Source organism: Cheilinus undulatus, linkage group 19 (assembly GCF_018320785.1).
Source record: "Cheilinus undulatus linkage group 19, ASM1832078v1, whole genome shotgun sequence".
Lineage (NCBI taxonomy): Eukaryota > Metazoa > Chordata > Actinopteri > Labriformes > Labridae > Cheilinus > Cheilinus undulatus.
Window position 1 is genome coordinate 19,089,287 of NC_054883.1, and position 126,390 is coordinate 19,215,676.

Here is a 126,390-nt window from a genome sequence, read left to right on the forward strand (position 1 = left end):
CTAGGTCCAATGCCAGTGGTGTAAAACACACCAACACTGGACTGTGCAGCAGTGATACAGTGCTCTGTGAATTGATCAATCTTTTGTCTCTGTTCAGCAGTCATATGGGCAAGTCTAGGTTTTGGCGTATGCCAGGAGATGTTACCTGCCTGACTGCATTGTGCCAGCTGTGAAGTTTGTTAGAGGATGGATGATGGTGTAGGGCTGTTTGTCAGGGTTTGGTGCAGACCCCTTATCTCCAGTGAAGGCTAATCTTAAAGGGCACATATCATGCAAAAAACACCTTTTCAGGCTTTTCTAGCAAAAATATGTGCCCCCAAAATCAGACATATCACGGATGACTTTTTGTAGCAGCTAAACACAAGATAACAATGATGCAGGTAATAATATACCCCAGTGTATGTTGCAGTCTGTAATGAACAATATCTCCAGGATTGCTGATCACTCTGTTGTAAGATTTTTGCTTTATGTTTGGCTTCTTGCACAAGAATTCTTTCTTTTCACCATCTTCTTCCATCTCTCAGCCTCATTGTATCAAACACCAGTGTCTAAGGCTAACTGGCTTCGTTTGAGCTTAAAGATGATGCTTGAACCAGTGCTGTAAAGCCATATCCACTTCTCATGAGAAAACTGCAGCCTGCTGTTAAAGTTACATGTTCTCTAGTTGCCTGTATCCTTGTCACAGATTACTTTACTGTTAGATCGACTTTGAAACTGCTAATTTAAGGTGGAAAAGTTACAGATTATTGCTTAAATTGTGTGTAAAAGTCTCAAATTCCAAATGTTTAACTTAAAAAAATAACATATTACATTCTACATAAATTATGGTAAAAGTCTTGCATTAAAACACAACTTAATCCCACTATAAAATCACATCTTTCTCTATCTCTTTTCAGTTTGATATGATAAATATAGGGGTATTTTTGCTGGATAAATTCTCCAATATTTAAAAGGAATTTCAAAAACAAAGGAAAAGGTGTGATAATAAAAAACATGCACCTCAAGGCAGGATAAAACAAGAAAGCCTTTAAATCATCTGTTGAACTTTTAGATTTACATTTCAGGCTCTTCAGCTGGGTTCTACACTAAAACTGTGTGCAGAAGTCAGGATTACACTGCCCTCTACTGGACGAGAATTGATACTGCAGCATAGTGCTCATTTATGATGCATTTTTATATTGGCCATTTATATTGGGTATGCCTGTTCAAATGCTCATTATACAAATTTCTAATCAGCCAATCACATGAAAACAATCAATGCATTCAAGCATATAGATATAGTTTGTGTACTTCTTTTTCAAGTGGGCTGCAACAGCTTTTTTATTGGGTTGCAGATGAGTGCATGGCAAATTGTTTTTCAGTATCATTTAACAATAATGCAATTGTAGTATACGCATGTCTTCTTCATGTCCATCAACAATAAAATAATAACAACAAAAGAACTACATAAAAGAGGAAAAAATGTAGACACAAAGGTAGGGATGCAAAACAGCAATTTAGAAACGATGGGAGAGGGATAGCACACAAGACTGGAGAGGCCCAATGAATTATTACGTTCATGTTGTTTATTTTCTGTTTTGGGGTCCAGAGATGGCCTAAGTTAGAGATACACCATTGGACAAAAGCTTTTGGCTGCCTGACTATTGCACCACCAAGGACTGTATTAATATTGTATTCAAATACATGTACTCTAATATGGAGTAGTATGGAGTAGAGCTTTGGCAACTTTAATGCACCATCTACCTTAACAGTCGTTCACTCCACTCTGTGATTTTACGTGGTCATGGCTGAGTTGCTGTTGTTCCTAAATGCTTCCACTTTCTTATAATCATGTACAGTGTTCTGTGGAATATCCAGCAGTGATAAAATTTCACAAACCGTCTTATTGCAAAGGTGGCATCCATCACGGCACCATGCTTAAAGTCAGTGAGCTTTTCAGAGCAACCCATTTTGTATCACAAATGTTTGTAAATGGAGACTGCTTGGCTAGAGAGTTAATTTTATACACCTGTGGTAATGGGTCTGTGAAACACCTTAGAGCACTGGTTCTCAACTGGTCCAGCATCAGGACCCACCAGTCTATCTTATGACAAACCGCGACCCAAATATAAAAAAGGATTCATCAGCGCATGTTTAGTTTATTGAATATGTTTCTGTTCAACGCATGATTGGACCAAAATACAAGATATGAAAAAGGGACAAAACTCAAAAGTTTTATACCCTCTTTCCCCAGTATTATGTGAAACATTTTTGCCAATTTTCCAGAGATCTTGAGAAATTACTTTATTATCATGGGAAAAGTAGCTTTTTAATTGTAAGAAAAGAGAAATATTAGTTGAAACACTGATCACTCAAATTTCACAGTAAAACAGGGTAGAATAAAAAGGAACAAAGTATGCCCAATAAGGACTTTTGCCACAATTTTTTATACTGACACCTAGTCATGACCCACTGAAAACTGCTCCGTGACCCACTTTTGGGTCCCGACCCACCAGTTGAGAACCACTGCCTTAGAGCATTCCAGTTTGTATTCCAAATAATCTAAACTAAGAGAGAAATTATCATTTGATGAGGATTGCTAATGTTTAAAACTCGCAAAAATGAGAAAAAAGGATGTTCCTTTTACAGTTAGCGATTGGCAAATTTCATGTAAATTCGGCTTGCATTGCAGTGTATTTGTTGTTGATGCATGTAACCAAAACAAAAAACCTTCATTCATTCAAAATGATGTGCAACAGAAATGTTCTGATATTCAACTTTCATGGTTTATTCCTCTAATATTTCTTTATATCACAAAAAGTCTTCAAAATGCAGACTAGGATCTTTATATAAACTGTACACAAAGCAAGGCACTATACACTGGAGGATTTTTAAATCACAGACAGTTCATCATCACTATCTCTTTTATCAAGCATCTTTTCATCTGAAACATTAGAGACTCTACATTCACATGAAGCTGCATCATTTCATCTGTAAATGGCAAACGGTGAACTGTACAGCAAGAGTGAAGATTTGTGATATCCAGTTTTCATCCACATTCAACAAACACCTCATGGATTTACACTTTATTAATTCATTTTAGCACAGTGAATATTCAGGTAGCTTCTTCTTTTAATTCCTATATGGATTTGATATAAATATAAATAATCTTTTAATGCACAAGCATACTGAGGAGTGTTAAACAGGCTGATTGGCCCGCTCCCACTCTAACAGATGGCTGACGGTGTAATGGGACCGTCTGTCCTGCATATGGTACATATGTACAAACAAAGAAGAAGTATCACCACATTCATTCAGGGCTGAATCAGTCTACTTTGCCTCCCACTTATACAACGAACACACAAACACAAGAGCAGACAGGGAATCTGTTGCATTCAGTCGTCACCTCCTCCACTCTTCCTTCTCGTCTCCTTTTTTTTGTTTTTATCCCTCCTAGAAAAGGTTTGCTCAGGAGAGGCTGTCTCTGAGCCTGCGGACGTAAACTATAGAGGAGACAAAACAACCTCCTGGTGGCTTTTTTTACTGGTCTCTTCAGGTCTGATCCCCATTAAAAAAGTCCTTTAGCTTTCTTCAAGTTCACCTGCTTCCAGGCGGGCAGCCCTCCATACTCCTCTCTGCTCATCTCCAGGGCTTTCTGTGGGAGAGATCATCCGCTCAGTCAGGATCCAGCAGTCAAATCAAACTTCTCTATTCAGGTCAGGTATTCAACCAATCAGCTCTGGACTGTGCAACATAAGGAGTGAGTACACTGTCAGAAAAGTCATGCATCACTTCTGATGAGGTCAGACTACATGTTTCAAGCATGATTGTGGGTCTCAAACCAAAAGTAGAATGGTTTAAGGATTGGTCGGCTCTGAATATTTATATTTTTATCCTGTTTTGCCCTGCTGTCTATGATTTATTCCGTCACACTAGTGAAACTGACAAAAAAGAACACCAAGAGCATAAACAGAGGTATTTTGCCTACTGTAAAATAATGAAAAAGAATGCATAATAAGGTTTTCAAACACTTTGAGAAAAGTACAACTTTGAAATATTGAAAAGTTTGGCAACTCTGACACAGCAGGCTTATTTCTTCAACCTAGTGTGTAACTGCTGTTAGCATTAGCACCAAGCTAGTGCATCAATCAGCATTGGGACTGATTAACAAATACAGTACAGTACAACAATTTCAGTATGTTTTTTACAGTATTATTTCAGGGAGTTCTGTAGCGCCACCCCTCTTTCTTCATATGTCATCATGCTTAAGTGGTGACTGGTTGTTACCTCTTGTTACCTCTGTGCAGTCTGTCAAATCTGCCAAGTCATGGCCCAGATTAATGGCTCTACAACCACCTAATTTAAATCAAAAATATCGTGTGGTCTGATCGCATCATCAGAATCACAATACAGCTTTATTTCTTCACTTCACACCTCCAGTAACATCTAAAATGAGCTCAGGTCCATTGCTGAGTCCACAACAGTTTGCAGATTATGAGTGAACAACATGCCTAACGTTAGAAATTTCACCAGGAAACAGCAGATAGTGATGAGGCAGAGTTGGAGAGAAACACATTTGTGTTAAAATTAAGTTAGGATGCTGTGAAACAGGGGCACAACTCCATCCATGCTCAAGTTAGAGCACTCACCTTCTCATGAGCCCCTACACCCTGGATGAATGAAGAAGTTTGTTAATAAAGACAGGAAGATAAAAAGAATGTGGGCATGATGATAGACATTTTAGAAAGAAATACAAAGAGCAAAGATCATGAGGGAAATCTACAAAGATGACAGTACAGGAGGAATGATGGAAAAACACACCACGGTCAGGCTTAAGTGATGAATGCAGTCCATTATAGTTCATAACATTTATAAAAATGTCCTTAAAGCCCAAGAGTTAAGTTATATGGAGTCTAACTTTAGCTTATAGGAGAAGGCTTCCAGAAAAACCTTAGTTTTCATTATATTGTCTATGTATGGACTAGGGCTTGGTACATCCCACTGTGAGACAACTGCAGTCAGGGATGTGCGTTACAGATTAGAATGGGGAATTTGTGGACAAGAGTATCTAAACTTAAAACAAAAAGTAAGGAAATTTGTGTTTGGTACATTATTTCTTTGTTATAACAATGCTTCTTGGTAGTAAATCTTATACCGTTTGAAAGCCTGATTATTACCCTTTTAAATGATGCCACATTTGTGAGGATCATGCATTTGTGGGATGAGCAGCAGAGCTGAGTATGTGGGTTGCGCCCATGAAAAATATGCCCAATCTTCTCTGCCAGTGCCAAACAGCTGATTCTGCTATTAACCCTTGTTGGGTGTTTGGTGGATTGGATGATTGAAGTTTGAAGAAACAAGACATATCGACAATTTAATAATGTATTCATTTAACAAACAAGAGTCTCAGTAGCGTTTGGAAGAACCATACACAGCCACAACAGCCTGGCACTTCCTCCTCATGCTGGTCACCAGCCTGGTCACACACTGCTGTGGGATGGCATCCCATTCTTCAGTCAGCATTTGTCGCAAGTCAGCCAACGTGGTTGTGTTGGTCACTCTGGCATGAATAGCACACCCAAGCTGATCCCACAAGTGTTCAATGGGGTTAAGGTCAGGACTGCTGGCAGGCCATTCCATCCTCTCCACTCCCCAATTCTGGAGGTAGTCTCTGATAAACCCCGCTCTGTGGGGGCAAGTGTTGTCATCTTGGAGGATAGAGTTCTTGCTGACAGGGTGAGAAAATGGTATTATTGGGGTGTCGTCTTCTTGAGACGCCCACTTCATGGCCAGTCTCTGACATTCCCTGTTATATGGAACATGGCCTTCAGTTTGGAGATGGTACTAGGGTTCACTCCAAACAATGCGGCAACTTGGTTTTGCGAAACACCAGCTTGAAGTTGCCCAACCTACGGGCCTTATCCAGATCAGTCAAATGTGGCATGCTGATTCTTGAAGCAGACATCTACTGACCACTGCAGCAGGGCCCATGCTCACAGGTGCTGCCAATCAGGCACCTGATTAGCAGCACCTGGGGGTACCAGAAGCTCAAAACAAGAGTCAATAGCAACAGCAAAATAAGCTGTTCGGCACTGGCAGAGAAGATTGGGCACATTTTTCATGGGCGCAACCCACATACTCAGCTCTGCTGCTCATCCCACAAATGCATGATCCTTACAAATGTGGCATCATTTAAAAGGATAATAAACAGGCTTTCCAGCGGTATACGATTTATTACCAAGAAGCATTGTTACAACAAAGAAATAATGTACCAAACAAAATTTGCCTTACTTTTTGTTTTAAAGGGATACTTCAACATTTTGGCAAATTCGTCCATTGCCATAATCCCTGTAGTCTTAGTAATAGGTTTGTTACCTTTAGTTGTCGTGCAAGCTGTTTTTAGATCAGCCGCAGCTGAGTTCGGACCTGCTGTGCCAACTCAATGTAAGCAGACGGTATTCTGGCTTTCCCTTATCAAACTCATCAAATATACAATCTAACAACTCCAAAACGCTCTCGTGGACAAGTTGAGACCTGCACATTCACCACGCTATGAAATAATCATGGAACATTACGAGACGGAGATGTTTTAAAGCTACATGCAAAGCCGGAACTACACTCCAGGCATGGCTGCTGCACTGTGTCACTCTGCCCAGTGGTTTACTCAAGAAATAGTTCTGAGTATTTGCTTTACGCGTCGTAATGTTACACAATTATAGGTTATTATTTCATAGCGTGGTGAATGTGCAGGTCACAAGTTGTCCATGAGAGCGTTTTGGAGTTGTTGGATTGTATATTTGATGAATTTGATGAGGGAAAGCCGGAATACCATCTGCTTACATTGAGATGGCACAGCAGGTCCGAACAGCTTGCACCGACAACTTAAGGTAACGAACCTATTACTAAGACTGTAGGAATTATGGCAATGGACGAATTTGCCAAAATGTTGAAGTATCCCTTTAAGTTTATTTAGCACTGGTACCAGTTAATTGCATGTTCTTTTAGCAGTCCAGGCTGGGTCGCCACAGACATTGTGACATCAGGTTCAAAAGGCCAGCATTAGGAATGCACAGATACCAATAACAGTATTGGGTACTGGTACCATCAGGTTCTTTGCAGACGTTACGCAGGATCAAGTGATGAGTGCAAACAACATATACAAGTCAAATATAAGTACTCCTACTTGGTCTGGAAAAATGTGGTATCTGTACATGCCTAGGCAATATATCAGAGACTCTTTCAGGTGAAGGCTCTTACCTCAAAGTCATCATCAGTCAGGTAAACCTCCAGGCGGAGAGGGTCTACCCCTTCAGGCAGCGGCCGGGCCAGAAGGTCTGACAGTGGGTACGTGGTCTTGCACAGCCGGGCCAACACGTCCTCCACCAGGATGATCTGGTTACACACCTCTGCCTCCTGAAAACATGTAGATGCATGCATATATTTCAGCTCAAAAATTCACCATGGAGTTGGAAAGCAGAACACAAACCAGATTCCAAAACCACAGAGGGATTACACCTAGACTGCTCTGTTTTGTTTCCAGAAAATATCCCCCTTATTCTACACAATGAGTGCTTGTGTTTCAGTTCAGTAGGTTCATTAATGGCTGAGACACTCTGTCAGCAACACTGGTTCATATCAGATGATGTAGAAGGAAGAAATCAGATAACACAATTAGACGCACACACCCTCTCAGTGATCTCAGCAATGTCCTCTCTGTGCTCCCAGCTCGGAAACATGTTGGTGAAGGTGAGCGGCTCCAGACCAGCATGGATCAAATACGCTTTGGGAGGTTTCCTTTCATTCTTTTCTGTGAAAACAAAACAGAAACAATACAACTGGACACTAACAAATGTATTAAATATCATGTTTTCTAAGTACTGTTGAGTTCAAGCCAGTGATGGACTGACTATCTGGGACTTGGGCAAATGCCAGAGGGGCCACCAAGTTTGGACTGTTTGGGCCCATCTTTCCATAGATAAAAAAGGTAATCATGAAGAATAGACACACACACAAAAAAAAAACAAAAACAAAAAAAACAAAAAAAAAAAAACAAAAATGAATAGAAAAGTTGGTTATGAATTATAGAAGCAGTCCATTGCAAATGCCACGGCCTTTTCTTGATCCCAGACTGTCACTGGTTCCAGCAGTAATGTCTGTGTAATAACGAGAAGAATGGAGGGAAATACCTTTGCAGTACTGCAGCACAGTCTCCATGGCACACTTCCTGTCTGAGTCCCAGCGGATCCTGGCCGAGCCGGTGCTTTCACTGTCCTGAGGCCACCAGCCCTGCCACAGATACACCTCATGGTGGTTGTCCACCAGGAAAAGGGCTGAGATTTAGAAGAAGAAAACAACATCTTCAGATGTCCAGTAAGTCATGTTTGGGAGTTGGTTTTAGGTCCCACACATTACATAGAAACCACTTAGAGCACATACATTACATAGAAACCACTTAGAGCACATACATTACTTTGGTTTAATTTTAAAAGTTTTGTAACTAAAAAAAATCACTTTATTTTGTTACTTTTTCATAAAAGTGATCAATTATTAAAAAAATGGGCTATTTCCCTTTACCCTTACAGCTGTGTCAGTGCACACATACAGCAAGGTAATTCAACTAGCCAGATGGCAGAAAGGAGAGCATAACTTTGTAGAGCTATTCCTGCTCTGTGGAACAACATTATAGCAAACTGTAAGTTCTCTAGGTTGTATTGATTTCATTAAAACAGCTGTGTGTAATACTATTTACACCACATTCCAAATTATTATGCAGATTGGATTTTAGTGTCATAAACATTCAATTTTTTGTTCTCAGACACCTGTGATAATTAGTTTGCCAGGTGAGCCCATTTAAAGAAAAACTACTTAAGAAGGACGTTCCACATTATTAAGCAGGCCACAGGTTTCAAGCAATATGGGAAAGAAAAAGGATCTCTCTGCTGCCAAAAAGCATCAGATAGGGCAGTGCCTTAGACAAGGTATGGAAACATTAGATAGTTCACGAAAACTTAAGTGTGATTATTGTACTTTGAAGAAATTTGTGGCTGATTCAGAGCACAGACGGGTTTGTGCAGATAAAGATATAATGAAGAAGGTTTCCGTCAGACAAATTCATCAGATTAAGAAAGCAGCTGCTAAGATGCCATTACAAAGCAGCAAACAGGTATTTGAAGCTGCTGGTGCCTCTGGAGTCCCACGAACTTCAAGATGTAAGATCCTCCAGAGGCTTGCAGTTGGGCATAAACCTACTATTCAGCCTCCCCTAACCAATGCTCACAAGCAGGAACGGTTGCAGTGGGTCCAGAAATACATTAAGACTTATTTACAAACAGTCTTGTTTACTGATGAGTGCCGTGCAACCCTGGATGGTCCAGATGGAGGAGTAGTGGATGGTTGGTGAATGGCCACCATGTCCCAACAAGACTGCATCGTCAGCAAGGATGTGATGGAGTCATGTTTTGGGCCGGAATCATGGGGAGAGAGCTCGTAGCCCCCTTTACGGTCCCTGAAGGTGTGAAAATAACCTCTGCAAAGTGTATAGAGTTTCTGACTGACCACTTTCTTCCAAGAAGAACTGTGCCTTCCATAGCAAAATTATCTTCACGCATGACAATGCACCATCTCATGCTGCAAAGAATACCTCTGTGTCATTGACTGCTATGGGCATAAAAGGAGAGAAACTCATGGTGTGACCCTCAACCCTATTAAGAACCTTTGGCGCATCCTCAAGCAAAACATCTATGAGGGTGGGAGGCAATTCACATCAAAACAACAGCTCTGGGAGGCTATTCTGACATCTTGCAAAGAAATTCAAGCAGAAACTCTCCAAAAACTCACAAGTTCATTGGATGCAAGAATTGTGAAGGTGATATTAAAGAAGGGGTAACTTAAGATGTTTTTGATTAAAATATCTTTTGATTTTAGTAAATATGACCTCCTAATGCTGCAACTTCAACAAATGGCCATTTTCAGTTCTTAACAACCTATACGATTTTTTGAAACTCTGCTGTGAATCATAATTTGGAACAGTGCATTTCGACTTATTTTTTGTTTTTGGAAAAAAATCATTATCATTGGGAGGTTTGTTCAATAAAATCTGAATTATGCTCTAACCATTGATGATTTGAAAATATACTGACTGTAAATTGCATGGACTATTTAGGAAAATCAGAGAAAAATATCATTTGCATGATAAGTTGGAATGTGGAGTATGTTCTAAATCAGCTGGTGAATAAAAGTAAAAGCACATTCAAAGGCAGAGTGCTAAAAGAGCAACACAGCTGCACAGAGACTTGCTGCTTAACAAAATGGCAAGAGTCACATGAAAGGACAGTTTAACTTGTTGTTCCCCTTTATGAGACTCAAAAAATGCTAAAACCAGGGTTTCTCACCAGAGTTTCTCTGGTTTAAAAATGCTTTTAGACTCTGTGAACGATGAAGATTTGTACCTGGCTGTGAAGCCGCGTAGAGGTCCTCCTGTAGGAAAGGCATTGAGTTGACCCGTTTGGGTTCTCTGGCAGGAAACAGAAACTCTACAGCTGAAAACTCCCCAGAGCTGCTGCTCAGCTGGTACAGACGAGGTGTGAAGTTAAATCTTCCAGGGTCTGAGGATCCAAGGTCAAGCAACTAGTTAGTAACATCACCAGTCCTTTTTACATTTCAAGAACACCCATTTTAATGAGACTTTTTCATTATAAGGGCTCTCTTTTCCCCTGACCTTGCAGCATGCAGTCATACGCTTTCCTGTCTCTCCTCCCAAGGGGTTCCCAGAATCCTGGGGGCTCTGCTCCCTCATCAAATTCCCGAATTGTAACCCTGCTGCTGCTGTGGAGGCCAGCTTCAAGAGGACAACTACAGACAAATAAATCACTTTAGTTGATGGTTTGAGCTTCTTCATGCAGACATCAGTGTTAAAATCAGAGTGAAATTAACACTTCAAATAGTTAAAACATTTTTTAGATGAATTTGACAAAGCTTTCAGGAGCTGCTTTGCTCAAATGTCGAAAGAAATCATTAACACATTCCCTGTGCTACTCCACCACTGTTCTGCTTTGTTTCTTAAGAAAGGAAATAAATCTTCAACTCACTGCTCCTTGATTTTGTTAGCTGCCATGCGTGCCACTTCTTTTGTGTGCGCCTGAGATTTGCAGCCATGCCACAGGTAGATAAGAGCCTGGCTGACGCTCAGCAGCACCATGGAGACTCTGGAGCGCAGGCTACTGCAGTGACACGCTACCTCCAGCAGATGGCCCTCCACCTCTACCTCTCCACGCACGCAATACAGACGCCAGTCATCTGGAGGGAACAGACAAATATGTAAGGATGATGACTATCATCATCTGTGCATTAACTGGTATTAAATCGCATAATTGCATACTTTATTGTCCCTTTAAGCACACATTGCAAAAAACTGCTGCATCTCCCTGCAGCCACAGTGATGTAATATAAGTCTACCAGAAGTCTGCTCTTGTGTTTTGTGCTGATAGATCACCATTCTTTCAGTGGAGATTGTAGCTTACTTTGTGAGTTTTCCTCCTCCTCTTCTCTCTTCCCTGAGTGGACGATCATCCCTCCTTTGAAGCACTGCAGGAAACAAGGTGGCTCTTTACCCTGCTGCACCTGAACCTGGAGGAAATTTAAAGGAAGCAGAAGAGCTGAACATTAAACAATTATACTGTATGTGCTGTACAAAGAATGATGGTGGTGAAAACAGACTTGTTTTCACGCTGACACCCCTGTGCCTGTACCTGTGCTCCCCGCTCCTCGTCCAGCTCCACCGTCATCAGTGCTGACGTTCCTTTCTCGCTGACTGTGGAGTTACGGCCCTGCCAGAAGAAATAACAGCACTTCTCCTTCCCGGGCCCTGCTGTCTTCTGCTGGTCAGGGTTCTGTCTCCTTCCAACTGATGGCAAAGAAAAAGTTGTACTGAATTATTCAAAGTGTTATTGGTCTCAGATGGATGGTGATGGTGAGAGCCATTACCCATAAATGGAGAAAACTTGACCGTGGTGAACCTTTCCAGGAATGGCTGTCCTGCCAAAGTACCTCCAAGCGCATTGATGGGCAACACTGATGTAAATGGTGTGCCACGATCATCATACAAACCCCAATTCACAAAAGTTGTGGCATTATGTAAAATGTGAATCAATTCAGTGATTTGTAAACCATTTTCAACCTACTAAATACAGTACAAAGGCAAGATAACTAATGTTCAAACTGTTTTTTCTGGTAATATACACACATTCTGAATGTGTGTCTGTCTAATTTTGATGCCTGCAAGATTCTAAAAAAGTTTGGACAGGGACAAGGAGCCCCTAGGAATGTTGTAAAATGCTCAGAAAACACCTAGGATATTCCACAGATAAGTCAGTTCACTGATAGTAGATAGCAGTAACATGACTGGGAATAAAAGGAGCACTCCTGAAAGGCTCAAGTCATTCACAGTTAACTGTGTTGGCAAATAGTTCAACAGCTTGTGAACAACATTCCTCAACATGCAATGCAAGGGATTTAGAGATTTCCCCACCTGAAGTCTGTAATGTTATCAAAAGATTAAGGGAATGTGAAAAAATTCTCTGCACATGAGTGGTAAAGCTGAAAACCAACACTGAATGCAACTGACATTTGATTCCTTTAGGTGGCACTTCATGAAAAAACGGTTTTGCTCTGTGATGGATATTACAATGAGCGCTCAGGAACACTTCAGGAAACCATCGTCAGTTCACACAGTTAAACACTGCATCTAAAAATGTAAGTTTACACTCTACAATGCAAAGTGAAGACCATATATCAACAACATCCAGAAGTGCCACCAACTTCTCTGGGCCTGGGCTCATCTCAGATGGACTGACCTAAAGTGGAAAAGTGTGCTGTGGTCTGATGAGTCCACATTTCAAACTGTTTTTGAAAATAAAGGTTGCTGGGTCCTCTGGGCTACAGAGGAAAGGGACCATCTGGATCATTAACAACACAAAGTTCAAAAGTCAGCATCTGTGATGGTATGGGGGTGTTTTAGTGTCCATGGCATGAGTTGCACATTTGTGAAGACAGCATTAATACTGAGAGATACATACAGGTTTAGGGCAACATAGACTTCTATCTAGATGACGCCTTTTTCAGGGACATCCCTGCTTATTTCAGCAAGATAAAGCCAAGCCACATTCTGCAAGAATTACAACAGCATGGCTTCACAGTAAAAGAAGGTGGGGCCTACTGGACAACTGGCCTGCAAGCAGTCCTGTATATGGCACAATATGAAGTGTAAGATACAACAATAAAAACCAAGTTTTTTGTGGAGTGTTCATCAGGCTGACAAGTATTGGCAAATCACTAGATTTAAATTTTGCACAACATTCCAACTTTCTTTAGTTTATCATTTTTTAATTTTTTCAATTATTTGACCTGCCACTAGTATTTATGTTAATGTTGTTCATTAGTGATACACTGTAAGACAATTCTTACCTGCTGCGCTGACCATGTATTTCCACTTCATGACATATGTGTCCCCCTCATGAAACTGGCCGATGCTCTGGCGAGGCAGGCGGCTGTAGTCGAACTCAAGGATGTGCCACACCTCCACCCCCAGGGTGCTGATCTCGTAGTAGCGTCCATCCTCTGCCTCCACCAGGCCGTAGCCTCGCCCCACGTTAAACCCATCCAGCTTTGTGCAGATGGGCCCCTGATGGAGGGGCAGCATCAGGGAGGCGTCGAACGCATGTGGCTGATCAGAGGTGGACGGCTCCTGGGAACAGTTAGTATATGAGTGATGACAGAGTGACAGTCTGCATGTCATGAGGTACATGACAAACTTTTAGGTACCTTTTGATCATTGATATGGTCATTTGTGTTTCTGGTGGGACTGGGACTTTTCCTGGAGTCACTCCAGTCTAGGAACTTCTCTTTGAACAGGGTGGTCTCATTATGTTGAGTCAGTCTGCCGAACACTGCCCAGTCAGGCCGACCCTGACCTTTCCTACAGGAGAGAGGATAAGGAAGGTCAAAAACACAATAATAATGCTTCAGTCACTAAAATGTCCTTTGTTTTAATTGCTTTATTGAGGACCTCTTGGCAATCTATGTACTAGTAAATATTTAATTTGCTTTGGCTGGTGGAATCTGCTGAGCCACAGCAATGTCCCAATGTCCTGCACTGAACTTTAGAATGGAAAGAATACAAAGTACAAATACACACCTATTAAATGAACACAACATAAATTTAAACATCTGTGTTCTTATTCATACTTGGGTATCAGAGGGTTGCACTCTCCTGGGTCAAGCGGGTTGATGTCACAGTTTGTGTAGTCGAAGGTGCCGTTCCACAGGTGCTTGGCCAGCTGGAAGGCCACCTTCCTCTGAGCTAGCGTCACTTCTTTTCCATGCCAGATGTACATCTCACTGCCAAAGTCGAACACCAAAACCTGCACAGAAGCACAGACAGGGGTGTTTTTGTGAGCCAGTAGTACAGCAGGCTGTGCTAACTCACTCTTTATATAGTTAGTTTTTATCCATATAGGTACAGTACGACGCAAATAAACCATTGCCACACTCTGCAACATCTATAGTCTGAGCTCATCTGCAATTCCAGTCTCCTGCTGGCCCTTTAAAACACTTAAACTCAGCGATACAAGCATGAAGCAAAAAACAAGGACACCAAACAAGTTCCACAATAAAAGGACAGAAACACTAAATAACACACACTAGCACAAAGTAAAAAGGAAGGGCAAGCTCTTCCATGAAACACTGATCCCTCTTTGTTAAAGTTTCCGCTAGGTGGCACCAAAGGAAAGCCAAACATACTTTTAAAAATTCTAAACAAGTTTAAACTCATCATGCTGTCTGACCTCTTTAGGGTTAAGCAGAGAGCAGCGGGGCATCTTTGCCCAGAAATCATCATCAGGGACTAGTTTGTCATCCATCAGGCGGTAAATACAGTTCGTCTCCACAATCGCTCCCTCATACAGCTCGTCTTCATCAGGCGTTCCAGCAGCTACAAGAATACAGACGAGTGTGTAAGCTTTAATTACAGCTTAAAAGACTTGTTCCTGGAAGTTAAGCCAATGACAGGTACCAATACTTACACTGAATGCTCGATTGGCCTCCCAGAATCTTCCAGAAATCCTTGGCAGCTTGGCTTTGTGTGTTGGCGGCCTCCTCGATCACATGGATGTAGTTGGCACGGCAGCCCAAATCTCTCTTACTCTGGATGAAATTTGCTAACTCTGCAGCCTGGAAAAAGAAGAGCAAAATGCTAGGGAATTTTCTGACAAGTCTATAAAATCAATCCAAAAAACAGAGGTTTCCTGGGAATTTCAGTACTTTGCTGGTATAGTTAACAGTGTTCACACAAAATGGGCCAAAGAAGTCTACACATCCCTGTTAAAATGCCACATTTTTGTGGTGTAAATAAACCTGGTCAAAATATGAGGCATGGCTATTAAAAAACAAGACTGCAATGCGATTTCATTGAACATAACATTTTTTAATGTCTTTCTCCTTTAGGATACTCCCCTTCTGCAGAAACACACTGCTGCATTCAGGTCTTCACTAATCAAAGCAGTGCAGTAGGTCTCTTCTGTCTCAGAACTTCTGTGGTTCTTAACTTCTGACAGACTCAAAACCTTTGAGCACAAATTTGATCTTAGGAAAAAGTCACACTGTGCTAAATCAGCTGAATAGGGAGGGTGATCAAACATTATGTTTGTTTTTGGGTCTGAAACCGTTTTACTGGGAGTGCAGTGTGAGCCGGAGTGTTGCCTTGATGAAACCATTTTTCTACAATTCAGTCAGAGACACTCTCATTATACATGCAACCATTTTATTGCAAAATGGATAAACAGTTTAACTTGGTGGAGAAGGCTCTGCTCAAAAGACACTCCCTTGGTTAGCCAAACAATACTTGGACTTTCCAGGGAGCGCATAGCTAGAAACCCCCAAAACAACAGTGCCCCACACCAGCTGGGCAAAACTTCCCATGCTAAGAATCAGTCAGATGTCTATATACATGTGGCACAGCAGATGCTGATTACCTCAAAATACTTTGATGCAGTATGCATCCTAGTCAGCATTCACAGTTATGCAAAAAGTTTTGCTGCAGACCCTCAAAACATGTCTATGATGCAGCGTGCATCTTAAGAAGGCCATTTTAGCTTTAAATATGAAACTTTTAATGTTGTTTAGCAGCATGGTGCAACAGCATAACTTCAAGCAAGGATTAGGGAGCAGAACGTCATGTTTAAATACACCGCTATTGAAAGAAAGAGCTGTGATTGGCTATGGGAGCTGGGAGGAGATCACGGGGATCAGCTGGCTGCTCCATTTCTAGTCTCTTTCTTCTGACTTTGTCCTCGCAGTTTTTCTTGAACCTGCCTGTAATAGTGCTGATTCACCGTCGACCCGACTGGAACCCACTCCTCTAAAATGATACCCTTGATGTCAAAGAAAACAAACAACATGGACTTGTATTTTGACTTGCTTTGTTGTGTTTTCTTCATCAATGCAATCAGTGTCGAGGGGCAGTACTTTCGGGCGCAGCAGAGTCGTGACGTAAGCAAGCAGCAACAAGAGGCCGGTGCAATTATGGCAGAAGACATTAGCAAGGATGCTGCTAAAGCATCAGTTTTATCAGAACTTGACAATGTTTCTTTGTTAAAAGAAGAACAGAGAACAGAATTGAGTTGTTTTCTTTTCAAAAACAACAAAAGTCGTGTACTGACATGTCTACAGTTGCCTTGGTTTGCATTATGCTGTTCCTTATGGAGTTTACTCCTCAGGGGTGCAGCTCGGTAGTGGCTACGTCATGTGTTTTGTTGCTCTGATTGGCCCATAAAGATGTGACAGACAGAATGTTCATCCAACTGGCTCTGCCCTTTCCCAAACACTGTCTATGGGAGGTTTCCCAGATGGATGTGTGAAACAAATCCATCTAGCGTGTCAGGTTAGTTTTCCAGTGCATTGACTGCCATTTTGTCCCAGGATCGTATTGGAAGAGCCATGTTTAATCACTCCTTCTAAAAAATGTGGATTTCCTTCAATTTATTCCAAAATGTCTCCTAAAATGCAAAAAAATAATCTGCTTATTTTTATGAACTCGACAAACACCCATAAATAATGTGGGGAAGGGATCAGAATGAGGTCAGCGCTGTGTCAAGCTACTTTAAGGTCATTAGACCAATCTGGGCTTTGAACAATAGCTTTGTTTTGTTTGTGTTTCCTGCGACAACCCTCCGACACATACACAGGCCTGTCCTTTCAAACATGCACACTTCTTCCTGTTATGTGTCAACCTTTGCTTCCTCTCAGGCTCTGTTTACATCCTGAATATGAAGAGTGACCCACATTAGAGGACTCTGAATACTCCACTGGTTTGATGCTGCCTCAAATCAAGTCTACCTGTTTTGATTTTTTGTTTTTATTTCTCACAGTCCAGACCTTGTTCTTCTCAATGACATTGGCGAACTCTCCAGTCCAGACAAAGCAGTGGTGTGGCGTGATGAGTAGGAAACAATCTCCGCTGTTTAATGAGGATGCTCTGGGCTCCACTAGTCTGGTCTGGACATGCCGTCGGCCTGGCATTAAAAAAACACAAAGACAAACAGAAGGCATATCAGTGGTAGCTCTGATTATCACTGTCAGCATGCCTGGGTTATCATCCTGTGGGTGTTGTAGAAACAATGTGCCAGCCGTGACCTCTTGACATGTACATGTCTGTACGTACGCCCGCCTTGTCAAGCTCATCCCTTCATATTTTAAACCTCCTGGTTGTTACATGGCCAGAATAGATTACAGCCTACATTAAATCATAAAAGTGTCAAATTACATAGTATCTTCTAGTGGTCTGAGCAGAAGTTCCTCTAAACCTCCGTGCTGACAAAGCAGGGACAAAGCGGTACCCCTGGTGCTGTGGATTTTCTCTGGATTATGCTGCATGTGGTTTCTAAGGAGAGGATCAGCTCAGGATAGGGTGTAGTGACCAAGGGAGAATGATTTAGGGCCACAGCTGTCACCCACAGACGTGCGGAGGAGGTGCAAAGACACCAAAATAGACTTGTCCCCTATTTTAGATATCCTCTGAAAGGGACACCCTTTAAGCAGCATCCTCTGAGGCTTTGTGTTTGGAACAGCAGCTACTGGATTTATTTTTCCATCCTCATAAACAACTGAATGTAACTGCTGGCAGAAACTCTGTTGGCTCTGTATTCCTAATGCTTTTGTCTCTGCAAATCCGAAAAGTCAGTTCACGAAGTGTTGGAAATGCAGACAGATGTTTTTTTGTATTCCTTTTTGCCTCGTTGACTTTTTTTAGGCAGTATCCTGAGGCCTGCCAGCAACTCCAACTGTACAAGATATAGCAGTATTTTCAAAAGAGTACCCCACGTAGCTGCTCACTTCTCGAATTATTCTTGAAGGTTTTATGAGCAAGCTTCAGAAAAAGGTAGATACTTGAGACCGTACTGCTTTGATGCTGTCTGACCAGGCAAAGAAAGAAAACACAAAGATAAAAAGAAACACCTACAACACTTGCAGCAAGTTGAATTCTGAGTAACCTTTATTGAAAACAGTGGATTGCCCCCTCTGGATAGGTAGTGAGTCTCTGCCTCAGGTGAAGGCGTTAAAGTACCTCAGGGTCTTGATTATGAGTGAAGATAAAAGGGAGTGGGAGAGGCGGATTGGTTCAGCATCAGCAGTACTGCAGACAACCCATGTTAAAAATCCGTGTTTTGCACTAGAAATAAACTGTTTCAAAAAAACAAATGTGTCTCATTAGCTGATGTCTTCATGTGCTCTCACTGTATATGGGGTGAATTTTTTTGTACCACAATCGTTTTGATTATATGTAGGAAAAACCTCACTGTGCACTGATTGGCCTGTCTCATTTGATTGACAGGGAGAAGTTACCTATCTGTCAACCAGAATGCTAGCTAGCTAGCTAGCTGACAGGAAGTCGAGATCAGTGGGCGGGCTCTTGTCTGCCGTTAGGTTGATCAAAAGTTCAGTTGAGACAGCGAATTCAATATGGAGGCCGCCACGGATTGGCATCAAAAGCAGTTTGAGTCCACCTATTGTAAGCAGACGGCTGCGGTCACACAAGCTTTGTCCAATTCTTTCTACAGTCTATGGTCATGACCTACTGAAAACTGCTCCGCGACCCACTTTTGGGTCCTCCTGACCCACCAGTTGAGAACCACTGGTCTAAACTATGTAAGGTCTGGCACGTTGTGGATTGGAGCTTTTCAGGATGGATTTGCCTGATGACGGACATGGAGTCTGGCCAAACCATCGCCTTCGCAAGGTTAAAATTGAGTAGCTGATGAAATGGCTATTATCCTTGAGTTAAGAATCAGTATTGAATAAATACTCAATGTTAAATCATAAGCATAACTACAGAATGTGACAGGAAGCCTGGGATTTTGTCTTTTTGATAAATAAACTAAAACACACCTTGACTATCAGGTAATGACCTTGTTTTTCCCCAAAAAAACATATTTGGATTCCATAACTAGTTTGCACCAGACTGAAATGAACTGAAAAAAATCGTATCATTCAGTATGTTAATGAATCGTCAGTGAATCAATTCTTAGCCTGTCAATAGAGACTTGAATTGAATGGTCTTGAGAAGGAGAGATTCGCACTCCTAGTATCAGACTTTCATAATGTGGTTTTTTGGTTTTTATTATGATTATTATCCATTCATAGTCATAGTCAAACATTTTTGTAAAAATACAGGTTTTATCTATTTTGCCTTTTAATCCATAGATTTTCATCTGGCAGTTTAAAGTTGAGTCAGCTTATATTGACTGAGATGAAGCTCTAAAAGGCAGACAGTTTTCTTCTAAGCAGGCCCTTTTACTAGCTATTCATTGCACATTTTCTTAGTTCTGTACTTTACACTTAATTTTCCAACCTCCAATCACTGTGCAGTATATCGAAAGCACGTTGACAAAAATAACAAAACAACCTGTTGTGAGAGAGCAGGTGTCCCATCCAAGCAGCCTGTTAACTCTTCCTACCTTTGACCTGTAGCAGCATGAGTTTCTTGTAAGGCACGGCGCTGTTGTTCGACATCTGCTCCGAAATGTTGACGCTCCGCAGGTTGACGTTGCTGAAGTTCTCCTTGCTGGCCAGACCAGCTATAGCCACATCAGAGAGACCGGAGTTTTTACTCACTGCAGGGACAAAGATGGCGCAAGTCAGACATAACCATAACATCTGATCTGTACGTTTAGCCTTTATACACAGAGGGAACAACAGCTTTAGTGTTAATGACCTTACAAGCCTGACACTAAAGGTCTCTATACAGCTGCTGCAAAAATAGACGCCTCTAGAGGCGGTTTAATTGTTTGTTATGGTGGAGGAACATGACATTGACCTGTGCATTCTGTTACGTCACTGAGCTGTTAATGATGATGCTGTCCACTGATAGAAAACTGATTCTACTCCTAGTTGTAGGCTGGGGTAAGCTGACAGAAAGTTACTACACAGCTAAAGAGACAATATGAGAACAGTTTTCTATCACTGGTGCTTCTTTATTTTTAATGTTCCTGGCAAGAGGGAGCTTTTTGTACAGGTTTAGAAAAGCTCACACATTTTCAAAAACATATGGAGAATTTTCCATGTAACTGGCCGAATTAGACACTAACTAATGCAAAAAATACAAAGTTAACATTTAAAATGTACTGATTTCTTTCAAGATTACCTACTAAGTTGTATGCAGAATGATTTTTTGCACAATTATCCTCCTGAGACCTGAGCTTTTGTTTGGAAAACATTTTCAGTTCCTCCCACTTATTTGGGGCAGGTGGACTTGATAGGTTTAAAAGGAAGCCCTGTCTTAGATTCGGAAAACCAGAAATGAAATCTCCCGAGGATCCTGTTTCTGCATAAAATACAGCACTGGCCCAGTTTTTGAGCTTATGCTTTGGCCTTGAGTCAGCCAGTTGTTCAGTTATTAGGGGTCTTCAGTCAGTAAGAAATGGTGTCAGGCATTCAGAAAGGGTTGGTCATTTTTCTTGTTATTCTGACAGAGGACCACAAGGAATTTTTAAGGCCAAGAATAAACAAAATTTTTAAAAATGTTTAGAAGTTCTCTGGTGTTTTTTCTTGATTATTCCCTAAAATTTCAAAGAAGTTCCCCAAAATTTTGGTAAAAATTTTTAACATTTATTTTTTAAGTTTCCCATTAAAAATGTCCCAAAATTTCTTTAAATATTCCCCAAATGTTTCAGTAAAACTTTATCATAAAGCATAAATGGAAAATTCCATGATAATTCTTCAAAGTTTTCCAGCAAATTACCCAATATTTTAAGGCAAAATCCCCCTCAAATTTCTTATTGAATTACCCAAGATTTATAAATACACTGCCAAAAATGTTTGAAAATGAAGGAAAATATCCCCCATCATCTTAACAAATTTCCAATCATATTAAATACATATCCATGAAAACACCGCAAAAAAATCATACCAAGTTCCCCTCCTAAAAAAAAAACCTAAACATTTTCATTACTGACAAAAAATCAGGTTCTCAAAATTACACATACCTTTCCCAAATTTTCACGAAAAAGCCTGAAAATTTTAAAACAAAGTTTCCAGAACATCCTTCAAATTTCAAGCAAATCTCTCCAAAACTTCCAATTAAATTCTCCAAAATATAAAAATATATTTCCAAAGTGTCCATTAAAATACTTGAACATTTCTAAGCAAATCCCCCAAAACATCTAAATAAATTTCCTGAGATGTCCATGAATATTTCTCAAAATTTTATAGCAAATTTTCCCAACCTTATTAAACTTCATGCGAGACTACTAGCAGAAATTATTCCTATATTGTAGAAAAGCTAAAATGTATGCAGGTTTTGAGGAGGTTAAAGCTACTTTTGACTGAGTGTATTGTTCACTCACTCTTCTCTGCCTTCATCCTCTTGCTCTCCAGCAGTCCAACGTTGAGCCTCTGCTCTGTGTACTCGTGTCTGATGTCCTCTCTGGCAGCCAGTATCTTCAGAGGGTTCCTTGAAGACTGGACGTTACGCGACGGGCGCACAGCACGCTTGTGCTGAACCATCTCTGAGGTCAGCCTGAGGGGACGCCAGACGTGAAAATCATCAGAGAAAGTTTACAGTGGGGCAATGATGGTTTAGTCATGGTAGCATTAAAAGATGATCTCTAACAGCGAGAGCTTACTTTGGCACCTGGGAACCAAAGATGGCATCGAAGTCGTCATCTATCTCCACCTTGTTGGTGGCGACAGGGAGCTCCTCCACTTGACGGTAGAACTTAGAGAAGGTTTCATCTTCGAGGGTCATCACTTCCTTTACCTTCTTCTCCGTTACTGTGATGGTCGCTTCAGGCAGCCCAGAGCCTAAAAACACAAGAAGATGCTGCATAAGAATTAACTTTGCAATTAGTTTGTAATTAATTAACTAAAAACTGACCTACTATTCTACAGACCATAAACAATGGCTCCTGTAAATTTCTTTGCCTAAAGTTGTGACAAAAAATGTTTCTTGACTACCTATTTTGACAAAACTCACACAAAAAGTAAGTCTAATTTCTATTAAGGAGACTAAAACAAGACTAAAATGTTAGTGCTAAACTACTTGGCATGCAAAACCTTTCAGTTACATTTTGCCTTACATATTTGTAATTTTTGCACATTTTTACTTCTTTTGTAAATAGTTATCTTTTGCGTTAACCAAATCCGTCGGGTGTTGTCATTTCCCTTTTCCCCGTTGAGTCAGGTCATACAGTGGGATACATTTTTCAGTACAAATAATAAGCTGTACTGATTTAAGCTCTTATGATTTGAGTATTTGTCTGAAAAATGCAAATGAAGGGGCTTAAGGTGTAGCTTCTCTGTACCATGTATCCTGCTACATGTAGGCTCTATGAGGAAGAGTACTGAGCTTTCTTTGTGAGTGCTGCAAACATTAGATATACAGCTTGGGTAAACTATATTTACCATCAACATTGGTCCATGATGTGTGAAAAAATGCAGTTAGAAGTAGAAAAGCATGGACAATCTGTCTGGAAACGTGAATCCAAAGGATTCTCTCAACTCAAATAAATTAAAGTGAACTCCATGAAGAAAGCTGCATTCTAACGCTGAAATGTGGTCTCAGATAAACATCACAATGGTCTAAACTTTAATATTGTGTCTGCTATAACAGACTAAATGCTTTTAATCTGAGAACAACAATTCCTCCTGCTGTTTACCGTGTTAAAGACCTGATTCTGCACTCAGTGACTCCCAGACAACATGCCAGACACGACTGACCTTTACTGTTGAGCTTGCCAAGGAATGACTCCAGTTTATCCAGCTTCATGTCTGACTCCAGGTTCAGGTCTGGTATGGCCTTGATCTCTGCAATAGCATACAAACAAACACACCTGTTAGAGCCCATAAATTTACTCTGGGTTGAATTTTAGCACAAATCCCATCTCTGATGCAAGCAGGCAGTGTGACAGTCCTTCGAGTTCAACGATGAGTGAGCACGAACACTTTCATCAGTCACAGTTGAATTAATCTGAAAACTTTAATCAACATTTACACACATTTTAACCGTTAACGGCACCTAAATATGAATTCCTCACAATACAGACACATGCATTTAAAAATAAACAATATCCAATGGTTTATGTTCTATTAGGACTTAAGACCCAATAGAAGAGCCACAGCAACACTGGCTAACTAGTGCTCATGACATTTGTGGTTTTGATGGTGATGAACATTCAGCGCAACAACAAAAGAAAAAGAAAAAAGACCTGAAATTTCAGACAGCTCCTCCATGTCTTTTGAAAGAGAAGCAAAGAAAATAAATTACACACTCTTAAAAACAATTATCATATTATACTTGGTCATTTCATAGCAAAAGCTGTCTAAATAACAATAGAGCAGCAGCTGAGCTGTCTAGGACCTGTCAATTATATCAAACTATGCCATGTAAAAAACGTGACTGCATAAATATTCAACCCCTTCAAGTCAGTATTTAGTAGAGTCACTTTTGGCTGCAATCACAGCACTGAGTCTATGTGGATAGCTCTCAATCAGGCTTGAACATCTGGACACTGCAATTTTGCTCCATTCCTCTTTGCAAAACTGCTCAAGCTCTGTCAAGTTCCATTGGGCGAACAGCAGTTATCCAGTCCAAATTAGATTGAGGTCTGGGTTTTGACTCAGCCACTTCCTCAAACCATTTCATGATCGATAGATTTGCCAGAAAAATCTATGATTTTTTTCACATTTTCTGCTCGAATGACAGTGCTTATTTCCCTATCCGAAATGCCAACATATGCCCACACACCCACACACACACACAGTTTACCTTTTTAACCACCAGCTGCAGCTAGTAGGGGAATGGGGAGGGACGCAGAGGGCAGGATGTAGGAAGGAGGGGGAGCGGGGATATAACACAATAGGTTCAGCAGATGCATTCTCTGCAACTCTGCATAATTGGTTGAAACTGCTTCACCACACTGCTGCATCGTGCTGTCAGACATGAGTATGGCACGTGCACATTCTCCACAGAACTCACATGTCTGCAGCTTTTTGCGTAGTTTAGAGAGTCGAGTCGTACCAGTGTATTAAAAGGTCAAACTGCATACCTGCTACGCAAAATGCTTACAGGTTGGCAGGTCTGCTGATTTATAAAATCAATAAATGGGTAAAACATCCAAGGAGGTAAATACTTTTATAGACACTGTAAATTGGGCAGTAATGTGACATAACACACCATCAGAGGATACATTAGAGAAATTTAAGGCACAGAAAAAGAAGTGTGAGGGGTAGGACCAGAAAAATATGAGGATCAGACTGACCTTCCTGCGGTTTGGAGATGGCTGGGCTGCTGTTTTTAGGTTTGGATGATGTTGACTGAGACTGGAGGGCTGATGGGGAAGTTAACCCTGTTGTGCAAACAAAGACATCATCATCTCATGACCAAAAAGCATGCATCATTGACATCTGATATGCTTTATAAATTTGTAATAAATCTTATATTGTCATTTAAGAACATTTGGTTAAAGCTAGCATTTCTGATGCTAATCCTCCTGTGATGCTAGTCTCCATCAGGCAGAATCTTCCCTAAATGCCCTGACTCCTCCTAGACACATATAAAACCTTCCATCAGCCAACCCTGATGGCCAGGCCTGCAGCTAATGAGGAAAATATCCAACCATTAAATCCCTTTCTGCCTGAGCAGAGGCTCTGGCCTGGTATGTCTGTCTGATGAAGGAAAAAGGAGAATAATTTCCCTCTCTGTTAGAAAATTGGGCCTTTGGGATTTCAGGGCAGAGAGTTGAGACTGAAGTGTGGACTTCAGGCTTTGCAGAGTTGTAACTCAGAAGTCATGCAGAAATACACCAGAGAAGGAGGATTGTTGTAGATCATGCCTGCTTTCTCACCTTTCTTGACCATGCGTGCAGCCACTGTGAACTGAGTGGAGTCGTTGGCCGCCCCTTGGCCTTTTGTCTTCCAGGCCTCCTCCTGAGCGACGATCAGCTGTTTCCTCTCCTGAATGGACATGTGAGCCTCGATGCTCTGGCACTCCAGCTCAGATTCAGCTATCATCTACAGAGAGGGGGAAAGGGAGGAGAAGAGAGACCGTCAGTGATAATTTAAAATTCTGCTGGACTGAAATCAAAGAAACAATACACAACCATAATTCCAAAAAAAGTCCGGCCGCTGTGTAAATGTAAATAAAACGGAATCCGATGATGGGCAAATCTCATAAAACCCATATTTTATTCACAATAGAACATAAACAACACATCAGATGTTGAAACTGAGACATTTTACCATTTCATGAAAAAAACATTAGTTCATTTTGAATCTGATGGCAGCAACAATCTCAAAAAAGTAGGGATGGGGTAACCAAAGGCTGGAAAGTAAGTGGTACCAATAAAAACATCTGGAGGAGCATTTTGTTACTCATTAGGTTAATTATTGGGATGCACAGATACCGATACCAATCACCTATTGGTGCTGATACCAAGTCTACATACTCATACTCATAAAGCATGCAGAAACTGTACCCGGTATCGTTTTAAAGTGTAAGCCTCTCATTGTGCGAGTATGTAGTCCAAGTTGGTGCCATGTCTGCAGTTTGGTGATACTTTAACATAAATGAGGATGACAAAAGTAGAAAATTTAAACTATGCACTTCTAACAAACAACACACTCTCAAAATAATTTCAATGACAGTTACGGTATAATTAAGTACTCATATTCATACTTGGTATAGGTGAGTACCCAAATGTAAGCACTTGTACTTAGTTTGGAAAGATGTGGTATTGGTGCATCCCTAATTAATTGGCAACAGGTCAGTGACAGACTTGGTATAAAAGCGGCTTTTTAGGCCTTGTTTACATGATGACGTTTTGCATCGTTTTCTGTTTTCATCCACAATTAGTTCCATGTTTAGATGGCAATGATTTGAAAACAATCTCCATCTACACAAGACCGCAGGAAACACAAAAACGCTGTGGTAAAGTGATTTAAACAATGAAACTGTCTCTACATCAAGGACAGTACTGTACAGTTATGGTTTCTCATGTTTTTTTGATAACGTGTTACATTTTTATCATACACAAGTGCATGGGAGTAATTCATCACTAAATCCTCCAATCATCATCACCATCGTAGCGCAGCAGCAAAATTTCACGGCACATATAAAAACAAAAATGCTTTGCTAGGCCAGTCTTGTTATAACAAAGATATCCTTTAAAACCGTTTAATTTTCCACAGACACATTTTTCTCCTACAGACTTTAATTTCTCCAGGAGTTTCTCAGAAAGTGCAGCGCTTCCTGCTTAAGGCGCAGTAGGAAAAAGATATCCTTTACTATTCCCCTTTTCCAATTTTATCTGTTACATGGAAGCGGTTACAGCAATTTTTTTCAACCTTAACATGGAAGCTTCAAACTTCTATTAGCCGAGCATTGATGTGCAGCCGATGGAGGAGACAGAAGAGTCTACGGGTTTAAGTTTCTGCACTAAAACTTTAAGAAAAAATATAAAAGCCTAAATCATTTCCAAGAGGCAGATATATTTAAAAAAGGGGAAAAAGAAATTTGTATCTATGTTATAACACGACTGATTTTGCAAAGCATTTTTTTAGTTTACATGAGCCGTGAAATTGTTCTGCCGCGCTACGATGGTGATGACAGTGATTAACATGATGATTGATAAAAACGGCGCACGTAATCATTTCCAAAATGAATAGCACGACTAAATTTAAAGAAAATGGCATTGATAGCCCACCAAACGAGCATAATATTTCCCCTTTTCTAAATCCAGCTGACTGTGACAACCTGAATCAGAGGTAACTACCAGACAGCTAGGTTCAGAGTGCTGCGACACTCGCATTTGACAACTGGCTGCTGCTGTAGTGCACATGTGCATTTTCACAAAGTGTTGTTTTCCCTGTTTACATGGAGACGGCATTTTGAAAAAGAAGACCCAGCTAGGACCCTACATCAGACAAGAATGGGACAACATTCCTCTTCAAAACTCCAGCAACTTGTCCCCTCACTTCCCAGACTGTTGTTAAAAGAAGAAGGGATGCTACACAATAGTGAACATGGCCCTGTCCCTACTACTTTCATATGTGTTGCTGCCATGAAATTCAAAATGAGCAAATATTTTTAATGAAATGGTAAAATGTATCAGTTTCAACATCAATGTTGTTAACGTTCTTTTCATTAATTATGGGGTTCATAGTATTTAAAAAACAATGTATTTACATTTTTGAAAGATGCCCTAACTTTTTTGAAATTGGGGTTGTATTATAAAGTAATCAAAGTCATGCAGTACATCATCATATTGTGATATTCCAGAAAACACTTTAATCAAAACTGACTATTCCGTAGAGGGAGAAAATATATATTTCTAATAATAACCTTACAGTTAAATTGTGGGTTTACTGGATGGCACCACACAGGACAACAAAACAGACAACAAAAATAACAAAAAGGAAACAGAACTGTTGATATATTTAACATTAATGTTGTTTTTTTTAATATTGAGATCCCTCTAACTGCAGAAAAAAATCACACAAGACACAGTAGCCAAGCAAAAAGGGGTCCATTTATCTGGAATTCATTGAAAAAACCCTGTTCAGCAACGTCGGCAGAAAAATTGCAAATTTTTTCCTTTGTCTTGGTGAGCATTCATTTAAACATTTTTTAGTGCCACTCATGAAGTTAAAGATGAAAGATGTCTTTGTTTAGTGATACAGTAGCAGAAGCATTAACTGTTTTTCTAAGCTACTGCTGCCACTTATAGGGGAGGTGTTGGGGTTTTGCCAGAACACTGTTTACAGTTTTGACAGGGTCACCTTCCGTCTCCAGGGGTGTCTCTCATCCACCTGCGAGGGCCTGGGAGATCTGACGGCCTTTACATCCAGAGGGATGGGTGATGAGGAGGGTAAGAAAGGATGAGGATTAAGAGATAAGGTTGAAAAGGCAGAAAAATGATCAAGCTTTGCACAAGCATAAGAAGCTGCAGGGAGGATGCCATGCTGACTTCAGGCGACAAAACTCAGGATGGAGAGGGGTAAAATATGAGCAGGGTTGCAGAGCTCTACTGTTCATAATGTGCATTAACATAAACTGTTTTGGCAATAAAGCTGCAGCTACAGGGGCTGAATGACTTTGAGAAAAAGTGCAGCTTGGGGTAAAAGAGTTTTCAATGTGGAGAAATTCAGTGCAAAGTAGTTGGTAAGTCTTTGTACAGCTTATATATCAGATTTTTATTTTGTAGGTGTGTGGTTTAAATCAAATTAAGCTGCCTGTTAAGAAAGGTACTGTTATATGAACTCTACCAGTGTGAGGTGATGATGTAAGCAATGCGGCAAGAAATGCATGCAACATGACCTGATGCAGCTTCCTACCTGGATGGCTAACTCATCAGGGGACGGAGTAAGGAAAGGAGGCTCGGGAGAGAAAGTAGAGGCAAAGACTGGCTCCTACACAGGTACAGCCATTGAAAATTGCCGGAAATACACATGTACATAAAGACAAACACAGAGGACATTATTGAGTGTGCAGCAGTTGCAGGGTCCTGTTTGGATCACATAAGTATTCAGGTCCAAATGAGAAAAACACTAGTCTAAATTACTCCCCAAAAATGAACTGGATTAGATTTTAATGGGGCACTGCAAATGTTCCACACATGAAGATTAGATCAGTTTACCAGGAAAGGCAAAAACCGAGCAGCTTGAAAAGTGTCAGAGAATCCTGATGCCATGAGTACGATATTATGAGGTGTATCTATGCACTGGTTTGTTGCACACATTACTGACAGAAAGTGTGTGTACCACACAGGGGAGGGGCAGTAAGAAAAAAGAGTGCAACGTTCATCAAGCTTAACCCATGTCAGTGAGTAAGAGGCTTGCTATCTCAGCCTCAGCTTCTTCAGTTCTGAACTACTCCTTTGCATGTCCCTGAAGTTTACAGAAGAGTCCAGTGCATCCCACTTTCTTCTGTGCTGCAGACAAACCTGAGCAGGTTAAGTATGGAGATGGATCAAGCTGTACTGAACCAAGTGCATGCTATCATGACATCCAAATGATCCATACTTTTAGTTTCTCATATGTATGTCTTCCAAACATTGTTTTCCCGCCTGTTTTGTATTTATTTATAACAATAACTAAAATAAACAGCACTGTGCAGAACTTTTAGGCATATCTGGGTGAAAAATAGAGGCTGAAATAAGGCATAGATGTAGCAAGAAAGCCACCTGATTGATAAAATCCTGGTTGTGCTCTGGATGTCCTTGCATCTTACCAGGGCAAGAAATTATCTGCTGAAAAAATAACAATGTCCACACCTTTAGGGTTGGAGTAAGGGTTGGATGTGGTGAGAAAACATGGCCTAGGCCAGGGGTTTCCAAATGTTTCAGCCCAAGACCCCCAAAATAACAGTGCCACAGACTGGGTACCCTGTTCCTGTAGGTGGTTGAAGCATAGTTGAATACAGCCATGCACATTCAAGAACAGTTGTGTGCAGACTTACATTTTAAGGATTTTTTAAACATGAATTTGATTTTAATTTTTATTTTTTTTGAAGGACATCTTGCAACCCTCTCACAGTGTCTTACAACCCCTGGGGTGTCCCAACCCCCACTTTGGAAACAGTTGGCCTAGGGTACCACCCGGACAGGTAGTAGGGTTGCCATGGGTCGTGTGTCCCAAGGGCCTGAAAACCACCAGCGGTCTCCAGCACTGCCAGGGGAGAAACGACCCTGACAAAAAAGAAGCTGTCAAGCTTGACATTGGCTGCCAAGTGACACGTGTGGCCATGTTGACTCTATGATATAAATGCGAACAAAGATAAAGAGAAACAGTAAGTGAGAGAAGCTCAGTGTACCATGACCACCATCAGCCTAAGCCTATAGCAGTATAACTAACTAAGGGCTGGTCCAGGTCTGAGCCAGCCCTAACTATAAGCTTTTCAAAGAGGAAAGTTTTAAGCCTACTCTTAAAGATAGAGTGTCCGCCTCTCAGACCCTATCAAGCAGATAATTCCAAAGGAGAGGGGCCTGATAACTGAATGATCTACCTCCCATACTACTTTGAGAGACCGAGGGTACCACTAGCAAGTCCCATGTTGAATCCTTAACGTCCTACATGCCTAAAACTTATGCACATAACTATACCAGCAAAATGCCCATATTGGCCCAATGGTATAGGCTGCCCAGAAGTTACTTATAATGAAATATGAATAAATGCCTTTAATATTTGCCTCCAAAGTTATCTATCTGAGTTCTCTAATCAGGCATTAAGCAAAATTATATGTACTATTTCTGACATAAGAAGATCAAGTCTTTGTTTCTATATTCTGGGTTAGTTTTGACCGTTTCATGTGGGTGCACTTCTCTGTTTTCACTGCACCTGAAAAGAAACCAGGACTTTTCTGAGGTACACCATTCTCCATGTCACTGTACTCCATGGGACGTGATCTTACCATTCTCTTTAAGATTTTGGGGTAAAAATCTACAGTTTTCCAAATTAACATTCAGAAAGTCCTTGTTGATTAGAGACAGGTGAGGTTTAGCTAGAGACCCAACAACATCCACAGTGTGTGAAACTGTGACAAGCACAGCTGTGGGTGTGAAAGCCAACGAGCAGAGTTGGTGTGAATTAGAGAAGCAAACGCTATCAGCACAACACCGTCACCATGATGGGAGAGAGGCGCACATAGGTTACCACCACCAGATGTAGTTTTCACACTGGCCTTACCCACAACTGGTTGGACCCAGCAAACTCATCGATCATCATTGGATCTTCATCGTCCTGCAGACAGGAGCCGCAGGAGAGAAGGGTTTTCTTAAGGTTCTTTTGTCCCAAAAATAAACATTTCATGGCTAAATAACAGAAATGACCTCCTTGATGTCTATACCAATACTTTTTGGTACACCATTTGGACTTCTCCAGTTCTCTTGTCTTTAAGTCCTTTAAGTAGCTAAATTACTGCAGGTAAATAATGTAACAAAGGCGGTAGGATTGGTAATGGAACGAATCCAGTGATAAAATGCGTAAAAAGGTATGCAGACATGTCACCATCATGATGTCTCTTACTACAGTGGAGTGTTGTAAAGTAGCTGATGAGTGTTGACATTAGGCTACTGTGCACTAAAGCTGACACTTAGGGTGCACTCACACTAGGCCATCCATACCTCCCCTGTCTCCCCTCCGGCCCGCACTCACACTGCTCAACGCATCCAGGCCTGGGCACGGATACGTCACGCTCCGACGTCATCACACGAAGCATCCACCGCTGATTAATTTGTACATGGTTATGACTCAGTATGCATAAGTATTGTTTTTTAGGCTGTAAAATAGCAAAAGATTTATACATCTGATCTGACACCGGAGTTATTTGAGCTGACCTGGGATCAGTAGATACGCTAACTATACAGAGCCCTATAAGGAGAGAGGGAGAGAGAAAGCAGTTCATAGCGGAGAATTATCGCTCACATCATATAATCTGGAGCCTGATCAGAGTTCCAAGCACTTCTGCTGAATAAAACCCCAACTTTTTAACTCGTTTGAGCCCCTACAGTCATTCCTCTGCATGTCTGTACACTATCTGAAACCCCCTTTGCATTCCTTTATGCGTCATGAACTGTACTATTTCTGTGCATAATTCTGGATGCCTGCTGCATCAAACAAGCTCTCATGTCACAGGACAGCCTGTGTCCAGAGCGGGATTAAAATGTTAAGTTAAAAGTTTTTTTCCACCGTGACAAGAGCAATTTTAACCCTCTAATGAGAGATGGAGGTGAAAATACCTAAGGATTAATAAACGATGTTCCATTCAAACGTCAGCGATCAAGATCACAATTTCACTTCTTTATGACATGATATAGAATTACAGGTAAGTTAATTCAGTGGATGATAGTTTGGCATTATAATTTTATAATAAGAGAGGTTAAATCAGCTGTGAGATTAACCCCGGCACACACTTGTCCGCGTATTTGGCACTCTCCTTTACATACAGAGGATAAAAGGTATGCGTTATCCTGTGAGCTGCTGTTTGTGACTCAATCAAGGGAAGAAGCTTTATTTCTGAAACTAAAAAACCTCTCACAGTCCTTAATGCCTGACTTTGCCAGAAACCGGGTAGAAATGTGGACTGGACTGGGATCCTGCTGTCTCCAGCCTGCGGCTGTGTGTGCTCTCTGTGCTCTCAAGCGGCTTCCTCTTGTTATTACTTCATGCTACGTCACATTCCCGCGCTTGTGCTCCTTCATTTGCATCCGTCCTGTGCCTAGGCCCACCTCATCCTTCCGTGCCGGGGCTGCGAAGCGTGCCGCGCCGAAGCACGGAATGATTGCACTCACACTGGCCAAACGTACCAGACTTAAGGCTGAAACGGGCCCAGGCGGATGGCCTAGAGTGAGTGAGCCCTAAAACTCTAGGTGTGTTAGGGAGGAATAAAGGAAGAGACCGTAATATAATAGAATTCATCATCCTACTGAACACAAACGTCACTGACTGTCAAGTGAGCTGAGTTACCTCGAGGGTGCTCACAAAGAAACTCATGAAGAGAGGACTGAAAGAGGCATTTCTCTTAGAGCATACAAAACCTGTGATTTCCACATAAACCCCTTTTTGTTGTAATTTTCATTACAATTTCAAAATATTCTTGTCAGACTACAGAGAGGCATTCGCAAGTAATCTTTCATTTTCTACATCTCTTGGTTGAAAATTGCCTGTAAACGGGGTTTTAATTTTAAACAGTATTACTGCCATTTCCTAGCAATAGCAATAGCCCATTCAGAGCTTCTGTTATAAATGGACTCTGCTATGGAAATGCTTTGTTTGAAGCTTCATTAAATTATTTTCAGGCATCAAATACTGACAATTAAACTTTTTAAACTTTCCTTGTAAAAATGTGCACTTCACAGACTACTGGGGGCAATTTCTTGATGGTAGTATTTATTAAGCACAAACATCCATGTCCCTTTTGTTGCCCAGACTGGGGTGAGAGCAGACAGTAGCTGTGTTTCCATTACAGTTTTTTGCAAAATAAATGCGATATTTCTTAAATTTCAACTAAGTACAATTGCGCTTTGAATGTGTTTCCATTGAAGGGAGTTTTGAGCATGAGCCTCGCAATCCTCGTAAAATCTCATCTTACGAGACTCTGGACGCTCAAAATCTGCTGCATGTTGGTACGGTTATGATTACATCTACAATGGTTTCCTTGACAATTTTGAACAAAAGACGAAGGCAACAGATGATAGTTCAGAGGCAAAGTCGATATGTATGGCAAAAACCCTTTTAAGGATATAAGTATGACGTTAGGAAAAGTCTTGGTCTCCTCTTCTGTTCATATGAACTGCGCCGTGTTGTTGAACTGGTCATATGATACCGAACATTACGTCCTGTGACGTGTAAATGCAGAAAAAGTGTTTTCATTGAACTTTTGCGATTTATTTCTATATCAAAACATCTAAAAAACTTCCTCATGAGAGCGTAAAAACTTTTTAGTGATGTTTGAGCAGTTTTTCAAAATTCAGGTGTTTCCATTACCAGTTTTTTTATTGTGCATTTAAGATTTTGGGTAATGGAAACGCAGTGTGTGATGTCAGATTCAAAATGTCTATAGGGGTTTACCGCATTTCTTTTGCAGTTTGCAAACATATCAGACAGCATATCAACAGGCTTGTGCACATTATGCACACAGGTAAGGAGCCGTAAATAAGCCCACCGCAGCACCCTTTTGTCTCTCACACAAGTAAATACACACCTAAATACATCAATGAATAAATGCTTCAGTTGAAATGACTGACCACTGAAATATAATACAATGCATTCATGCCTGTCTCTTTTTTCAGCCATGTTTTGATCCATAAATTGTGCCAACTTTAATGTTCTTTCTTAAATAATTTGTTGAAAATTTTCAAAGATTTGGGAAGTGCTTGCTAATTCAAGAGATGGACTCTCAAGTGAATTGCTGAACTCCATGTAGGCTTCTTCCATTAAACACTGTTTTTTCAGCTGAGACAACAGAGTCTGCCTTTGTCTCAGAGTTTTATATCAGCTGAGATCTTAAGTGTTGCTCCTTTTGGATCTAAAACAGGAAATTGGCTGAATCTTGTCCACTGTCTCTGATGAATGGGAGGATGAAAACAAGATTAACAACATCAGCTGTTCTTCCCCATGACCCTGACTTGGCTGTCACTTGAACTTGATAGAAAAACAAAAAAACTTGTATTTCCTGATTTGATTAAAACGTCATGTAGGAAAAATTCAAACCTCACACCAGATCATCGACCACACCATCAGACCTGACCTCAGATGAACTGACTGTGGAGCTGAGCTGGACAAACTCTGATAAGCAGCTGGAAACAAAAACAGCCTCAGTGGTGTGGACAGTAGCTGTTGTGAATATTTCTAAACAGAGAGGTACCTATATCGTCCCACCCAAACCCACCCTGCAAAAATAAGCTGACACAGACACCCAGTCAACATACAGAGGATGAAATGAGGTTTATTTTTTTAGAGGACATGCAAACAGAGGCAAAGGTAAGCAGAAAAGGGAGAGGTTACATGAAACATGCAGCTCAGAGTGATGGTTAAAGCAAGACAAAAAATATCAGCTACTTTACAGAAGTAGAGATGGTCAGCCCAAGAACTTCATCCAACAGTTTTTTTAAAAGTTCAAAACATTTTTAATTTTTTCCTCAAAGAGGAAATGTTTTTCATCTTTGCAAATTTTCAATATGACCTCTACTCAAAACCAATTTATTATGTTAATTAAATTACGTTCCATTAACATCTGAAACTGCTTTTAGGGGGTATGGGTAAACTTAAGAATCATATTTTATTATTTTAGCACATCAAAAAGCTTTTGTTTTTGTGTGCTTAATCAATACGACAAAAAAAATGTCCGTGCCCATGTTCATTGTAAAAGTTATGTAAACTAAAAATCAAATCCTGGCCTAACAATGACTTGATTGTGACAACAAAAACCTTCAAATATCAGGTTAAAAACCATATTGGGGATGGGGTTTGCACTGAAATATGCACAGACAGCACCAGCTCCCCTGTTTGCTCTAAAGCACAGTTAGGGAAGCATCAATGTGTGTTGTGAATCAGGTGGGGTAATTGCGACTAGTTTGCACAAGAGGAAAGCTGTGCCATTCCTTTGAAAAATTAGTTCTTAAAAGCAGATAGTGAAAAAGTGAGGCTTTTATTTGGCCCAATGGATGGAAAACATGTTGCACTGCTGGATATTTATGATGCTAAAATGCTTCATATCCTGTTAGCAATATTCACAGAGAAAGTAAACGTCAAGGACTTTTAAAATGGTTGTGACATGGTCTCAGCTATAGACTGAGGCCCCTATACCACCTAAAGAAAACAGACCTTTAATCAGCAAAAAAATAATTTAAGTTAAAATAATCTTTTTTGACAAATTACATTAACTGAATGAGACACAAAGTGGCATATCTTTTCTAACTATTGGATCTGAGCTGTTTGCAAATCGGATAATGAGAAGTTGCTGTGGCAATTTAGAACTTAACTTTGACTGAATTCACATTTAAACGGTTGTTTTTGACTTGACGGGAATTCATTCTAATCTTTACGTGAAATTTACAATATATTTTTATGAGCACCCGTGACACAACAGAAGAAAGAAGTATGAAACTCAGTAAACAACTACACAGAACAGTCAGTATGTTTACAGGCAGCTGGGAAACGTTGAGTTATCGCACCAGTCCGACTAAAATTGGACTTTTAAAATGCATGTTAATCGTCAACCAGAAACACCAGTTTTAATGGAATATGTTTCACATCAGCAGTCCACAGTAGGGATGGGGATCATTAATTTTTATTGATATTGATGCCCTTATCAATACTCCTTATTGACCTTATTGTCCTTAACGACAATTTTCTATAATTTGGTGGAAAGAAAAAATGAGGACAATTATTTACACTCGAAGTGGTGTTAGCTTTACCTTGCACAAGAGATGGATATGCCTGTGTCCCTTCTCATCTTGCAAAGCTCCCGTCCGAACCGTTTGGGCCCGGTTAGAAAGTGACAGGCCAATCAGAGACGAGGGCAGTACTTTCAGGTGCGGCAGAGTCATGACGTAAGCAAGCAGCAACAAGAGGCTGGTGCAATTATACTTAATACTTAATTTTCCCATTTTTATGTGATATTTAAACATATCATAGAATAGAGAACAGAATAGAATAGAGAACAGAATAGAATAAAGTTGTCTAATTTACTGAGGTTACCTGAACGCATCATATTTTCCATCTTTCAGCTTGTTAAGTTCGCTAATTAATTTCAATGTTGCAGATTCCACCATGGATTTCTACACTGGATTAATCATTTTAAAAAACAGGACAAGCTACAAAGTTTTGGAGCACTTTTCAGCATTTATCTGAGCAACGGAAGAAGAAAACTGTCCTGAAGCACCTGAAGAGAGAGATATGATTGCATGTTACTCCCAGCACAGGCAGATATGAATGCATGCGACTCGCAGGCAGAGCTGTTCTTACTCCAGCCTTTCACTTCACAATTATGCACCACTTTATGATGATCTATCACATAAAATCCCAATAAAACATATTTACGCTTGTGGTTGTAAATGTAGAAAAGATCAATGGGTATGAATACTTTTGCAAGCCACTGTGGCTGAAAGAGGGCATACCGTCTTTGGCTGAAGTGAAGCTGGGCATATTTCCATCAATTAATAGCCCCCCAACACCGTGCTTGCACTGGGACAAGGATAGTTTAATGTCCTCACAGAGCTATAACTGCAGCTCGACTTAAGTGTGCATGTAAACATACTGACTGTTTTCCTGTTGTAATTACAACTCTTGATAAAGTCAAAGCACACAAACAAGCAGCAGCTGTTTACAAGACCCAGACAGAAAAAGAGATGAAAAGACAAAGACATGGACAAACCACAACCTCTCTGTTTAGAAATATTCTAATTTGTTACCAGACCTCTTTCTGCAGATTTCTACTCCAAAACTGATGTTTTAATTGGCTATTTTCCAGCTTTAATTCCATTATTTTAGAGTTACAACCCACTCAAAAACAGCACCCAAATAACGAGTTAAAACTGGAAATACTAGCATTCAAATCCCAACACTTGTTCAAATCAAGTTTCCAAACCTTAGATGTGTTTCCCTGCGACTGTATGACTTTCACAGTCAAGTTTCATGAGCGTAGCGGGCTAAAGTGACAGATGACAGCAGTTCTTGAAAGCAGAGACGAGAGATAAGAGGTAGAGACAGATGAACGCCTGTCTGAGGCTCGTCTGTTGCTGTGAGTGTTCAGGTCAGATGGTTACCTTCTTCTTGAGCTGCTCCGCCTCCAACAGCTGAGCCTGCTGGTCACCCAAGGCAACCTTCGCCACATCCTGTTTCTTATTGATCCTGTTCCTCCAGTCCTGCTCGCCGCTCTTCTTCAACAGGGCCACTCTGAGCAGGGTAGAGTTACATATAAGTTAGTTCAAATAGTTTAAGAAGAAACAATATAAAACCTTTACTATGTAGTAAGGATTCTGACAATCAAAGTGTGACACTTCTTTCACCCTGACACATTGAGGATGGATTTTAAGGTTCAGGATTTTAACTTTGTGTGATTAATTGTCAAATGCCTCTTATCATTTTTATGCTGATGACACCATTATTTATTGTTGGTCATGCACTGGCTGACTCTGATTTAAAAGGCTCTTCTTGGCTTAGTTCCATCTTATTTATGTACTCTTCTGCAAAGAACTAAAAGCTGCTACGCTTTGCGCTCTAGTGATACCATTCATCTGCTTGTTCCTTTTGTCAGGACTGAACAGAGGAAAAGAGCATTCAGATTTGCTGCCCCATCGGCATGGAGTACTCTCCAGTCCGACTTGAAAATGTCAGAACTTATTTCACTGGAAAACTTTATCTTAAAGTTTATCTTAATTGACAGACAATGCGAGACCTTGGAACAGTGCTTGTGTCTTTAAATTGCTACTGTGAGTCCTACTGCTGCACTTTAAAATGTGATCTACCTCTAATTCGTATTTATTGTTTGTTCTAACATATTGTTTATTATTTGTCTCATGAATATGTATAATTTATTATGACGTGTGCTGCTGACCTCTTGGCCAGGTCACCCTTGTAAAAGAGATTTCAATCTCAGTGGGTTTTATCTGGTTAAAGAAAGGTTAAATTAAAAAAAAACTTTAACTTTACAATAAGTAAAGAGAAACTGCACTTTGCTGTGTTTTTGCAGACTCGTCTTGCTTTCCCTGCCCCCCCTCCTCTGTCTTTACACTAACGTCAACAAAAAACAGACAGCTTGAAATAGAGACAATAAGCAGAGGTAGACAGTAAGCCAAGGTTTCAGCTACTATAAATTGCTCTCAGGTTTAATCAGGCTGTTGACAGCTTAGGAACAATTAGAAAAGAACTCAGAGAAGTGGGTCAGCACACTGTGTGATTAGAGTTGACAAACTTTCAAATACATGGACTTTAATATGGAGTTGACCCCCTTTTGCAGCTCTAACAGCCTCCACTCTTCTTGCACTCTTCTTTCCTCAAGATTCTTGAGTGTTTCTGTGGGAATTTGTGGCCATTCATTCTGTACAGCATTCATTAGCTTGACTCAGGCAATTCAAGTTCTTCCACAACAATCTCATAAAATCATGTCTTTATAGTCCTTGCTTTGAACATTGAGGAACAGTCATGATGGAATAGAAAAGGGCCTTCTCCAAACTGTTGCAACAAAGGTTGGAAGCATAGCATTGTCCAAAGTGTCCTGGTATGTTGATTCAGCATTAAGATTGTCCTTCACAGGAGAAAAGGGGCCCAGCCCAAACCCTGAAAACAGCCCCATATCATTATCCTCCTCCACCAAACTTCATAGTCGGCAAAGTGCAGTCAGACAGGTAACGTTCCCAAAGCGCGAGTCGTCACTCCACAGATTTCCACTGGTCTACAGTCCTTTGTCGGTGTATTTTACACCACTCCATCTGACGCTTGGCAGTGGACTTGATGTAGGACTTACATGCAGCTGCTTGGTCATGTAAACCCATTCATGAAGCTCTTAAAGCACAGTTTTTGTGCTTACATTACTGCCAGTGGAAGTTCAGAACTCTTCAGCTGTGGAATCAGCAGAGCGTTGGCTGCTTTTACACAACATGCACCTTGGCGATCACTGACCCTGCTCTGTGATTTCACATGGTCTTATGCTTCGTGGCTCAGTTGCTGCTGTTCCTAAATGCTTCCACTTTCTAATAATGCCACTTACAGTTGACTGTGGAATATCCGGCAGGGATGGACTGTCTTATTGCAAAGGTGGCATCCATCACAGTTCCACAGGAGTGCCCAAACACTGTCCATATAGCGTACAATCAAAGAGTCACAACTGACAAGAAGAAATTATCTTTTAAAGGCGGGATGTAGTGTTCGCAATGCTCTCTGCCAACACCACCCCTCTCTGCCCAAAGAGGGGACATCTTGTTCTGCCCCCGGGGGTTTCACACTGACACCAGTTAACAGGGTGACAGTGTCAGTGAGCTGTATCTTGTGTATCCTTTCACAATCAAAAATTGGGAAGTGACGGTTACTACAACATGAGATGCGTAATGGAAGCAGCATCCAGCCCCCTTTAACCCCAGTTAAACTGTCCATCTCTTATATCATCAATCAATTTAAACTGTCAGCGCTGCCTATTTGTTTCTCGGTCAATTGAGCTTTCTATGCCTGTAAATAAAACATGACGCAACAAGACACTTATGTAATCTTTTCAGTCATCTGGGAATACAGTGTTTAGCCTCAGTCAGAAGTCAAAGATCTATGCACATTTAAAGTTGATTTAGATGAATGACAAAATGATGGTTTGTGCAGAAACGCTGTAAATCAAACTTTTCAAGCTTCACAATCACACTGCATCAACAGATATGAAGAAATTCTGGCTTTCTAATTTTAAAAACTCCTAAAGTGTACAGGTGAAAAGTCTGAAAATCATCTTCCTTTGTCGATAGAGCTCTATTGTTAACAAACTAAAAATATCACATCAACCCAGCATTGCTGCAGCAGTGACTGAAAATAAAAAACCCTAATAACCCAGTTACCCGCTCTGTTCTGCTCCTGCTATCCACTTTCCTGTCCCCATACAACCCACATTCAAAGCACATCTTTGACTAAATCTGGCACTCCTCCAGTCGGTCTCTAAAAAAAATGAGAATATCTTTCACTAGAACTTTAAAAGCCCTTACAGAGTGAAACATATGTAGTCAAAGACTAAAACAATACCTTTAACCCTCTTTAGACATGAAAAGGAAGCTCGCCATGCTCACCTATCTCTGATGGACATGTGTTTGGCAGACATCATGTCGCTCAGCTCGTCCACGCCGGCTGCAAGTCCACTGATGTCTGCCTCAGGAGGCTGACACGCTGCTGCTCTGGATGTTACCACGCCAGACTCATGCAGCTCTGTGATCATGAGTAGAAAACAGTGAGTAAAATCAATAACTCAACCACAACTATACCCATATTCACATGGTTCCCATGGTGGATTTGATTTAAAAAGGCACAATAACCCTGCTTAAGAAGGGCTTATCTGAAGGAAAGGGCTGTGAAACAGGATTAACAATGCATTCTGTGAGCTGAGCCATTCATCAGACTTTCACATAGTCCCAGTTTGGATCCATCTTTTTATTTAAGGCATACAGGGTTTTAAATGGTGTGCCTTCCTGAAGAGACTTCCTGAATGCTTACCAGGAGGCTTCCATCGGCCGGTGAGAAGCAGCTGATCAAGTAATTAATGCTTTTCTGCAGATTAAATGTCTGCTTAGGCAATCTGTCTGGGATTCTTCATCCACAAAACATGAAATAAATCAGGGTGATTTCTATGTTCTCTAAAAGTTGCACTGATGTACTGATTGCACCCATGAGTGGGCGTGGCTTCAGCTCATTCAAGTGACACACCCACACCACCCAAGAGCAGATATTACTGCCTAATGTTCATGATTTTGAAGCATTATTTAGTAAACTGGCCTGTCTTACAACAGATCTAAAATACAGATTTTTTGGTATAACTTCACAGGGACTTTAAATATCCATTACTACAATGGTGTATGAGGGTCACTTCAGAAGAAAATAATAGAGGATCTGTAATTTTCCAGAAATAAAGTTGAAATACTCAAGTTTAAAAAGTCATTAATTTACAAGCAAGGACTAAAAATGTTTACTTTGAAAGTCGTAAATGTGCATGGGCCTAACTTAAAGTTTTTGAGATTATAAAGAGGAAAAGCCAAAATCCAAGCACTGGTTTCAGTATGGTTTCTTGTATATTTCTGACATCACACTGCTGTACATTTACAATCACAGAAGTTGAAATTTTTGAGTCCCTTATGTCAAAATGTATGGCTTTAAAAGTGAAATTTCCTGAAAATTTTCAACTTTTCAAACTCGGAGTGCGTTTTCTTGCAATTATACAACTTTATAATTTAAAAAAGTTTGATTTTCACCCAAAAATGTGTATTTTTCCTCAAAAATGAATGGATTCTCTTTGTTTTTAATCTGTAAGGTTATATGCTGATGTACATTAGGTTTCTTATCATAATTGTTAAAATATATATATACATCTTATTTTTAGCAGAATTCAGTCAGGCTTGAATGTTTCTTTTTATTAAAAGGGGCTCCCATTTTGCCAACCCACTCACGGACAGACATGAAGAACACAAGAATAAAATAAAAACAATCACAGCTCACTCTGCTGCTCTTACCTCCACTGTAGACTTTGTTCTTCTGGCTTTCTGTATAGTGTCCCTCTCTCTGATACGACTCCTGCCACTCGTGAAATATGCGGCCCTGTGAGCTCTGCCCGGATCTGTCACCACCGCCGCTGGTCAGCCTCTGCTCCTCTTCCCCTCTCTCCTCCTCTCTTCTCTCTCTTCCAGTCTGGGGCTGGGGCAGAGAGCCCTGCCTTACCGCCCTCTCAGGAGAAGGAAGCTTCCTCTTCCCTCCTCCCAGATTAGATCCTTCTTCACCCACAGAAAAGGCTCTAGACCTCTGCTGGTCTGCCAACTCCTGGGACCTGTGGCCTTCTGGGTGTCTAGGGGGCAGAGGCCTGTCCAAGGTGGGAGGCAGGGGTTCAACTCTGGGTGCTGCTCTGGTTATGTGGATGTCTCCTGCATGGTCAGTGGAGACGGTGCCTCCAGCTTTCAGAGCAGAGGTAGATGATGAGGTAGGGAGGTGTCCGTACCCAGAGGATGTACCATTTTGAAGCTGTGTAAGAGGGTGGACAAAAGACAGACAGGCAAAGAGAGAAGTGGGTCAGCTTGCTACAGAGGCTGAGGAAAAGGTCAGGCAAAGTGCTCACACAAACACAAACACAGAGAATCACGCTGACTAATCGCCGCCTGGCTGACTCACTGCACTTCCTGAGCATCAAAGGGCAGCCTATCTGTCCGGTCAACTGCAGCCTACTTCACAAAGCCATGCCAGCAGCCTCCCCCCTGCACACAATGCATCCAGCTGTAGCAAAAAGACACTTCATAAGTTTAAAGCCTTCAACCAAAAAATGTGCACTGACCTGACATTTTTGCTGAGCAAAGCAACAATACAAATCCATAGAAAACACCGAACTACTGATACAAGTCTTAATAAATTTTTTTTTTTTTTTTGCTTCAGTTCTCTAGTGGCTGCCCAAACAAGCTCAGAAAACTTGCTGCTCTCAGTTCGTGTGGTGGTGAATAAAAATCAAAGTGCCTTTGTTCTCCTCCTTCTGCAAGGCGTCTTCAAACCTCTCTGAAATAAATGACCGGCGGCATCATCCATCCACACATCACAGCACAGCCTTCTCTCTGACCAACAGGATGATCACAACTGAGTCAGATCTTACTCAGAAGCCGGGCCATGCACGATACATCCACGATGAAATCACACAACACAGATATGAGAAGCCAAACAGCTCATAATGTTTGCAGAAATGTGATCGGTCATTTCTGAGAAGAGTGCTCCAGCGATGTCAGACTTCACTATCTCAGGCAAACGCAGGGTGACTGTTTACGTGAAGCTTACTTGTAGGTGGTCTATGGGACTGTCACACAGCTCCTGTTCATCACTGAGGTCTATGTCTGAAGACTCCTGGAGCAGAAACACGCTATGATGCATGGCTTTAGCTTAAACTCTAAAACATTACATTGCTCTTTAGATACAACTATCTTCCTCACGTTGTTTTGATCCTGTTAAATCCAGAGCTGGACCAATATAAAACAGTAATTTGATAGCTCCTCTTGTCCTAATAATCCACAGAGGGTAATATATGTTTTACAGATAGTACAGCCATCTTTATTTAAGTAATTTCAAACATATTTCTGTAATAAAAGTCCTGACAAAGTTGTGGATTTCAGCAAGACTTTCCACATACATCCTGCCTCTGATATTTTTAGGAAAAGATATAGTATTTTATAAAGATGTTTTGCTTTTATCTAGAAACATCAAAAGCTTGGAAGTCTTTTGTTCTTTATGAGGCCAAGAAAGAAAGACTTCTTATAAACCAGTATTTTGTTGTCTTATAATCAGGCCTATTAACATGTTTCTCACAGGGTTTAAAATGTCTTTTATGCCCTGCTCTGCTGCTTGAATGACGCAGTCTTTTCAAATTATCACCCCACAGGTTTATTTACTAAAGTTCATCACTAGTTTCTTCAAATAGATGACAAGAACAAATCAGCACCTGCAAGACAGGGACAGCTCTGCATTTCTACCTGACACATCTCATAGCGAATTTAGGGGATATTATTACATTTATTCAAACAGAGCTTGTCAGCCAAAACAAAGTTTTTTACTAGCTGGCTGAGTAAACTTTGAGGTTTAAAGTCCATCACAGTTGACTCTCAGTGTCTCATCTTAAAGTCTTTTTATTGATCAGTCTTTTAACAAAGAACTTTGTCATCATGTTTCCTGTATTTCATTCCCATTGCTGTGCACTCCCCATTCACAATACTGACTTTTTAAACTTATGCCTTCTCCATCCTAGGAAAAACTACAACAGAGCTAGAGTCCACTTAAGTCCAGTATGCCCAGGTGTACGACCAGCTATTGCAGTTGTCCCAGGTATCAGCATTGGCGCAGCCTTTTACATTTGTGCATCTCTAAAATTTGATATTGTTGGCAGAAAATTTCATTTTTATAGAAAATTTTGCAGTGACAACTTAATAAATTTTATTCCTTGAGGGTGTTGGGTAAACAGAAGGGCTGGCAAATAATTCAGTTTGTAAATGCAATTTATCTCAGATTTTCCGCAGCTACTTACATTTAATATCCCTTTGTTTTTTTTTTTGGTCACATTTTGAAATTACACCATTTAACATTTTAAACTGGTTTTGTTTCATTTTGCATTTTTGTACTGTCTTAGTATAAGGGCTTTTATTTTGAAAGAAACCATAGAAAAGAAAAAATAAATATGTGAAACGTAAAAAGTTAATCAAAAATAATTGTTTTAAAAAAAGGCATTCAACAACCCAAACCATTACATTTTCATTTCAAAACTTTCCATGTTTAATTTTTTTCAACAGGTCAGTGTCATGGTTTGACACATAGCTATTTAAAAGTGTGATGTAATCAATAACATCAAGAAAACAGAAAACTGGAATAACCAAAGGTATCAAAGATACAAACAAAAGTCCAATCTCACTGTCTGTCAGTAAGAGGGATACATTTGTGGAATTCTTCTTCTGAAAATGTAAAAACATGCAGTACATTGGCAAGGCTCAAAAGACTGCCTAGGAATCAATTGGTTTTGAACACCACGGAAAATGTAAGTTAATATGAATATGTTATTATGCATTTATTGCCAATGAATGTTAATAAGAATGCATCAGCGTTGTTATTGCTATGTACTTATTTCTGTGATGGTTATGTTTTTGCAAGATAAGGGGGGTAGGTTTTTAAAAAGCTTCAGCTTCTGCCAACACCCTTTCAGTCATGAAAGGTAACAAAACAGCAGAGTGTAAAAAAGAGATGTGCAGTAGTTTAAGGCTTGTTTTAACATTTCCATATTATTTTTGTTTAAAAAAAGTTGTTGAATTGGCTAAAATATCTCCTCCCATGAGCAGAACTTACAAAAGACATTTCTGTCTGATGAAATAAGGTAACATGTTGAATGAGTTCAGTGTTTTCCCTAATTAAACAAAATGAGTAATACAAGGGCATGTTCTCATTAGAATAAAGGAATGGTGTTGGGATCATTTTTGTAACACAGACTCAAAATAACCAACTGGAAGAAGCTATATTTCATATTTAACAGACCACAATTCCCTCTCCTACCTGCTCCAGGTCTCCCAGTGTGATGGGCTGAGTCTGGTATCGAGCGTTGGCCCTGCGTTGTCGAGCGTCCCCTCTGGTGCGGGTGACCCTGGTGGGAGGCTGAGCCAGTCGGTTGAACAGCGCCATCTTCTCTGCCAGGCTGAGGGTGCAGAGGTCCGGCTCCTCCTGAGCCTGACTTTCACCCTGACTCTGACTCCTCTCCTGCTCTTTGCCCTCCACTGTTGATACTGGTTTAAAGACCTGGAGCTTGCTCTGACTCTGACCCTGGATTCCACTCTGGTCTTTGTCCTCCATCGTGGAAATGGGTTTGGGTACTTCCTGGGTATCCCGCACGTGCCAGGCCAGCTCCCGGGCCTGCTCTCGAGCAGAGGAGCTCTGTTGTGATGCCTGCAGGCTGTGGACAGGATGACACCAAAAACACAAAGAGGTAGGAGACTTCTGGTAAGCATGGGATGAGATCATGCAAACAGGCAAGTGGCATGCTAAATGACAGGCAGCTTTGTGGAGTTAAATGCATCCAAGACTTCTTTTATAAGGTTCAAATAGAGCGTTTTTATGTACAGAGTGAGTCATTCCCACCACAAACAGAACCACAGTATCATGACAGATACTTTCAGCCTTCTCAGTCTTTAAAGTTAACATATGCAGTTTTTAGCAATCACACACGAGGGCACCAAAACTCAGATAATATTCTGTATTAGGATTTTTCACCACTGGGGGGTTATTTATATCCTATAAGGTGAGAAAGCTGCTCTGAGTAGACACTATGCAGCAGTGAATGAGCAGCATTCAGTGAAGATGTTAGTCACACTATGAAGGTCGGCGTCAGCATTCTTGTCCGTGCCACTGTACCTGTATGGAGGGACAGTGCTGTAAACTAGGGTGGGGCTAGGGACGCGTGCTGCAGCGGTGTGAACAGACACCGTGTGTGGCACGTGAGCGGGGACGCTACAGTAGCAAAGGACGAGACAAAGTCACACAGACACAGACATGACAGAGAAAACAGATGATTTCTTGGAACTTTCAGGTTAAAAACAGCTACAGAGGAGGAATTTAAACACAGTGAGGTTAAAAATGTCAATAGACAGATGTCAGCAACTAAAGATCAAAATTTCATTTTTAAATTCACAGACAAAAATGAAATTTTGAATCAAACCCAGAGTAACTGTGATGGGTTAATTACTCTGTATCCACTGCATTCCTACTCTGCATGATTGTTTGAGGGTAATGTGGGAGCGACTTCCGGTGCTTTCAGTCAAATTGAGACTTCACATAGTACTGAGATGCTAATCCTGATTATAAGAGCAATTTAAAGATTAAAATATGTAAACATCCCCTTAAACAGGAGATTATTTTTCTTCGCCTTCATACTGGAGTGGCCAAATGAAGAAACTGCCTCCAATAAGGTACACAAGTAGATTTAGGAAACTTTATCAGCTTCATACCAGTATTTGCATAACAAGGATGATGGTGTTTTGTTTAAGGAGTTGAATTATATTACACGTCACATGTTTTGTTGGTCTGAAGATGTGACAGACAGAACGTTCATCCAATCACACTCCGAGTTTTTTTCAAAGCCTCTGCCCTTTCCCAAACGCTTAGTGCTGGAGGTTTTCCATGTGTGAAACACATCCATCTGGCGTGTCAGGTTATATTTTTAGACCATAATAAGTTAAAAGCCTATTTTACAAGTTCAGAGTGAATGCGCAGAACTTGAAGCATTAGTCAGTCAGTGGAGCGAGATTGGTTAGGTTCAGAGGTCCAGTCCATCCTGAATATTTGGTAACGTCCGGTCAGGGATTTACAGATTTAAGTGTTTATAACGCCTCTGTGCATGAGAGGACAAACAAACCTCATTATACAGAGCACAATGCTGAGTGGTATCCCCGGTAATGAATCTAAGAGCAGACTGTTAAATTGAGATAACTTTAGATTTCAGCGTGGAAGCAGCAACGTGCCTATAGACCAGATAAAGTAGAAATTTCAGGGACTGTTAGATCTGTTTACATAAAAGCTGTTGATGACGAATGATGATACATCAGGAACCGAAAGGTTTGTTCCATTTTAGCTGTAGTAATTCTGTGTCAAAGGCTAAGGGGGCACTTGAAACCTATGGGTAGGACTAACACTTAGAAATAGGGCTGAGTCTAAGGCTGGCCACTGACCAGATGATTTTCAAATCTTAAAAAACTTTAAAAACGTGTGGGACCACAGACATTAGACATTGGGACAGTTTCTATTGATTTTTTTAACGCTATAATCCTCTGAGCGCACGCATTTGGTGACTAGGTCAGTCTGTGAAACCACACGCCTGCTGTCAGTAGAGAAAAACTGCACAATCATCAAGACTTCTGAAATAAAACAAACATAGAGGCCAACTGAAATTCTCGACTGGTTGTTCTCGCATCTGTTATAGTTGTAGCAAAAATTTTAAAAAATGGTGAAATCCTGGCTGAGATTGAGGTATTGTGTTGGTAACTATTCAGTCTACTTGATCTCATTGGTTATGGATATTCTGAACAATGGATCTTCAGAAAGCGCAAAATGGGACTAAAGTTGGGTTTAAAATCTTGTAATGTGTGGCCAGCCTTAGCAATACTTTCTCTAAAGTGCAAAAATAAACCTGTAATAAACCTCAATAATTCAAACCATCCTTTTATGCTCAATTTAGAATAACAAGCTACTGACTGAGGGTAGAGCAAAGAGAAATGGCTGCCAGTATTTATCTCTTGATGCCAACCCAGGATTATCATTGTCTCTAAGCCAGTAATGATTCACATTATTATACAGTATATCTCAGTTAAAAACATTGTCTCTGAAGGAAACTCTTACGTGGCAGCAATGACGACCTCCTCAGTGGTGACTGGCTGAGTTCTGGACCGGTCTTGTGTCCGTCTTAGTCTCCTGTCCACAGCTGCATTCCTGGACCTGGGTTTAGGAGCTCCTCCATCTATGCTCTTCTCCAGTTCCTGGAAGGAAGCGTTGAGGACACACATGGAAAGCCATTTTAAATCAATGGAATATTTCAGCGATTTAACACTGGCAAAACCTTGGAGTTTACATCATACCGCTCAAGGATTCAGCATTAGAGTGATTGGAGACAGGTGATTGAGCACATTAAGATCATATCATAATCAAAGCTGTTTGGAAACTTGAGTCTCTGCTGGATTGAGCTTATAAGCAACCGAGACTGCAGGGCATGTTTGGGGTTGATTTAACAGATGTGGAAGTGTGATAAGGTCCAATAATGGCTTGTTCCAGTGGAAAGATTATGCTTGCCCAAATTCTGAATACTTCCAAGTTTTAATCTCCATACAGGAAGGTGAAAAAAAAATCAGAAATTTTCAGAGCTTGTATCCTTGGTTTTAAGGTCACATCACCGTGCTCAGTGTACTGGGATCTGGAAGGAAGAAGGAAAGCAGACAAACAGGGAGAAGTTAAAGCATACCCTGAAGAGAGAGCGCTTTGCTGCTACACTCATCTTGGCGCGTTCGTCGACCTTTTCTTCATCAGCTAAAGGTGAGAAAAGGAAAATAAATAGACAAGGATGAACACAGATTAGAGACTTTTGCTGGTTATAATAATCAGATGGTACAGTGGCTAAGACATACTCCTGATTTGTGGTCCCTGTCATGATGTTTATTTCTACTTTCCCACACATTAAGAAATCAGGCGGCAAATAAAAAACACAAAACCTGTGGCTGCTGTTACAGAGACTACACAGATTCAAACAGGTGTGAGAGGCTGGGTTGTATATACACAGACCTTCTGTGAGACATCTGACATGACATCACCAAACAACTATTCCCTTTGACTGACACCGCTGCGCTGAGCTCTGCTCACTCTTATGCTCCTCTGTGCAAAAAGTGTCCTGGCTGAGTGCATGCTTATAAGAAGCAGATGAAATTCTCTCAGTGGAGCTACACAATTCAATGCTACTGTGAATGCCAGTGAAATCTCTACCAACTTGACTTAAAATTCTCATGCTTGTGTATTGGCTCATGCAGGACATAGCAGTCATACATCCAGCCTTGATCAGCTGATTCCAATTACTGCCTCCCAGCTCCCACAGCCAATCACAGCTTTCTCTCAACACAGCAGTGTATGTGACTTACTTCTTACTAAATCCTGCTCGCATCAATGCTGATGCACCAGGCTCGGTCTGCTGACGAAGCTTAACCTCCTCCACACCAACCTCCTCCTTTATAGCATAAAGCTTGTTGCACCCTTACATTCAGATACAGGCTACTATGGATTCATTGCTTTGGAACTAACTGTACTGTATTCACTACGCATTGCCATAAATGTAGTTATCCATACGGGGGTTTCTAGCCATGCGCTCCCTGGAAAGTCAAAGCATGCTGCTTGACTGACCCAGGGAGCATCTTTTAAGCAGAGCCTTCTCTGCCAAGTAAAACTATATAATCCTTTTGTAATAAAATGGTTAATGTATGAAGAGAGTGTTCCTGCTGAAAACGATTTTGTGTCAGGTCATCAATCAAGTTGTGAATCATGCAATCGCGTTCTGTATTGGCAACGTATTTGGCATCCTGCAATAATATGCAGACTAGTGGAAAATTAAATAGAACAGGGCTCTTTCCACCGTGTAATCCTGCAGTATTGAATGACAGAGGATTAATATAAATGAGGGCTACTCAAATTATTTGTGCAATTTAGTCTAATTTGAGAACAGTTACTTAAACCAAGATTTTTTGTGGCCCCTGGTCAGATCTGCATATGTATTTGCAGATACTGTATGCTGTATCATCTTACAGCAGATATTAACTGCTCATTATTCAAGAAAGCAGGAAAAGTTGAAGCAATATTTGTAAGTTTGGTGATATATTAACTTATATAAGATTTAAAAACTACTACAGACTGCAAACAATGCATTGATAAAAAGGGAAGGGGTGAAGAAGAAAAAGCAACCCCAATTCCCAAAAGCTGGGGCACTGTGTAAAACGTAAATACAAACAGAATGCAATGATTTTCAAATTTCATAAACCCCATATTTTATTCACATAACATATCAGATGTTGAAACTGAGACATTTTACCATTTCATGAAAATATCAGCTCATTTTGAATTTGATGGCAGCAACACATCTCAAAAAAAGCAGGGACAGGGCAACAAAATGCCGGAAAGGTGCTAATGAAAAACAGCTGAAGGAGCATTTTGCAACTAATCTGGTTAACTGACAACACGCCAAGAACTTGAACAAGGAGATGTGTCAGAAAATGCCAGAATGTAAAATTGTAAAACTTTGAATGTCCCACTATCTACAGTATATCATCAAAAGATTCACAGAATCTGGAGAAATCTCTGAGCACAAGGGACAAGGCCAAAGGTCAATACTGGATGCTTGTGATCTTCAGGCCCTCAGGCGGCATTGCATTAAAAACAGACATGATTCTGTACTTGTAATCAATGCATGGGCTGAGGACACCACCAGAAATTACTGTCTGTCAACACAGTTGGCCATGAAATCCACAAATGCAAGAGGAAGAAGCCAAATGTGAACAGGCTCAGGAAATGCTGCTGTCTTTTCTGGGCCAAAGCTAAAATGGACTGGGGCAAAATAGAAAACTGTTCTTTGGTCACATGAATCAAAATGTGAAATTGTTTTTGGAAGCCTTTGATGCCGTGTACTTTGGACTTAAGAGGAGAGGAACCATCCAGCTTGTTATCAGAGCACAGATTTAAAAAACTTGTATCTCTGATGGTATGGGGTTGGATTAGTGCCTATGGCGTGGGCAGCTTACACATCTGGAAAGACACTATTGATGCTAAAAAGTATGAAGAGTTTTTAGAGCTACATACAGTGCTTAAATTTATTAGACCACCCTAACCCTAACCAAAGTAAGATTTATGCCACAGCTGCCCTAAATTAACAGCATTGGTTATTACTAAATTCATTCTTTATGTTTCCGCAATGGTTAATACACCAGTATGTAGAAGCTCTTTAACTCAAATGATATTTTTAATGCTAAAATATAATTATTATTGTTATAATAATTAAAATGAGCTAGTATTTTCCATGAAATGGTAAAATCTCAGTCTCAGTTTCAACATCTCTTTATTTTCTACTGTGAATGAAATATGGGTTTATTCGATTTGACAATTATGGCCTTCTGTTTAATCTAAATTTTACACAGTGTCCCAGCTTTTTTGGAATTGAGGCTGTAAAACAAACTTTCTAATAATTTTAAGGACTTTAATTGGTGAAATCTAAGTAGTTGTACTTGGTCTGTACAGAGTGATATCAGTGAAGCCCAACATTTAAGATACTTCAATGCTCATTTGTCAAAATAATACCATGCAACTAAATCATTTCTCAGTATAACTCATTAGCCACAAGCAAACTGTAACACCTTGAAGCTTTAAATATGCCCTAACACATTATGCAACTGAAAGTACCAGTGTAATGATCTCATTGGTCTAACACCTACTGACAAGGCATGCTGATAATTCCACTTAAGCTCACCATGCTTAATCAATTAGTACACCTACACTTGTGAACACAAGCTAAAGTAGTCCACCAACTTTTGCTTTACTTTGCATACATACAGTGTATGTGTTTGTAGAAGAATGCAGGACAGTAAACATGCAACAAATTTTATGTCTGTATTTTTATGAATAAATGTAATTTAACTTTCTAGTAAATAGTGAAACATATTCAAGTTTCAAATGGTGTTTTAAAAGTTTTAGATCCAAGTTTAACAAGTTAAAGAGAAAAAATGATGACTTACCTTCAGTGGAAACGATATCTGAACTCAGACAGGACCTTAAAAAGTGCACAGAGAAAAACGGCAGTCAGCAGAAGTCAGTGTTTTCCTTGTTATAATGCATCGCTCAGTGATACCAAAGGGTGGAGAGTGGCCCAGTACAGGTAAGAAGGAGAGAGCCAGTCACAGAGGAGGTGAGGAGCAGCAATGAGAAGCAATTATTACTGGTATGCAGGAAACGTGACGGCAAGTGTTAGGAGAGGAAATTAAAAAAAGGGAACACACTGTTGTAAGGAAGACTAAGCTGGAGAATTAGACTCATTACAGAAGTCCGTTCAGCTCCTTGGCTGCATGGATTGATTATCAACAAAGGCTGATTCATGGTATGGTCACATGTGATGACCACTGCCAAGGCCTAGTCAGCAGGACCTTTGGCCTGTAAGCTTCCTTCTCCTCTAATGTTGTTAAAAAGATGGACAGAATCGAGAATACTGGGCTGTGTTCATGCCTTTGAGCGTTTCTATGTACCTTAGTCATCTTAGGCATCTGCTAATCCATGATCCAGCTTATGCTATTAATCTGGTTATGGATTTACATACAACAGTTATTTATTGTTAGCAAACAGCCAGTCCTCACTTCCATCTTGTCAAATACGCCAGCTTGGTCAGTAGCCCAAGACTTTAAATAAGATGCTATATGCATCCAAACAGCATCAATATTGAATGATCTTGTTGCTTATTCTTTCTGAACACAAACGTCTGATTCTGATGTTTGTCAGCACCAAAACTGGGGCAAAACAAGTAGTGTTCTTTTCTTGAGACTAAGAAACTGGAAATGTCTAAAAATATCAGATCCTTTATGTGAAGCTTGCTTTGGACAGTCAAAACATCATTTTCGCTTTGCTGGTTTTGTCCATTTTGTATGTAACAAACATGTCAGACACTGGGAATCTTTGTCGGAGAAAATTTTAAAAAGGTGTTATGGCTGTGCACTTTTAGTTATTTCCAATAACATATACCCCACAGTGTTGGGTTAAGGCATTGAGATCAGCTATGTAGAAACAGACAGTTTTGTGCTGATTAAAGATGCAACAAAACCACATTTTGTCAGACAAAGTACTTGTACATTTGGGTTCTAACTGATAACTGACTATAGGCTTGCTATCTGCAACAATACCCAGTACTGGTATCACTATCGGCACATACCTACAGCTGGGCCTACACTGTGTGATTTTTAGCCATTTAAGACCAAATTTTGAGCCATGCAGCTCACTTGGAGGTCGGGCTAACTTTCAGCTTTATCGTGCATCGTTTGTCATGCATCCTACAAGTGGTGGGCAGTAAACCTGTAACAAACCCATCATCAGTAAAATTTCTCGTGCACGTGAGGCATAAACAATGCTGCCAGTATTACAACAAAGTAATTTGTGATGCCACACATTACACCAAACACACCATCCCCACTGTAAAGCATGGTGGTGGCAGCATCAAAATGTGGGGATGCTTCTCAGCAGCCAACCCAGGAAGGCTGGGAAAAGTAGAGGGTAAAATGAATGCAGGGAATACAGGAAAATTCTGGACGACAATATTATTCAGTTTGCAAGAGAACTATGGTTTGAGGGAAGATTTATTTTCCAGCAAGACAATGACCTGAAGCATACAATGAAATCTGACCTAAATTTAATAGAGAATTTGTGTCTGGACTTGAAAAGGACTGCTCACGCGACCTGACAGAGTTTGAGCAGTTGTGCACAGGAGAATGGAGTAAAACTGCAGTGTCCAGATGTACAAGCCTGACTGAGACCTAGCTGCACAGACTCAGGGCTGTGATTGCAACCAAAGGTGCATCCAAATACTGACTTGAAGGGGTCAAATTTATGCTGTCACTTATTTTACCTTACATATTTTTGTTTATTGACATAACTTTATAGAAACCTGTTTTCACTTTGACACTAAAGATGTATATCTGTATTTTTTTTTTTTTTTTTTCAAAAAGACTAATTATGTTGACGATGACTTCATTAGAAAATTTAAAAATATGGTAAAACATCCAAGGTGGTGAATACTTTTTATACTGTACTGCATTATTTTACAACTTCCAAATTAAAGTTAAAAACATATATTACATATTATCTATTACTTCCTTGACTGAACCTGGACTGGTAATTGTCTCAATAGAAAGTCACCATTCAAAGCTAAGGACCTTGAAAAAGCAATATTAAGCTGTATTCAATTACTTGGTTGTGCAGACATTTCTGTGCATCAAATGTTTAAATTCAACATGTAAAGATTTCTTTAGCATGCACAATAAAAAGGATAATTTCCAGCACTCTCAGCCATGCGTTCCTCAAACCAGAGCAGTACCTATCAGTTTCCTGTCGCTCAGCAGAAGTGATGGGTTGCGTCCTAAACCTCTCTGAGGTCTTTCTACTCTCCCCAGGACAGATATATTGCCGGGGCCTTCGCCCCATGTCCCTTTCCCCTCTCCACGGGGGACTGTAGCCCTCAAGTTCCCTTTCACATTCAATCTCACTGGGACATCCAAGGAGAGGGACCAACAGATAGAGAACCCAAAGGAAAGAGAAAATAGATCATGGTGAGGGAGAGTAAAAAGAGACCGATGCACATTTTAAAAGCAGAGGTCATACCCCTGGTGTTTAAAACAATGTGCTTAAGAAAGTCCATGCATGTTTACCAGCATTTAAAGCATGCAAACATTTATTGTCCCCTGGTTGAAACCAAAAAAGTCACAGCACCAATCAAAGACAAAAATCAAAGAATATATGAAGCTCAGTGTGGAATGGTTATTGCGTTAAAGCTATTTCTACAGATTAGAAACTATGCAGTAGTACATCTATGTTAAGTCCATGCCTGACTTAGATGCTTGTTAGTCATTAGGCAGCCAGCCAATGTTAGGTTACCAAGCATGGGTGTGAGTTCTGAAGAAGCCAGCTTGCAAACAAAAGCTTTATTTGCCACCTACAGCTCATTCCTGCGTCTGCTTGGTGGGGTGGTGGTACTCTCCATGTAAGAGTGTCTGAGCTGGGCGACGGACACCCGAGTGTCCTGGTGACCCTCTTGGTTACTGAAGCCCTCACCCTCCCTGACCTCTCGGGGTTCATGGGCCTGTTGCTGCAGCTTCCTCTGACCTGGTCTTTGTAAATCTGCTGCGTCTGATACCGAGCGGCTGAGGGCTGTGCTGGAGGTGGGCCCTCCTGAGCCAGTATGTGGCACTCTTGGCTGGATGTGGGTGGCAGTCAGCCCTCTGTGGACATAAATGGCATTGTCCCGCTCTCTGTTCCTGCTCTCTGGTGCTTGCAGTTGCGTTGATTCATCTCTTCTGGTTCTGCCTCTGTGCCCATCTTCTGCTTCAGCCTCTCTCGCCTGATTTAGATTCTGTGCCCTGGACATCCCTAGTTCCTCTTCCCTCCTACCTCTCCTTGGGTCGTCGGTGCTCCTCTCTCTGCGGCGGATCTCAGAGGGCAGCACCGCTTTCCTGCTAGTCAAAAGGCCTTCTGTTTTCACATCCTCAGACTCCTCTGTGTCCTCTTCTTGGGTCTGCTGCAGCTGCTGCCCTACCTTGGATGCAGGGCCAGAGGTCATGGACAGGTAACTGGGAAAACTACCCGTCTCTTGTCCTCCTGGTCGAGCAGGCTGACTCTGGGGGTGAGCATAAACTTGCTGTGCACTTGGATGGTCTGTGTGGTAGATTTTAGAGCTTTGAGTCGGGTGTTGAAATTGTCTGCGGTAAGACGGGGCTTCCAGCTCTGGGCTCCTCTGGCGACCCTCTTCCCTGGAAAGCCTCTCCCTAACTCTAATTCTTTAGGAAGAAGAAGGGCTGGTTAGCAAATAGGACACATCAATAGGCATAGCAGATTCAACCTGAGGCAGCTAATGATCATCATTTCATTGGTCTGATAAATGGGTAGTCAAACAAACACAGCAATCAACTCTTACACTAATCTAGGGGATTTTGTTAGCATTAATGGTCAAGCTGGTTCTTTGCCTGGTTTTAGATTAGGGCTGAGTGATCAAAAGCAAAAATGGACAAATATGGACAGCTGACAACTGAATGGTACCCCTATTCTAGAGCAGTTCTTTCCTAAATGTTGGCAGCAGACTAGAGAGGCACCCTGGAGATACTGCAGGTTTTTAAGTTCTAGATATATCTAATACAAAGTGAAATATTCCAAGACTTTTTCTGTTTAAATCTTGATGATTATGGCTTAAAAAAATGTTAAATTTGCAAAGGTGTCCTGAGCTAATTCTCTAAATCTGGTTCAGTATGCATAACTACAATCATGGTGAGGACTGCTGACTTGACAAATGTTTAGAAGACAATCACTGTCATCCTCCACAAGGAGGGTAAGGTACAGAAGGTCACTGTTGAAAGGGCAGGCTGTTCTCAAGAGGCTGTATCAAAGCAAATTCATGGAAAGTTGACCGGAAGGAAAATGTGTGGTGAGAAAAGGAGCACAAGCAACAGGGATGAGCTCAGCCTTCAGAGGAATGTCAAACAAAGCAGACTTAAGAACTTGGGGGAGCTTATCCATAACTGGACTGAGGCTCGAGTCAAGAGCCACCACACAGATGGGTCCAGGAAATGGACTACAAGTGTTGTGTTCCTAGCATCAAGCCAATCCTGAATCACAGACATCATCAGCACCTCACCTGGGCTAAGGAGAAAAAGACCTGGACGGTAGCTTAGTTTTTACTGTCTTCAAATGCAAGTAAATTTGGAATTTAATTTGGAAATCAAGGTCCCAGAGTCTGGAGGAAGTTCAAAGAGGTACAGAATCTGTCAGTGCTTGAAGTCCAGTGTTTTCAGCTTCCACAGCTGGGGCTCCATGTCAGCTGCTGCTGTTGGTCCACTGTGCTTTATCAAGTCCAGGAGATTTCAGAGACATTCATGCTTCCATCTGCTGAGAAGCTTTATGGAGATGCTGATTCCCTTTTCCAGCAGGACTTGGCACCTGACCACAGTGAAGCCAAAACTACCAGAAACAGGTTTGCTGACTGTGGTATTACTGTGTTTGATTGGCCGGCCAACTGGCCTGACCTGAACCCCTTAGAGAATCTCTGAGGTAGATGAGAGACACTAGACTCAACAATCCAGATGAGCTGAAGGCTGCTATCAGATCAACCTGGGCTTCATAACACCCCAGTGCCATGGACTGATGGCTCTATGCCACATTAGACCGATGTAGTAATTTGTGGAAAAGGAGCTCCGACCAATTACCAAGAGCATAAATGAGCACTTTTTTGGATTGATGTTTTGTGATATTCTTATATTCTGAGACAGGGAATTTTGGATTTTAGTGAGCTATAATCAACATTTGAGAAAAAAAAGCCTTGACATATTTCACTTTGTATTAGATGAGTCTAGAATATATAGAAGCTTTACTTCTTGAATTAAATCACAGGAAAAATGAAATTCTAATTTTTTGATATGCACATTTATTACTGCTGTCACATGGGAAAAGCTGATTCTTTTGACTAATCATCTGATTGCGGCTAGTCTAACTGTACCCTTTGGGGTAACATCTGTAAGCTTGGTATCCCAATGGTAAGGTCCCAAAAAAGACTGTTACAACGTGGTTATTTTGGGCGTTCCCAACTTTTTTCACTGAAAATGCAAATATTTACTTGCAATACAAAATCAAACTGAACCAGATGTCTTGCTAGAATCACATTGAAGAGTTAATGTGGGCTTCCTTGTATACCAAAGCTTTGTCCACACAGAGACAAAAATGATATATTTTTGTTTCATTTTGAAAAAGTTTTCTGTAAATACGGGATCGTGTCCGCATTAGCACAGAACCACTGAAAACGACTGAAAACTCTGCAACCAAGCTGGTATGTGGCACTGTAATGCTGCAACGGAAATGCAACTAAAGAGAGAAGAAGATTACATAAAACTGCCCAAAACTTTCTCCTCGTTGCCCTTCTGGTTGTTCTCCACGGTAATTCTAGGAACATCTGGTGTATGCTGATGTATGCTGTTCACTGTCAAAGCCATACTAAGATATGCTTTTTGAAGATAAACCCTACCTCATCTGATTCTTGAGAGAAAGACAATGGACGAGAATTGATGAAACAGTCATAAAGATTCAAACCTGTTGCCACAAATGATGTTAAGCTAGCTTTAATCTCCTGCAGCATCACTCTTAAGCTTAATGTGTTTATTATTTTCTCACGCTGGGATTACACAACATATGTCAGGGGGATGAAGTTATAGTCCAAAGCAAAAGGAACAGGCGCTTGGGTAAACATGATAAAGATTACGTGATGTCAGCTGGCTCTCAAGCTCAAAGCAGAGCTTCTTAAACGTCAGTTTCTTGAGAGGAACTAAAATGAATGATGTTCCAGCTCTCAGTTTAAGAAGCACTGCTTGTCAGGGTTGATGGGTTTTGGTCAGTCTAGCTTTATGGAAACATGGCGGGGGATGTTGGGTGATGAGACACAACCAGCCTGGGTGTACCTCGAGGGCCAGTTGATGGGTGACTGGGTGTCGCCCTCAGCATCAGGCTGGAGGAACCAATCATTGCACAATTTCCTCCTCGCACTGCACCAATGGAAACCCGTGGGAGGTAATTGAGTGGAAGGTTGGGTAAAATTCTGTTTCATTCCGACCTACACCACTACATTATGCACAACATTAACTTCACATTAAGCAGAATAAAAACAGGCTCTAACATCAGCAGGATCCTGCTAATATCACATATTTTCTCCCCTTTGAGAAGGTTTTCAGTTATTTCAGGATAGGCATCAAAAACAATCAAATAAACTTCAAATGCTTCTTTTCTAAATGTTTGCTTTGTGAAAGGAATGGCTGCAAAAAAGCAGGAAAGTGATGTTTCTTTCTTTTAACCATGGCTCTGTGGTAGACTTTAAATAATCAGCTACTTGAAACGGCTCTGTTTCCTCTATCAAGATAAATTTAGGCCAAATGCATTTGTGTCACATCCATTTATTCTCTAGGTTATTCAGAAAAGTTCTTTCTAAATTGGTCTATGCAGGTTTAGTTCATCTAACGGATGGGACATTGTGTTACATTGTAGTCAAAAATATCAAGTTAATTAAGGCAATACATCAGATTTTCAAATAGATTGCTGTCCAACAACTCAAGTACATTCAGTAACAGAGTATTCGTCAGACCTACAATAAGACAATCAGTCTCTGAGAAGAACACCATTTCCTAATTGCTTCATTCCCATCAGGCCTTGCTGATCCTAAATAAGCCCAGCTGTGGTCAGGGGTCTAATCGCAGAGTCACATTAAGCCGCCCAGTAACAAAAACAACCTCCTTGACCCAGAGACACAAAAAATACAGCCAAGTTTTGTAATCTAAGAGGAGGAACAGAGAGAAAGAATGATGCAAAGAGGATCATGGGAAAGTCAGGGACAGTGTAGTTTGCAGGGACTCGTCTTCATTTGTTTGCTAAGCAACAACAGCTCCAGGGCAAAAGCTTGGTCAAGACTTGGGCTGGTCCAATTAGCTGTAACATCCCAAAGTAGGACAAAAGATATATAGTGGTGCAAGAGCTGATATGATCTGTAAAATCAGCAATGAAGCCAAAGAAATTCTTAACCTCTGCTGCAGGTTTAAAGTGTACTGACTGCTTATCAGAGTGAGGTGAACTTTGGGACTTTACAGTTTATGTATCAATTTAGGCCTCGTTTGTGTAGTGTTGTCCATCATTTCAGATATGACTTAAGTACAAAAACCTTTAAAAGTGTTCTGGATATAAGACACTAACTCTTTAGGAAATTGATGGATGGCAGAAAAGACAGCAGGAAAGACCTAACAATGGATTACACCGGGGTTCAAGTAGACCAGTTCTTCCATGTTTGTCTGAATGAAGCATCCAAGCGTACAGATTATGGAGCAAAATCTTTGCTGCATCATCAGCAGTGTACTGACCTTTTGCAAACAGGTGACTACCACTGACGTCACTTACTGCAGTGCAGTGCAGAAGTGTTGACTTTGAGTTAAAATGCAATGCATTTTAGTAGATAATATCAGTCTGGGTGTCTTTGGGAGTCATAAAAGTATCAGAAAGCAACATAATAGAATAAGTTTAAGTCAGTGATCTTAACCTTGTTTGCTCTCGAACTCAGAAACATGGGCTGACCAAAGTGAAAGGGGTATTTCTCCATACAAAGTGATCTCAAAGAATACAAAAGCCTTCATACCTACGTAGCTTTTAGCTCCTTGTTTTGCTGTATATTGGAATGTCAAACTTTAAACTGTTACAGCCTTTGCACACCAATCTGTTTATATTGCCCAAATTTTTTTCATTTTAAAAAGGGTCTCAACCTCATGTTGTGCTTATCATGTTTGCACACGGACACTGAAACAATGGTTAGCCATTATTTCTTTAGGAGTGACAGATCCACAGGCTTATCCTCTTGATTCACTTTCATCGGTGTACGAAATAATGCTTGAGGCCTTGGTTGTATTGTGGCAACCATGTTGACCTAAAAAAATGAGCAAGTAGGCTTGATATTATCAATAACCATAGGAACCAGAATCAACACTAACAAAATAAAACCAAATTTGTTATCGGAACTAAGAATTTCCTTTCAGGGACCATTTGCCTTTCAGATCAGCATTTATAAAATTCTCAAAGAGGAAAAAATCTCTCTAAGAATGTGGGATCCACCACAGAGCCAATGGTTTTCTTCATCCAAACAGCCCCATAAAGAGCTCCTCCTAACAGAAAAACAACAGCCTGGCCAATAAGACTTCCTCTGGGAATTTAGAAAGTACAGCAATTTGCTATTCTCGACAGATGCACCTGAATTCTCTGGAATATAAACACCACTAACACATTTTGTATCAATCTGCTCTTGTATTTTGCAAGTAGTTCTCAGTGGGAGTAGGTCTGCGCTTAGAGATTGTTCCAGAACAAGAGCGGGTTGCCTGTCCTGGTATGATACCCCACTCCTGCCAGCTGGATGACCTTGGACATGAGTGGACTAGAAAGACAGAGCTGGAGGGAGGCAGAGAGAGTGAGATGGATGACGATATCACAGCAAGTCGGTCTGTTCAAGAGAAGGACAGCAGTCTTGCTGCATGGAAACCTTGCTTGAACCCTAGGTGAATGGATATGAGGTGGTCTGGACCCTTGAGACTGAATGGCTTCTACATATATAGTCTGTTTCTGAAATTCTATGACAAGTGAGGGACAATACCTTGGAAATCTCTAGAGATAGAACAAGAAGAATCCAAACAACTCACCCCTGTCTGCTGAGGATGTTGTGAGCCTGCTGCTCTATGAAGAGATCTCCAGGAGACGCACCGTGTTTAGGTGAGGAGAGGGAAGGGTGCCTGCTCAGCTTGGGAGAACTGGGCGGCATCCCTGTGACGGGATAGTCCTTGGTGGGGACCCTGGTAGTCGATGACATTGATGTGACATCCATGTATGAAGAAGAGGATGGTGGCTCAGGAGCAGCTCGGCGTTGATTCTCTAGGTTCATCAGTCTCTCCCTCTCTGAGAACGAGTCCACCCTGGTCCGACCCATCTCGTAACCCTGGTCAGGGTGGATGTGCTGCGGCGTTGTGCGTCCAGCCCTTGGACTGGAGGCGGAGGTACTGGTGTAAGCACTCAGGGTAACATCCCTTCCTTCCTCCCCCAGCGACCCCCCTCTGATCCGCCTCTCTGATTCTTCTGAATCCTTGCGAGTGCGAGTGTAGCGAGTGGGACTGTCCACGTCTGGCTCCTGATCCAAAGAGATGCCATAGCGCTCCGCAAGTTGCCGGCGCCGCTCTGCCTTGTAGCGGGCGATGCGTTCAGCCTTGGATTCCAGCTCTGGGGGGCTAGTAGTTGATCCTGAAGTGTAGATGGGTTCTGTGAGGATGGGGGACTGAGGGTCAGGTCTGCCTCGGGCTCTGGACTGCCGCTCTGGAGCTGTCAGCTGCATGTCTTGGGTTTCAAATCCCTCCATGCCATACCGCTGTACTGTAACTAGAGGAAAAAAAGAGAACACTAAGTCAGTGCTTCATGAGAAGCACAACAAAGACTAAAAACATTGAACCGTAGCCGCCTCACCACCACAGGGCTCGAAAGGGTCAGAGGCCCGGGTGTATCGTGGTGTGTCCTCCTCCAGAAGTCGGTTAGCCACCAAGCTAGGCAGCAGAGATGGATGCACCTCACCTTCTATGCCCTCCAGCCTTCGAGCGATACGTTCCTTTCTACATGCACAAGCAGAATGAAGGAAGAACTCAACTTCAGACACGGTACTATCAACCTCAACATTATCATCATTAATAATGCTTACAGTGTTTTTGTACTTATAACATCCCCTCCTCACCTGTTCATTTCCCAGTCACTTGAGCTTGTGGTAATTCCTTCAAATCTTTTCCTCAATTCTGAGACTAAAAAAAGAGGTAAATGTCACATTAGAAACAATGGGTTTTATAAGAGATAAGGATAAGGTTAGCAATTCCATGTTTTGTGCAAAAATTAGTGTTTTTTCTTAGTCATTCATTACTGACCAATAAGACCAACAAGACATATGATGTAGAGGGCATGCACAGCTCCAAAGAGTGAACCTGACACAGTAGCTGCTGTTGCTGACAACTATAAGTGGAGCCAGTAGGCAAAACAAGCCCATGGTAGAATAGCAAAAAGTTCTTTTGCACTGCGAAAAGCTTTTGTTGTGTTTTTTTTTTGTTGTTGTTGTACAGTTCTGATAAAACTGCCGCTATTGCTACATTTGAGCTAAATGCTAAATTGGTCACCCTTGTTTACTGGCTTGCATTAGAGTTGCTTTATTATGGCGAAATATCTGATCACATCATATTCCTTAGGACATGTGCACCAGCAGCATACAGCTCAAAGAAAAACCCCTGCACACTGTCCAACTCGCAAAAACAGCTAGTATTTATTTGCATTGTTTCGGTACTAGACCTTCATCAGGCAAAAAGACAAGACACTGTTTGCCTGATGAAGGTCTAGTACCGAATTTTGCAAATATATACCCTCTTTTTTGCTAGTTGAACAGTGTGTGGGAGTTTTCTTTGAACGGTTTGCTGAGCATCCAAGGCATCCCCTAATGTCTCGATCTTTCAGACATTCCCAATGCTTCAGCCTCCTCACTCAACAAGGACATCTGCACAGTCTCTGCAAGGATCACAGCATCATCAGCAAAGTCCAGAGCAGTAAACTGGGCATCGCCAAACGACACTCTACAGTTCACTGCCACTGTTACCCCCCCCTTCAGCCAGTCCATACAGGTACTGAAGAGCGTAAGAGCTAAAACGCACCCCTGCCTCACCCCAGAATCAACTGGGAAGATGTCAGAGGTGGAGCCATGGCACAGGACTAGAAGATAGGACAGCTGGGTGCCCAAACAGAGCTTCCTGATGGTGCTCAGTGAGGACCTGAAGTTCCAGGTGCTACTGTAGACTTCTGAGGTATAAAGTGAGAGTCACTGTTATGAAAGCAATGCATCATCATCTGAGGCATTCAGAATGTCACACAGCAGCCCATCACAAGCAGTTGGAGGTTTCAACTCCCAGTGTGGATCTTTTGCCTGAATTTGGCTTTGGTTCCACATTCACAGATTCTTCTCCACCCAAATTGCAAACTGTAAAAATCAAATCTAGAACCTCCCTCATGACTTATCAAACTCTTAAATTCAGCCTTTAGTAGGACTTTAGAGACCCACAAACCTCCACATGACCTTATCTCTTTATTTGATCTACATTTTGCAGCAGATGGAGCCTTTAAGGGAAATACCGAGCAGCTGTTCCAATCATAAAATATATGAGGAGTGAGCTTGTAGAAAAACAGGTTTGAAATCTTGACTTTGATCCACCTGGCAAAGAGGCTGCTATTGCACAACCGTGACTTTCAAAAACTCTGGGAAAGTTGACATTGTTTGGGGCCATTTGCAAGCAGGCAGAGTGAAAAAACCCTTACTCACCTTTAGGGAGATTGGCCAGGAGACTAACATCTATATCCTTAGTAGTTTTGGCTGGGTCGTCTTTTTCGTCAAAGGAGAATTCTTTCTGGAAGCTGAGGGGTGCAGGAAAAATACCAACTGTTATTAAAGCAGGGCTGAGCTGTGGGAACACGGATTTGTTTATACACCTATAATATAAGCAGCTGTACTGAATGAATCTGAATCTGATCAAACAACCATCCAAATCATTACAAAAATGTTGCTGGAAGGCAAATTTGCTTTGAATGATGTTCAAGAATCTGGTCAACCAGTAAATGGATTATTGATAAAGCTAGGGAAAACAAGCTTTAATTATTTATATGAACAAAACATTTAGATTTTAACCTGTAAATCCTGAATTCGTAAATATTTATCTAGAAATTATGAGAAGGTTTCACCCAGCCTCACCCTCTGCCTCACACAGATTCACAGCAAATGTGTCTCTAAGGAGCTTAGTGGAGTAATTTCTGGATTTGGTTCAAAAACCGCAGTAACGAGACGATACTTGAAGAGAGCTGGCAGCAGAATACTGATGTTGGGAATTGGGAAAACATGACTTTGTGGTTTTGTTCATTCCAGAAACTAAAATTATGACCACAGTCATATACATCGTACACCCTTATCCATCATCACATCATCATGACTGAAATCCTTAAAAATTTAGTTCCAAAATACACAAAGTTTTAATTCAAAGACTCACAGCGACCATCCTCCTGGCTGTCATAAAGTAACCTCTCTAAATGGAGGCTAACGAGGAGACCTGGTGATGGATCTGATTCACAGCCAACAGGACAACGCTGAGCAATCCTACTAATGCCGCAGCAGGGGAGTTTTTATTGCCAAGCAGCAAAGTGTGCTTATCCCTTGCTTTCTCACTGAGACTGGACACTGGCCCTGTCAGAGGCACTCAGGTTTTATCTTATACCAAAATATCAGTGTGCGTATGCACTGGGAACCTCACCAGCCTTAAAGGTAATTTCTGCAAATCATTTTCTGGGGTCTTAACTGACCCATAAACCTTACTGTTTGCATATATGTCACACTTTAATGTTTCAGATCATCAAACAAATTGATGATCAAGAAAAATTAATGCAGTTTTTTAAAATAAAGATTTCAATCATTAAGGGTAAAAAAAACACCCAAACCCACCTTTTCCTGTGTGAAAAAGTAACTGCCCCCCTGATAACTGGTTCTTTCACCCTTGGCAGCAACTACTGCAAGCAAATATTTGCAAAGTTCATCTCGCTGTGGAAGAATTTTGGCCCATTCTTCTTTGCAGGATTGTTTTAATTCAGCCCCATTGGAGAGTTTTAGAGCAGGAAAGGTCTGTTTGAGATCACGCCACAGCATCTCAATCAGATCCAAACTTTGACTAGGCCATTCTTACTGCATAACCAAACTGCTCTTACGCTTGAGATCACAAAGTGATGGCCAGACATTCTCCTTCAGGATTTTCTGGTAGAGAGCAGAATTTATGGAAACATTTCTGCTATTATAATTTTTAAGCTAACTGGAATGTAAATTGAGGTGAAGCCATTTGCTTCATATGTTGGGAGAACTTCCTATTTGGAAATTTTGGGGAGGTTTCTTGGAAATGTTTAAGTATATTCTTGGAAACTGAGTGCATATGTTTGTATATTTTGGTGAGTTTCATCAAAATTTCAAGATAATTTGCTTTGAATTTTCTTTTGGTCATTTTCATGGGAATTTTGGTTATCTGACTGGATGTTCTGGAGAATTTATTAGGAAACGTTCAGGCATTTTTAAGGAGATGTGGGGAATGAATTTGTTTTGGGGGGTTTTAGTTTATTTCATTGGGATTTTTTTTATGTTTCTTTTCCATGCAATTTTGGGGAATGGAATTGTATGTTTTGGGGAATTCGCTTGTACATTTTAGGAGGAATTTGATTTCGAAATTTGGGAATTTTAATGAAAATTTTTAGGATATTCCATGGAACTTTTAGGAGAAACTTTCATTGGAATGTTTAGGGTTGATAGTTTCTATAAAAGATTTGGGGGCCATGAAGAGAAATTTTGGAGGACCTTTTATGGGACTGTTTAAAAATATGTATAGGAATTTTCGCAGAAATGTTTGGAAACTTCTTTGACATTTTGGGGAATTTGTGTGTATTTTGGAGAAGAAAATTTTCAAGCAATTTCTGCTTAAATGTGTATATATTGATCAATATTTAAGGAATAGTCTTCAATTTTCCTTTAAACATTAAGAGCTTTGGTTACCAGAGTGGGATGCTATTTCTTAGGTCTTAAATAAAGTGATCCAACACTAAGGAGTCTTTTAGCACATCTTACCTCAAAGCTCTCTTCTTCAGCAATCTGGGATTGCTTAGTTTAATGGGCGTCTCACTCCCAAGACCTGTGAAGAAAAAGAGAGAACATTAAGCACTTTCACAACACAAATTAACTCCTTTAAATTTAAGCACAAGACCTCTACATTTGAAGGAACAGACACAGTCTGCAGCCAAACACCTTGAGGTTAACCAGTCAGTCTGTGTGCAGGTCCCTGGCACAGAACCACTTCATTAAGTGGACTTCCACTGAGAAAACAAATGATGTGGAAAACAATAATCTGCCTGCCAGACTGAATCACATCAAATAATAAGAGACCCCTGTAGTTAAAAAGCTGGCTCCTCTCCAATTCCCACCCCTGCACGCCCCCACAAAAATGCAGCACATCACTCGACTTCCATCCTGAGACAGGGACTGTCTCCGTCGTAAGTATCAGCCTGTATGCCATGCATGAGGTCATAATTTAAAGGGCTAGATAGATGAGTGATTGTGTGTCACCGAGATGGGCGCTGTAAAGTCTGATCAAACATCAAGGTTGCAGTGCAGCTGGGAGGATGCCAGGAGAGTCACTTTGATACTCACCATGAATACAGATGGAGCAACAGACAAAGCATAATCAGAAATCCTTACTCACACCGCAACCATTATCCTCCTAAACACACAGAGGAGGCTCGGATGCTGTAACTGTTAACATTTAATTATGATTCTGATAACTCTACAGCTCCATCCCAATACATTCCTTGCAGTGGTGTGCACGGGGGCAGTGGCGAGACTTTGATGACTAAAACTGACTAAAAGTAACTTAGTTTTTGTCAAAATGACTAAAACTAGGCTAAAATGTAATTTAGTTTTTGTTGGATGTTCAAAATCCATGATTTTTCCCCAGTGTGGGTAAACCTGTCAGGATACAATGCATTTGTATCTCTTCTGCCTCGCAGCTGTAGAAAGCAGGGACCCCAGGTTTGGTAGAACAAATGGTAGAACACACTACAATGACTTGGTACCAGATGTAGGCAACAGAGTCAGTGTTTGAACTTAAAGTAAAGGCTAAAATGTAAAGACTTTTATGGACTAAAAGTAGACTAAAATGTTCTTGAGTTTTCTTTGACTAAAACTAGACTAAAACTATAAAGGGTAGGCATAAGGGTAGAAATTACTAAAATGTGACTAAAACTAAAAGACATTCCATCTAAAGACTAAGACTGAAATTAACATTAAAAATAGCTGTCAAAATAAATTCTGCACATCTCAGCCCCTATAGGACCAGACCTGAGGAGAAACTGCAGGAGGTCCAGGACTACAAAGCTCTTGTGACCCCCTTTCCTAGCACCTTTCTTCAACTATGTGGTACCAAAATCCGGTCCCAATGTGGCACCGTGCCAACACGTCTGATGCCTACCAAACTGAATTAAAAAAACAAACAAACAAAAAAACAGATTTTGATGCCACGCAACTTCAAGTCACCAGTCCAAATGAAGGCAAAAATGCCTTGGACCCAACGTAGCTTACATAGGTCTACACTTGTTTTAGTTCAGCAGAGCAGGGATGTCTTTTTACTCATTTTGCTGCTGGGTAACATTTCTGCTCTGCTTGCTTCTATCTTTATCTTATTTACTTCATGAGTGGTGCCAAAAGCAGCGCTCGCGGATGAATAGTGGGGGAGTCTTTGCTCTGACAACTCAAAACTGTTTATTATTCTTATACTGTGCCCTAATGGCATCGGTCTCAGTATGAAATGTTTTTACGGTATGAAAGCTGCTTTCCATTTGCTTTGCAAGGTTAATAAAATAGTCCTACTTTATAAACCAAGAACCTGGAACACAGCAAAACAGTAGGGATGCACGATGTTGGAATTTGGTCGAAATCCGATATACTGATATTTTAAAACTCATTTTGGCCAATACCGATATTTAAATACATTTTTTTCCACTGTAAAACACCAATTCCATCCTGTACTACATTTTTTTTTTTTTAATATTGTTCTGTTTTTTTTTAGAAACAGACAAAACATTTGATTTTTTTATCAGAAATGAAGGATGTATTTTTGTTTTCACAGCCATATAGCCATACACTTATGAAAAATTTTCAGTAATGTCTTTGGATTACATGTGCATTTCATGCTACATGTATTTTTAAAAGTGAAGCCAAAGTCATCTGCATCTTTGAGGGCAATAAAGAGCAGCAAAATAACCTCCTGACACTGAGCTCCATGGTGGAAAAAAAAAAAAAAAAAAAAAAAAGCTTATAAATTTAGATTGATTCTCCTTATCACTCAGCCAGTTTGTAGAATGTCTCCCTTACATACTCCTGACAAAGTGCTTTAAACAACAACAACAACAACAACAACAACAACAACAAAAACAGATCCTTAAATGCAAAAAATCTAGCTATAGTTCAGGGATTAAATATGATTTCAAATTTTTGAGACTCAAGATGAACAAAAGAAATAAAACTTCAACTGAAGTAGTTCTCCTGATTCTGCTTTAACCAGCACAAACCAACTAAGCAACCAATGTAAGGGGCATTTCACTGTAAACAGCTCTTCAACAACACAGTGACACCCACATCTCCATTACTGGAGACAGAACACCTGCAGAGTTTGTGCCATGTATGAGAGACCTGGGACAGCCGAGAAGTCCGTCATTGCTTTTGCCATGTTTTGCGCACTGTCACGTAGCACGACATGCATGTTCTTTATCTCTATTTTCCGGAACATGTTATCAAAAGCAGCTGTAATTGCAGCTGCTGAGAGAGCACTCCTGTGAGTGCAGGACAGGCTTTTTAAGAGTGAAATCCTTATCTATCCACTGAGGCAGTGAGGCTCAACATACTAACAGGACGAACACTTGATGTCTATCTATCTGTGGTGAAGCTAATGTGTTTAGCTTTAACGAGGAGCTTCTCTACGTAACTGGAAATAAAGTTTTGCAGTTCTGGTAAGGCCATAAGGGCCTGCTAGGTATAACATAGCGGGGCTTTAAATGCATCATTAGCCCGTAGAAGCCTGCACATTCTACCATGCTGAAAGGCTGATTATCAAGAGCTAGAAATTCAGTGATTTCCCTGTTCAGCTCCTTACCTTTGGGTGGTCGCTGCTGTATTTTTGGCTTTGTCAAATGACTTAAGTAGAGGCTGTTGAAGAGTTTTCTCTGGCACGAAGTTTTGTCATTCTTTATCTTAAGAAAGTCCTTGTAGTCATTAGGGTGACGTTTTTTTGGATGCAAAATTCAACTGGTGTTGTCATGCTCCTCCTTGCATCACATGTACTTTACAAGCGATACAAACAGCTACTTTGCTGCCTTGTTCCCACACCTCAAAATTCTTCCACACAGCTGACATTTTGAGTTTGTTGTTGGCGCATGTCATTGCATGTACATTATCGGCCGTACAGATTGGCGTAAATTTTATCATCAACCAATACCAATATTCTGCAGATAATATCGTGCATCCCTTCAAAACAGTATTTGAAATTCCCACCTAAAGAGTGACATCAGCTACTACGGTATGGTGGAGTCTCCAAAAACACTATCATGAAGCTATTTGGTAAATGCAATTAGTCACACAAGCCAGCATCAACAAACTAGCCCCATAAAGCCTGTTGTTCATTAGGAATAAGGCTGGTCAGTAAATGAGGGCAACACGTGACATGAACACCTGCCTGCAGAGAAATACAGCCTCATTACTGAGGAGAAAGGGACCGGGATTGAGCATCATAAACAGTGTTGTGAGGAATTTAAGTTCTGCGGAATATCCCTTTAAGGAATGTGTGCCTCTGCCTCAGTCACTGACTCCAAACCTCAAACGTGTGGTTTTGGCTGCCTTCGGACCTCCGAGCGGCCTGAGCTGTGCAATTTCAGGACAAACATGTGGTCCCACTTCCATCCTCTGAGTTCACCTCAGGGCCGCGTGACACCCCATACCCGACTCCCACCCGAAACCCCTAACCTCTCCCCCGGGGCCGCCCACCCCAACGAGCCATTCCAGCTCTGTTAGTTCTTATTAAGGATGTTTGGGTTGATGCTTTAAATCCCTCCTACTTAAGCAAAACATCATTTGAGAAGAAAGGAGGCTTATTTGGAGAGGGCGGCGCGCCTGGATGTGTTTGGGGATAGTTGTGTATTGTTTCAGCTGGGTGGAATGAGGCTGGTAAAAACACGGCTCAGTCTTTGCAAGCTTTAAATGATAATCCTAATTATCCAAGCTAATCGAGTCTTCTTTTGACAGTGATCCAAAGATTACCATGAAACCAGTCAAGCAGATATCACACAGAATCAAACAATAAATGGATTATTCCTTAATCAGACATCCTTTAACAGGAACCAATAACACAGCACTCTCAATTAAGTTTGCGTGTAGTCACAGCAGGAGAAAAATCATAACATCCAGCTGGATTTCTAGACAGTTTTCCTCATTTGCACCTAAAAATATGCACATAGAGAAAGCTTGACAAGGTTTTGAGGGCCTCATGTGCCCCCAGGGTCATGGAATTAACCTTGCACATAGATTACCATGGAAAATTCACACTAACCTTTTGAACCTCTCCTGTTTTGCCCAGTTTTACTGCCTTCATTTATGTCGGCTAGGCTTCCCAGGTAATCTCATTTTTGTCTGTTTTGCCTTAAGTACTATAAATGTTCTAGGATAAATTTTATCATTACTTCATTAGTTAAAGATGACATTTAACTATAAAAGTAAAATAAACGAGCCTAGCTATTCAGAACTTTTTCCACCTTCAATGTAACCTATAAAACAGACATTTCAATTGAAACAAAAACAAGACTAACAGAGACTTATACTTCATTAAGGAACATTTTTCTGTCACATTTCAAGGACATTTCCTGTGTACAGTCCTCTTCAGGCCAACCCACAGATATTCAGCAGGATTCAGGTCTGGACTCCAGCTGAGCCAGTCCAAAACGTTTATCTGTTTCTAGTGAAGCCAGTCTTTGGTAGACTTGCATGTACAGTACAGTGCATAAGTTTTAGGCATGCTTCGCCTAAAACAAACAAGCTACCTGGGGTCAACCATCAGGCAAGAAGGAGGACAGGCACAACACCGGCTCTGGATGTCTTTGCATATCACCAAGGGCATGGGAAAATAATCTCTTGAAAAAATAGAGTCCACACCTTTAGGGCAGAGTAAGCAGCAGGTGTGGCAGGTACGCTTGCGTCTGGGCAGGCACTGGGGCTGCCACGAGCCCTCGATCGTGCTGTGGATGTCCCAAGGGCCCAGAAACCAACAGTGGTCTTTGGGTGTATTACCAGAGTTGAAAAGGCCAGGACAAAAGACATGCCGTTGAGCTTAACCTTGGCTGCCAAGCGTCACACATGTGTTGGCAAGTGTTGAGCCTGACTCTGACTCTCACCAGACATACAAAGACTACAAGGAAAAGCAAAGTGAAGCAAAGTTGCTGCAGCTTCATGCTTAAAGTCTGTTTTTGTTCAGATTGAACTGGTCCACTTCCACTCCGGTATGATGAGTTCTGTTTCAACAACTTGTTAGTTTACCTTCTTCCTGTTGATTATGCTAACAGGATGAAAGCTAAATGATGAAAACACTGATGAACTTTACATCACATTAAATTTATTAAATATATTTATTTTTGGTATTAATAAAATGAAAGCCATGTCCGCAGCTTATGGCGACATCATGGACTTCCAGGTCAAAGCAAGGCACAGAAACTGTGCACAGTTTGCACAGAATTTCTCATCATATCTACTGAAGTTCATACGTGCAAGAGGAAATGGATCTCCAACGGCAGCATCTCGGAGTAGTACTGTATGTTTAAGCAATAATTAGTGATTGCAAATAAAATGGCCGATATTGCAATTTGCAAATGTGAAAATGATATAATCCATAAATGGTATTATGACTCACCTGGCTTGGTTATCAAGGAAAAGCAGAGAATAATGTTAAGGAGCATAAATACATATAAAACCTGGAGTTTTTACAGCACTGCTCTCAAAATCCAAAGAATAAAAGTTTTCCCTTTTTTTGAAAATAAAGCTTCTTCTACAAAGTGCATTAATGGCACTCTTGAAAACTTAAAAGGCCTTTCTGCAGGCAATTTTGTAAATCTTTCAATTATTACTTAAAACAACAATATTTGCAGCCCTTTAGTGATTGCAGTTACCCGGCCTGACCACTTGATTGCACAATTTTTAATCCATAACAAGTTATTTTTTCTGTGGTTAAATTCATGTTAACAATCTTTAATCCACCTATCAAAAGCAGTTTTTAATGCAAAAGAGGGGGGTTTTAAAATGTGATAAAAGAACACAATCAATTGAAATTAACAACTGATATTCTGAATTGATATTTTTTATGTTTACTTCTGTTTATATTCCGAAACAACACAACAACATGGTGTTACTGAAGCTCTTCATGGCTGGGAAACACTCAAGATTTCTGCCCCTTTCTTCCTCGCTGTGCAGGTGGGGGGTAAAATCTTATCATCAACAGTCCTTAAGGTTAAAACTTTAAGAATAACACCCAGGTTGACAAATACCAGAATTCCCCTTTCAGTAAGAGTGTGAAACAAAACCAGATGTCTCAGTTAAAGTTAATAAACTGCCAGTTTGAGAATAGTTAAAGTATGCACCCCTCAGGGCAGCCGTCTGAGACTATTGTCAGGACTAACACTGAGATTTCATCACAACCCAGCCCTGTTCTCCTTTTACACCTCATACAGTCGATGTGTAGCGGCATGTGGGCCATCGAGAGCAAACCGCCCCCCCACCCCCCCCACCCCACCCCACCCCGAAAGCCAGTGCCTCAATGCCTTCGTCATTCCAGACACGGACATAAAAACCTCCACAATGATCACAGATGTGGCTGAGCCTTTGATGCGGTCTGTAATCTACAGAAACACTATGGCTGCTATAGCCGGGAGGGAGTGGGTCAGGAATTCCTCAGCTCTGTGCCCCGTGTGTGTTGATGAGACTGTAAAAGGGCGTTTTGACACTGATAAAACATGAGGATAAAATGATTTCATGATTCAGTGAAGTGTCGCTCAGGCTGTGAAGTGAGAAGAGCTTTTTATATGATGGCATTAAAGGTCTGAAGTAAAACTGCAACAAACAAAGACTGAATACAGACTTTTAAAGACTCAAGTCTGACACATCCAAAGGCCCATTTGGGACTAAAGAATAATGCAAGGGCTGATTATTAGGCAATTACCTACAAGATTTCACCAAGCTTTCTGTTGACATTATTTTCATCCGTGAATCTAGTGGCCATTTCTGAAAGTATCAGATGATGGGGCAACCTTCTGTTATTGGGGCAACTGAAATACCTTGGTAAGCAAGGGTGTAACAGTATTTAGTCATCCTGAACCATCACCTTCTAGACATCATGGTTCAGTGTATGCATTTACATGACAAATATGTCTAAATGGAGAAAAAGGCAGATGCACATTGCCACCAAACAGCATCTATACCCCAATCCAGGCCTTCCCTGGAGTTCCCAGGGCCAGCTGCTGAGAATCATTCCCACAGCATGATGCTGCCACCACTGTGCTTCACAGTGGGGATGGTGTTGGTGGTGGTGTGCAATGTTTCAACAAGAAATCTTAACTTGAGTTGGACAAAAAGTGTACGGGAGACTCCATGGTCAAGTGGAAGGAAGTTCTTTGGTCTTATGAGGCCAAAATGAAGCGCTCTGGCCATCAGACAAGACGCTATGTTTGGCAGACACCAAACACTGCAAATCACCACTAACAAACCACACCCACTGTGAAGCACAGTGGTGGTAGCATCATGCTGTGGGGATGCTTCTCAGCAGCCAGCCCTGGTACGCTTGTAAGGGCAGAGGGTAAAATGAATGGGGCAAAATATGGGAATTTCTTGGGTAGGAACGTTATTCAGTCTGCAAGAGCACTATGGCTTAGGGAGAAGAGCAAAGGCTACACAGAAGTGGTTTAAAGACAACAAAGTGACGGTTCTGGAGAGACTGAATCAAAGCCCGTACCTCAATCTAATAGAGAATTTGTGGCTTGACATAAAAAAGGATGTTTGTACCTGATTTATGCACAACCTGACGGAGCTTGAGCAGTTTTGCAAAGAAGAATGGAGTAAATTTGCAGTGTCCAGATGTGCAAGCCTGATTGAGACCTATCTTCACTGCACATGGAAATAATATTATGTCCGTTTTACATAATGTGGAAGCAAAGATTTAGGAAAGGAAGAGATTTCTTGGAAAGCAATTTATGACTACCTTACATCAAACAGTTAAGATGACAGGATACTGCTGAGAGTCCTCTAGAAACATTTTCAACACTAAAGAGTTGCCAGCAACAATGGCATTTCTTTTTCAGTTGTCTGAAGGATGGCCAATATCATTTTTCTTCTCTGATTAATCTGACATTGATCCTGTCTGAGCTCGGTTATCTCACATTACCAGGGGACTGGAGTGGTTGTCTATTAAACTAAAATACTTACTCCATGTCTTAACAGACAAAAACAACCAGTGTGGTAACCAAAGAGGCATCAGAGGCTGAGCATATGTCCAAGTTGAGACAAAGGATTAGCTTCAATTCCTGGGATTACAGTGATCCCAAAAGGAAATGTGTCAACTCTTTAACCGTCTGCATTACATCACACTCGATGTGTATGTGTTAGCCCCCCCCCCCCCAACAGTTGCCCACCTACCCTTCCTTCCCTCTGACTCGACTAAAGCCTCACTGAGACAGGCTTAGGAGGTAAAGCATTAAAAAACAGATGGAGAATCAGAGATGACTTGAAGAGACATTCACAAACAGTTGACTTAACAAAAGGTTGTGACAATAAACCAATTAAGCCTCTAACACTATTAACCATGAATCAGCTCCGTCTCCAATTCAGTCCTAGGTAAACAGAGGGCAAAGGACAAGTACACAGACACTCTAAGCTCTAAAACAAACCTCCCCTCCTTTCCCCTGAACCAGTCTCACTTCTGGTGTTAAAGCCTGAAACTGGGAGCCACCTGCTGTGGATTCTCAGCCAGTTTTGCACAGATGAGCCGCATCTCAACACTCAGGTCTCAGTCAGGAGATATGACAGAGGAGGGGGAGAATGAGAGGCACTCTGAGATACAGACATGGTCCTGCAGCAGGACAATGAAATTTAACCATTGTTATATGCAGATCATGCTGAAGCAGTTTTAGAAATGCATGTCAAGCTTTTGCTGTATCATTAAAGTAACCATAATCTGGGTTACACCAGGGTTAGGGTTGAAAACAGATTGAAAACACGCAGATCTATGACGTTATATTTTTATAATGTCTCCTCTTTGTGTTATTTATGTTGGGGCGGCAGTAAATTAGTCTGATGGACTTGGTTGGGAACTGGTGTGTTGCCAGTTCAAGGCCCAATCAGTAGGAGTGCATGATAAATAAATCATATATCAGCCTTAAAGAACAGTAAAATACACAACCATTCAGTCATGCTTACTCACCACATCTACTCCTTATTTCACCATAAAGGAGCTGACTATTTTTATTTCAACAGATTATTTTCACATGCCTCTTGTAATATACAAGGACATCCAGAGCAGGACTGGGGTTGTGTCAGTCCTCATTCCCACCCAGTGGTGCCCCCTGGCAGCTTACGTGCCACACCTATGCCTTACATCAGCCAAAATTTTTTGCCCAATCATGCCTTAAGTCTTGTACTTGTTGACATGTATTTTACAAGTCAAATTTTGGTCAAACTAACACAATAATGCAACTTCCTCTTGCTACTGAGTGGGTTAGACTGCTCAGCTTGGAGGCTGGCTATCTTAGGGGATAATTAGAAAACCGATGCCATGATTTCCTCTCTCAACCTGCGTCAGATTAACTCTTTTTTCAAGGAGAATTCTGACTACTGTTGGCAGAGGTTGTCCAAAGCACAAGGGCAACAGGGCTAACATGCAAAACAGCACTACAGATGCAAATGCAAAGATTGCCCCAACTTGATAGAAATTAAGGGATTTTGCTGCAGTTGTTTGACAACTTAATATCTTTTTCCTTGACCTCCCAGACCTTATATTTAATGTGGTGTTAATCTTGTACACCATTTTAAGCTATAAAGTTTTAACAAAAAGAAATGAAAGTAAATGTACGGTGAATTATTTAGCCTGAAAAGTATCCAAACGTGCAACTGCTCCTCCTAAATCTGAGTCCAAGTAGCTGTAAAGCCTAGAAATAGCTGCCTCACTAACACAGCTCCCTGTGCTGTTAGAGTCCCTTATCTCTGCTGCGTAGTGTCCTTGGAGGTTACAGCTGCAGCGCAAGGACAGCTGGCTGCAAAGCAGGACAGTGAGCAGAGAGGAGGGGAGTCTGCAGTTAGTGTCCTGCCAACTTCCAAGAGCTCAGATTCCCAAATCCACAACCAGAGAAACCTATCAACACAGCCTGCTAACAGAAACCTCAGCTCTGCCTCGAGTCGCTGCTCTTACCTTGGCTGCAAAACTTGACATGAGTCAGGTAATTCGAGATCCACGGGTTCCGATACATTTTGGCAAAAAAAGTCGGAGGACGAGATAAGACAGGAAAGAGGTGGAAAGAAGGGTTTTAAAAAGAGGGTCAGATGCCGAAGAGGGGATGCAGCCGACAAAAAGCAATTTGTCAGTGCTCCGGGACGGAGACAGAGAGAGGAGGGGAGTCAGGTAGCATTAGAGAGGCAGAGGGAGGGGTGAGAGTAGAGAGAGACGTCCCAGCCGCAGTGCCGGTACAAGCAGAAGTGGTCCTGGTAGGCAGAGAGAGGAGCTGGGATTCTGTAGCTGCCCCTACTGATGTCCTCTCCTCTGTCTGCTTCCTCTCGCTAACAGCTATAGGCTAACCAATGCCCACTACAGCAACCTGCAGGGCTGAAAGCTGCTCAGCATGCACTAAGCTCATTAGCAGAGGCATGTAAATTAGGCCCCATCCTTACTACTGACTGTAGCAAAGTGTCCTGCATGTTTAAGAATGAGCCCCACAGGCTGGATGAAGAAGAAAAACAGTGCAAATGTGTGTGTGAGAGAGACAGAGATAGTTAAGAGAGTCCCAGGAGAGTGCTGCCTTCCCTTGGCTCACACACATGAGCGGCATGCCAAAGAAACCAGTGCGTCAGACAAGGAAGGGAGAGAGAGAAAGAGAGAGAGATACACAGGCAGGGTGTGGAAATGAAGAAGTGAGCAGGGGAAGAGGAGAAAGTTAAAATGACCCTCTCAGCCAGATGAGAAATTCCAGTCATCTCTCAGCGGGGACAAAATAAAAGCAGCAGCACGCAGGGAGAGAGAGAGAGAGAGAGAGAGAGCGAGAGAGAGAGAGGCGAGGTGGGAGGGACAAAGAGCAAGAGTGAAACAAAGTAAAGAAGAGAAAGACAGACAGAGCGTGCAAATAGTAGCAAGGAGAATCTTAGAGTTATCATATGCTTAACACTTTGACAGTCCTGCTCGTCTCCTTATACATTATAAAGACCTCAAGCAGTCACTTTGACTGTTTTCTCATTTTTAATGTGTTAAACATGACTTTTCCTAAAAGTATCAGCATGTTAATCTTAAATGTTGTTTTATAGCAGTGTCCCCCCCCCAACCCAAACATGTACCTAAGAAAGGCGAAGCCCCCCCAGGACCCAAGAGAGAAGAAAAAGTGAAACACATGCCACCAAGAACCAACATAAATTTGAATTGTTTCCCTGATAAAGCCCTAAAAAAGGCCGATGCATGCTTTTCTTTGCATGTACACCTTATTTACTGCTCTATCATGGTTTTAATCAATATTTGCAAATCTAATGTTGGCAGCCTCAGAGCAGACAGAGCCTTGCAACCCCCCTGAGGTCTCTGGCACCCCCCTAAGGGGGTTCCAGACCCCAGGTTGGAAAACCAAGGGTCTAAAGGGACATACATCTTTGGCAAGGTTAAGAACCATGGATAACCTCCAAGAAACTTAGATTCAAACCCCTTATCTCTTTTTTAGGCAGATTAGAGATGGGAATGAAGAACCAGTTCCAGTTGAGAACTGGTTCCAACTGGTTCAATCCATCGGCATCATTTTAATTTAATCCTAATGGTTCCCTTAACAATGCCTTACTTCAGTGTGCCTTGAACAACATAGCCTCAGGAGAGGCAGTCAGCAAAGAGAGCAAGAACAGAGAAGTGAAGGAAGTAAAGATGGTGGACTGTCACACTGAAGCGGTCAAAAGTGTTGCTTCGTTTCTAAAAAAAAAAAAAAAAAACCCACAAATGAGCACGAACTTCTGTTGAATATGATTTCGTTCAAGGCATACATCTTTTTGCACAAGAACTGTTAATTTTGTACTAAATTTCAATTTTAATACATCCAGAGATCTAGGATCCAGAAATTAGTTTTATATCTAAGGTTTTATCTTCTCAAGAAAATGAGCTGTCGTATTCTAATTAGAGTTCAGAGATTGAGGATCCAGAAAGCAGTTTGCTTTAACAGAAACATTTCCAATAAAAAATAGTATATTTGTGTATTTTAGCATGTTCTCCTCCCAAACACTTGATGTTTAACATTTTTAGTTATCAAAACTGTTTATCATAGCCAGTAATTGCTAGGAGTCTGTTGCTCTTGTTCTTCTTTCACCATTATTGCTCATTTGCACATCTTTAAATTGCACTTCTTGCATTACTTGGTATTAATTTTACATGTTTGAGCTCTTGACTGAACTTTTGTTAGTGATTTTGTGTATCTGTACGGTGTTTCTTATATTGTGTTGTTTTTATTATGTCTGACTCCTAGGCTTTTAATTGGATCTTATTCTCACTGCTGCTGATGTCCTTGTGTACCTTGTTTTTTTGTGTGCTCCCGCTGCAACACTAATTTCCTTTTGTGGGACAATAAAGAGATTCTGATTCTGGTAATTTAAGTGTGCTTGTCACTGACTCTCACTGAAGGTGGCATACATCTAGTTTAGTTTTCAGAGAGATAGAGACTCAATAAAATTTGAGCTGCTAGCAGTGAAAACCGATACAGTCTACTTTTTCCAAAAAGAAAATTCACTGGAAGCAATCGATAAAGAATTGGATCAATAAGAAGAATCAATAATGGCACTGATATCAGTAAAATCTTATCAATCCCATCTCTAGTGCAGATGGCCTAGTGATTCAGTCATGTCCCATATATGCAGGCAGTCCAGGTTCAAGTCCAACCTGCAGCTCCTTTCCTGCATGTTCCTCCCTCACTGCTCTACCAACTGTGGCTCACTAGGTGGCGTAGGTAGAGCCAGTCGCCTCGCAACTGGGAGGATGACAGTTCAATCCCCACCTCCTGCAGTCACATGCCGATGTGTCCATGGGCAAGACACTTCACCCCAATGTGTGTCCACTGTTCCGTTGGTGGCGTGTAAATGGGTATACACACATTTGAATGGGATTAACTAATACTGATGGCCAATACTCCATAGAAACCTCTGCCATCAGTGTGTGAATGAGGAGTGAATAGCACGAAAGAATATTTGATGGACACTCTTCAATAGTGTGTGCATCCCATGCAAACAAACAGTGATAGTCCCTGAGTCATGGTGTGTATAAAACTATTTCCTGGTTTTATTTCAGTGCAAGTGATTGCCGAGATCTAAACACGAGCATGCATATGCACACCTCAACTATGCATGAATGTGATAATGACGTGCTTATCATTGCACTGACAGGGAATGCAGAAAAGCTGGCACAGAGCCTGCACTGCTTTTCAGACACTGCAGAGAAAACTGCAGATCTTATCTTTCTCCAAAGCAAAAGCTGTCACCACCAAACACCCTGACTGCAACATTAAACAGACGTCGCAGCTGAAGAAAGGATCAGAAAAGCTATTAAAAGAAACCAGAGACTGCTATTCTTTTTCTTTAATTCACACAAATCTCAATCTACTTCCTCTTAACTCTTTATAAATGTAAGCCAGGTTGTTGGACTGCAAAACAGACCACTCTTATCACATCATAACAATTGTTAAATCTCATAAATCTGTCCCGCCTCACCATTGCTGGGCTGCACAGGTGTTCTCACACGCAGTCTGTCTAAATGTCTGGGCTGTGTTTAAACCTCAGAGGTGGCAAGTTTGGATCTTTTTCTGAGATGAGCTCATCTAGCTCAGCATGTGAATCACACACAGACACACATGCATCACAAACCTGCCAATTCACACTCGGGGCGACTGGATGGGAAGAAAGCTACCGGCACCCAACTTTTAACTGTGTTATTTTAAGCTGCAGCCTTCAGGGTAAAACTGTACCTCATCAAACTACTGCCAGCCTGCCAGGAGAAGAACATAAATAAGCAAGCTGGAGAGGCAAAAATTAAAATGAGACAAGACTTCCTTCAATTTTAATCGTCTTACTGAAATGTCCATCAATATTTGAAAAATGAAATGACATCTCCTTTAAATTCAATTAATTCCACAGTGATTCAAAACAACATCAGAGTAACTCTGTGACTGTTGAGTGGTCATCAGAATGAGTCTGTGACTGTTTTCATCAGAGTAACTGGCTGTTTGCTGTAGGGCTGGGCAATTAATCAAAAATTAGATTACATCACAATGTTGCCTGCTGCAATTTTCAAATCGCAAGTTGCAATATTTCTTTAACCTGAGATTTATTTCAAAATACCGTTTTAAAACAGTAGCAGAGATGTCATGCAATCACTCAAGACCCACTTTTATATAGATTAGTCTATATAAAATCCTCCTTTTTTTCATTTTTGCACATTTTTCTGATTAAATACGAGGATGACATAAAAATAATCATTCCCTTAAATACAATAATTCATATCCAATTTGTAATACAAGTGAAAATCATCACAATTGGATATTTTTTCAAAATTCTTCAGCCCTAGTTTTATCTAATATTGTGTTGGTTATAATATATAATGATTTGTTGCTTGTGTTTGTTGGAAAATACATAAGATGAGGAACTTAAGAAATAATTGCATATCAAATCCCAATCGCAACACTGGGGAAAAATATTGCAATAAGATTATTTTCCCAAATCTGTCAGCCTTAGTTCGCTGTAATTACTTCCCAGAATCAATTAAAACCTACTTCAAAAAACTTTAGTCGGTTTTGCCATGATCATTTTGGGTGTAAATAACTAAATAGTACTTGACTCCACCATGCCATTCCCAACTCTCTCATCCCTTTCCCTCAAAAAAATACAGACTTGTTTTGTTAACCGTCACAAAGACAGTCCTGTGGAATGAGCAAAAATTTACAATAAATGTGTGTCTCTTTCCAACAGCAGCACCACTGCCTGTGTGTGAAGATGTTAAAAAAGTGATGACAAATTTCATGCTGATGATGTCAGGCTAATTTGTCAAACACGACCCCTGGAATTAAAGGGCACACTCATTTATACAGGTGCACCCCAAAAAATTAGAGTAACATGATGATATTCTAATCTTTAAGGATGCACTTGTAATTACTTTCCACATGTAATCAAATCAGCTAAAGCTAACGATGTGTTCACGCTACTTGAGGTCTTTCAAATCAAAGCATGATAACATCCTATCAATGGATATTTAATACTTGCGACTTTGAACATGTGCATTACTTCTGCAAAGCACCTTTAAAGGCATCAAATACAGTCACTGATGATTTTATTCAGGTGCAAACTAAACAAGTCTCATCATTCAAGCTGTCATCATCACCTCTGCATCACCGCCCCCCAGTCATTCACCACCTGGCTGTCTGACCTGTGTGTAATGTTTGTTTCTTCAGCTCATCCTCTGCAGGGATGACATCAGACATACAAAACCAGTTGACACTTTCCACCCTGTCATTAACAACGAAGAGTCTTTATCGCTGCAAGAGGGCAAGACTGAACAGGTACCTGAGATGATGGAACTCTGTCCTTGTTCTCTAATCTTTGTGCAGGATTGTGGGATTTATTCAAACAGTAATTTGGGGCTCTCACACAAGATGGGCATGTTAACAGAGAAGCATTTAGGGACAGCCCAAAGTGACATTTTATTGAGCATTTAGCCATGTCCTAGCATACTGAGTGAGTGTTTAAGCGTGTGCAGCATGCATTAGGATTGTGTAAGGAGTCATTGCAAATCACGGCAAAAGAGTCACACAGCAGGCCAAACAAGAGGAGAACCTGCTGGTGTTTACTCTGAAAGATAGCCCTGGTGTTGCTATGATTAAAAACTTGTCCTTCAAGTCCATGAATCTAATAAGAGAGAAACAAGCCTTCCTATAATGACATTACACATTGACCAGAAAGCTGCCTTAAATGGGTAAAGAGATGACAGCACAGAGAGCAGAAACTGGATCAGAGGTCAATGAGAGCGAAAGCCATCTCTGCTGCCACACTGCAAAACTTTACAAAGCGCTGAAAGTGATCCATCCTTGGAAACTTAAAGACATTTAGGAGAGCATTCCAGGAAACTACACTGACCTCCAAACAGGTTTCAGACACCATTACTGTACACTTGATTTTGGATAAGATTATACATAGTTTGTGCTGATGTTTAAAAGCTGCAATGGTGACATTATGATGCCAAAACACATAAAAGTGCTCTGGACTTAATTAGTCGATCAGTTGATGTCTTATTTAAACCATGTAGATAATGGCAACAACCCCATGCTTTTGTATATTCAATTATGAAAAACTCTAGACAAGTCCAAAAAAATCAAACATTTGTATTGCATGCTTGGAAATGTCATAAGAAGTTCAATATCAGGTTTACTGGTAAGCCAGCATGTAAGAAAAACATCAGAGTCTTTAAATCAAATAGCAGCATGATGAAGACAGTTATATTTAATTTGATAATACTGGAGCCACACCTCTCCACTAATCATCCTCCCAGATGTTCAGTCAGCTCCACACTGTGACTGTCTGCTTTTTCAGCCTGGACAGGCTCACATGTGCAGCCAGTCAGTGGGTCCTAATTAGATAAACACTTCCAGACAGTCCATGTTTGCCCTTGAAATGACCTCTAGTGTTCAGAGGCATCCCAACAGGTCTGCTAGGAGAGGAGAGCTTAATGGCTGCCTCATCTTCCCGCTCAGAGAAACTTTGATAACACAGCAGGACATTGAGAAAGGAGAGAGATAAGTATTAGCAGGGCTCGTCTCTGACTCTAGACTTTTTCACAGCCATCTTAGAAATAAAGTCCAGATTTATAGCGTCCCGGAGGAAAAATATCCGTCCAGTCTGGCAAGAGAGCAGCGGAGGGATCCTGTGTGCACGGCCGTGTCGTCTCTGCAGACACATAACAGAGCCGGAGCCTCTGCAGCATGGTCATAAATCTAGAAGGTTGGGGGGGTGGAGAAGGAAAGGTAAAGATATTCATATGTACACATAATGGGAGTTAGCGGGAGGAAAACTGAGGCTAAAACTCCATTTGCAGTGTTGTTTGATGTTTTAAATGGCATGATGGGATTTCAGCATGCAGCAAACAGTTTCTTTACGTGCCCTTTGACCTTTAAAGAGTAAAAACAGTGTTAGAGAAACGAAATGTTCATCTAAACATGCTAGTGACAACTTTGTCATTTAGAAAATTAAGTTCCTGCTCAGAACCAGCATATATACTAAATTTGAAACATGGACTTGATCCAGCAGAATACAGTTCCTTCAAAGTCCTGAGCAAATCAACTAATTTATAAAGATTTCAACTGTGCACGCAAGTCAACTTTGGCTGATGTGAACGCTCACTTTTTAACCAAAAAAACTACAGAAACATTATAAATAGGACAGGTCTTTACTCAGTTCCAGTAGAGCCATGGTGCAAAATACAAAGCAGGCTAAACACAGGATTAGCAGATATGTGACATAATAGCTATATTGTTTTTAAATGAGTCATGTGCTAATCATGTGAACTGTCTAGATACCACAATAACATAGATGTTAATCAGCAGATTATAAGAGAAAAACAGAAGTTATAAATATTTCAAAGGGAGTTCTGTCCAGATGTTCAAAATTTAGTTGACTTTTAAGAGCAGGAGATAGTTTAAGTGATTGAATTAAGAGATGCAGGGATTTTGAAACTCAGGGCCAATGATTTGAATAACAAAGGATGTATGCGATTAGCCAGGTAAACAGTTGAATACAAATCCCTCAGCACCAAAATGGGCTCAATGCTCTCAGTCAGTCTGAAAGCTGCTGGCCTTTCATTTTCAGTGAGGTGTCCTCCATATGCCAAACTTCAAACTTCAAGAAACAAAAACACCAAACTTAGACAAGTCTTTGAAATTTAGTAGTCACAATGGAAATAGGTACACCAAGACATTACTGACCTTCTCCAACCACTGTACAGTTTGTTAACACCCAGAAACACATACACCTCAGCATGGCTTTCCCAAAATAACACAGAGATAAGGGGTCTTAAGTAGGGGTCTCTGTGACTCTAAGAGGTTCAACTATGTGCACCTCAAGGCCTGTCACTGAGCTTAAATTTGTCTCTGGGACATGACGGGCCAACTCTATCCCTCTTTGAGAGCAATAGGAGGACTCAGGTGGCCTATTGTCCGAAATAATAAATGGACATTTTGCTCCTGCTTTTCATCAGTTTAACTCCAACAGTAAGAGTCAAAACTAAAGAAACAGAAAGTGATCTGCATGCTGTCCTCTCCTTTCCTATTTCTGTATCCTGATTAATCAGTAATCTATAAATCAATTCATCACCATCTGCTCTTAAATGATGATGTTACCCTCGAGGCATGAGACGCACCTTAAAACCCTAAAACGCACGCCTGCAATATCTGATTCAAACGCATCCCAGGGGGAAGATACATATACCCGAGTCAGAGCACACTCAAACTGTCTCCAGCTGTTAGATAAACACATGTGTGTACTTTATGTGATACACACTGCACATCTGGTCAGGAGAGAAAACTTCTGCAACTAAATTCTTCCTCGATTCCTGCTCGCCAGGGACTTTTTTCCATCCCTGGATGCTTGAGACACCTTCCCAAGATCTGTCATCCTGAAGGAAGGGAATGCTTAAGTGGTAGAGAGAAAGTAGTGGAAAGATTTTGTCTTATTCCCTATAGAGTCACAACTGCGCAGGGAGAGCCAGCAGGGAAGTGGCTGCCATTGGTGAGGTGAAGCAAATGTAGCTGCAGAGATCAGCGCCTGGCAGGATGCACCTGTTTCCAGAGTAAGAGAGCAGAAATCAGAGGATTAAAAGCAGAAGAAGAAGCCAGGTGAACTCCCAAATGGGTGAGAGAAGAAGCTGCTGGCTACAGCTGCAGAATGAGGTGGCAGTGGAATCAGTGGTAGAGATAGTCATGACAAGGTTCGGGGTTTAAGCACATGAATTATGTGTAGACTGTAAAAAGTATTGGGTTGAAGTCTGAGTGATGTCACCTTTTTGGTTTCCAAAACCAACTTTGAAGCCAATCTGCAGCAGTCACCTATCTGGGCTTTATGGCAGAGTGGCTACACAGAAGCCTCTCCTCAGTGCAAAACCCATGAAAGACAACAGTTTTGCAAATTCCAAACATTCAGTTAGTTACGCAGCTCCTTATAATGCCAGAGCAGATCATGCACTGACTAGTCATAATGACCTGTTGGCTGTCACCTGTTTTTGCTTTGCTAGCAGCACCAGTTATGCCTTATATGAGCACTACAACTCAATGCACACATTTGACAATGACAATGTTCTAAAATCCATTGGATGGCAGAAATGTCATCAGTGATGGTATCGATATCAGTTTACGGCCCACAACTGGAACAGATGCCTCTAGATGTGTTTCATTCAATCCATTAACAAAATGTTTCGAGTTAAGGCTGTTTTGGTGTTGTTTAAACTGTTGACAGTCTGCAGTATGTTCAGCCTCAGGAGCTTGTGTCAGAGCTGGAGTCTGAGGTCAAAGCCAAGGGCAGAGACCTTCGCTGAGTGTCCTCTGTGCTATTAGTGGCTCTTCATAAATCACCACTAATTAGATTCTGAACTCTGACTGGTGGGTTTAAAATAAAAGGAGAGCTGTCATGGAGGAATAAATATGCACTTAAGACCAAGCACGTGAGACCGACAACGCTAAGCCTCCTTCAAGACACTGGGTGCTTCATAAAGCCTGGAGCAGGCTTATGGTGGGCTGCAGACGGTGACACTTAGGTCTCATTTGGGATTCAGACAGGCTGCTTTCAAGGATCTAATTACCCTGCTGTAACATTCATTTAGAAATGTTTGCTGTAAGCTGAATATGATTGGTGCTGGACTGTTGTGGGTCAAAAAGACTTGTTAAAATATGTTCAGGGGCCCTTAAATAGCGCACATTATCTCACTTCATCTGCATTACGTGAAGTATGTCTGCAAACCAAATGGCATAAACCCTTAAGTGATTTTGTAGGGATAAACAATATACAACAAATAAGAAAACTAAAGTAAAAAAAGGTGTCCTTCACAGTCGACTAAAAACACTTTCAATGTTATAAATAAAGGGTCCAAGGCAGCTGAAAAAAAGGAAATCAGAAGCCTTCATTTTGCATGCATTTAAATAAACAGAAAATGCAGTTCCCATTTGCAAACACTTCGTACAGTTCGTTCTGACGAACTCAGTGGCTTCATATGTGGTACTGCAATGGATGCCTCCTATGCAATAAGAAGGTTTGTGAAAATTCATCCCCACTGGATATTCCAAAATCAACTGTAAGTGATATTAGAGAGCGGAAACGTTTAGGAACAACAGCAACTCAGCCACAAAGCGGAAGACCACATAAAATTACAGAGCGGAGTCAACGACAGCTAAAGCATATGGTGCATTCAAGTTGCTGATGTTCTGCTCATTCCATAGCTGGCGTTAATGTCAGCACAAATACTGTAGTGGGAGCTTCATGAAGTGGTTTCTTAAGCCGAGCAGTTGCATGTAAGCGTCAAATCACCATGTCCAATGCAAAGCACACTGTCACTAGACTGTGGAGCAGTAGAAACCTGTTCAGTGAAGTGGCAAACCATGGTTTTCTGTTTGGTCCTCAGATGGATAAGTGTTGGTTTGGCGGATGCTGGGAGAACGTCACCCGTCTGACTGCAGGGCTGTAAAGTCCTCTTATCTCCAGTAAAGGGCTTGCCTCAGCATACAAAGACATTTTGGACAATGCCATGCTTCCAACTTTGCGGCAACAGTTTGGAAAAGACGCTTTTCTATTCCATGACTGTGTCCCAGTGCAAAAAGCAAAGACTTTGAAGACAGTTTGATGGCAAAAACAAAAGAAAAAAAAAAAAAAAGCCTTTCAATAAAGTGTGAGTGTGAGTGTGTGTGTGTGTGTGGGGGGGGACTCCATATTAAAGTAGCTGTATTTTAATACAATGCCATTACATCCTGTTAGTGTACACACTAACACTGGTGCTGCTGCTAGAAACAAACACACTGTTAAGGTATTAAAACATGCACTCATTACAGCATCGTCTTCATAACAGTAAACGAAGCAATAATGTGGCTACTGTTAGATACTCTAGGATACCCATTCCTAGTGCAAACCTCAAACTTCAGTCCTCAAAACATACTTAGGTTTGAGAAATTGCCATTAATTGTAATTTCCATTATATGTTAGCATTAAGCTTACAAACTCATATCATGGTCCATCAGAGAGAAATTCAGATTTTGTTTGGATGGCTAATTATGATAATCAATGACTGATTCTTTGAAATGCACATCCCTACAGCAGAGCAGACTGATATGAGACACTGTCCATGTCCAGCTATGGTGACAGCAACATCAACAGTCCAGGCCCTATTTAACCTGCCCTTCTGTGTTTGGTCAACCCTGACTGTTGACATGAGGACGTCCAGACTAAAATTAGGCTTTGAACAGCAGCATGAGGCATGTTCAGTAAACGTGTTTCCATCAGGGAAACATTATTCACAGTGCAACCATTTCCCCACGTGGTCATTGGTGTTTGAAGGCCTTGATGTCTCCTTTGAAAAACATCTCCTGACAAACTGAGAAGAACTGTCTCTCCTTTACAGGTGAATAAGCCATCAGAGGGAGAGCTACACTCCCCAGAAGGAAAATAAAACAGCCATGACTGTGGCTCTTCAAATGATAACTTGTACTCAGACAGAGCACAGAAACATCAATCCCCTATGAGCACAGTGCACTTCCCTTCAACCCAAAGAAGGGATTCATTTCTCTGGATCCGAGCCAAATAAATCACACTGACACCACTCCGCACAGACAGTCGACACCACGGCTAACAGCTGAGAAAAGTGTCGGTGACACAGATGGAGTGACAGTAGACAACATAAAACAGAAGACAGAAACAACATCAGTACTCAGTGCCACTCCCCAACAGCCAGAAATCACATCAGACCTTAGCCAATTAAGTAACTGTGAACTAGGCCTCATGTATATTTGGAGCAGCTGGTAAAAATAAACCATCACTCCAGGCATCAGTGGTAAATTATGCATATGAGAGCATATGCACACATCAGTTCTCCTGAGTAATTATAAACACAGTTACATTCTGACTAGGCTTTTGATACCTTGTTATGATCCACAACAGTCTAAATGTACAAAGTTAACTCTGGTGTTGTTATTGAGCCCTATTTCTGGATTATTTAGCTAAAGTTCCTTATTTTAGGACTGCTACAATAGATCACTGGAGGTGCTGGAAAAAAATCAATACAAAGTAAGTGCATTACCCTATATAGACAAAAGTATTTGGCCACCTGACCATTACATCAAAAGTAGGGATGCACTATATTATCGGCAGGATATTGGTATAGGCCGATAATAGCTTAAAAGGTTAATTATCTGTATGGCCGATAATGTGACGTCATAATTAAGCACATGCGATGACGATGGACACGCACCAACGACAAACTCAACATGTTGGCTGAGTGGAAGAATTCTGAGGTGTGGGAACAAGACAGCAAAGCAGCTGCTTGCATCGCTTGTAAAGTACATGTGATGCGAGGAGGAGCTCAACAACACGCCTTTAACACCATCAGTTAAATTTTGCATCTAAAAAAATGTCACCCTTATGACTACAAGAACTTTCTTAAGATAATGAATGACAAAATTCTCTGTTGAACTTTACTTTTCTTTTAAATAAATCCGACAGATAAAAACAAGGTGTCTGCCACTCTTTCAAAGCACAACATGCAAAAATCTCAAAGCTTAACAATTTGTTCTACTAACTTCTTGAAAAAAAATCTTTGTATGTATTTAAAAGCCACTGACAAGTCCGTAATTATTCTCAAGATCTGAAAATAAAATGTTTATCTAGATCTGTCAGGTGAATGAGGCCTGAAGTAAGTGTTCAGAGGTATTTCTGACTAGAAATAAATGGACTGATGTCTGAGTTTTTGCAGGTGTAGCTATTTGTTGTTTTAGCAAGTGCTTCTCCTTATTATCACATCAATAATGTCGAAGAATAGCAGATCAGTGCCAGTCTCGAACGGTCTTGATGGAAAATCCCGAGTTCGGCCAGTCTGAGACCGAGACAAGACAGAGTAATAATGCTCTCGAGTCCAAGACAAGACCAAGACATTCTTGAGACCACATTTTGAATGTCTTGGTCTTGAGACCGTTCTCGTGCACTACAACACTGTATAAAGTAGGGATGCAATTTCACAAACCACCTTAGGTGGTATCCATGACAGTATCACATTTAAGAACAACCCATTTTGAATCACAAATGTTTGCAAATGAAGACAACATGGCTTGGTGCTTGATTTTATACGCCTGTGGGAATAGGACTGATTGACACACCTGATTCAGTGATTAACATCTCAAATTGGTCCAATAGGCAGCTTATTCTATTGCTGAAACATTATATTCAGCAAAATTCAACATATTATAAATGTGAAGACAGTCAAAACAAATCCCATGGTCTTTCCAGTGTTTAGTCAGATCTGTTTGTGCCTGTATGACACACAAAATAATGGTGTTATAATCAAGACTGTCTTGAAAAATACCACAACAACCCTCTGAGTCAGGGTATATTTTAAATGACAGCCAACATGCTGATGGTTATATGGCATTGTGATTAAACCTCTGTGATCTGATAATAATTAAAGACAGAGCTTGAATCAATGGAAAAACTTGTGTAAAATGTGTGTGCCTGCCTGTTAGAGTGTGAGTGTGTCGCCCTGTTAGGCAGTCTCTATTTCTGACTGACTGAGTGAGAGCAGGTGCAGCACAATGAACAACTGTAGTCTCCCCCCGTTGGTCACTCAGCACTGAATGAATCACACATAGGAGCTCAGCAGCACAAAAGTACAAATCTCACTTCAGCTAGTCATTTCTGTAACTCTTGTTTACTCAGATAATCACAAACACGGACAGAGTAAGGATATCCAGTATACATTTCTAGTCCAGAGCTGAAAATGTCAGCATTTAAGTGTAAATATTTTACCAGACAGAGAGTTTGTCCTAAAGACTTTCTGAGCTACTCAAAAAAAGCAGAATCCAAAAAAGGTCTGAAGTTTTAATTAGAGACATAAAAACACTGTGACATAAAAACACTGTGATTCAAATATAATGTCATTATATAATGAAGATTTTCAAGATAAAAGCAGCTACAGAAGCAAAACGTTTTCCATTCAAATAAAAGAATTCTAAAGGTGTCAAACTTTGAAACAGATCCATAAAATCACAAAAAAGTCAAATCAAAGTCATTCAAAACTGACAGACGACTGATCAATAAATGAAAGTCACATACCTTTATAGTTCAGGTAAACTCCTCTTTTGTGTCTTTAAGTTTCCGGTGGGCAAGGTACAACGTTTCTAAAACATTTTCCTGTGTTGTTCAGAGTATGCTCTCGAGTCCCTGAGAAGGTCAGAGCTCTGGAGGCTTGTGGGACAGGACTACTGGGACACAAAGATAGACTGACAGCAGGTCCACAGGCCCTGCCAGCCAGCACCCGCCACCCCCCACCCACTTTCTATCTCCAAGCCTCCTTTAGGGCCGCATGTGTTGTGGCTAGATCCACAGCAGGCATGATCTCGGGAGGGTGGAGGGGCTGGATGGGTGATAAATTTAGAACGGTGCTTTCCCACTTCATCAGGGGCAGGGCCAGATCAATCCAGAGGCCGGAGTGACAAGAGGCCATCAAAAGGCCAATTATCCCAGGGGGTTATGGGAAAGCTAAGACGACAGATGACTGCATCAAAACTAAGCAAGCCACTGTAAAACTCTGTAATAGATCACTAGTAAAGATAAAAGCTATAATAGCCAGCCACAAGATTCAAAACACAGTATTTTAGATTATATATCAAAATAATCATCCTGGACTGTCAGATTTCATATGACAAATTATATCTGATGTTTTAAATCAAATCATCTGACCAATTTTTTAACTGAACTGACACCACACCCTCTACACATCTCTGGAGTGTTGACTCATCATAAAGGCAATTGCTCTTAACAGTTTCATAATAAAGCAATAAAAATAATAGAATAAACAATGACCACCCATCCCTAAAGACCCAAGTAAGTAGAGACGCAACTATTGACTGTTCTGATTGTCGACTTGTCACTGGGTGGATTTTGGGACGATTAGTCAACTAGTCAGTATGCCAAGTTTTCAACAGCCCATTGGCCTCCATAATTCTTAAATGGAACAAGTTTGGCGCAACCATAACTCTTCCATGGTCTTTCTTTTTTTAAAAATACACAACTAGCATAATATCAGGAGAAAGCCAGGTCCTAGCACACTAGACAGACTTTTAATTGTCCTGTTTCCACTGTAAGTATGTTGTCATCATTATTTTATAGCATCAAAGTAAAACTGGCCGGGTAAAAGTAGCGCCATATAATATGATTATTATATTAAAGGATCAATATGATTATATTATCATATTATTATACATATTATGATTATATGATGATGTGATAGCTTATTAGACGGTGTTGGGTAAAACTTGTGAAAGCTGTTGTTAGTACCCCTCCCATTTTGATTCCTGCTGCCGCTGCGTATATGGGCGTGACTCTTCCTCTGACGTAATCACGCACACTTACTAGCCTGTTCCAAATGTGTGTTCAAGAGTTGCCAGGGAGGATTCTGGCCTTGCCTCCAAGGGACCTGACTCTGGAGGATCCTTCCCATCCTCCTCCAGAGATGCTGTGGGGATGCTTCTCAGCAGTCTAAGAATATCTAGGAGGACAATCCTCTTCAGTCACACTGCAGCTTGGGAGAAGATTCATTTTACAGCAAGACAATGACTCAAAGCGTACAGTAAAAGCTTCACAGAAATGCTTTCTAGATAACAAGGTGGATGTTCTGGATCGGCAGAGTCAAAGCCCAGATTTGTGGCCGGACTTAAGGAGAGCTGTTCTTGCCTGATCCCCGTGCAATCTGACAGAGCTTGAGCAGTTTTGCAAAGAAGAATGGAGTAAAATTTCAATGACCAGACGTGCAGGTCTGATTGAGACCTATCCACACAGACTCAGTGCTGTGATTGTAAATACTGACTTGGGGTGAATATCTAAACAGCCACTTATTTTACATGACGTATTTTTATCTAATTAACATTACTTTGGAGAAATCTGTTTTCCCTTTGACATTAAAGAGTGTGTTTTTTTCAAAAAGCTAAATTATATTGACCATGATTGATTTATAAAAATCAATAAATGGGTAAAACAACAAAGGGGGTGAATTCTTTTATAGGCACTGTGGTTGCCAGAGAATGCATACTATTAATACTCTGAGATACTTCCAAAGCAACTCAAAGTCTTGTTCACAAGTCCACCTACAGCAAAGCTGCAAAAAACAAAATTACTTGCTCTGATTTAGTGCAACCTTTCTCTCATTAGACATCAAATGAAGCTATTAAAGTTCATGAAAGTGCTAAAAGGTGACATGAGGACACCTCAACACCCAGTTCAATGAGCAGACAAACGCCCCGTTCATCATGTAGATTACGGAGGATCAAAAGTACACTGAAGAGCAGGAGCAGACAGACGGAGAGGAAGGAAGGGAATAAAACACGAAGAACCAATGATATGGGCAGGCTTCATTTTAGCAGGACACTGAACAAAGGACACAGTGGGGACAGAGGGGACACTGTGACGCTGCCAGCCAGGAGAGACAGGGAGAGGGAGGCATGAAAGACGTGATGAGTTTATCAAAAGAGCTACAGAAACATTAATAAGAGCAATAGCAGGAGTATCATCCATAAAAAAGGACAACTGACTTCCACTGTGGTGTGCAGGTTCTTGGAAAGAGCACCATCTAGTGTTGCATCTCAGGTATAACAACATTACTCACCCTGGCCTCAGCCTTCTGACTTAAAACAACCTCGTTCTTTAAGATATCACCCCAGCTGATTTGTGTGAAAAGCTGAACCCTAGAACCAACTGATGTTTCTTTCAGATGGTGGAGGAAGCAGACCCGGGCATGAGGCCAAGTGCTGAGGTCCCTCAGCGAGCCCTTTGTACTTTGAATAAGCTTTGAAAGCGACGGGGTTCGGCCACTCCAGAGCTAATTAGCAGCAGAGAAACATTATTCTTCCAAAGCGAACTGAGGAAATGTTGGAGCAAATGTGAATCCAATTTAGCCCCCTGTTAGAAGAGAGCTCAGTGTTGATTGCTAACATGCCCGGACCGCAATTCATTGTCAGCACAACACAGAGGAGTGAGGGCAAAAGAAGTTGCCTCCTGTTTTTCCATAAACAGCTGCAGACAGACCACAACAATGTCCCAGGACGCAGAAAAACTAGAAATATGTGTTCTATTAACTGTTAAAGCAGGGCTTTGATGGAGCTCAGCCACGCAGGCAAACTCACACTCAGCAGCTTTGGTTAAAGGAGTATTCCGTGTAACATGCAGGGCCCCATACACAACAAGCACTGGTGAGGAAAATTACTGAGATGGAGCAGACTGGGACCGCTCAGGCCTGAAACCTTCCAGCAGCATGAGATGCTATTCACATGGAGCACTGAGCATTAAAAAGCAGCGCCAATTAAACAGAGACACAATAACGGCCTGTTTAAAGATTTGTGCAAAGGCCTAACAGGAAGAAAAAACTACACAAACACGGAGGATGTCTGAATCAAATCCACCTCATTATCAATATTTATTGATATAAAAACAATATTTATATTCTTGGAGCAGAATGAACAAATAAATTAGTGCATTTCAAAGCAGAACCAACAGACCGACCTCAGCTGAACCTTTTGTCTGAATAATCCTCTTTAAAATCTGAAGTCTTAAATTTTAACCACTGCTAATAATTTTAATTTAACAAGAAGTTTGGTTTTTTTGTCATTTCAAGGTCTTTTGTCAGGATTGTCTCAGGTAACCACCCAGAGAATCTGCTGTCTCATTATAAGAATTTAAAAACCCGATTCCAAAAAAGTTGGGACACTGTGTAAAATCTCATAAACCCATATTTTGTGTACACCACTGTGTAGCATCCTCTCTTCTTTTAAAAAAACAGTCTGAAAACATCTGGGAAGTGAGGAGCCCAGTCACTGGAATTTTGGGGGAGGAGTGCTGTCCCATTCTTGTCTGATTCTAGCTGCTCACCAGTCCTGGGTCTTCTTTGACAGATTATTAGTTACATAATATGGCAAAAGTTTTCTACTAGTGAAAGGTCTGGACAGCAGGCAGGTCAGTTCACCTTCAGGACTTTTCTCCTGTGAAGCCACGCTGTTGTGACGGATGCAGTATGTGGTTTAGCATTGTCTTGCTGAAATGTGCACGGCCTACCCTGAAAGAGACGCTGTCTGGATGGGAGCATATATTGCTCTAAAACCTCTGTCAGCATTAATAGTGCCTTTCCAGATGGTGCTGCCCACTCGGGATGGCCAATATGGACTAAAAAATTTATCATGATATTTTGCTGTATTTATTGCAACAACAATATAAATCATGATAAAAAATAGTACCATTTAACACTACCTTTTTGGCTAGGTAAAATGTATCAAATGGGTTGCTTAACTACACCAGCTATATAAATTAGGGCTGGGCACTGCCACTGATTACCTGAATCAATTCAATTTCAATTCTCAAGGCCCCGATTCAATTCGATTCTCAATTCAATTCAATTCAATATCGATTCATGTAGGGATATTTTACCAAAAAAACTTCTATTGCATCTACATTTAAGAGATTCAAAGAGAAATCTAGTTGGAAATAGTACAAAGAATGTTCCAATTTGGCACATTATTAAAAATATCAGGGTTTGCATTAAAAATTGACCCTAAACTAGAAGTATTTACATCACATTTTTACCTCCATGTGGCCCATCCTTGATGTGGTCTTTTTTGTCCAATTTGCCTCTGTCTTTGTAGCGTTTAAATCCAAAATGCAGTCTGATATCTTCTTTAAGTCTGGAGGTTCTTTCAGTGGAGCAGAGCTGCCAGGCTCCACCATGTTTGTTTTTACAGAGATAAGTCACTTACTGCAAGTCCAAGCTGAAACTCTTGTATTTAAATTAATAGAAATAAAAATAAGTAAATTTGATACATTATTTTTCCAATAAGTTTGATTAAGTCCATGATGTATAATAAAAATGGAGCTTATAATATGGTAGTAGTAGTAATAGTCACATTTTCAGATATAGTGCATACACTGTGGTTCTTTAATGTTTATCTGTCCCCATCACACTTGTCTGTCTGTCCGTCTGTCTGTGAGGTGTGTAGGGGAGACCGAGGGACAGTTGTAACACGGGTCAGTTGTAACACTTGCACATGCTCCGATCAGGAAAAGTTAGGAATCACCTGATTCACTCTGCACATGCTTAGTTTAGTCCTTAGTTCACATGTGAAGAAGTAGTGCCCTGAAGCAGACACAGCGAAATTTGTGAGGGAAAACATAATTTTGAGGTAAGAAAGTCGTTTTTTTTTTTTTTGCTCAAATTATTTTTGTGATTACATAGCCTGATTTGTAGTTGAACTCATCAAACATATATCATGTTAATTATGTGTCTGTTTAGCTATCTTTCATTCAGATTGTTTGTGTTAATGTTTTAGCTGTTAGCTGTAAGCCAAGCTAGCTAATTGCTAATGTACTCAGGGACAGTTGTAACAAACTTGCTTGGGGTAAGTTGTAATATTTAAAAATGTTTAGTCAAAATATTAATCCAAAAATTGGCGAGACAATTGCTAATTAGTGAGCCACAGGAGGTGACATACCGTTGCATTAATGATGTGTTTAAAGAGGCTCAGGCTTTTGGCAATTCAAGGAGAATAAAATTAACTCATTGTCGAATGTTCAAAGTCACATGGAGAAATTAGATTTTACTTTTTAGCAAGAAATCTGAATAAATGTGGTCCTTTAAAGGAGAAATGTTTGTTTAATTAGTAATATAAAATAGACACAAAGCATGAGCTCAGTTAAAAATGCATCAATATTCCTATAAATATTACTAAAATTATCAATAAAGAGTTTGATAATTAAGGAGCACTGGTAAGAGTACCATTATGGATAAAAATCAATGATAGGACAAGGGCTCAATAATTGTACTGTGACCACACAAATACTTTGAGTAATGTTGATACATCATAAAGTAGAGCATTTGCATTGAAATCTCCCTGTTATGAAACAAAAATATGACAAATAACAGATAAAGATTTAAGTTTCATGTTATGGTTGTATGAGGGTTTTGTTGGGCCCCAGATGATTTCAGATCTCAAATTGGGCCGTATTGTACTGGAGTTTGGGAAAGGCTGTGTTAGAGCAATTACTGACAGACCCCACACTGACTTTGCATCTTTCTCACTCCCATTAGTGCCCAAACAGACTGAATTTAACCTGGCTCTGTTCTCCCAGACTGCTTGGTAAGCATCCAGATGTGCTACAAGTTTGATCAAAGCCTTTTCCTCTTCCTTAAAGTCTAGAAATGTCTCTCCTCCTCTGATGCAGAGCACACCAAGCCCACACACAAATGAAGCTGGAAACACCTTTCAGTGCAACACAAAACATTTCAAGGTGTCATTCTGCAGCCACGAATAGAGCAAGAGCAGATAAGAGCTGCAGAGGGGGAAGATAAAGAGGTCAGTGGGTGAAAGAATGAAGTAAACAAGAGATGTGGGCAGGAGAGGGTGCATGAAAGAGTGAAAGATAAGACACTAAAAGGTTCATTTATTTTCAAAAATGAAAGTTTTGTCCATTTAAAAGCTCCTTATCTTGACAGAACCCCTTACTGACAGCAGTAAAGAGGATGTGAGGAGTGCGGTGATGAGGCTTGTCCAGTCCCTGTTTCACCTCGTCCATCCAGCACTACCATAACCTACATGTCTACTCAAGAGAAGCTACTTTACAGCTACACAAACCAGAGCTTTCCCACCAGACGCTGCCACCCAGGCTCCTGACAGATAAAGAGGCTTTCAGAGCACATTAATGAGCGGATACTTCCACTGCTGAGAGCAATCACACAGCTGAAGCCAGACAACAAGAGGAGAACAGAGGCTGAGAGGCGAGGATAAACAAAGACGGTACCTTTCATGGCTCCTCTGCTTCCTGATTGTGTCTGTCGAAAAGAGTATCTCCACAATCTGCAGTCAGAATTATTGCGAAACAGCAGGAATGAGGAGAGATAGGAGGGACATCGTGCAGAGGAGCAGGACAGAGGAAGACTGCTGGAGGGGAGGACTGGAAGGGACTGGCGGCTCACCAGGAACCACAGCCCACAAAACCACAGGGTGGGTTTGGCGGTGACACAAGCGTTGGCCTGTTTAGGCAGCAACAGGGACAGTTAAGAGAGTCAGCCTGGCATCTGGGATTGGGTCACCAGGATCCCAGCCAAGCCTTTATCAGAGAGACGTACACCTGGAGTGGGTCTACGGGCATTAGGACGGTGATTAATAGAAAAGAGAGTGAGTCCTAATGAGGGATGAGGAGGGGGGGCTTACCAGGCAGAGATAGGATGGGGAGGAATTCCTTTTTATTCCTTCTAGGGGCCCTGATGGGTTAAACAGAGGGACAGTAAACCAGAAAAAGAACCAGCCTCAGAGGCAGGGGGAACTACTTTCCCACATGGCTGACAACCAACGGCTGAAACTGACAAATAGACGCAAACATTAGTCTAGAACCAGCAGGAGATGCGTGAGTGAGCTGTGCTGGTCCTGTGACAGTTTGAGAGGTGGTGTTACTACAGGGCAGAGGTTAAACAACTAGAATTCAAGGCTTTCTTTAAGGTGCCTTTGAGATACAGAAATGTGACACCATGCCCAGTTTCAAACATCACAAAACATGACTGAAATATCGTGAAATGTACAAATGACCTAGTCTCTAGCAGACTAACAGTGCATTAGACCCCTGAGCTGAATTCAATGTGCTTTCCAAATACTAGGGGTCTGATCAATGGCAACTGAAACAGCGATGAGTCTTTTGCATCGCTGTGGAGGTTTTTTGGCCCACTCTTCTTCATAGAATTGTTTAACTCAGCTATTTTGGAGGGTTTTCCAGCATGAACTGCCGTTTAAGGTCACACCCCAGCATCTCAGTTGGATTTAAGTCTGGACTTTGACTTGGCCACTCCAAAACCTTAATTTTTAAAATTTTTTTAAGCCATTCAGACGTGGACTTGCTAGTATGTTTTGGGTCATTGTCCTGCTGTATGTCCCAAGAGCTCTTGAGCTTGAAGGCATGAACTGATGGCCGGACGTTGGCCTTCAGGATATTCTGGTAGACAGCAGAATTCATTGTTCCATCAACCAGAGCAAGTGGTCCAGGTCCTGAAGCAGCAAAGCAGCCCATCACACTGCCACCGCCATGTTTGACTGTTTGCATGATGTTCTTTAAATGCTAAATACGGGCCGCACACCTTCTAAAGAGTTCAACTTTTGTCTCGCCGTTCCACAGAATATTTCTCCAAAAGTCTCGGGGATCATCAAATGTTTCTTGGCAAATGTGAGACGAGCCTTTGTGTTCTTTTTTGTCAGCAGTGGTTTTGGCCTTGGAACTCTCCCATGATGCCATTTTTGCCCAGTGTCTTTCTTATGGCTGAGTCATGAACTCTGACCTTAACTGAGGCCAGTGAGGCCTGCAGTTCTTTGGATGTTGTTCTGGGTTCTTTTTTGACCTCCTGTATGAGTCGTCATTGCAGTCTTGGAGTAATTTTGGTTGGCCGACCACTCCTGGGAAGGTTCACCACTGTTCCCAGTTTTCTCCATTTGTGGATAATGGCTCCGACTGTGGTTCTCTTGAGTCCCAAAGCCTTGGAAATGGCTTTGTAACCTTTCCCGGACTGACAGATTTCAGTCACTTTGTTTCTCAATTGTTTTTGAATTTCTTTGGATCGTGGCATGTTACTTTTTTACATCTTGTAGCCTTTAGGTGTTTTTGTGAGATATTAAAATTGGTTTGATGATCCAAAACATTTAAGTGTGATAAAAATGCAAAACAAAATCAGGAATCAGAAAGGGGGCAAATACTTTTTCACAGCACTATGCCTTGTGGAGGCCAGATGATAGTTCTAGTTTCCCATGGATTAAATCAGTAGCTCTTCTATGACAGGATCAGTTGTGAAAGTACTAACCAGGGCTGCACTATGTTGGGAAAAAAGACATTGCATATATTTCCTTTCTTTCTTTCAATAACTGTGTTAATATCAACTTGAGTTTCCTGGTTTCATGTATACATTTTCAGAAAGTGGGATATGTATTAGTTTTATTTCTTGTTGAAGAAAGCAAATATTATAGGTGTAAAAAGTTTCCATAGATATAATAATTAAAGCCAACAAGTTATTTTTTTGGTGTAATCAGGTTTCGACAGAAATCCCTGCAGCTTTCAGTTAATCTGATTCATTTGATATAAATTAGTAAAGGTGATGAAACAATAAGTACACAGCAGCTATACGACTAAGTATGAAGTTTTTTCTTGTGCACGTGTAAGAAAGCATGGCTGGGTCATGCTCACACTCCGCTACCATCCCAGGCATTCTGTACAAATGCTTTCCTATAAAAGGCCAACTCCTGGACACAGTATGGCATCAGACCAGAACAATGATGAGCAGCACCAGGTGTAGGTGTGTTCATATGCATCTGTCAGCCCTTCAGTATGACTCCACTCCAAGTCATCCTCCACCTCTGTTCTGTGCCAACAGCCATGACATGAAGGGGGAATAACAGCACCTGGATCAGCTGATAACATCTGACATTATGACCTCACTCACTCAGCTGCATCACCGTCTTGGAGTTAAACACAGGATAACACCGCAAGTTACCGATATTTTTACTGGGTGATTAAACCCATGCGGACCATAAAGTATGAGGGGTTTCCCTTCTCCGTGCAAGACTAATACCGTCAATTAGACATGACTGACTAAAGTGAATTTAAAACAACTGTGAAGCCTTTAACATCTATGTGATTCAGTCCTGCTGTCACTGAGAGCGTCATGTTTCAGTATGAGTCATGTTGATGTTATACTGAGAGCAACAGGCTTCATCAGGGCCCAGCTGTTACACACAGGGCTGGAGACAGAGGAAAAAACACAGCATTTAAGATTGATGTGTGATTGTTGGAAATATGTTTAAAGGGAGGAACTGCAGACACTCAACACACATGTGATTAATCTATAGCGGGAACAAAGAAGGCGGATTTGAAGACGGAGTGTTTGTGTGTGTTGGAGGTGTGTCAGCGTATGTTCAGAGACGAGAAGATTTCAGGGTAGCTCGGGGTTAAATCACAGTCCGTTCAAACAGCAGGAACCTTTAAGAATCCTGTCAGCAGATGTGACCTAAGCCTAAACGCACAGTCGAGTTTTAATAACAACAATAACAAGATGTTATTATTCTTACTTCTATGAGTTATAAATTACAGAGGTGCTGGAAAAAAATCAATACAGTGCATTACACTACAAGGACAAAAGTATTCGGCCGCCTAACCATAACACCAAAAGGGATTGTAATGACACTGTATTCAAAAACATGTACTTTAATACTGAGTTGATCCCCTTTTACAACAATAACAGTCTCCACTCTTCTTGAAAGGCTTCCTACAAGAATTTGTGCTCATTAATTCTGTAGAGCCTTTATGAAGTAAGGCACTGATGTTAGAGGAGGAGGCCTGGCTTACAATCTCCACTCCAGTTCAACCATAAACTGTTTGATAGGGTTGAGGTCATGGCTCTGTGCAGGCCAGTAAACTTCCTCCACACCAAACTCATCAAACCATTTATAGTCCTTGTTTTGTGCACTGGGGCACAGTCATGTTGGAATAGAAAAGGGCCTTACCCAAACTGTTGCCATTAAGTTGGAAGCACAGCATTGTCCAAACTGTCTTGGTATGCTGAAGCATTAAGAATTCTCCAAACCCACAGCCTCATACCATTGTCCCTCATCCACCAAACTTCACAGCTGGAACAATGCAGTCAAGTAGGTAACATTCTCCTGGCATCCGCCAAACCCAGACGGCCCAAGAGAGAAGCGTGATTTGTCACTCCAAAGATGTTTGCACTGCTCCACAGTCCAGTGTCAGCGTGGTTCACACCCCTCTATCTGATGCTTGGCAATGGAGTTGGTCATGTGAAGCATGCATGCAGACTCTCAGCAATGGACAACCATTCAGTAAGCTCCTGCTGCACAGATTTTTGTTATGAAAATCAGCAGAGGAGTGGCAATCTTTACGGACCACTCAGTTGTCGTTGTTCCTAAATGCCTCCACTCTCTAATAATACCACTTATACTATGGTCTTGGTGAAAACTCGATTCTGATTGACTCTGGAAATTCCATCGGTGTCCATTAACTTCTGATATATGGAAACTGTTCGAACTTCACAAGTAGTTCCAGTCAAAAAATCATAACACTGTTCCAAATTAACTAATTATATTAACTATTAACTATAGCAACCTGAGACAGTCATTTTTTCTGAGCAGGGAATACAGCGCTGCCCTCCAACGGCACCCCTCTGGCCCCATAGGTGTGTGGATAATAATAGTGAAGAGCAAGGGCTTCAGGGCATTTTGAGTGTGGGGGGGCATATTTTGGTGGGGGGTCTGGGTGTTCTCCCCCAGAAAATTCTGAAAGAAGTAGATGCAATTTCCCACATTCTGGTGCATTTTATTATGTTTTTAGATTGAAAATTATCTCTCTCTCTTTCATTGTTTTTCCTTGGAGCTGGCATGGTCTACAATTACTGACTACTATTATGTTCTGGTGTAATACACAGAGGACTGACACTGAAAACATTTTTGGCACTTTATTCTCTATTTAACTAGAGCAAAAGATGAGGATTGGAAGTCTGAAAAAAGGGAACAATACAGGAAGCGTTGAGAAGCTCCATTAGTTTGTAAAGAAAGTGTGCCTTATAGACAGTAGGGCAGATTTATTAGGTGAAAGAACACAAGGAGCTCACAGTTTGTTGCTGAATCTGCATCACAGTGGAAACACAAAAGAAGACTTTCAGCCCTTCATGGTGATGTGATGTGCATTAATAGATGTAAAGTATTTAGCTAAGCTCATACAAAGGCTCCAAAAGTGTGACCTCTTTTGTCATTTGCAGACACAAAAGACTGGCAAATCTCCCGAATGTCAACTTGATCAAGATTTTCTTGGTGGACGTGGCAGACACATTGTTCAAACGTTGTTGAGTCATGGAAGAGCGGAGCCATGTCTTAAGCCTTCTAAAGGCACTAAAACTTCTTTCCGCTTCTGCTGAAGAGCATGGCACAACAAGAGGAAGCCTGACCAACACTTCGACTTGTGTGAATAAACCACGGACCTCTGGCAGCATAGCTCTCAGGGTATCTACTACTTCACTGACTGTGCTGCAGGGAAACTGTAGTTTAAACATTGCCAGCTATACCTCCAATGAGTGTGGGTCTAGTTCTGGGTAAGAACTGACAACACCCTCCACCTTTCCAGTGATTAAAACCCTTTCCAGTTCATAGTGTACAGAAGCTGCTCTGGTCAAGGCGCTTCGTCCAACATTCTGAAGAATTCTATTCTGGAGAACTCCTCAGGAGATGTAGGCCTACATGCAGGTGCATTTCCTGTGAAGCGCTTTGGGGGTCTCCGGATGTGAGGAGTCTGGATAGCCTCAATGTCCAACTCCTGGATCATAGCACAGGCTCGGGTATATATATGATGAAATGTTTCATCAGATCTCTTTACTTCAATAGTGTTTTTCACACAATCAGCGGCAGCCAGCATCCCTGAGACACTCACTGTCTTGCTCTTAAGGGAGCGGTTGAGACATTCAAGTTCTTTTAGAACTTCAAGGGCCATAACAAGGCTAAGCAAAATGTGCCCCTTCTGAAACCTCTCCAGAAGCCCTCTTGCAGTTTTGCAAGTGTTGGAGGAACCAGGTGCCATTTCCTCAAGACTGACCAAAATCTTTTTATATTGATCTACAACTGCCTGGATGGTTACCACCCTCATGAGCCATCGTGTGGGGCAGAGGGGCCTCAGAGTTTTGAAACTCCCTGAAGATTGTCTAATATTTTCCAGATAGATAGTACAGAGTGCCAAGTTTGTGGGCTAAATCCATTGCATCAGACACAATCGAGCTTGTGCTACAGATTGTCTGAGTCACCAGATGAATGCAATGAGGACCACAATGAACGTAGAGAGCAAGAGGCTGTGCCCCAATTTAGCTTTGCCCGTGAAGGCAGGATAAGGGCAGGTTCAATCGTAGGAGGACATCAGTTGCCATCTGAGCCAACTTTCCCTGCTGTTGAGGAGACTTGATAGAGGCCTACAAAGTCCTCATGAGGTAGCAAATCACTATCAACATAGCATAGGCATATAGCCTCTTATTCACTCCCAGACAAATCTTGTACTCCATCAGTTATGATGGAGTACTCTTATATGTTACAATAAACGGTTTCCTAAATCATTTTTTGGTTATTCATTTGTTAAATCTACCAGATGTCGGACTCATTTGCATGTGCCTTTTTGACAGCATAGGTAAACTTCACACTTAATGCTGGTATGATACTCCTGAAGTTACTCATGATGTGGCAGGAAGGCAAAAAAGTTAATTTCCAACCCTGTCATTCATACATGCATAAAAAAATAACTATAGATATCAAAGAATCGAATGAACATGATTCCTTTAAGTGTTTGAGTCGGTGTGCAGTAATGAGATATATTTCAGACAGTGTGAACTTTCTTTAAAGAAGTCCAAAGAGGAGAAAACATTACACATATTGCAAAATAAAAATGCAATTATAGCCAGATTATTTTGTAGAATACAGGAGATTTTTAAAAAGTTTAAGTCTAGAAAAAGGGGGTTATTCCATGGTGGAATTGTTCAGTGTGTCGAGGAGGCATTACTTCAGTTTAAGAGAGAAAAAACTGATAATCCAAACTATTGAACTATTAATGAGTGCACCTGAAATAATGGGGTTAATCCTGTATTTCACTGTGAAAACTGTGAAAACAAGTAGGACAAGTATTTCGCTTGAATGAGGAATTAGTCTGCAACCTGTGTACAGGTATTTAAGACAACTATTAGGTCATTCCTTTACTGGTGGCCCCTCAAAAAAGAAAATGAAGAATTTTACAAGCACCGATTCCAGCCCCCCCCAAAAGAAATTATTTGTTGGCCAAGCAAGCTGAATTTATTCTGGCTTTGATGCATAAAGAGTTCTATGTGACTGCCTAAATAACGTTGAGTACCACGGACATCAACAATGAAACAGCAGAGTTTCTGTGAGGTACAAGTAAACATGTTGTTGAGTGGATCAAAGTCCATCAGGGTCTCCACTAAAGCACTCAGCCGCTCACTCACTGACACAATTAGGCCACTCAAGCCTTTGTATTTGTGTGTGTGTGTCTGAGTGTACTTGGAAACACTCTGCCTATTGTGTCAACACAGCAGCTGTTGAAGTCTAATATTTCTAACCTGTACATCAGATGCAGGGGTTTAATATTAGAGGGATCTGTTGTCAGAGTGGACGGTCCAAGTCACAACCTCTGTTCTAGTCAGGGATGAAAATGCAGACTTTGATTCTGTTAATACCACCACTTTCAATAAAGAATCTTTCAGATCACAGTTAAAATTGAGTGCTGTTTCTTTAAAGGTACAGTATGTGGAACTTTTGCACTGAATTGTGAACATTAATTTACAAATGACTACTAATTTTTTGTACACATTTCTTAAATTGCACATCTCAATTTAAGCTAGAGAAATTCTTCACTTTCATAGCTGAAACTATCCCTTTCTTGCTGTAGCCACTCTGACAGAGCAGACATGTTTCTGCTGTATAACACCAGACGTTACATCATAGACTGACTTCTGCATGAACTGCTACTGGAAACTGCTGTTCTGTTGCTGTACCTCATTCATATTTTCTGTTCCTTACTTGTGATGGACCACGATTGTTATCTGACATAAGCTGCACATTCTGATGCCGAATCCCCACAAGTAATGGGGCTTTTCCACTACAACTTCCGGTCGCTCCGAACCAAACCAAGCCATGCTGATTTGCTTTTCCATCACCAGTTTGGCCGAGCCAAGCCGTGCCATGCTCAAATGGCTAGAGCAAGCCAGCCCAACCTCCAAGCAGGCAGACGTCAAAGCAGTTCGCAGGGTGCTTTTTGCTGGGGGGATTTACCCCTCCTGCTACTGATTTGCTCTGCTTCCAACTTTGTGGCAACAGTTTGTGAAAAGCTCAATTCTATTCCAACATGACTGTGCCCCAGTGCACAAAGAAGGACTATTAAAGACATGGTTTGATGAGTTCTGTGTAGGACAGAGCCCTGGCCTACCCCATCAAGCACCTTGTGGAAAGCCTTTCAAGAAGAGTGGAGGCTGTTACAGCCGCAAAAGGGGGGCCAACTCATATTAAAGTACTTGCATTTTAATGCAGCGTAATCACAGTCTCTGCTGGTGTAATGGTCAGGCGGTTGAATACAGCTAAAGTGAAAATCACCCTCATGGTGAGAGAGAAGCAGCCTGTACAGAAGTTTTCTTGAGGTCAGAGTAAAGTCAGGGAGGTAGAAGTTAAGGCTGCAGAAAAGAAAACAGGCAGCAATAAGAATAAAACATTTAGGGTATGGCATCAACCACCCCTATACGATGCTCTGGTTGTTGTAGACAACCAGACCTTAAGAAACAGGCAGAAAGGTATGCTGGTAAATCCTTTTGGGTCCTTTAGTAAAAGACTCCATTTGATACTGCCCTCCTACAGCTTCTTAGGATGTTTTGGTCTGCAGGTTTTCTTATTGAGTGTAAAGCCACTGTTTTCCCAGAATAGGTAAACCTTGCGCATTTTAGTTGTTGCTAAAATAAAGAAATGTATGTAGAAACATGCTTTTAGGACGAGCAAATGTACAATAAAATTGTACAAAAACTACTTGTGGCAGGTCGAAAATAGTGATTGATGTCTGGAATGGAAACATCTGGCTCTTTAACAAAACCCTAAATGTGGAATTTAATGGGATAAATCTATTTTTAAAAAGCCTTTATGGTCTAAGCGTTGTTTTTTATTATATCATAAAATAATATGACCCCTTCTTCAAGACTTAAACTCATATGGAGCTATTACTTTAAGCAAACATTTGCAGAAGTAATAAAAACACACACTAAAAAACTGGAAGTAAAATCAAATCAAGGGAGTCCAAATCTAGTTAAAATAACAGCTGATATAAAACCAAAGTCTAAAATCTAACTAAAGAAGTGGTTAGCTGTGGTTTCTGCACATGATTTTACAGACAATGGTAACTCCAGAAGCAGAAAGCAGCAAGGCCTTTCAAAGGTCAGCACACGTTATGCTGACCCCTGAGAGGAAAAGCTCATATCCTTTCTCCTGCTCTGATCAGTGCGCCGTGCCTCTCAGAAATGAACGCTATGTCCTGTTGGCAGCAGGTGATGTCTTTCTCTGTCCCATGAAACATTCAAAAAAGATTCTGTTTGCATGACAGTAAGAAATAGATTAGGCTGTTGCACTTACAAGATGGCCATCGGGACAGGGGATTCCACCTTCTTCTATCAGTTTCCTGGTCCTAGAACACCAACTGATCCTAAAACACAAATGATTTACTGAGTTACCACAACATGTTTGTGATTTCAGCTTAATATTAAAGCTTTGGCTGGGTTCTCTCTGATGCAATAGCTTGGAAACTGGAAATACAATGCAGGGAGAACCAAAATTAGCAAGTCAACAGGAATATTTTCTTACATCTATATCAAACAAGCCCAGCATAGAGACTGGGACATCATACTGGGCAACAAGCTGCGTATCGCCGTCCCCATTCATCAACAAATCAGCGAATATCAAATGACCGGCAGAAGCTATGTACAGTTTTGGTAAAAACTGTGAGTACAAATGAGCAAACCAAACCTTTACATAACCTATTAACCAATCACAGGCCTCAATTAGTGGACAACACTGCAGTATTGTGAGTGTGACCTATATGAGCCTATGCCCACAAGAGTGAATGTAAGGTCTGTGAACCCAGAGGCCCTGCAGCTCCACGGTAACAAACTAATGACTTCAATGCATCTCAGAAATACAGTCAGTTTCTGAGAGTGCAATAAAGCCTTTTAAACAGCCGCTTTCACTTTTCTTGTAGTTTTTTCTGTTGAAGCTATCGAAGGATTTTATTGCTGCGTGGATTTTGCATAACTGTGATTTTTTTAAAATTATATTTATTTCAACAGTTTCCAGTGCCAAGTCATGCAAGCTCTGTTATGCTAATGGCTATAAAACTAATGCCGACTACAGGAAGGTACCAAAGTTAATGTAAAGAAAACTTCAGATATTTGGTTGTATTTTGAAACCAAAAGAGCAGAGGTAACTCGGGTTCATTCATGTTCACAGATCAGTTCAACTTAATCAATGATAACACTGTCTAATACATCGGCAACATATCAAACTGTGCTGGTGTATTTGTGTATTTTATAGGGACGCACAATAATAGCGACAAAATATCAGCATCAGGGTAAAAAGGTCATTTTTGGTTATGGACAGATACGAATATTTCTGTAAGTATTAACAGCTGATACTGTGCCTATAAAAAATATTAACCCCCTAAGAAATTAACAAAAAAGAATATTCATTTGAATGTAAAAACTAGGGCTGAACAATTTGCAAAAATAATCTAACTGCAATTTTTTCCCCAAATATTGCAATTGTGATTTAATATGCGATTATTCTTGGGTCAGTCTTATATATTTTTCGACAAATTCAAGCAATAAATAATTCCACAAATAAGACCATGTGTACTGAAAACAATGAAATTATTTCCGAAGCAATTAATCCACAATAGCATGAATCTGAATATGGAGTGCAACAAGCTTTAAGCTATAAAGGAGGCGGCTGGGGTGGGGGAGGTGAGGCTGGCTACCAGCTTATCACACCTGGCTATGACTTTCCTGAAGTAATGCTAGGCTTCATAAGTTTTATTTAGAATGAGTTTACTGTTTTTGCTCGTATAGTGTAAATGTAATTTGCTTTGTTTAAGGGCATTATCATTTTTATGTCACTCGTTTTGATTAAGAAAAACATCCAGAAAACACAAAAAGGAGGATTTTTGTAAACCATTATAAAAAAACTGACACTTGAAAGTTTGCATAGTGTGCATAAAATTTGCCGCTGCAAAGAATTGATTTTTTTAAACTGGTATTTTGACACATTTCAAGTAAAAGAAATATTGAGACTTCTGTGATTTGAAAATTGCAGTGGGCCATATTGCATTTTAATCTAATTTGCAATTACTTGCCCAGCCCTAGTGAAAACAGTTTTCTTCAATGTAATTTAAATTAAATGAAAATATGTAATGCAAAGTAAGTGACAGCATGAATAGTCACACCCCTCTTGTCATATTTAGTAGAAATCACTTTAGGCTGCAATCACAGCACTGAGTCTGTGTGGGTAGGTCCCAGTCAGGCTTGCACATCTGGACACTGCAACTTTACTCCATTCATTTTTGCAAAACTGCTCAAGCTCTGCCAGGTTAAACAGGGATGAAGTGTGAACAGCCTTTTCAAGTCAAGCCACAAATTCTCTCTTGGATTGAGGTCTAGGCTTTGACTCAGCCACATCAGAACATTCACCTTGTTGTCTGTAAACCATTTCTGTGTGGCGTTTTCTGTATGCTTCAGGTCATTGTATTGCTAGAAAATAAACCTTCTCCAAGTCATAGTTCTTGTGAATAAAATTGTCCTCCAAGATTTTCTTATATTTGCCACATTCATTGTACCCTCTATTTTTACAAGCCTTCCAGGGCCGGCTGCAAAAAGAAGCAACCCCACAGCATGACGCTGCCACGGCCAGGCTTAACAGTGGGGACGGTCTTTTTGTGATGATGTGCACCATTTTGGTCTCATCAGACCAAAGAACTTTCTTCCACTTGATGGAGTCTCCCACATGCATTTTGGTGAACCCTAGTCCAGATTTAATCTGAGTTTTCCTCAACAGTGGTTTTCTATTTTCCACTACCCCATCAAGCTCTGACTGTTGAAGAACCCAGCCAAAGCCTTATGAGTATGCAGAGTCTCTCCCATCTCAGCTGCTGAAGCTTGGAACTTGTCTTGATTTATGTTGGTCTCCTCTCTCACTAGTCTCCTTCTTGCAGGCTGACTCAGTTTGTGAGGACGGCCTGATCAAGGCAGATTTACACATGTGCCATATTCCTTCCATTTCTTGATGATGGATTTAACTGAATCCCGAGGGGTGTTCAGTGCTTTGAAATTGTTTTGTATCCATCCCTTGACTTATACTTTTCAATAACATTTTCTCTGAGTTGCTTGGAGTGTTCCTTTGCCTTAATGGTTAATGGTAACCAGGAATATTGACTAACCAGTGACTGAACCTTCAAGACAGTACGAATTTTAATTCAACTGACATTACTTTGTAGAAATCTGACTGATTTACAAAATCATATTTCCACTGCTTAAAAGACTGAACCCACACTTGCTCCTTCTTACTAGCAGCAGGGGTTGTCTTTTTATTATTTACTGACTTATAATGACCCTTAAACAAGAGAAATCAAAAACACTGAGAAATAAAGAAGACTTGTAACAATGATCCTGTTTCATATCTAATCCCGGACTGTTGATTTTTACAGTAAACACCCTAGACCACTCAGCCTCAAAGAAACGTTTAAAATAGCACTTTGTGGGATCTTATTGTGAAAAGACAAGCACTAGAGTCTAATGGAAGAGCCTCATTTCTCAAACTAGTGATCTGGAACACAACATGCATCTGGAGAAGGTCAAACAGCCACTAAAAGTATCCTGTTCCAGGCTGTCGAGCTTTATATTGTCATGGTGCCACTCTTTCTAAAGATCACAGAAGAATTCAAGAGCAAAAAAAGGTTTTAAAAAAAATCATAATTCAGGGGATTTTTCTCTTCCGTTTCCAACGATACCACATTTAACTACAGCATAGTTTTACCGCAGAGGTTTTTATGAATATTTATGTGTTTTATTGAGATTGACTTTCTGGCGGTGAACAAAAGAGGTGGGGTTGTTTAGAGGATTATAGACCAATAAATCACTCCAGTTTTGCGTGTTTTTCCCTCGATGTCATGGCAGCCAAGCCCACCCAAACCACTCGTTCAACATAGATCAGCTGATAGACAAAATCCACACAACACGCAAAGCCGACGTTACAGGTGAAGCCTGGACTCTGAGCAGGAGAGACTCACCAAGCATCTGCTTCCAATAGCCTCTTCTCCCTGCACCCCCACCCTCAACCCCTATCTCCTCCTCCAAGGGGGTCTGTGGGAGGCAGCAGACCCATCGGATCCATCTGAAGCCCAAACCCCAGCTCTCTGAACTGGGGCCCCCAAAACAATGATGTAACACCCAACAGGCTTATGTAACTAACTTCTGCTGGCAGTTTCTCACTGAAATACTGAAGGTGGAGACCCTGGGAACACTTGTAACAAAAATCCCACCGCAAGCATGCACGCACATAAAATGACACAGTAGACAGAACAGATTTGAGGGCGGGAGCTACTAGGTTACAAACGATTAGACAATTGTGCATTGTTGGTGCATTTAGAGGCCTGCGATCGATATCAGACGATATCGTGAACCCATTTACCACAATATTACTTTTCACATAAAGGAAAAAACACAATATTGGTACTCTCTTGGCTGCTAGCCATTACTTGGTATCCGCGCCTAGTGGTGTTGTGACTAATGGATAGGCAGAAACTGTCATAACCAAGCACATGGGGGAACTTTCAAAATAAAAGCGTAAGGTAAAAAAGGCGATTAATATTGATGTTCACACTTTCAATCGATTTGACTGAATCATTGCTCAAACAATCGATATATCGATCCAGATAGATGAATCGTAACACCCCTAGGAATCATAACCTTGCAAAGCAGATGGATCTGCCCGTTTCCATGTTCCTCACTGGCGAATCCATCTTGCAAAGCTCCCGTCTGAACCATTTGGGCTTGGTTAGAAAGTGACAGAACCAATCAGCGTCGAGGGGCAGTACTTTTGGGTGCGGCGAAGTCATGACGTAAGCAAGCAGCGACAAGAGGCTGGTGCAATTATGGCATAAGAGATAAGCGTGGATGCTGCTAAAGCGCCAGCTTTATCAGAACTTGACGACACTTCTTTGTTAAAAGAAAAAAAAAGAACAGCAGAGAGTTGTTTTTGATTCAAAAACAACAAAAGTCATGTACTGACCTGTCTATGGTCACCATGGGTCATGTTATGTAGTTCCCTATGGAGTTTACGCCTTTGGTAAGGGCACAGCTCGTTAGCGTCTAGGTCACGTGTTTTGTTGCTCTGATTGGCCTATAAAAATGTGACAGACAGAACGTTCATCCAATCACCCTCAAAGTTTTTTTCAAAGGCCCTGCCCTTTCTCAAACGCTGTCTGTGTGTGGTTTTCCAGATGGATGTGTGAAACACATCCATCTGGCGTGCCAGGTTAGGGGAATCAATCTTTGAGTATCAAACTAGAGTACTGTACATTTGTGCAACCCTCACCATTCTTCCAGTCCCTGCTCCTGAGAAGTACACCCACAGCATGATGCTGCAACCATCATGCTTCACTGTTTGGAAGGCACTGGGTACCTTATATTGTGTTCAAAAGACTGAATCTTTAGTTACGTAAAAAATATTCAAATATCGTTATCAATATCAGCATCGGCTAAAATGAATCTGTAAATATTGGCACATCGGACAACTGCAAAAATCCAACACTGTGCATCCCTGAGTACTTGCATTCTGACCCAATGTGATGTTTCAGACAATTAAGTATTTCATAATTTAACCTTTAAGTCCTTATAACAATTTGGCCTGACAACCTTGCAAAAACCCTTATTGATTCTGGAAGTGGATCATTTAAACCGTCATCATACACGAATAAAAATAATCCTCCTACGTGAAGAAAAGGCGTCTTATTTCCAGACAAGCTAGCAGTTTGCTGAAGTAGAAACAATGTTAATCTGCAGCTTAACTCCATCTCTTCAGAGCTAATCACTGCAGACATTCGCATAGACAGAAGACAGGTTGGAGACATTTTTGTTAAACCCACTGAGAAAATTCCTCTTTTTTTAACTGTGTCAGTAAACCACAAATAAGGACCACCAGCACATCACCGGATCCTGCCGTGAAAGACAACGAGGAGTGTTTTCTCTCCAAGAGGAATGTTTGAAAATGCTGTTCCTTGTTTAGTTGGCTCAGGTTATGCAGGCATAAAGGCCAGGCTGATTAGCCGACCTTCAGCATGAGAAAGGAAATGTGTGTTTTTATTACAGCAATGGGAAGGCAGACAAAAAGATTACATTAAGAAGACACCTAAAACTTTGAAACTATTGAAAAATGAAGCCGTGCTGCTTAGTTTAACCTTGATGGGTGCAAAGAGAGCAAGGCCTGGCACAAGATAAAAGACTATTTTATTTTTACTTGCATTTTAAAATAAAGCATGGAAATTTAGTTAAGATAATGAATTCAGTATTTTTGGAAAGCCAGCTTTGTTATCCTGATAAAATAAAATAAATGTACTCACTATTATCAGAAAACTAAATAGAAAGAAAAGTATGGACGTCCACTGCTTCAGGTTTCTGCACATCATAGATGTTTTGCTCTCCCTTTATTTTTTTCTTTACAAGCACACAATGACCGCCCACTGGAGACAGCTCCATAACCCAGGTTTAGGTCCTGAACCACCTGTTGAAAACCACTGTTTCACTGGACATGTATGAACACCCGTGTTGCTGCCACTACCGCTGAACACAAATAATCTTTCCAATAGTGTGAATGTGATTTAATATGCAATTAGTTTTTAATTTCCTCATGTCATTCATTTGTCAACAAACACAAAAAGGTCAAGTTTCATATATCCTTGATGATTACGGTTTAAAGCTCACAAAAACATTAAATCAACTATCTCAAGATACTAGAATATTGTGCAAAACTCAAATTTGCAAAGGTTTTCTCTCACTCTGGTTCAGTACACACAACATGGGGAAAACTAACGTCCAGAAGACAATCACTGACACCCTCCACAAAGAGGGTAAGCCACAGAAGGTCACTGCTGAAAGGGCAGGCTGTTCTCAGAGGCTGTATCAAAGCTTCATGGAAAACGTCGACAGGAGAACAGTGCTCAAGCAACATGGGTGAGCTCAGCCTTCAGAGGATTGTCAAACAAAGGAGATTCAACAACTTAGGAGAGCTTCACAAGGAGCAGACTGAGGCCGGAGTCAGTGGATCAAGAACCACTACATAAAGACAGGTCCAGAAAAATGGACTATAAGTGTCGTGTTCCAGTTGTGTCAAGCCACTCCTGAACTTCAAGGTGCTTAAAGTCCAGTGTTTACAGTTTCCACAGTCAGTGGTCCACTGTGCTTTATCAAGTCCAGAGTCGACGCCGTCAGTCGTCTACCAGGAGATTTTAGAGCCCTTCATGCTTCCATCTGAGAAACTTTATGGAGACACTGATTTTCTTCTCCAGCAGGACTTGGCACCTGCCCACAGTGAAGCCAAAACTACCAGAAACTGGTTTGCTGACCATGGTGTTACTGTGCTTGATTGGCCAGCCAACTGGTCTGACCTGAACCTCATAGAGAATCTCTGGGGAAATATCAAGAGAAGCATGAGAGACACCAGACTCAACTTATCTGTAAGCCATGAACATTATGATTTAAACAAAACAGTCTTGAAATATTTCCCTAAGTAAAGATGAATCTGGAATATATGGAAGTTTCACTTTCCTACACAGCTGGAAAAATTACTTTTTCATGCTATTCTCATTATTTGAGATGCACTAGTAGTTGGTTTAACAAACTGTGTTTGGAGGTATAGATCTGACATGCAAATAAGTAGAAAGGGGACCAAAAGGACTGAAATATAAGTGACTCTGCCAATCCCCTCTCTAGCCTTTAGGATCATGAGAATGATCAAAAACAGGAACCCAAGTGCTGTCTCAATCCTTCTGGGTTCACTGACCTCTAAAGTTAAAGGTCTGGCAGAGGCAATGACTGCTAATTAGCTTCCTTCTGCACTTCCTAGTGTGGCTCTAAAACACTAAAGAGGTAGTACCAATTATTCCAGAGGTTATTTATATTGGCAGATAATGCACCACACAAGTTGCCAAATAAATGAAACAATTGGGAAATGCACAATTAATGTGCCTCTGTGTACATAGGCTACAACTTTAAAAGGGCACATTTAGGGCTTCTCAACATTTAAGCAAAAATGTAATATCCACATCAGATACAAAAGACAAGTCCTCTCTGAAAACATGTGCAAAGATTAGTTTTCTACCTAATTCTGCACTTTTACTTAAAGATGCAAACAAGCACAACCATGGGACACTCATAAATCTTAGTAGGGTGTTTGCCTTCCTTGGGCTGCACCAGATACCCTCTGGAAAACAACCGTTTTAACTTATTTTGGTTAACTGTCACCTGTATATACAAGATGGAGAAGACAAAACTCCTTACACTAATCCTGACTATCCTACAGTAAATTCGGCCTCAGAAATGCCGCAAAGCAGCACTTTATTGTTTCGTTTTATGGCTTTATGTTTGCAGCAGCCCAGCCATGAAGTCGTTTAAGAATATTTCTGGGAATACTTGAATGCTGGCTATAAAAGGCGATATTGCACTTAAAAACGCAACAAGCTGCATAGGATACACGCCGGATCAATGGTATTATTCTACGGAGTCATTTAGGCCTTTCTCTATAATGTCTTTACTGATTAATATTTCAGAAGAGCATGGCAGATTTCATTTAGAGGATTTTGAACGCAGTCTGGCGCTGTTTTCCTCCCTCCTTTCTCCAAGCGCTCCGCCAGCCGCCCTGATGTCCTCTCCTCTTTACCGCAGTATTGGATGTCATGTACACTGTAACATAATAGATGTGGCGCCGTGGCCTGTGTTCACAGACAATCATTTAGTCTATTGTGGTCTTGGTCCTAGTTCTCTTGTTTCACAAGTCTAAACGCGGAGTCATCACTGCACCTTTTACTTTTCTGTTGGAGGTGATGTCTCTTAAAATAAATAGTCTCCACCTGTCGGTGGGATTGGCTCCCCTGAAGAGGACTGAAACACCTATCTTGGCAAAAAGGCGTAAACATTTCTGAGCACTGTAAGACTTTAAATCAGAGGGAACGTCAGTGAAAGCCGCTGCAATGTAAGCTAAATCATTCACATGATTTCTTCCAAGTTATCGCGTTAATAAAACTTCACTCCTCGTTTTCTGCCGTTGCACAAAAATCTCCCCAAAAAGTCCGCTCTTTCAAAGCATAATAAAACAACACTGACGTGCAGATTCACGCTAAAATAAGAGCCAAATTAACTCACCGACGCTGCCCAGCAGGAAACTTCTGCTCCGTGTTGGCTGTGAAACCTTCAAACACAAGCTAACATCCCGCGGACAACCACACTGACATCCACGCAGAACCGCCCGCTGCAAACTTTTACATTTCCGTCAAGTTCACGACAAGACATCGCGAGAGGCGGGGCGAGACCTTCAAAATAAAAGCTTTTACCAGGCTTTCACCAACAAAGCGGAAGTGTTCTCCGGAGAATAGCCTATATTTTCTGACAGTAGCCCTCGCCGTAGTCCCACCTGTCAAAGTTGAACTGGATAAATATTCCTGTAAGATGTCACTTGCTTTTGCACTGTTGTTTAGGGGTTTTCTTTGTACATAGGAGCCATAAATGTAATATGTAACGGTTTATATGAAAGAATTAGAATATTATGAAAATTTTCGTTTTTTTTCCTGTGATTTAATTCGGGTTAAACTTCTATATATACTAGATTCACTTCTACAAAGTGAAATATTTCAAGCTTTTTTTAATCTTGATTATTACAGCCTTTAGCTCGCAAAAATAAAAATGCACTGTCTCAAAATATCCACTGTCTCAAAACACTAGCCAAGAAAATGATTTATAATATAGAAATATTGACCTTCTAATAAATGTATGCTCATTTATGACACCTTTGTAAATTATTCTTATATTTACTTTCCACAATATTCTATTATTTTGACATAGTGATTTTCATCAGCTGTAAGCTCAAGATTAAAACAAAAAGTCTTGAAATATTTGACATTGTGTGAGACAAATCTAGAATAAATGGAAATTTTACTTTCTGATGTAAATCACGGAAAAGAATGAACTTTTAGATGATGATCTAAATTTTTTTTGCAGTATCTGTAAGTGTGATGAAACTAGAGTTGGGTAATTTGAGTTGTTTTAGTTATATACTTGTAGAAAGGATATGGGGAGACTGTGTGCCTTCAGGGCTCCAGTTGATGATCACAGCTACATATATATGTATGTGACTGGGAGTCAAACTGCAGTCTGAATCCTTCATCAGGCAGAAATGGGACAACATTCCTCTCCCAAAACTCCAGGAGTAGGTCTCACTTCCCAGACTGTTGTTAAAAGAAGAGGGTATGATACACAGTGGTAAACATGGCACTATTCCTACTTTTTTGAGATGTGTTGCTGCCATTCAATTCAAAATGAGCTAATGTATTTTTCATATAATGGTCAAATGTCTCAGTTTCAACATCTAGTATGTTGTTTATGTTCTTTTGTGAATAAAATATGGGTTTGCAAATCACTGCATTCTGTTTTTATCTACATTTGAAAAAAATTTCCGTGTTTTTGGAATTGATATTGTAAAAAGGATTTCTCTGGTTTGGAAATATTTAAGTTGATGCAAGAAAGCTGGACAAAAAAAATCTGCATATTTTACCTTGAGTACTTTGAAAAACATCTTTTAATTCTGAATGTTTTCACTTTATTTTCAGATCCACTCTCATTGTTTTTCCCTGACCTGTCCTTGTTATTCTGTGATAGCAGGCATGCTACAAATAGATTTAAAGTGTTGCTGCAGTGACTTGTGGGGTCAGCTGCAGTGCAATGGACAATCAATTCTCAGGCAGCACTAATGGCAGAGTTAACAGTCTACACATCCTGTCCATTAAAGCCAAACCCAGATAAATATGTGATTCAACAGCATGTTTGAGCTGCTTCTATCTCTGCCACTGCAGCTCGTAAAATGCAAAATGCTACCAGTGAATAGATCCCTGTACCTTGCTTGAAGGAGAGAAAACATTATTCTGAGCTTTAGGTCTCCATCACATGTGAGTTGCTGAGGTGGAAAGGTAACCATGCGACTTTGTTGGACCGACTTGTCACCTCGTGTCTTTGTTCACTTTACCTCTTTTGAATAGTCTCCACGGAGATGAGTTTTTGAAGCATGTTGCCTAGGGAAACAAGCCAATGGCAAACAAATGATCCCCAACCGCAGTCAGAATGGCTGATGAGCCTGTAGTGAACATGAAACTCCGCAGCAGCAGCCATATGGAAAACACAGAGGAGGAGTTAATTGGGAGCAGAGGGTGCATGTGTAGGTCGCTAACAAAGCTTGTAAATTTTAGTCACTGTTCTCTACTGTGATAATATTCTAAGTTATGCAGTGTTGTGGTTGCAAATGTGCTCCCTAGCTTGGTATCTAGATCATGTGTTAACAATAAAGTATAAAGGAGTTTTTGTTTACAGAAGGGGAATCTCATACATAATGCTTTTGTTGCTGCTGAGCTGCTACCAAATACCTTTCAGTGTGCTGAATATGATGACTGTTATGTTAGGAGTGGCACATCCCATAAATTCCATTAACTTTGATGTGAAAGCTGTAAATCAGTAAATAAGTAAATCAGACTCACAGAGTACACCAAGGAAAACTACAGACAGTCATGTGACCCTACAACTGCTTTAGACAGTTAAGCATGCATATTGATTGCATGCTGAAGCATTCAAGGTCACATATTTTACCACTTTCAGACAAGTTTATATTGGTCTCAGATGCCCAAAACATGGCTGTGAAGTTTGCTGCTGTCTAAAAAACCCTCTGTTTCAGCCGTGCTCAGTTGACTTGTGTCTGTGACTTTAAATGTTTATGAGCTGTCTGACTCCTCCCCTGACTCCGCCCCTCTCAAGAAATGGATGTGGACTCATGGATCTGCCCTCCTCCTGATCCTCCTCTCAGCTGCCAGCTTGCAGGAGGGTCAGGAGGAGGGCAGAACTTTCTTCCAAGGGAGGAGGGCCAACCGAACCATGCATGAACTCCCTGCATGACATCATGAGGGCAAAACCTGAGAATGGCTTGTTTCAGCACACATTTTCTGAAAGGTGGAGAAAGAGAGGTGGGGGTGGGGCGGGGGTTTTCTTAGTCTTGGGGATATTGTGGACAGGCCAGGGGCACAGCTTTTTGCATGAAGCATGTACAAGTGTATTTTGTAGAATATGTGACCTTTAAATCATTGTGCATTTCAGAAAATTTTAAAGCAGTGCTGACAATGTGATGCAATTTTTCCATTGTCTTCATTTGGAAAACAAATGAATGCAAATAAATGCGTTTTACTGCTCTGCTACAGTAGGAGACAGCTTCAGAGTTCTTATTCCGTCAAATACAGTTTTTAATAGTGTCATACATTAAAGAGGTAGTAAACATTTAAACACTTTTTTTTTCAGCAGTGCACTGAAGTATCTGACTGAACAATGATAAAACACATCAATGCTGGTGTTATTTCTGACATTTGCTCCAAACTGATAAAAATCTGCATTTTATGGCTTTTAATTAGCCCAAATGGATAGCCCAAAGGCACTGCTTATGTGACGCAGTTGGTTTCTACATCACAAATTGTATGAAAAAGGTTGAATGTTATCGCCTCGATTCAATTTTTTTGTTCAATGTCAGTTTGCTTTATTGACATGAACAGATGTCAACAAAGCAAAAAAAGTAGTGTAAAAAATAAAAATGCATTAAATATTTACACATAATATACATTTGCATATTAAATAATTCCAAACATAATCAATGTATAATGAAATAAATCTGATTAATTAGATAAAAGAATAAGACCAAAAAAATAATAGAAATTAAAAAAAAGAATTTTAAAAAAAGACAAAAAAAGATGAATAAAATTCAGTGCATTTGTTGGGAAGAGACTGATTGGTTGTCCCTCAGGCTATGGCAGGATCAAATGTATTTAGCAGCATCAATACAGACGATTCTGTGTAACATGTATGTCATTTTATGTTCATCCTGTAGTGAATCAAAGTGAGTTACCCTTTGTTTGATTTGATTAACGGATTATTTTCTGATGTGTTCATATTTACTGCAGTGCAGCAGGAAGTGTGTTTCTGTTTCTACCTGGTTCTGAGTACAGAGCTGACACAGTCTGTCCTCTCATAGGTAGCCAGGTGTGTGTGTGTCTGCCTGTCTCTATGTTCAGACGGTGATCACTGAGTCTGTACATGGTCAATGTCTTCCTCAGTTTCTCATCAGTCACTGTGCTTAAATAATCTGCTATTTTTTGTCTGTTTAGAGCCGAATAAAACTGGAGTTTACTTTGAGTCTTTGTTGTGCATGTCCAATAGTTAATACAATTTTCTTTTTCTCTCTCTATAATCTGATTGGTTGGGATGGTGTCAAGGCTGTCCTGAGGCCTGGTACAGTCAGGTGAGCTGAGCTTCAGGATCAGCTGGCTGTGGGGGCTCTTCTCCAGGGGCTCCTCTTGGTTAAGTAGAGAGGTGTTTGTAAAATTTGATGGCTCTTTTTTGGATGGGGATTAAAAGTAGAAATTGGACTAATTCTGCTCTGCACCCATTGTTGGTGGTGTTTCAGTGGACCCTGAGAATACTTTTACAGATCTCCGTATGCTGGGTCTCTATGGAGTGTCTGTCCCATCTATTATAATTTAGATTTGTAAGAGGACCCCACACTTCACTACCATAAAGCAATATTGGTTCAATTACTGATTTAAAGATCTGGAGCCAGATTCTGATTGGTAATTGAACATTTGAAGATTTTTTGATGAAATAAGGGGGGGGGGGGGTCGGCTGTTTCAATAAGTAACCATAAATTGTTAATCTGTGCGTTTTCCTTTCAGTTATTGGTTTTAAAATTTAAAAAATATTTACAGAGCAAACAGAGTTGGATGTTAGGGGTGGAATAATGGTTCATTAATTGTGAAAAGCTCATTTAATTGTGATTTTGATTTTGCCCAGCCCTTCTCCCGCTTCATCTGGAAGACTCTGTCCTTGTCCCCTCCCTCCTCTCAATACCAAACTGCTCATTTTTTGTGCATTTTTCAAAAGTCTGAAGTGGGCGGAGTGAGCTCTGAGCTGGAGGTTTACTTATGCTTTAAGAAATGTGCAGGAGAGCATGTACAAAATGGCACAAGCCATCCCCACTGTGGAGCACGGTGGTGGCAGCATCATGCTGTGGGGATGCTCATCAGCAGCCAACCCTGGAAGGCTTGAAAAGGTAGAGGGTAAAATGCATGTGGTGAAATACAGAACAGCCCTGCAGGACAATCTTGTTCAGCCTGCAAGGAAACTACCGCAGGGGAGATTTATTTTCCAACAACACCCAAAGCATACAGTGAAAGCTACACTGAGATGGTTTAAAGACAACAAGGTGAATGTTCTAGAGGGGCCAAGTCAAAGCCCAGACCTCAATCCAGTAGATTAATGTAGCTGGACTTGAAAAGGGCTGTTCTCATTTGATCTCAGTGCAAGCCTGATTCAGACCTATCCACACAGACTCAGTGCTGTGATTGCAGCCAAACGTGACTCTACTAAATAAATTCTGTTTATCAGTGTCAATTAGAATTTGAAACACAACTATGTAAGAAGGAGTTCAGGTTAACTGATATCAGATTTGTATCTGTTTTTGTCCTCTCTCCTGTATTCTTGCAGCCTCTTGGGTCACTCTCTGGTCATATATTTCATCATGGTTTATTTGAGCAAGATGAAGCTCAGTTCAACAGATTTCACCTCCTTGACTCTGAGAAAGAGAATCATGAGATCCATGTTGTTGCTCTGAACTTAACCCCTCGGGTTTTGACAGAATTACAGTCTGTTATGTTCTCACAGCTTCCCCAGTTCTCCAGTTCTTCAGGAGTGGTTTGATGGCAATCCCATTTGGCAATCACTGCATGAGAAACACATGTGGCCCCAGCATGCCTTTGAGGTTGTGACATTACATACATGGGTTTGGCATAGACTGAACAGCATGGTTGACCGCAGGCTTCTATAACATGACTTAAACAGAGACAGGATATGTGAAAGCCAACTGAAAAACATCATCACATCATCGAAAAAGAGCCCACTGTGTCAAATATGTCATTATACAGGGGTTAGACATTCAAAAATATAAGGTTTCATTTTGATAAATCTCATAGTAGAATACTAGCTTATGACTGGACGCAGTAAAATACCATCTTTATTCTTAGAGTCTCACCAACAATGAAGTTAAAATATATGTTTTTCCTGAGTAAAGAGGAAATACCACTGACTCATAAAAGTCAAGAAGGGTTCCAGATATAGAGCGAAACATTTTCAGTGGCAATCTTCCAATGAGATTCAGCAGTTGTGGTTTATATTGTGCTGCTGCTGGCGAAAATTCACCTTCTCCACCCCAGCCATCTCCTTTATAGCTTAAAGCTTGCTGCAGCCTTAAAAACTAACAAAATTATGTGCCTCTGGACTGTCCACAATGCCCCCAAGAATCAGAACCCCCCCCCCTTTTCTCCACCTTTCAGAAAATGTGTGCTGAAACAAGCCATTCTCAGATTTTTCCCTCATGATGTCATGTGGGGAGTTAGCAATGCCCCCAGGTTCGGTTGGCCCCTCCCCGCTTGGCAAAAGTACCATCATTCGCTCTTGATCCTCCTCTCAGATCAGGAGAGCCACATCCATTAAGCCACGTCCATTTCCTGAGAGGGGTGGAGTCAGGGGTGGAGTCAGACAGCTTATTAACATTTAAAGCCACATACACAGAAACAGCTTGTTCTGAGCAGGGCTGAAACAGAGGGGTTTTTAGACATGCAAAAATTCAATACTGGAGCATTTATTTTTCAGCAACAAACTTCACAACCATGTTTTGGGGACCTCTCAGACCAATATAAACTTGTCTTAAAGGGTAAAATATGTCTCCTGAATTGATTGTTGGAATGTGCACATAGTTTTAGAGGGCTAAACAAAACAGCGCTATGTATTTTACAGCAGTTGAGTTGCACTCAGAGACCACCAGTGGGTGCTAAAGCTCACCAAACCAAATTCCAACACAAGGTTGCTTTATTAACAAAACAGTTTAAGCTTAAAGGTCAACCTGAAAAGAAAAGTCAGAATAAGCTTACAGATTATTAGCAAACAGGAACTTAACTAAGATTTTAAGAATATGTTTTTTATCGGGTGCGCCGGTAGTTGAGTGGTTAAGTCGTGCACCATATACGTGGGCGGCCCGGCTCTCAATTTTTCAAAATTGGGTAAGACACAGACATTTGTGTGGCAGGCTTTACACAAAATGGACTGAATTTGTCATATTTTTAACACAGTGAGTGTTAATTGGTATAGAAAAAGGTTTTTTCATCCAGTTTCTAACATACTTTTATTTCTAGCAGGCAGCTCATTTAACATTTAAATAAATCAAAATAAAAGCTGAGAAAACATTGTAATGTAATGCAATTCTAAAGGAATGTTAATATTAACATAAAATATGGTTGTATGAACATAATTGCCTACAGCAGCAGGTAACCATGCACCTGTTCTTTTCTATGGCTCTATCTCATGTGTACAAAGAAACACAATGAAACTCTCAAACTGTCCTGTTGAAAAAACAAAAAAAACCGTATTGTCTTCTCTCATCCTGCATGCCCTGTAAGTTTGCCCTGCAATGCCCTACAACATTTAGAAGTTCATTCATGCACTGATTTAACATCTCTTGCACCAGTATGTTGGTAACTGTTATGATTTAAAACAATGTACGAACAGAGTCTGCGTGGGTCAGTGCCACTGCTGCATGCCAAATGAATTTGCATTCTTGGCATTGCAGTTGCCGTGTCTTTAGACGGCATTTAGCTGTGCTGCTCCGCCTCTTGTCAACTATGTGACCAGTATAAGCCCCAGTAATGAGGTCAAACCAGCAGTGTACCCTGGCAACTGGGGATACACTAACAAGCTCTCTTTTATCCCATTGTTCCTGATATCTCTGGGCAGGCTGGACTCAACTCTGGCATTTCTTGCCTTGTTGGTATTTTTTCTGTTATTTTAGCAGCATTTGTGTTATCAGTGCTGATAGTGAGCAGTGCAGCGGATTGTTTCTTCTAATGAGAGAGCAGCCAGCTCATGTCAGCAAAATGGCCATATAAGAAAACAACTGGAGAAAATGTTTTTCTTCTTCATCACCCACATACCTAGAGAAGGACTCCATCAGAGCTGAAAATGACCTACAGGAAAACTCGCCTGCTGAAAATTACAGCGCTGTCAACAACGCACTGTTTAAATGTGAGAGAATCCTCGACCACTGCAGTCTATTTTCTGTTTTAATTACAGTGGATGCCTAGGATAGTCAAATGAGATGCTATTGGAGGCCATAAAGGTCTACTAATGGGTATAATTTAGAGAGTAGAAAAGCTTTGATTGTGTATATAGCACTGCTTGGATTTGAACTTTGTCCTCCTCGCTATAGTGAAGGCCGGCCTGGGTTCTCAGTTTTAGATAATAGGTCCTTTTTCAGTGTTTCCTACTGCAATCATATACCATTCTCTCATCAGGGGCCCGTACACCCCTGAGAGGAGCTATTGGATATGAGAAGTGTAGTATGACCCTAAACATACAGGCTCAGCCAGGTGAACTTTGCCTCACTTTTATACTTCTTCCCATATAACAAGATCTTTAAGCATATCACAGTTCAACACAAAAGCATGAGCTGAATGTGAAATATGGAAACGAGAGGGAAAAGTACATCAACATGGACCTTCTTGTTCTAGAATAAGACACTCTACTGCAGTGGTTCTCAACTGGTGGGCCAGGGCCCAAAAGGGAATCACAGAGCTGTTTTCAGTAGGTTGGGAATGTGTGCCTGGAAAATGTGGCAAAAATCCACTATGTCCAGAAGCCCTAAGCAGACATTCATCCATTTATCCGCAATTTCCTGTAATAACTTTGCAAACAGACGGGCTTCCATGTCTGTCATCAGGTGAATCATCTTGCAAAGCTCCAACTTAAAACTATTTTGCATGGCCTGAGAACAGACCTGATCAATCAGCATCATTAGAGGAGCACAAGGTGGTATCAACAGGTGAGGATTATTGTATTGGAAGCTGACATATGTGGCTGCCACTGGTGTAGCGATTAGCTTGGATGAAGCTACAGCATACAGTGGCAGTTTGATCAGAAGTGGAACACATTTCTTTATGAAATAAGAAGCAGAGGACGGCATTGAAAGCTTTTCATGATAGAAAAGATGTTTCTGAGTTGAGTTTGAGCAGGATTTACTTGTACTGTAAGCCGGTGTGTGCAAGGGCAAGAGGGCTCTGGCTGGAGACCACTAGTGTGAGACGCTGCCTGTTTCAGAATGGAAGTGACATTGTTTGCAGGAAATCTTTAAAAAGTATTGTTTTTTCAACTTTATTTATAGCCAAAGTCTAGGGGTTACATTCATGAAATAATTCAATTGCAAATATTACAGACTAAGAAATATTTCATCAATAAAACAGAATAAAGATTGAATTATGTATGCACCTGTTTTAGAAGTAGTTACGCAACAGACTGCTCACTTTAGCTGCATTAGCTTTAGCTTAAGCTAATATAGCTATGGCACCTACCTATTTAGTTAACAGTACCATGCAAGCCAATGTAGCTATGTCAGTTTTAGAAATGTGTGCTTTAGCAAACAGCTAAATTTAAGATAGTTACATTAGCTATGTAGGTAACAGCTATGTAGGCATGTGAGCTTAAGCTAATGTAGCTTTGTTAGCTTTAGCTACATATTCTATGTTAGCTACATCATGTACATGGCTAATGTAGCTTTGTTGGCTTTAGCTTTAGCTATAGTAGCTACATTAAAGTGTTTTCTTGCAGGGCAAGCTTTTTCCCTGTTCCTTCCTTGCATTACATGTTTTGTATTTTGATTTTGCAGGTCAGGTTTTAACTTTTGGTATTCTTACCCTTTCCTTAACCCTAACAGGAAGTTTAATCCAATTTTATTTTGAAAAGTTTAGCATGCATTCAGTTCTGACAGAGCTGGCATCTCAAAATAATAGTTTGCAAAAGGCTGTAGGGTGCAGCCAGACTGTCTTGACAATGGCTGCTTTAGTAGCGATTAGCTCGGATGTAATCATATATGGTGGCAGTTTCATCAGAATTGGACAGTGTTTCTTTATTAAAAGATGAGCAAAGAACATCACTTAAAGCTTCTCTTGGCAGAGAAGATGTATTTGCATTTCTTTCTGACCAACCTTGGCATGATTTTTATCCACCAACAAGCTTCACTGTTCATAAACTACAACAGTGCCTGTCTGCCAAGCTCAGGTTACTACCTGAGCTCCGCATGCCTACTGCCTTTTCATGTTTTGCTGCTCTTATTGACTCTTAATGAATGTGACAGCCACAACATTTATCC

General features: G+C 40.8%; 1 protein-coding gene across 10 annotated transcripts; it reads right to left on the bottom strand.

The window, feature by feature from the left end:
• Positions 1-2,749: 2,749 nt before the first annotated feature.
• svila (supervillin a) lies at positions 2,750-116,396 on the bottom strand. Of its 10 annotated transcripts, XM_041814687.1 has the most exons (40): positions 116,265-116,396; positions 107,437-107,506; positions 66,746-66,809; positions 64,418-64,509; positions 62,801-62,864; positions 62,539-62,681; positions 61,728-62,454; positions 55,467-56,303; positions 54,848-55,015; positions 52,509-52,543; positions 49,208-49,272; positions 48,592-48,728; positions 46,612-46,707; positions 45,760-46,153; positions 43,510-43,575; positions 42,213-42,714; positions 40,782-40,917; positions 37,788-37,917; positions 31,207-31,260; positions 25,371-25,536; positions 24,786-24,872; positions 23,245-23,331; positions 22,152-22,329; positions 21,873-22,045; positions 19,986-20,141; positions 17,407-17,543; positions 15,057-15,204; positions 14,820-14,965; positions 14,221-14,396; positions 13,798-13,951; positions 13,441-13,720; positions 11,727-11,881; positions 11,499-11,604; positions 11,067-11,274; positions 10,697-10,830; positions 10,428-10,583; positions 8,166-8,309; positions 7,665-7,786; positions 7,237-7,392; positions 2,750-3,634 (listed from the first exon to the last, which is right to left on the bottom strand). In XM_041814687.1, exons 5-40 carry the CDS (start codon positions 62,806-62,808, stop codon positions 3,548-3,550), a joined length of 6,654 nt encoding a protein of 2,217 aa, XP_041670621.1. In that variant the 5' UTR covers positions 62,809-62,864; positions 64,418-64,509; positions 66,746-66,809; positions 107,437-107,506; positions 116,265-116,396; the 3' UTR covers positions 2,750-3,547. The 10 variants fall into 10 exon arrangements, with proteins under 10 accessions (XP_041670621.1, XP_041670622.1, XP_041670615.1 ...); XM_041814688.1 differs by lacking the exon at positions 107,437-107,506 and having other exon boundaries at positions 116,265-116,362; XM_041814681.1 differs by lacking the exons at positions 107,437-107,506; positions 116,265-116,396 and adding an exon at positions 98,036-98,150.
• Between the last annotated feature and the right edge of the window lie 9,994 nt (positions 116,397-126,390).

Excerpts from the sequence above, each read along its gene's own strand:
- svila (XM_041814680.1), bottom strand. The coding sequence starts at position 77,217 with ATGTATCGGAACCCGTGGATCTCGAATTACCTGACTCATGTCAAGTTT. Across the intron at positions 23,332-24,785 it reads CATCTCCAAACCGCAGGAAG|AGATCAAGGCCATACCAGAC; the intron begins GTCAGTCTGATC and ends ATGCTATTGCAG. Across the intron at positions 10,584-10,696 it reads GTATGACTGCATGCTGCAAG|ACCCTGGAAGATTTAACTTC; the intron begins GTCAGGGGAAAA and ends TTGGATCCTCAG.